Raw genomic sequence first — 144,179 nt, 5'->3', positions numbered from 1 at the left:
CACTGAGTAAATTCAGATATAGACAAGCCCTCAGAGAAAGGAAGTTAAAGAACTAAGGAACCAACAAGACCAGAAACTGATTCTACAGGTACTGACCTCTAGGTGGTCCACGCAAATTAAGAAACTATGGTTGTTTATTGAGATGTGATGTATGAGAGTTAATGGGTGGAGAATAGAGCTTATAAGGTCAGACCAGGAGCCTGTCTGGATCTTCTGGCTGGATCAGTCACAGGTTTATCATGGTGGCCAATAGATTAGAAAGCTAAGTATCTCTCTAACTTTCTCCTTTCCCTCTCTTTACTACTACTACTACTACTACTACTACTACTACTACTACTACTACTACTACTACTACTACTACTACAACTACTACTACTACTACTACTACTACTACTACTACTACTACTACTACTACTACTACTACTACTTTGATTTAATAAAGTTATTAAGCTACTATTAGCCTCATAATTTTAATTATTACAGTTTCTATGTATAGGCGGCAATGTATATCCCCCTTACTCATGGATTAGGGTCTTAAACAATAGATCAATAATTTAACTTCAATGATTGACAACTCCAAAAATGCATCAAGATCCAACTATTCTCTGCCCTTAAAACAAAAATTCTTACTAGCTCTAACTTTTGCTCCAACTTTTAGATTGCAATTATATTCAACTTTTAAAAATGACATCTTATTAATTGTGTAGAAATTTTTCCAATTTTCACATTATACAAAGTTATTAGAATTTTAATTTATTGCTTGAAATATCCTTTACATATCATTTCTTTTTGAGATTTAGGGTTGAAATATACCTTAAAAAGTGTCTAGTACAATCCTTTCATTTTACAAATGAGGAAACTGAGACATGGGAAGGTTAAGTAATTTGCCCATTGTCATATAGGTAGTAAATATTAGAGGTGAAATTAAACCCTTCTGATGACTCTGAAGCTGGGTTTCTTTCCACTGTATCACCCATTAGGTAGGTATTATATAGATAACTATCTCTAAAATTTGACAGATGAAGAAACTTTTCCTCAGAGAGGTTAGTAGGATCATAGATTTAGAGCTAGTAAGGATCTTGGAAGGCATCAAGTCTAGCTTCATACTTTATAGATGGAGAAATTATTGTGACTTGCCACCCAGAATCATACAGCCTTTGTGTCTGAGCAGGTCTTGAACACAGATATTCCCAAGTCCATGGCATGTGCTTTGACCACTATATTATGCTGTTAAGTGACATTCCCATAGTTACTATATCAAGGATGATATTTGTGCTTAAATCTTTCTTATTGCAGAAATTTTCTCCATTAGGCCATAGAAAAGTCACAATATCTTTGGAATGCAGCATTCAACTTTCAACTTCTTTACTTTTTCCTCAGTCATCAGCATTCCAACCATTCTAATATACTGACTTCTAGGTACTCCCTGGTTGCAGAACTGTGATTAGAGTGATTATTTTTCCTTAGGATTCTGTTGGGTGGCACAACAGATAGAGTACTGGGCCTGGAGTTAGGAAGACTTGAATTTAAATTCAGCTTCATAAACTTACTTTCTGTGTGACCTTTAGCAAATCACTTAACGTCTCATTGCCTCAGTTTCCTCAATTCCAGATGAGGTTAACAATAGCATCCATCTACCAAGATTGTTGGCAGGTTCAAATGAAATAGTATTTTCATGATGTTTAGCACAGAGTCTGGCTCATAGTAGGTATTATACAAGTGTTATGATGGTTATTATAAGCAACACCATTATTATTATTATTATCATCATCATCATCAGCCTATTTGTTTTGGATCATATCTCTAGATATTTATAACTTCTTGACTTGATGGCATTAATAGTGGTGACAGTTAAGTAGGCGTAAGGATCGTGAATGCTCAGGGTGAAGGTATGGAATGGATAAGGTCATTTCAGTGTACATTATATACTTCAAGGGAGCCTTTTACACAACATATTATTTTTAATCCAGGGCAGACTTGAATGCCCATCTCTACTCAGCAAATAACTTTGAGAAGGGCTGAGACCAAACCTATGTTATATTCTCCCCATCTCTTCGGGGAATGGAAATTATCATCTAATGAGCACCTGTTAATTGTTTAAAGCTGAATATTGTCCTTTAAAACTTCTCAGGGGATGGACACTGTGTAGATATAAGAAACTGACTGCAAATAACCAACCAATTTAACTAACTCTCTCAGCCTTTATTTTGTAGAGTCCTGCACTGATATGAAACTGTTGAGCCATCAACAAGGTCTTCCTTTGTCAACACATTTTAACTCATGAAAATGTTCCTATGCCAAAGGACTTATTAAATACTATGTGGGTCAATGATATTCGATTTGACTTTTGTAAATTTGGGGGAAGGCTTATTCCCACAGTTTTACTCGGATTCTCTTGGGGTCATAGGGATAACCATTTTGAGAAAAAATACAATTCTCCTATTCACTTACCACCACCACCACTACAAAGATACATTTCTAAGCCAGAGGCTTATAGTACTGAGATTTTTAGATCTTAATCATAACCATTTGCTTAGTAAAAAAGCAAAGGAAATAATAATTTTATGGGTACTAAATATGTATGTATATATGCAAGTGCATAAATAATATAGCACAGTTCATACATAAATCTGGGTCACAGTTTCCCATCAATGTATTTAATATCTGAGGAAGAATGAGCATCCACTTATAGGAATCTGACGAGTAAGCATGGGAGGAAGGAGCATTCTTATGTTTAGGCGACCTGAACTCTGGACTGCAAGCTGTGATGCCATTGGTCCTTTGAAGAACACCAGCATCCCATGAACCCACTTCTCTGCTGACTACTTGTTTATTGCTCCTCACCAATCTATCTGGATAAATCCACTTGTGTTCTGGAAGATAGCATTTACAAGCTCTTTCAATTTGTAATCACCCTTGAAAGGGCATTTAGAATAGTGTTAGATCTTAATCTGATTAGCTGTTCCTTCAAATCCAGAGGGCTACAGAGATCATCAGGCTTAATAACTTTGAACTAGCCATACAGACCAGCCCAACTAGCTCCAGGTCTTGAAATGTCAGAACAGAGCTCACTCACAGTGAGCAATTAAATTGACTGTGTCGTTAAGGCAAAAACACCCTAGACAGGTCTTACATAGCAAAGCAGCTGTATTATCTCTCTTTCCCCTCTTCTATTTTTCCCTCTTAAACCAGGGTGGTATATAGAGACAACATACACTTAGGAAAAGATTCATTTTTTTTTTAAAGCTTTAGATGGTGCTGAAGGGTAATATCTGGAACTCAAGTACCAGTGCAGTGTAGTTGCTCCTATCTTGAAACAATTTACGAATTACACAACTGAAGTCTTCTGTCAGTTGACTACTCTGTTTTCCGCTTCTTTCCAACCAATTCTGCCAAAGCAACTTTTTTTTTGAATTTTTGCCTTGTCTCAGAATCAATATTATGTATCGATTCTAAGGCAGAAAAGTGGAAAGGGCTAAACACTGGTGTTAAATGACTTTTCCAAGGTCACACAGGAAGTGTCTGAGGTCAAATCTGAACTCAGGCCCTTTTGACTCCAGGCACAGGACCTTGTTACCTAGCTGCCCTAAGAGCTATTTTTGACCATGGCTACTTAATTGTCACTTGCCAGGTTCTTCCCTCTTCAGTCTCAGCCTCTTATAATTCCTTTGTTTTTCAACACCTTTAAATCAGAGCCTCCTGATTTCACTTTCAGTGACACCTTTCTCTAACAAGATAACTCCCCAACTTTGTCCTATGAAATTTACATTCATTTAAAAATACTTGTGTCCAATATTTGATTTCTTGATTTGAATTCTTGATTGTTTTATGTGGAAGAGGCATGAAGAAAGAGAGGATTTGCAGGACAAGCCAGGCATGCAGACCAAGCTGGGGACCTGATCTGCAAAATCAAGGTGAAGATTCCAAATGGAATATTTCCAGGAGAGGCAGTTGGGAGGCTGGCCAGAGGAGAGGAACTGGGACTTTTGGCTCTCTCTCTGGGGGTTATTGACTAAGAGAGAAAACTCTTCTCTGGGTTCCTGATCAAAAGAGACTGGCTTTTTCTGATCTAGGCAAAGAGAGAGACCTTTGTGGCTTTTGACAGAGTCTGGACTTGAATCACTCAAGCAGAGATTATCTGACTGAAGAAGAAAGATTTAACAGTTGTCCTCCATCTAGCTGTCTCTGTCACAGCTGTGGCTAGATTGACATTTCCCACACCCTCATAATTCTCCTTGTAGACTAGGTACAAACCTCAGTCCACTCACTTTCAATTCCCATCCTGTCCTATCTTTTCAATAAACCTCCTTACCTGAGAAAGAGAACAAGAACATCTTCTCTAAATCTCATAGTTCCCCTGAATTACTTAGAAGGTGGCTGACTAAGATTGGGGGAGGGGAAAGGGAGCCATGGAAATTGGGAGGTGAAGAGAGGAGAATGGTAGGAAATATCTTGACTTATTAGCAAATAATGATCAATAGACAAACCCCAAAAAAGTAATCCCCTCTAGCAGCATCTCTCCATCTATCTCCCAAAAACACTTCTATCTCCATTAACAAATAGGCATCCCAAAGGTTCCCCTTAGCAGCTTTCTAGTCAGCCAGAATATATTCCAGTTATCACAACCATAAATAGTTTCCACACAGATTATCTATTGTAACTAGAAATATATTTAACACAGATTATCTATTTTATTACATTTACCCTCTTTATTCATGGAAGCAATGCAATTAAGTTGAGGGGACCATAATGTTTTGCAGTTTTAAGTCCCTAATATGGTCCTCCAACCCAATTTGTGTCCTCAAAATTACTTCTTTATATTGATTTTTCCCCAATTTTTAATATATAAAATTTAATAAATGAGGTTTCCTTCTCTGCCTTTTAAACTATTATACTATCCACAAACCAATTAGGCATCACCCTACATCCAGTCCAACAGTTAATTTTCTTTTCTAAACAACTCAAGTTCCATCTAACAGCTCTGTTTCTTCATATTCATTTTTTAACAGTTTTTGTTAAACAAAAGTTCTTTTTTTCTTTCCTTCTCCTTTCAGACATTAAAATGTACCTTTTTAACACTGGCAATATCTTATACACTTTAGCAGTGGATTTAAATGTTTTCTTGTCCTTTCAGTATAAAACTTCTTCATGTGAAAAGTACATTTTAAATGTATTTTAAAAGAATAACTTACATGAAGATAACCAATACAATTTAATATTTTCTTTTCTCCATTACTTCAAGGAACTATGATTTTAAAAAATTAAGCTTCCCTATCCCTTATTGGATATTCTTTGCGAATTTCTGTTAAAATGTTAAAAATATCTTCTGTGTCAAGACTTAGAGTGGACATTTTCAAATAGCTCAACTGGTCTTTGAACAATATATTCAAACCCTCTCTGATTCTGGAACTGAAGCTTTTCTAATTGGATAGGATCTGCCACAGTTTGTATTCTGCAGACATTTAAGATCTTAGGTCATATCAATATTAGGCCTAAAAGTCAGATTTTCGTGAAAGAATATATCTTTAGTTATTTTTATTGAGATGAGAGAGAAGTCCAGAATATTATCCAGTGCAGACCTATCCTACTAAAACACTAGATGAATTTTCAGACAAATATGTCTGTCAACTATTTTAAAATATTTAGTGATGGCTATTTCAAAATATTTTGTTTAAAATGGCCATAATCTGATTATCAAGGAGTGTTCTTTAAGGTTAACCACAATCTGTCATGTCTCAATTTAAATTACTGTTAACAAACATTTAATTTTTTTCCTGAGCACAGGGACAAGGGTAATGCCAGTTTAGAGTACAAACATGTTTTTAAAGTATGATGAAGACAACAATGTTGTCTAATGAAAAAAAGTTGAGAAGATTACAATCCTGAAGAGAGAATTATGCTAGTACGGTTAAACCAGATTATACTCAGAGCAATTGTGTATGAAAATAGAAGGAAGACAATACACAGATATGAAATGGACCAGGGCTGCCAGCATTTTTATTCTTGTCTACACATCAACAATTATAATGAAATCACAATATTTGTACTCTATCATCTCTGTAATAGCTATATTCTAATGGAGGGAGGTATAATTCTCAAGAAAATAATATTGAGAAGTATTTGAACTTTGCTTAAAGAATAAAATTGTCTTTGGGGTTTATATAACCCCAAAGGAATATAAGAATTGATATAGATATTTAAAAGAGGAAGGAGATTTCAAAAGAATACAAAAGACCATGGATGATGCTTTTACCAAAAGAAAAGAACATGAAGATACCAGCACCTAGTAATCGATATGCCCACTTTTTATGTTCTACAAAATGTTCATGCAGATGGCCTGCATATCTTCAGTGGAAAAAACAATTTTACACTAATAAACATTTCTTAAGTACCTACTATGCTCCAGACCCTATGCTAAACACTGTGGATTTTGTAGACTTTAAAGCACACACAAATACATACATATATACATACATACACCTACATATATACATATATGTACATGTATATAAATTATAGGACTTTTTATCCTGTTACACACTGCCTCTGGCTTTTAGTTCTATTTCATTTGTTTATTAACACAAATTTCCTTAGAAATATAGTCAGCTGTAGGCAGAACACTATGGTGAGCTGGGTAATCCTAGCCAAATTGTTTCATTTTCCTGATGGGAGAAATACATAACACCAAAAGTCCTTTTTCTAGCTCTACTATGCTACATAGAATTCTATAAACATACTCTTGTGAAACAAAACGAGGAAAATTACAAAGCAACATATACTCTTCTAGGTGTTGGGAACACAAAAAACAAAGAAATAGTGTTCTCTCTCAGGGAGCTTATAGTCCGTCAGGCAAAACAGGTAACACATAATTAAAGGCTAAATATAAGCTAACTAGATAAAAATTAATTTGAGGGAGAGGAATTAGTATTTAGGGGAATGAGAAAAGGGTCAGTAGAGGAGATGGCATTTAGAAAGAGCTTTGAAGGATGCAAGAAGGAGGAAACAGTTCATTCCAGGTAAGGGAGATGTTCTGTTTAAAGTCACAAAGACAGGATGTGTAATGCCCTCCAAAAGGAAGAGCTAGTACGCCATTTTAACTGAAACTTAGTGCTTAAAGAAGAGCAGTAAGCCTGGAATGGTGTGCTTGAGCCATGTAGCTCCATGAGCTTTAAGTGCCTAACACAATGCTTCATTTATTTATTTATTTATTTATTCATTCATTTATTTGTTTGTTTGTGTATCTATCTATTTATTTATTTGTTCATTTATTTATTTATTCATTCGTTTGTTTGTTTATGTATTTGTTTATTAGTGTTTTATTCTGGAGCAATAGGGAGGATTTGGAGCTTGCCCAGTGACATGGTAATATCTATGCTTAATGAATATCATTTTGACAGCTATGTTGACTATGGATTGGAGGGGAGAGACCTGAGACAGCAAGACCAAATAACAAACTTTTGCAATAATCTGAGTGAAGGTAGTTAAAAGCCTGATGTTGGAAGCTTGGGCTGGGGGTGGGAAAATGGCAGAGGTTAAAGAGAATGGTTGTAAAATTTGGGAGTGCAAGGGATGGGATGGATGTATTATGAGCTAAGTTTATGACATGTTAAATTTTAGATCCTAAAAGACATGTGTGGGTATATGGGCCATTGTATAAAAGAAGAGACATCAGAACTAGAGGGCTGAATTCAGAAACTGTTGAGGTCATCGTAGAAATAGATTAAATGTAAACACAGAAGATTGTTTATTTGTGGTAAGGATTGAAATTAAGGCATGGCTCTTCTAAAAGAGTAGGATGAAGAGCCATTAAAAGGGGCATAAGGAAAGGCCACCAAAAAAGGTCTGAGGAAAACCTACCCTTAAGAATTAGAAGAGAATCAGAAGATTGCAGTTGTTAATGATGTTAAAAATGATTTGGGGTAAGAAGGATAAGATAAATAAAGTCAATCAACAAACATTTGTTACTTTGTGCTACTTGCTGGAAATTCAAAACAACAACAACAACAAAAGGAAACTTTTCCTGTCTGGAGGCATTTACATTCTATCAGAGGAGATAACAAATACTATACATACAGAACCATATCTAAAGTATGCATAACATAATAGAGGGGTTTTTATTTTGAGTGAAATGATATTACCATTTTAAGTAAAGAGACTATGGGAAAGGTGAGGAAGGGAGTTCACCCAAGAGTGGAAACATCAGGCTGGCACAGGTATAACCAGAGAGATTAACTCCCTGCTGATGGGGCTGCTAGTCTAGTGGAAGGGGAATATAGCTAGTGATAGACCACTTTGGAACTACAGCAGTTATAACACAGTAGTTACTGAGCCAGATTTTCATAACGTAGAAGTTACAAGCATTTTCAGGAGCTGCATTAACTCTTTCTTGAACACTCAGTTACTACTGAACACCCTAAAGCCATGTTGTAATTTACTAAATTAGTCAGTTTCCGAGTATTCAGTGGCTCTCAGCGTTTGTGGAGGACAAATCTAGGCAGGCACTTCAGGGAATTACAAGCATTACTTAAATCAATCTTTCCCCTCCTCTGCTCAGATCCCAATTCCTTTCTCTAATGGTTTTAGTAATGCCGGGGGACCTCAGGGCTATAAAGTCTCTCTCTTGCACCCACCTAAAATGAGTGACATCAGGGTTTATGTGGAATGAGCACAGCATACTACTGGAAGGTAGGAGACTTGGATTCTACTCCTACCTCTGCTTCTTTGTAGCTGGGTTATTTTAGGAAAGTTATACATTCTCTCTGGCCCAAGTTTCTTCATTTTGAAAATGAAGGACGGAACAGGCATTTCAAAGGCAGGGTGGGCAGGGGTGGAAGGAAGCCAATAGAGGCAAGGAAGATGAAATTAGAAAAAAAAATTTAGGGCCAATAGTGATTCTGGATTCCTTCTCTAAACGGGGAGAGTGTACAAGGACAATCATCTAAAAGATAATCTGGCAACTGTTTCAGGAGACTTGATTGAATGTCCTGTATCCAACTTGCTTTAGAGAAGATATTTTATAACATACTTGCAGTTTAAATTCTTTTTTTGCAATCTTTAAACACACACAGTTTGGACAATTATAACACAAAAGCATAACCTGCTAAGTTAAACTACAGAAATCATTGTTTAAATTTTACCTGTCATACCCTAAGGCTCTCATGTGATTTTAGGACAGTTTTGGGCTTAAAGACAAACTAACAGAAGTCTTTGAATGAACACATTCCCATTTGTAAAATGAGGGGGTTGGATCATGATCTCTAATGTCACTTTCAGCTTTCATTTCGCAATCTACTTACCTAATCAACCTCCTGCTCACAAACCTGCCATGGGAAGTGTAAAGGATTGAAACTTTGAAATACTTTCTTTCCTGTTTGTATCTTTACTGCTATATTTAGCTGGACCTTCTTTTACCTCAATCTAGTGAAATCCTGAGGTTTTAATTAGTTTGTTTAGAGCCTTTTCTGCCTTTCTTTTAAATTATGGTTTCCACCTCACCTGAGGTCTCCCTGTACCTTATTAGTAGTATCCTAAGATAGACATGTATTCTGCCCAAATGCAATTGAAAATTGCATACTTGCAACATTATGCAAATTTTGCATATTAGAGTCATAAGATTTGCTGTTAAATGGAAGTCTTCTAATTAGAATTATGTAACTCTGCTTGTAATTATAGACCAAATAAAATGTTTCTAAGGATAACTGGCAAAACTGTTTGGCTATTTGGATGAGAACATACAATGAAGATGAGGAAATTCTGAGTGTTTGTGCCAGTCTCCTTCCTTCCCCTCCCCACTTCTTTTTAGTCTGGACATTTGACTGTCTTTGGGAATTCCAGGTGTGGAAACTGTGGTAAATAAAATGAACAAAGTAAACTGAGGCACAGTTCTCTCTAGGGCATGTTTACAGTTTATTAACAGTGACACATATAACTGTTAATAAATTGAGTTACTCTGGCCAACTCAGTAAAATCAGGGGCCTAAACATTATCAATTCATTAGTTAGGCTTAGCAGTGTTGAACTGGAAAAAAAAAAAAAAACATGGAACTACTGAGGAGAGGGATTCAGCATAATTCCTCAAGGTCTCCACATAGAGCTGCATACTACAAACCCAGAGTCCCCAGACTCTTGACTGCTCTGGCCATTGACCTCTGGAAGTGCCAACCACACTAGATTGACAGCTCCAAAGAATAAAAGAAATTGGGGGATTTATATAACATTTAGGGAACTGAGGGGGTAGTATCTCTGGTATGGAGGGCATGTTGTTCCCTTCTAGGGCAGCTCTCCAGCCTCTGACCCCTATCTGACACCCAGCTCTCACTTGTGGCTCCCAGTAACTGCTAGCATGTGGCAGCGGCCACACCCCGGGCAACAGCTTCAACAGGCCGGCCAAACCTTGTGAGGGTAGCCATCGGGTCATCATGGACCCCTGGTGAACCATGGCTTTGTTCACCCAGCATGTGAAGACTGCTTTGGCTGAACAGGGAAGAAACCAATAAGAAGGTTCAATGGCTGAGATGGCGATGCAGCAAAGCACTGTGCAGTGCTTAGGGCGTGTTGGAGCACAAGAGACAACACAGCCATCCAATGCAGCTGAGGAAGTCTCCAGGTGTAATGATTTTTCATGCCAATGGACCAAGGCTTCCAACGCCGAGAGAGTGGGACTGTCTCTGTGCATCAACTTTTCCACTTATATCTCCTTCAAGCACAAGTGTTTTTGTGCACACTCATCTACATCACAGATGAAAGCACACAAAGACAATTGTCATCCTTGGTTATGGAGAGACTACTACTAGGGAACTAAGGACAGAGAGTGTAGTTGATTGTCTTTACAATGGTAACAAAGAAAATGAAGAGTCCTAGACAGGATTATCAGGGAGAGATGGATGCTTCACAAAGGACACAAAAAGGGAAAGATCCAATCAAGGGCTGAGCTAACTTGGTGGACTTTGACACAAAGGGAGAAACTACAGGAACAAAACACCTGATTGAATTAGCTAGCGCCATCTAAACTACTTTAAAGTCTATTGTTAATCTGAGACTTGTGAAGTTGGGTTTTCCTCCTTGAAAGAATGCTCACGTGACAAGGTCAAGCCTGAGGTCTCAGACCTCACCCCACTACAAACTTGGGGTTCTCAAGATCCCAAGACTGGGGTCTCTAGATTCCAAGTTGACAGCTGTAACCAATAAATAAGGTCAATGGACTTTCTTCATGAACAAAGACCTTGATTGAAGGCTAACATGGTCTTTTGAACATAGATTTCTTTCATCCTTCTGATTGGTCTGACAGTATATTATTTGGAATCCTTCCTGGAAAAAGTAAGAAAATCCTAAAAAGTCACCTCAGCTCCTATTTATTACTTCCTTCCTGGGAGATGGGAGTAATCCTCAGGTGATACAATGAGTCTACAAAACATGGATATAGTACTTTATGGGCCTTTATGGGATATTATTCTTCCACTTGGAGACCAAATCATGCCTAACATCTACAAGGAGAGGGAAGGACAGGAGGTCTATCCCCTGGGGATGTACCTAGGCCAAACTGGTTCTTTAATTACTAATAATAAAGGAGGCAAGGATCCTACTTTAAACTGGTTGGCTAGCAAATGCCGAGGAGGCATATTTTATTAAAAATTGTATTTTCAATCATGTCTTTGGTAAGACTGGAAGAGACTGTATTTTGAACTAGATTAAGAAATGGAATTTGACAAAAAAGGGGACCAGAATGAATTACTTTATTATTATTAAATAATACAGCATAATGTTAATTTTCCTCAAAACTCTCTACACCCCTGAAGACTATAAAAAATAAATGATATCTCTAATAAAAATATTATATTTTTGAGGTTTATTAAGGATTATTAGAAATCAAGGAATAAAGAAGATACAAAATAATAACTATGTGCCCATGGCTGATTAGCCAATTCAGAATCCCAGAGCTTAGCTTAGTTTACCATTATACTTCCTACATCAATCCAGTGGCAGAGAAGAGAGCTTGGGAGGCTTTACTGCCAGTTAAATACCAATTGTGATCTCACCTACATGGAGACTCAGGTGAGATTATAGGGAATTCTGGGAAATACCAAGGACTTCTGGGGATTGAAGTCCAAGGTTCAAAAATCTCCATTTATACAAGACTGGCAATTCATCTTGAAGCTATAATTCTTAGATCTGCATGGTAATTCATCTGTAAGTTATAGGCATAGATTTGCTTGTCAACACTGAAAGGTAAAATGATTTGCCCTTCATCCTACAACTACTGTGTTGGAAGTAAGATTTGAACTCAGGTCTTCTAGAAGCCAAGGCCAGCCACACTGTTATCCTAAAGCAGTTGCCTTATAATTCAGAAATTACAAATCAATGAAGTAGAAACTCAAGATAGGAGCCCCCAAACAGATCATATTGACCAAAATGTAATGAGAATGGTCTTTTAAAGCATAAGAAAGTATGAGGTAGTTGTGAGTCTACTGGCTTTGAAGTCAGAAGGATATGAGTTTGGATATTACCTCATATACTTATTAGTTTTGTAACAAGAGGTTGATCACTTGTATTAGAGCATTTTACCTTACTTAGAGCATAGGAATAGTGATTGTGCTTCACTTGCATTGTTGTCACCAGAATTGTCAATGTGGAATTTAGAAGCCCTTAAACTTGTAGCCCAGTAAGATTCAAGACCACCCCCAACCCCCAGTTTAGTTAGCTGGAAGGTAAAAGCCTCAAGTTTGACCTTGTCACATGAGAGTTTCTCCCTGAGGGAAACTCCAACTTCAGGAGTCTCAGACTTACAGTAGAGCTTAAAGTAGTTTAAGTGTGGATGGCTAATCTCCTTAGGTGTTAAGTATCTCTTTTGTCCCAAAGGTTCCTCCCTTTAGGCCAAAGTCCTTTAACAAGGTGGCCCAGTCTTTGGCTGAATCTTCCCCTTTTGTGTCCATTGTAAAACATCAGTTTCTCCCTGTTATTTCTGTCTGGGACTCCTCATTTTCCTTTGTTATCATTGCAAAGGCCAGAAGAGGAGTGACAGCACCCCTCTTCTGATCCCACTATCTTGGAAGCACTGAGAACTTTCACACCTCCAAACCTAGCTTTGAAAACAGCACTGTTAAAAATCTGGAAGCTTATGTCAGTTATCTTCTACCCACATGCCATGAAGAGTCCAACTTTAACATAAAGTTCCAAAGAAAAATGTAGGAAAATGATTAAACAATAACAAAAAACAATCAGAACATAAAAATATACTCTAGCACAGGGAAGATCAAAGCACAAGTTCAGAAGAATCCAATGAAATTAAAATATCTTTAATCAAAGTCTTAAACAAACAAAAAGGTGAAATGGACACAAACTCAACAAGAATTCCTGGAAGAATTAAAAATTATTTTCAAAATCAAAATAGAGGGAAAAAATAGGTAAAGAAATTAGAGCAAAGGAAGAAAATTGGACAAATAGAAAAAATAAATTACAAATATTAATCAAAAAATAACTTTTTAAAATGCAAAGTAGGTGAAATGAAAAAAAAAAGTATAACTCTCTGAAGAAAAGAATTCCTTAAAAATGAGAATCAGGCAAATGGAAGCTAATGACTGCATGAGACATAAATAAACAATAAAATAAAGTCAAAAAAAAGAAAAAATGGAAGAAAATGCAAAGTATCTTTTTGAAAAAACAGTTGATTTAGAAAATAGATTGAGGAGAGATAATTTAAGAATTATTGGACAATACGAAAGGTATAATTTAAAAAAAAGAGCCAAGACAAGAAATTATCAAGGAAAACTGCCGTGATATCCTAGGACCAAATATTAAAATAGAAATTGAAAGAATCCATCAATCACTTCTGAAAGATATTCCCAAAAGAGAACTCCCAGGAATATTATAGCCAAATTCCAGAGCTCCCAGATCAAAGAGAAAATGCATCAAGAAGCAAAAAAAGAAACTGTTCAAATACCATGAAGCTACAGTCAGGATCATGTAAGATTTAGCAGTCACCACATTAAAGGAATAAAGAGATTTGAATATGATATTTTGGAACTCAAAAGAGCCGAGATTATAATAAAAAATCACTTCCCCCTAAAAAACCATTGTGGGGTGGGAAATGAACACTTAATGAAATATAGCTTTAAAGCATTCTTGATGTAAAAACCAGAGCTGAATAGAAAATTTGACTTTCAAGTATAAAACTCAAGAGAAATACTTCTGAAAGAAGAATCATAAGGGACTAAATAAGGTTGAGTTGATTAATTTTCTTTTGGGAAGAGGTTATATGTAACTTAAGAATTTTATTATTATTTAGGCAGTTAGACTGATTCTACATAAGGGGTAGTAGGAATGTAACAATTAGTTGGGATGATGTAAAAAAATGGATAGTCAAGAGAGGGGATTCCATGAGAGAAGAGTGAAAGGAGAGGAAAAAAGTGGAAATTATCTCATAAAAAGAGGTGCACAAGGAAGAGCTTTTACAGTAGAGGGGGGAATGATTGGGAGAGGCAAACAAGATTTAAATTTAATTTACATCTAAATTGGTTCAAAGAGGGACTATTTATAGGTATATATATGTGTGTAAATATTTTGTATTAGAATTGTCTTTTATTCAATAGAGAAGTAGGAGGTAAAAAAGGATAAGAGAAAGAAGGAGTGATAAAAGAGAAGGTAGATAAAAGAAGGTAGTGGTCAGAAGCAAACAAGCTTTTGAAGAGGAAACAATAGAAAAAAGAGAAACATAAACAGCAGAAAATAAGATGGAGGTAAATGTATAGTTAATAATCAAAACTGTGAATATGGATGAAATGAACTCACCCATAAAACAGAAACAGATAACAGAATGGATTAGAACCCAGAATCAGGCAATATGTTGTTAACTGGGTTAAGAAACATAGTTGAAACAGGGAGACAAATATAGAATTAAAATAAGGGTCTAGCAAAGAAGGAACTGTTGGGGTCTGAGGTAGATCAAAGTATGCCATATTCCACTCAATTTCCTTCATGAGATTTTTATTGTATGTATGATATGTGCCTTCTATCACAACATGAACAATATGGAAATATGTATTACATGAAAGTATGGATATAACCTACATCAGAGTATATCCCTCCTTGGGAAAGAGGGAAGATGGGAGGGAGAAAATCCAAATCCCGAAATGTAAGAAAGTAATTGCCAAAGTTGTTTTTACATGTAACTGAAAAGATAAGTATATAAATTAAAAATAAATAAATAACCTGAGTGGCTAGAGCAGAATCTATTATGTTTCAGTAATCATGATCTCAGACAAAGCAAAAGCAAAAATAGACTTAATTAAAAGGAATAAGTAGGGAACCACATCTTGATATTTGACTGACATCAGGATGCTGGAAAATGTATATTACGTTCTTATATGTAAATGATCTTCATAAATCATGTATATACTATAATTAGGTTAGTAACAGTGATAAGGTCTGTAAACATTTAGCATAGAATGTATATATGTTGTACTTAAGATTAGGTTATAGATTAGACTAGGGACTTAGAGAATAGTTATAATATGTAGGAAATAGATTAGGAGTAAGTTAAGTTAAACATAGCATAGACAGTTAGGAATAGGCTTAAGCTACATTTGCAGATAGTAAAGTTTTGTTTATTGTAAAGCTGATGCTGGAGTTGTGTTTAATGGAAATATATATATATATATGTCATATATATAATAGTTTGCAAATAATTACAGATAAATAAAATAGGAAAATGTATTAGTTTAACTTAGCAACAGTAAGTAGTATTAGCATTAAGATTCAAGTTTCTTTGTAATGGTTTTGTTCAAACATTTATTGCACTGAATGTATTGTAAAACCCTAAAACTACCTTTACCCAAACTTTCTAGCATAAAATTCCTTAGATTAGATAATATTAGCATAGAATAGAGATAGAATAATTGAGGGAAGTTCATTATTTTGGGGGGAGTCATTAGAAATTAGATTTAGTAGGTAAGTATAATAAATATAAGAGACCTTGAGAAGGTCACAACAAAAAAGGGGAAAATTGTGGAAAGGAAAACTGAATCAAATTTTGGACTTTCTGCTATTGAGGTGGAGTAAACAGCAGTTGGAAGGTTAGAGTGAATTTGATGGACAGTAATAACAGTTTGTAGGGGGAGGAGTGACTGGGAGAGTGACAGTTGGTTTTCTACTCTCTTTCCTGGCCCTTGAACTAGAAGGAATGCTCTCTCCCTGTCTTGGGATAGAAGTACCTCTATTCCTGGATCTTTCCCAACTGTGTGCTCTACCTGGATTCCTATGATCCTGTTAAAGAACAAAAGGATTTAAGGGGAGTAGTTTGAACTATAAGGCTAGTCTTTAGGGACATCAGTCTGAAGAGACAGGCCCAATCAGCCCTGAAAGTCAGAATTTTTCTTCCTCTTGCTGTCTACTGCTAAAGACTTTGAACTTAAGAAAATTAGCACAGATTATTTTAGACAGGAATAAAAGAAACCCTCCACCAGCCTATGAGTCCTGGCCTCAGCTGAAAAGCTGAGAGAGACTCAAACCCAGTCTAGGGAAATCCAGATTCCCTCTTCCCTGATATCTCCCCAATCCAAACTTGTTATTAAAATTCATTCTTATTTAAATAAACCGCCATCAGATAAGAGGACTGTCATTTCAGGGGAACATAGAGGAAGGTGAACCTAAGGACAGCCATTCAACCATAAACTGTTCTTGTCAGACCCCTACTGAGTGATCTTGGTGGTGGGGTGGGCGAGGAAGCTTGTCCCTGGGGGTGGGGGGCTATCTGTGTTTACTTGCTCTGGGGAATCACCTCCTCAGGCTATCATAGTTGATTCATTTCTCTTTTTCCTGTTACCTCACCAGCATCCATATTCCCTCTATCCCTTCAACTCCTCCATTCCCTGTTGTGAAATCTTCCTTATCCCCTGTACTTCTTCAATCCTAAACAATCTCTTTAACTATTACACAGGGAAACAACATCTTGATAAAAGCTACAATAGATAAAGAAGTGAAATCAATAAAAAATATATATGCACCCAGCGGGAAAGCACCTAAATTCTTAAAGGAAAAATTATATGATTTATAGGAGGAAATATACTATTAACACTATTAAACTGCATTGGGTAGAATATCAATTTTCCCCTCTCAGAGCTAGATGAATCTAACCATATAATAAACAAGAAAGGAGATGAACAGGATTTTAGAAACATTGGCTATGATAGATCTCTGGAGAATAATGAATGGAAACAGAAAGGAAGATACTTTTTTTTTTTTTGCAGCTGTGAATGATATTTTTACAAAAATTGTCCATGTGTTAGGGCATAACATTTTTCCAACCAAATGCAGAAAAACATAAATATTAAATGCACCCTTTTGGTACACTTGCATAATAAAACTTATATTCGATAAAGTGCCATAGAAAAATAGATTAAACATAAACTAATCCTAAAAATAAGTGGGTCAAATAACAAATCATAGAAACAATAAACAATTTCCTTAAAGAGAAAATGAAAATAGTGAGAGAACATTCCAGAATTTGTGAAATGAAACATAAGCAGTATATAGGGGAAAAATTATATCTCTAAATAGATACATAAATTAAAGAGAGAAAGAGGAGGTCAATGAATTAGACCTGCAACTAGAAAAAAGAAAAAAACTAGAAAAAAAGAATAAATTAAAAATTCCCTATTAAACTCCAAGATGGAAATCTTAAAAATCAAAGGATGATTAATAAAATTGAAAGTAAGAGTAAAACATTGAACTAATAAATAAGACTAGGAGCTAGTTTTATAAACAAACCCCAATAAGATAGATAAGCCATTTGTTAATTTTTTTGAAAAAGAAAGAAGAAAACCAAATTACTAGCATCAAAAACTACATCAATGAAGATAAAATTAAAACAATTATTAGGAGTTACTTTGGCCAATCACATGTCAGTAAAACTGACAATCTAAGTGAAATGGATCAATATTTTAAATAATAAAATAAAATGGCCATCAACTAACCTCATCTTAAAAAAGAAAAGAAACTGAACAAACTATTGAAGAGCTTCCAAAGAAAAAATCTATAGTACTAGATGGATTTAGAAGAGAAATCTACCAAATATTTATACAATAATTATTCCAATATTATATATTTGAAAAAATAGATAAGGAAGGAGTTCTACTAAATTACTTTTATAGGACAAATATTGCCTTGCTACCTAAGCCAAGGAGAGCAAAATCAAAGAAAGAAAACTATAGACCAATTTCCTCCATGAATATTGGTGCAAAATTTTTAAATAAAATACAAAGCAAGTAGGTTACAGGAATATTTCATAAAGATGATATGTCATGACCAGGTGAGATTCATAGCAGTAATTCAGGACTGGTTCAATATTAGGCTAATTCTCAGTATAATTGACCATACTCATAACAAAACCAACAAAAATCTTTTATATCAAAAGATGCAGACAAAGCCTTTGACAAAATATAATAACCATTCCTATTTAAACACACACACACACACACACACACACACAAAAGGGGCAGATAGTTGGCTCAGGAGATTTAGAACTAGACCCAGAAATAGGAGGTCCTGGGTTCAAATTTGGCTTCAGATACTTCCTACCTATGTGACCCAGGGCAAGTCACTTAACCCTTGTTGCTTTGCTCTCACTAGTCTTCCTCCTTATATATCTACACAAAATTGATTCTAAGATGGTAGGTGAAGGATTAGAAAACAAAACAAACCACTGGAAAGGACTGGACTAAATAGAACCTTTCTTAAACTAGTAATATGTACCTAAGATCAAAAGCTAGGATTATCTGTAAAGGGGATAAATTTGAAGATTGATCAATAAGATCAGGGGTGAAGAAAGGATGTCCATTATCACCACTATTATTCAATATTGTACTAGCTATAATAATTGGTGAAGAAAATAATTGAAGGAAAAAAATAGAAAATAAGGAAACAAAACTATCACTCTTTGCAGATAATAATAATGGTATATTTAGAGAACCCTAAAGAATCATTTAAATAACTAGTTGAAACAATTAATACCTTTGGCAAAGTTGTGGGATATTAAAAAATCCTATATAAATTGTATACTACCAAAAAAGTCCAGCAACAAAAAATAGATAAATTGCTTTTAAAATAATTTCACACAAAAATAAAATACATGAGAGTCAACTTGCCAAGATAAACCCAGGGATTATATTAATTGTTATATTACAAAATATTTTTAATACAAAGAAAGACAGATCTAAACAATTAGAAATAATTTCTCATGGGGAGGATGAGCTAATATAATAAAATGACAATGCTACATAGATTGTTTTACTTATTCAGGACCTTATTAATCAAACTACCAAAGAATTATTTTATATACCTTGGAAAAAATTGTGACAAAATTCATCTGGAAGAACAAAAAGTCAAGAATATCAAGAGAATCAATTTAAAAAAATGATGGATGATTATCCTGGAAGTTCCAGATTTTAAACTATGTTACAAAGAAGTAATTATCAAAACAATTTGATAGTGACTAAGAAATAGATCTAAGAAATAGTTGTGGATCAGGGGAGTGATTAGGTACACAATACAGAGTAATAAACTACCTGAGTAATCTAGTGTTTGATAAACCCAAAGACCCAGATTTTGGAGTAAGAACTCATTATTTGACAAAAATTGTTGGAAAAAACCAAGATAGTGTTTTGACAGAAACTAAGCCAAGACCAACATCTCATACCATATACCAGTGATGTTGAACCTTTTAGAGACTGAGTGCTCAAATTGCAACCCTCATGCCACATGTGAGTCCCCCACCCCTTGCCTTGCTCCCAGACAGAGGAGGGAGGAAACACTTTAACTGGGCAGCTGGGTAGAGTGGCAAGTGATGTAAGAAATGAACTCAGGTACGTGTGGAGAAGGAGAAGGGAACAGCCCACTCTGGGACATGTGCCATAGGCTCACCAACACAGCCATATACTAATATAAGGTCAAAATGGATTAATCATTTTGATATAAAGGGTAATATTACAACTAAATTGGGGGGATTTTGAAAAATGTTAGATTAATGAATAAGAGAAGAAATTATGACAAACAGAAAGGATCATGAGAAGTAAAATAGATAATTTGCACAACAGGATTAAAAAAGATATTACACAAACAAAATGAATGCAGTCAAAATTAAAAGGAAAACAGGAAACTGGGGGAATTTTTTTGGTAGCAAGTTTCTCTGATAAAAACCATAATTTCTCAAATATATAGGGAACTGAGCCAAATTTATAAAAAATAAGAGCCATTTTCTAATTAATATCTAGTCAAAGGTTATTAATAGGCACTTCTCAAAAGAAGAAATCAAACCTATTAATAGTCATTTGAAAAAATGCTCTCATTATTGAATAGAGAAATGCTAATCAAAACAACTCTGAGGTACAACCTCACACCTATAGGACTGGTCAACATGACAGAAAAGGAAAAAAAAAAGACAAATGCTGGAAAGGATGTGGAAAAGTTGGCACACTGATATACAGCTGAATTTGTGAAGTAGTCCAGAACAATCTGGAACTATGGCCAAAGAACTATAAAACTCTGTAATACTACTACTAGGTCTCTATCAAAGATATCAAAGAAAAGGGAAAAGGACATATTTGTACAATACCATTTATAGCAATTCTTTTTGTGGTTGAAAAGAATTGGAAGTTGAGGGAATGCCCATCAGTTTGGTAATGATGGAATAAGTTATATCATATGATTGTGATGGAATACTATTGCTCTATAAGAAATACATTTTTGTAAGGTTTCAAAAAAAAACAACAGAGAAGATATATGAATTCATGCATGGTGAAGTGAGCAGTATGTATAGTAAGAACAATATTGAAAACTGATCAGTTGTGAAAGACCTAGCCAATCTAATACAAAGAGCCAAAGAAAAATCCAAAGAAACCATGATGAAAAATGCTGTCCACCTCCAGAGAGAGAACTGATGAATTCAATGTAGATTGAAGCATTAGTTTTTTTTATAATTTTTTTATTTGTATTATTTTATTTTTTCTGTTCTTCCTTTTGCAATATGGCTAATATACAAATATGTTCTAAATTATTTCATATGTATAATTGATATCAAATTGCTTGCTTTCTCAAGAAGGGAAAAGGGAAGGGAGGTGGGGAAAATTTAGAACTCAGAAGTTTAAAACATTAAAAATTTTTTTTTAACATGTGGTTGCAAATATTTGATGAAGTAAATAAAATAAATTAAACCAAAATGCATAGGAAGAATGGTGTGAATTTTTGTGGTGAAGAAGTTGGGAAACCCATGCTAGATTAGTGGTATAGTTGGAGGCAAGGCACAGATGGTAGTATCACTCTGACAAATTTGGATTTTGCATGGTGAAAACATTAGATGTGCCCTGATGGGACCATGAGCCTTTGTTCTCAGGCAATGGTGCCACAATTAGTCATTCTGACTAAACCACTTGGTGTTTCATATTGAGTTTGCCTTATGGTAGTTGAATGTAGGAAGAAACCTACATTTTTAATGGCAGTTTATTTTATGTTTTCTTAACTTTGATCTCACATCAATTTCACGAATATCATCCCTTTGGTAGTCTTGTGTTCTACTTTAACTAATGTGAAGATTTAAAAAAAATAAATATATATATCACACATTTTTCTCTTGCTATGTATTGGCAATTTTGAATTCATTTCTACTTTAAACTGGTCGCTAAGGCTGGCAGATGAGAATTCATACCCTGAAGGAATGTGATAACTATTTTTTAACTTTTTTTTTCTCTGAATGAGTCAGACTCTGAATGTTGTTTCCAATTTATTAAAACATGACAAATATATGTTGGCAAGTAATAACATGTGGTGGATTTGTAATAGGTGCATTTTGAATTGAGTTATGGAAGCTGTTTTTATTTTTGCTTTTTTTAACTGTCCCATTCCCATGACTCTAGGGACTCATTAAAGTCTTTAGATACCTTGAGGGAGCCCCATTAGGTCTGGGAACTAGTTCTTTCAGACAATATGCTGATATAAAGGAGGAACAGCCGGTTTTTTTCTGGCAAACCAATCTCCTCACGTTTCCCAGATCACTGTGGTTCCATTACTTAGAATCCACTGAATGAGTAAACATTTACCCAAAACTGTGTGATTAAGTCACCAGGAAATTAAGCCTTCTCCAAGAGCAAGAATTGTAACCATAAGGAAAGGTTGGAAGGAGGCCACAACAATGTTCTTACATGATGCGTCATATTGGAGCATCTGATGGGGATTAAGCTTAGTCTTAGCAGTTAACTTTCAGTGTTTTTCCCCCCTCAAGAATCAGGCAGCCTTAAAGCAGGGAAAGAAGGAGAGATGAAAATTATTGAATTGAACAAACAAGACATAATCAGAAGCAACCAAGTACTCAGAAGATAGATTAATTTAGGGAAAAGGGAAAGGGTGGTGCAGACATTTATTTAGATGGGCTATAATGTATTGCCCTTTAGAATGTGATCAATTTTATTACTGAAAGGGGCAGAAAAAGAAGTTGTCTATAAAGAAAAAGGAAAAAATAAACCTTGTGAAGGAGATTATTATGGCCCCTTTCATATATGAAGAGGATGGTTGCTAAAAAAAAAACAACAGGAAATGATCCTCTATGCCCATCAAACTGATAAAAAAATTTGTATGAAGAATCATTTTTCTATTAAAATATGAAGAGGATATACATACAGACTATTAGGAGGACCAGGCAGACAAATATCATTCAGAAGAATGAATTTATTCAAAGGTGGGAAAAATGACTAAGGCTGAAGGGAATTGTGGTTCTGCCCTTCATTTACCTGTGTCTTTTTTTTTTTAAAGAGCTTCAGAGTTTATTAAGTGGTAAATAAAAAAAAAAGTTAGAAACTATTAGAAGAAGAATAAACACTATTACATCTTACTATGAGATAGGAAACTCATCTAGATGATTTGGCCTTCACTCATCCACCTGAACTTTTTCTTGTGATCCAATTTAGATTCAGGATTTAGAGCTGGAAGGAACATTTAGAAGCCATCTGGTTGAAGCTTTTCATTTTGCAAATGAGGAAACTGAGGCCTAGCATTATGAAGTTACTGACTCACAGTAAGTGAATTGTAAAATTGGAATTACAACCAGTTCTCCAGCTGCTGAAAGCTGTACCTCATTGTGCTTGCTTATATGAAGATTTTCAATTTTTTAAAATTCTTTAACAAGCTGAATAGAATGGTCATCAAAAAAATGTCCAAAATTCCCAATTAAAAACTCTTTTTATTTCTGCTTTGTCTTGAGAAAGTTTTATTTAAATTTTATGCATAGAACTGCTATCAATCAATTAATTAACCAAAAAGCATTTCCAAAGTATTTATGTTTGACTATTATGCTAAGCACTGGTGTTACAAATGCAAAAATGAAATAATTCTCTTTTGCCAAGGAGATAGCATTGAATCAAGAGAGAGATATATTTGCATATGTGTATATATATATATATATATATATATGTGTGTGTGTGTGTGTGTGTATAAATGCATTTGCATGTACTTGTGTATGCATATACATTTTCAGCAACAAATACATGTTTTGCTTATATACATTGCCTAGCACTGAAATACTGGCTCCTTCTCTACCAAATAAAAAGGGGAAAACACAATATTTGTAGCAAATAAGTACATTTAAGAAAAACAAATCCACATATTTATCATGTATAAAAATGCATGTATCATTCTAAACCTTTGATTAATTACCCCTTTGTCAGGGGGTGGATAGCATACACCATTAATGTTTTAGTCAGCATTTTTCTTTGTGTCATTATTGTTATGGCATAAACTAATCTGGTTCTGCTAACTTCAGTCTGCATCAGTTCATACAGTTTTACCTTGGTTTCTCTGAAACTTTCATTCTCATAGCAAAAAAAGCATTCCTTTCCATTCACTGCTATAATTTATTCATCCTTTCTCTCAAATGATGGAGGGTCCTTTTTTAATTCTATTATTCTATATATTTCTATATTCTATATATTCTAGTATACAACAAAAATTGCTACTATGAGTTATTTCATACATGTTGAGTCTTTGTTTTTCCTTTTTCTTTTAAATCTTTGGGGCATAGGTCTAGTAGCAGTATTCTTGGATTAATGGGTTCACACATAATTGACTAGATTGTTGGAGAAAGCAAGGCTTTTAAGGGTGATTTTTATAGGGAAGATGTTTTACTATCACTGATACAGGATAACAGGGTTAAAGTGCATTGAGATGTTGATTTATTAGCACTAATGAACTATGCTTAAAGATTTGATTTAAAAACTACCATGGCTACCAAGGCTTTAAAAGATTAGTGCTCATTGATAGGAACTGAAAACACATGAGAAAATCTCTCATTTCTGTGCTGGCCTAGCCATTTCCCCTAAATTTTAAGTATCAAGTTACTAATTAATTTATTCACTCAACAATACTTTGCTGAGCAGATACAAGAAAAATTCAAATGGAATTTTTAGGAGCCGAAGATATGATCTCAAATACTGACTTAATGACTTACTGTTTTGTAAGTATAAAATATTTTCTCTCTCTACATATAGAAACCTTAACCCATATGCATAATTTAAATTTTTATGAGGACAATCTATACAGACATTAAGGGCATCATTGAATAGTATATTATAAGGAAACACGCAGATATTCACAATTGACATTCCAAAGTCTATCACATCTTTATCTTTGCACGATTGACTGGAAGATGTAGACAGTACAATATCCCACTGTGCTTATTGTTCATTGACTATAAATAAAAGCATTTGATTCACTAGTCAAAAAAAATGATGTTTTAAAGAGTCTCTTCCCACAAGGTATTTCCTATTCATTGAAAACTACAACAATAGGGATAGCATTGTTTGACAAACATGAGATCATTAGAATGAAGTGAAGCATATAGCTGGAAGACTGGGTTTGGAGTCCAAGTCCAAGAAGATTTCTCCTTATAATATGAAGTCCATCAACTGTAACTTTCTCCTTTTGATGAATGACATTTTTCTGATTCCATCAGGCCTTAGAAAATTGTAAATGCTCTTAATAAGATCCATAAGTACTTAAAAGCAATTTGCTTAACAATCCACACAGGACCAAAAAAAAATCAATGAAGAAAATGCCTCTATGCATACATGCCCATATATACACAAATTTATGCATATCTACATAAATGTATATACAGAAATATATTATGTGTATGACTATAAAGATAATGCACATGTAGATGATTTATAGGTACATATACACATATGCATTTGTGAGTATAAAGTATAAAGGATTTCATCAAAGAAATATCCAAAAAGAACACAGGTTACACTGTGAAATCAAAGAATAATCTAATGGACAAATTCATTTTAAATCTCATATAATATCAAAACTATGAACATAAGGCAATTAGAATATGTGCAGGTCCCCTCCAGAGCTTTTGGATAAGAGTGGCGCAGGATAGGTGAACTGATTGTACCTGAGCTTCTTTTTTCCCTGCTGGGGGATGAATTATTGCAGATTTAACTCAACTTCTGGTACTGAAAATTCTAGGTCTTAAGAAATTTTTTAGGGGGAAGAATAACTGAACAAGTTTTCCTAACTGTTTTTGTTCATGACTTATCAGTAAATTATTTCTAAATAAATGATTTTGTTGGTAAACTAGCCACAAAGCCAGAGAAATAAAGAAATCCGTACACAAAACATGTTGATTAGTTTAATTGAAAGATAATCTTTATAATTACTGGAAGTCCTGATATGACTAAAGACAGGAAATGGTATGGTTCATGGAATCATAAATTTTGAGTGAGAAGGGATTCTAGAGGCCATCTATTCTATGCCTCTAATTTTATATATTGTAAAACTGACAGCTGTTAAAAGACTTCCTTAAAATCACAAAGCCCTGAGGTTTAATTTGAATCCAGATTGTTCAGACACAGCATTTTATCCATTATATAGTCTTAAAGAATATATATATATATATATATATATACACATACGTATATATTTACATAAACACAAACATTATATAGATGAAGATAATGTAATGTCTATAGTCTTCATCTCAAGGCTTTCTACCAACTCTCTGGGTACCATTAGAGACCAGGATTTTTAGATTAGTTCTTTGGAATGCCAATACTTAAAAGTATCTCAAAACAAAGATAGCTTTCTGCTCTTCTAGAGGAAAGGTTCCATATCTAGTATTTCTTTAACAATAATTGGTGGGGAAACAAAATTTTATATTTTCTCCTTTCTTAGATCTAGGCATGTGATCTTTGAACATTGTAACTGTTTGAAGAGTTTAATGAGGGATAAAAGAAAGAAGTAGGGGAGTGACATCTGACTTATTTTTATGATTGATTTTGCATATTTCTGGATTTTATTCTCATGATTTTAACTGGAGTCTAAGATATTGTCTCTAAGTTCACTCCCTCAGAGAGCTGTCTATAATTCATTAGATTGGGGTCTTCAAGGCTCAGGGAAGGTAACATTGACTAAACAAAGAATAAAGGAACTGTAAAGTTTGTTCAAGATCTGAATTTCTAGTTTAACTCTTGGCTTTCTTGGTCTCTTGACTCCAAAGAATGCGATATGTGCAGTAAATATTGACCAAAGATGAACCAGAAGGCAACTACTAGGGGCTAGAATAGATCCTACACAAAAGGCAGATATAGATGAGTTTGTGATGTACACTGATCATTAACAATCCCATTAATAAGATTACAGGTCCACTGGGACATTAATATTATTTGTTTATACTTTAGGATTCTCAAATATTTTAATTTTTATATAAACTCATGTACTTTTTTCCATCTGTATATCTGGGTGGTCTGGACAGTGTATGAAGAGAAGTAATGTCTAATAACGTTGAAAGCATGCACAAACAAGATTGTACAGGGCTTTAAATTCCAAATAAATGAACCCAAAAGCAATTTTTCACTTCTAAAATCTTATAACATGGATTTTTTTAGGTCTAGTTTAGACTTGATGGTCTTTAAGGTCCCTTAAAATGCTTTGATTTTATGACAAAATATCTAAAGTAAAGGGACAGATAGTGGTCTTTTCTTGATTTTTTTCAGAAAAGACAGAAAGAATGCACAAGTAAATGAAGTCTGGGGTAGGGGCAAAATGACATTGTTGCATCATAGATGACATGATGATTTAAGACATAGAGTTTCTCCTAGGAAGATAGGGATTCAATAAACATTTATTAAACATCAGCTGTGTGTCAGGCATTGTGCTAAGTGCTAAGGATAAAAAGAAGGAAAAAAGACAGTTTCTACTCCCAAGAAACTGGCAGTCTAATGGGGGAGACAACATGCAAACAACATATACAGAATAACTTGGAAATAATCATCAGAAGAAACACACTAGAATTAAGGGATAAGGGGGTGAAAGGTATATAAATCTGGAGACTGACATAGTAAAGAATTTAATTTACACCAAAACAAAGCCAAAGTTTCATGGAATTTTCACAATTCTGGAAATATCAATTGAATTTTGATATGGAAACAGGGCTTAAATAGAGATAATATATAGAAACTTAGACAGTAACTGATATTTGGCCTTTTAGCTATTGAGATGCATGTGTGTGTGTGTGTGTGTGTGTGTGTGTGTGTGTGTGTATTGTTTTCAGACCCAGTTCTCAGCCAAACAAAATTCTAAAAGGATCTCATAGAGACATTAACTTAGCCATTGGACCCTTGTGTTTGATATATTTTTATCCCCTACAGGCTAATGATGTAACAGTAGCAGAAATTTTCACAGTCTAGGAGTGCTTTAGACATTTTCAGGGATGGAATTAAATTCAACTCAATTCAATGAACATTTACTAAGTATTGGCCATACAGCGTAGGAGAACTGAAGAGAAGGAAAGAATTAATAAAGGGGTAGAAAGGGGAGAGGGAGGAATGAAGGAAAGACGTTATTGAAAAAATGGCATCTGAGTAGAAACTTGAAGAAAGGGGGAAAGTATCTATCAATGTTATATTTAGAAGTTGAGAAGACCCCCCAAAATTTCAGAAACATCCCCTTAAAAATTGAGTAGTGCAATATATAGGGTTATAAACATCGTTCAATGAAGGGTGATTTTATCTAATTATACACATAAAAAAGGAGGACTTTTGTACTGAGAGATTAGGTGAGTGCACTTGGTATATAATTAACAAAGTTTTAACTGCAATTCATACCCAGGTCTTTCTTAACCAACTTGCTTTCCATTACTTCCACTACTCAAATCAGCTAGTTCAGAAAATCACAGAATCTCATTGTTAGAAGGAATTTGGGAGAAAACTATGCCATCCCAATATTTGAACAAAAATCAGGTTTTTAAAATAACCAAGTGATTATCCAGGCTTTGCTAAGACATCTCCAGTGAAAGGGAGACTTCTCTCTTTGAAGACAACCTATTCCTCTATTGGATAGCTCTAAATGTTAGGAAACTTTTCATTCTATAAAGCCAGAATCTGCTTCTACACCCCCAACTTCCACTCATTGTTCTTAGTTTTGCCTAATTCTTTTTCCACAGGCAATCCTTCAAATACTTAAAAGACAATAATCAAATATTTGAAGGACAGTTGTATTATTCTCAAATAAGTCACTTAGAATTCAAGACAGAATTTGATATTTACAAATGGTATATTGGTAAATTTTTCATGCTTGTTCTTATTGATTGAAATTAATTTCAATTCAACATGTATTTATAAATGTCCTCTTCTTAGAATCATGGCAGGGATGCTTACAAAAGAAATACACAGTATATGTTAGGAAGCAAATGCCCTGCCCTTAAGGAATTTACAGTTTAGTTGAAGAGAAAAGAAACATATTAAACTTCCCATTAGAAAATAACCGAGTATGTAATTGAGTGAAAAAACCTCAACATAGCATATGTAACATCATTTTTTAGCTAATTTGAGAGCACACTGGAAAACAATGGAAGCATACTGTCAAATCTTCCAAAAAGCAGGTTTGCTTGGGAATTGTACATTTCAACTTGACAACTAAAGTGACCCAAAATGAAGAGGAATGTGTCTCAATGAGTTTAATGGTCTTTTCTTTACCTTGTTATACAGTGTCTCTCATGACCACTACCACTGTCACTGTCACCACCACAGCAACCTTCACTACCACCGCCTCGACCTCTTGCTGAAACCAATCCCTTTCAATTGTGAGCACCTCCAAGTCCATAGCTATCACTTAGAATGGGATGACAGGATGCAGTGTTATCAGTCAAACATGTGAACATTAGTTCAGCTTTCCCTTTCCCCTAGAAACATAATACTCTATTTGCTCCTATTTCTTTGTTCCTCAATTAATTTATAATCAATTATTAAAATACTTAGATGTTTATTTTCACCCCCCTAGGGTACTGACAATTGTGTTTGGCTACCTTGTGATTGGGAGGGTCAGGATGAATGTGGAAATACTAGGGAATATCAGGCAGATGGCGAGACAGCACAGACCAAGATAGATTGCAAAGACTTCATGGTAGATATAAATTTTAATTTGGACTTTAAGAGATGGCTAGATGGAAGGAAGAGAGAATAGAGGAAATGTGGGAAAGAGATAGGGGATAATAGCAGAGAGAATTTCAGATTGCATTAGCAAGGGCATGGAGAAAGAAAAGAGCATGATCTATATGTGAGGACCATGGGGAGACTAATCTGAATTAGTCTGTAATATTTGATATGGATGTAGTCTGTGACTTAAATATTTTGCCTCCCCTAAAATGTCAAAGAAATCCTGATTTATTTGTGTACTTCCACCTTTCCTATGCAATTTGAGTGTTTCAACATTCTGCATGTACTTTGTTAGAGCTCAGGATACACACAGAAGCACACATATTTATATATATTTATAGTGTGTCTCCTTATTCAGCTTGTCTGAGATTTTTCCCATTAAAATTAGCTCAAAGACTTTATTTAGCTTGCTTCCACAGTGGAGATTGTATTTGTTATATCCCTAGAGTCTTAATATTATGATTTCTTTATGAAAAGAACTGTCGCTTGCTTGAAGCTTTTCTTTCAAAGCTCTCTTTTTATGTGGAGCATGAAAACTTGCTTTCTACAATAGACGTCTCTCCTCTTTTTGAAATTCCATCATGGCCTGTCTCCATCCTTAGAGGTGGATAAAAACCAAAACTTCAGGTAAGGGAGACATACATCTCCCAAGGATCCCACTTGACCATTTCCTCCCCTGATGCCATTGCTGACTTCCTGGATGAAATGTCAGAAGAGGCTTATTGCCTTTTCTTTTTTCTTCCATTTGTCAGCTTGTGAATATCTTATTTCTATTTATGCAGCACTAGCTCATTTTGCTTTAAATGTGCATTTCCCCCCCTCTGTCCTTTTTTGACTCAGCTCCAAGGGAATCCTCTTAGCCTTTTCAGCATACGTGTTGCTGGATCCGATGGCCCTTTCTGTCCTTCATCTAGAAGCAGGCTTTAAATACTTCTATATTTCTGCTCAGTGATATTTCAAGTTTTCATACAAATCTCTCAGAAACTTAGGGTCTTAAGGATGTGGGTAGCTGTGTGAGGCTGTAGAGAAAGAATGTATTAAAATCTGAAATCCTATTAACTGCTTCTCTCAGCAAAGTTATTCTTTATTTCTCTGTGTGAACACAACACAGCAAAACAAAACAAAACACTCCAAATCAAGAAAAGAATATAAAGCTATTGCAGATTCTAAAAAATAACATATAGTCCATAACTTTATTTTCCTTGTCTATTTCATTAAGATAGAAGCAGTATGTCATAGTGAATTGAAATTTGGGCCAGAATCAAGAAAGCTAGGAATGAAGTCCTATCTCTGACCCACACACTGGTTATATGACTTTGGGTAGGTCATAATTTCTTAGTGCTCTAGACAATTCTCTAAGCCTATAATTTGAGGATAAGGTGCCAGCATGCATTGGCAAAAGACGTTTCTTCACTGGGAGTTCCCTTCACAGAAGAAATCAGGTCTAGAGTATTTCATCTAAAATTCTGATAAGAGCTAGTTAGTGTGATAGATAAATCTAAAGTGGGAAGTAATACAGGGTCCTAATGGCAGCTCGGTGATGCAGTAGAATACAGGTCTTGAAATCAGAAAGACTCATATTTAAATCAAGCCTCAAATGCTTAGTATCTGGACAAGTCACTTAAGCCTGTTGGCCTTAGTCTGTAAAATACACTGGAGAAGGAAATGGTAAACCACTCCAATATATTTGACAAGAAAACTCCAAATCAGTTAATGAAGAGTCAGATGCGACTGAAAAAAGACTGAACAAGTATAGTGTCCCAGTATCCCCCAAATACCAAATTTTAGGTTCATATTAGTAATAATTCACATTTACAAGATAATTTAGAATTTATGAAAAATTCTTTTAATAGCTCTTTGAGATAGTAAATTATTTCAAGTATTATATTACTATCAAGTTTTATGGATGAGAAAATAGATACCATGAGAAACCAAATAATTTGCCTCTAAATAGCTAGTAAATTGAAAGAGGAATTATTATTATAGATTTAAAAGTGGAGAAGATTTCATTGGTGATCTTTTCACCCCCAGCCTTGATTTTACAGATGAGCAAAATGAGACTCAGGAATAGAAATTATTAGACCAATGCCATTTTACATACCAGGTTTGTGGAGTAGGGGATGGCAGGGGAGAGACTTGAGCAGTTGAAGAAAGGAAGAAATGGAAAGAGTCTATAGTTGACACAGAGGTGGGTAAGGGAAGGATGAGAACAGAAAATCATGGGTAATTCAGTTTGGTGACATCATAAATCACCAAGGACCTACTCCATGAAAGTGGATAGACTTGAGTTCTCAGCAGGCTGAAGAATGCAGACTTTGGGCTCAGAAATATCACAGGCAAGGTGGGAGGCAAACCCTAGAAGCTGTGGAGACTCAAGAGGTGGCCTTAGGCAAAAACCTCGCTCCTTAGCTTCATACACAGAGAGACTGCCCTCCTCACTCAGATTTCCAACTGGAAAGGGAAGGAAAAACCATCATAATAATGGCAAACAATGCCCAGGAAAAACAACCTCCCAATACCAAGAGGAACAAGAGGAAGGGATTGACCCTGGATAATTTTTATGGAGGAAATATCCAGACTATAGAGGAAATAGAAGAAGTGGACAAACAAATAAATACATCTAAACCTTCCCAAAAATGGAAATTGGCCTCAAGCTCTTGAAGAATTTAAAGCAGAGCTTAAGAGAAAGATGGATGAATTTTGACAAGAAAAGTGGGAAATAGTTTAAAAAGAAAACAACAGTCTAAAAGACAGGAACTCCCAACTGGAGACCAAAATTAAATAGCTGGAAACTATGAAAAACAGAATAGACCAAACCAAAGAGGAAAATTGAAATATTATAGAGGAAAATCAAAAGATTAAAGCAGAAAACCAAAAGATTATAGTGGAAAAAGTCTTTAAAGACCAGAACTAGGCAATTGGAAGCCAATGATCTTGCAAAAGAAGCAAGAATTAATAAAGCAAAGTCAAAAGACTGAAAAATAGAAGGAAGCATTAAATATCTCACTGACAAGATGATAGATCATGAAAACCAGTTTCAAAGAGACAATTTGAGAATCATTGGTCTAACTGAAAACCCAGAAATAAACAAATCTTGGCATCATATTACAAGAAAGCACAAATTACAAGACATTATTATCCAAGAAAACTGCCCTGATGTTCTTGAACAAGAGGGCAAAATAGACATTGAAAGAGTTCATAGATCACCCTCTACCCTAAATCCTCAAAAGACAAACCCCAAGAATGCAATAGCCAAATTCAAGAGCTTCCAAGCTAAGGAGAAAATGTTACAAGAAGCCAAAAAAGAGACAATTCAGATATCAAGGAGCATCAATCATGATTACACAAGATGTGGCAGCTTCCACACTAAAGGACCACAAGGCTAGGAATATGATATTCAGAAAGGGAAGAGGATTGGGTTTTCAACCAAGGATTACTTGCCGATCAAAACTGACTACATATTTTTAGGGGAAAGTTTGGACATTCAACAAAATAGAAGATTTCCAAGAATTTGTAAATAAAAAACCAGAACTAAGCAGAAAGTTTGATATATATATATATATAAACATATAAATCAAGAGAAACATGAAAAGGTAAATAAGAAAGAAAAGAAAAAGGGGGAAATGTTTTTTTTAATTAAATGTTCTTCTTTAAGGGCTTCAATAAGATCAAATTGTTTATATTACTATATGGAAAAATGCTATTTGTATACTCAAAAATTATATTCATTATTATAGTAATAAGAAGAATTATTCATAGGTAGAGATTGGGGTAATAAGTAGTCTAGAATAATATGCAAAAAAAAAAAGAAAAAGAGAGGGGGGAATAGAAGATGGCACCAAGAGAAACTTGAAGGAATAAGATAAATAGGATAATCTATATCACACAAAGAGGTTCATGAGAAGAGGAGAGGAAGAATATTATTATAAGTAGTAGAGGAAGAAAGTGCTAATACATAATACTTAAACCTTACTCTCAGTGAAATCAGTTCTGAGAAGGAAGAGCATCTAGATCCATTGGGGTATCAAATTCTTTATTACCCTACAGTGAAAGTGAAAAGGGAAAAACTAAGAGTGGGGGGACTGGGGTGGAGATTTCAAAATTGGAGGGAAAGAGAGGGGGGAGGGAACTTAACAGACTCTAAAAATAATAATAATAAGGGACCAGAAAGGGAGGGACCAGAAAGGGAAATATAAAGAGGGTGGGGATTAGGGGGACTGAGTAAAAGCAAACCACTGGTTTAAAAGGATATAGCAAAAGAAGAAAGGACAAAACTAGGAGAGGATATCAAAATAATGGGGAATACACATGTCAATCATAATTCTGAATGTGAATGGAATGAACTCATACATAAAATGAAAGCAAATAGCAGAGTGGGTTAGAAACAAAAATCCTACCATATGTTATCTACAAGAAATACACATAAGACAGGTAGACACCTACAGGGGAAAAATAAAAGAATGGAGCAAAATATGTTGGTCCTCAACTTAGAAAAAGAAGGCAGGAGTTGTCATCATGATATTTGACAAAGCCAAAATAAAAATAGATCTGATTAAAAGAGATAGGCAAGCTAATTATATCCTGATAAAAGGCAATATAGACAATGAAGGAATATCAGTAATCAACATGTATGCACCAAATGGTATATCATCCAAATTTCTAAAGAAGAAAGTAGTGGAGTTGAAGGAGGAAATAGATAGTAAAACTATACAAGTGGGAGACTTGAACCTTCCTCTAGCAAATCTAGATAAATCAAACCAAAAATTAAATAAGAAATAGGTAATAGAAGTGAATGAAATATTAGAAAAATCAGAATTAATAGATATGTGGAGAACAATAAATAGGGACAAAAAGGAGTACACCTTCTTTTCAGCAACACATGGTATATTCACAAAGATTAACCATGTACTAGGGCATAAAAACATGGCAAACAAGTGCAAAAAAGAAGAAATAATAAATGCAACCTTTTCAGATCATAATGCAATAAAAATAATAATTACTAAGGGTACATGGAGAGTCAAAACAAAAAATTAATTGGAAATTAAATAATATAGTTCTCTAAAATCGGCTAGTTAAAGAACAAATCATAGAAACAATTCATAATTTCATTGAAGAAAATGACAATGATGAGACATCCTTTCGAAATCTATGGGATGCAGCCAAAGCAGTACTCAGTGGGAAATTTATATCCTTGAGTTCATATATTAACAATAATATTAGGGAGGGCAGAGGTCAATGAATTGGGCATGCAAATCAAAAAAACTTGAAAGTGAACAAATTAAAAATCTCCAGATGGAAACATAGAGATCCTAAAAATTAAAGGTGAAATTAATAAAATTGAAATTGAAAGAAACTAAATTAATAAATAAGACTAGAAGCTTATATTTAAAAAAAATAGACAAAGTACTGGTCACTATAATTAAAAAAGGAAAGAAGCAAACCAAATTAACAGTATCATAGATGAAAAGGGAGAACTCCCCTCCAATGAAGAGGAAATCAAAGCAATCATTAAAAACTATTTTGCCCAATCATTTGTCAATTAATATGGCAATCTAGGTGATATGAATAGATATTTACAAAAATATAAGTTGCCTAGATTAACAGAAGAAGAAATAGAATATGTAATAATCCCATATCAGAAAAAGAAATTGAACAAGTCATCAAAGAGCTCCCTAAGAAAAAATCCTCAGAACCAGATGGATTCACAAATGAATTCTATCAAACATTCAAAGAACAACTAATCCCAATACTATACAAACTATTTGACAGAATAAGCAAAGAAGGAGTTCTACCAAATTCCTTTTATGACACAAATATGGTACTGATCCCAAAGCCAGGCAGGTCAAAAATAGAGAAAGAAAGCTACACACCAATCTCCTTAATGAACACAGGTACAAAAATCTTAAGTAGAACACTAGCAAAAAGACTCCAGCAAGTGATCGCAAGAGTTAGTCATTATGATCAAGTGGGATTTATACCAGGAATGCAAGGATGGTTCAATATTAGGAAAACCATTCACATAATTGACCATATCCACAAGCAAACCAATAAAAATCACATGATTATCTCAATAAATGCAGAAAAACCCTTTGACAAAATACAACTCTCATTCCTATTGAAAACACTAGAAAGTATAGGAATAGAAGTTCCTTTCCTAAGAATAATAAACAGTATATATCTAAAACCATTAGCAAACATCATCTGTAATCGGTATAAATTAGAAGCACTTCCAACATGATCAGGAGTGAAACAAGGATGCCCATTATCACCTCTATTATTTAACATTGTACAAGAAACACTAGCAGTAGCAATCAGAGAAGAAAAAAGAAATTGAAGGTATTAAAATAGGTAATAAGGAGACCAAGTTATCACTCTTTGCAGATGATATGATGGTCTACATACAAAATCTCAGAGAATCAACTAAAAAGTTAGTGGAAATAATCAACAACTTTAGCAAAGTTGCAGGATACAAAATAAACCCACATAAGTCATCAGCATTTCTATATATCTCCAACAAATCTCAGCATCAATAGTTAGAAAGAGAAATTCCATTTAAAATCACCCTAGACAATATAAAATACTTAGGATTCTATCTGCCAAGACAAACACAGCAACTACATGAACACAACTACAAAACACTTTCCACACCATAAAAACTGGATCCAAATAATTGGAAAAACATTACTTCCTCATGGGTAGGATGAGTTAACATAATAAAAATGACAATACTACCCAAACTTATTTACTTATTTAGTGCTATACCCTTTGAACTACCAAGAAACTTTTTTACTGAATTAGAAAAAAACCCATAAGAAGTTCATTTGGAAGAACAAAAAATCAAGGCTATCCAGAGAAATAATGAAAAAAAAATGTGAATAAAATTGGCCTAGTAGTACCAGACCTCAAACTATACTATAAAGTTTTGGTCATCAAAATACTATTGTACTGGCTAAGAGACAGAAAGGAAGAGGATAGACTTGGGGATAAGTAACCTCAGTAAGACAGTCTATGATAAACCCAAAGATCCCAGCTTTTGGAACCAAAATCCACTATTTGATAAAAACCGCTGGGAAAATTGGAAGACAGTATGGGAGAAATTGGGTTTGGATCAGCACCTCACCCCTTACACCAATATAAACTCAGAATGGGTGAATTTCTTGAATATAAGGAAACTATAAGTAAATTAGGTGAACACAGAATAGTATACATGTCAGATCTTTTGGAAAGGAAAGATTTTAAGACCAAGCAAGAGTTAGAAAAAAATTACAAAATGTAAAATAAATAATTTTTATTACATTAAATTAAAAATTTTTTGTACAAACAAAACCAATGCAACCAAAATAAGAAGGGAAACAACAAATTGGAAAAAATCTTCATAACAAAAACCTAGGACAAAGGTCTAATTACTCAAATTTATAAAGAGCTAAATCATTTGTACAAAAGAATCAAGCCATTCCCCAATTGATAAATTGGCAAGGGACATGAATAGACAATTTTCAGATAGAGAAATCAAAATTATTAATAAGCACATGAAAAAGTGTTGTAAATATCTTATAATCAGAGAAATGCAAATCAAAACAACTTTGAGGTACCACTTCATACCTAGCAGATTTGCTAACATGACAGCAAAGGAATGTAATGAATGTTGGATGTGGCTAAAAGACTGTCTGCTCTTTGATCCAGCCATACCACTGCTGGGTTTATACCCCAAAGAGATGATAAGGAAAAAAGACAGGTAAAAGAATATTCATAGCCGTGATCTTTATAGTGGCAAAAAATTGGAAAATGAGGAGATATCCTTGGATTGAGGAATGACTGAACAAATTGTGGTATCTGTTGGTGATGGAATTAGTAACTATTGTGCTCAAAGGAATAATAAAGTGGAGGAATTCCATGTGAACTGGAATGACCTCCAGGAAGTGATGCAGAATGAGAGGAGCAGAACCAGGAGAACATTGTACACAGAGACTGAAACACTGTGGCACAATCGAATGTAATGGAATTCTCTATTAGTAGCAATGCAGTGATCCTGAACAATTTGGAGGGATTTATGTGAAAGAACGCTATCCACATTCAGAGGAAAAACTGTGGGAATAGAAACACAGAAGATAAAAAACTGCTTGACCACATGGATCAATGGGGATATGATTGGGGATGTAAATTCTAAATGATCACCCTAGTTCAAACATCAATAATATGGAAATAAGTTTTGATCAAGGACAGATTTAAAACCCAGTGGAATTGCGTGTTGGCCACAGGAGGGGTAGGGGGAAGTGAGGGAAAGAACATGATTCATGTAACCAGGGAAAAATATTCTAAATTCACTAATTAAATAAAATTTTCAAAAAAAATATGCCAACTGTCTCAATAGTCTTAAATGTGCTTTAGAGACCAAGTAAGGGCCTTATATTGAGAAAAGATAGAACATTTTTGAGGACTATAATTTTAAAATTTCAAGGAGCCTCAGGAGGACAAGTTCAGCTTGTACCTAAAAATTTCCCTCTAATTTACCAACAAGTAGTCATTGCACTTCTGATTGAAGATCCCTAAGTAAAGACATTCAATTATTACCTTAGGTAGCCCCCTGCTTTTTGGAAAGCTTTGCTTTAATTGTTACGACTTTTTTTTTTTGACATTAAGTCTGAGTTTTTTCTTTTGCAACTTCTACCTGTTGCTCTTGGTTATGCCATTTGGGGCCAAATAGAATAGGTCTAATCCTTTTTCCACTTGATAGCCCTTCAAATATACAAATACTGTTAACATATTCCCCTCAAAATCATATCCAAGTTAGTAACGCTAATTGCCATTATCTGGATATTTTCCAGTTCATCAGATTTTTCAACATCTAAATGGTCAATTTTCTAAAACAATATTGCCCACAATGGAACACAATATCCCTTATGTAGTTTGACCAGAGCAGAATAGTAAAGTTAGATTATCACCTTCCTATTCATAAGTGCCTTGTATTTCTTAACATAACCCCAGTTTTCATTAATAATTTTTGGTTGTCATATCAAACTGTCAATTCATGTAGAGTGTCATGTACAAAGGCCTCATATTTTCCTGATAAACTACTATTTAATTTTGCTTCTCTCCTCTTATGCTTGGGAAGTTTATTTTTGATGCAAAATTTAATACTTTACATACATACATTAAATTTTACCTTACTAGATTCAACTCAGTGTTTTAACCTGACAAGATCTTTTCAGAGTACATTAGTTATCTATTCAGCTTTGTGTCATTTCCAAATAGGATAAGCATCAAGAGTTCATGAAACCTACAAGATGGTAGGTAGTTGTTTTCCTCTTACTAATTCAACCCAATAAACTCTAAAGAAAGAAAAAAAAATACATTTTATCTAGAGTATTTAGTGCTGAATTCACATGATAAAACAAAAACACATTGTAAAAGTCTCATGAAATAATATCAGAGACTTGAAATACTTAGAGCTCCCATCAGCAACCATACTTTTTGACTGTACGATTAGACGTGAGCAAAATCATTAGGCCTCGGTTTCAGAATCTGGCTATTAGAGCCCCTTCAAAGTTTCTTAGGATCTATTTTATCTCCCAACCCAAAAGAGACAAGAGACATTCATCTAGACATTTAGGAAAAGGAAAACAACTTTAAGGCAGAGGAGTGAGTTGCATGGTGAAAGCATAAAGAAAAAGATAGAGGAAACCATAAGGGATTCTATACTTCAAGAAAAGAACACTAGAAACTCAGTTGGGCTCAGTTTTTTTCCCTTCACACTTTAATCTGTGCAAGAGCTAAAGTGGATGCTTCATACTCATCCTAATGCAAGAAGGCTGAGAATTCTTAACTTTGGGAGTCTGTGCAACATTGGAATAAAGAGAGACTATAGTAAAGCTATGGAAAATAAAAGGAAAGGTTGAAAAACTAAAACACCAAGAGATAAAGGCATAGAATAAGTCTTACATTCAAGCAGATAAACCAACAGTGTAATTCATAAAGACAGAAAGAAAAATGAATAAAGGTTATAGCACATTGAATAAATTTTATACTATGAAGGAAAATGAACCAAAAATCCCTAATGGAAAAGAAAATCTTCAGACTATTCATAAATCAGTCCTTCTTTATTACTAGCTCCTTTATGACTGCTTACCAATATGGTCAGATCTTACCATTTAAAAATTACAGCCAAAACAAATACAAAAATAGACACGAAACCTAACTTGCTAGATTCACTTTCCTCCTAAGGTATCCCATATCTCTTTTCCCTTTTATAGCCAGTCTCCTAGGAAAAGGCTGTCTATACCTATTACCTCCACTTTCTCACATTCTACTTGCCTCTTAATTAACTCTTTGAAATCCAGTTTCTAACCTTAATTTAAATTCTTTTTCTCTAGATCTTATAATGATATTAAAATTACTAAATCTTAAGGTCTTTTCTTATTTCTTCTCTTTTTTTTGATATCTCTGCAGCATTTAATATTGTTGATTTTACTTTCCCCTCCTTCAAGACATTCTCTCTTTAGTTTATACCAAGATCTGTGTTGCACTTTCCTATTTATTTGTTTATATTCCCACAGCCTTCTTTGGTAAATGATCAATTATGCCTCATTTTAGTGTGAAGATGTGTCCCAATACTCTTTCTTGGGCTCTCTTTCTACACTTCTTTAACTTGATGATCTAGTCAGATTCTGTGTAGACAGATATGGTCTCTATGAATATTACTTCTAGATCTATAGCTTCAGTCTCAATTTCTCCCTTACCCTCCACCCACCACATCAACAACTACCTATTGGATAATTCTAATTGACCTTCCTACTGTAATAGTTAAAATGGGTTTGACAAGTATAAGAATTAAAAAAAAAATTGTTGTGGTCGCCATTTATAATAATTAACTTAAGTCAAAATACTGTTAGTAGCTTTAGTAGCTTTATTACAGCAAAATAGTGATAGTAAGAGAGGGAAATGCGGGAAGGAGGTAGAAAATATTGCCTAGTAAAAATACCCTAAGTCCAGGTCCAAGTGCCTCCAGACCATGAATTCAAATCTCACCAGTCCAGAAGAGTATCTCCAAGACTGACACAAAAGAGACTGAGCCTCAAAGGTCAGTCTCTCAAGGCAAGGAGGAAAGAGTCTCACTTGAGTAAGCATCCCTCTTGATCCCTCCAACTCAGCAAGCCAAATCTTCATCAAAATCCAAAGTCTGAATCAGGAAGCTGAAATCTGAAGCCAGAGCTCATGTGCACAAGGCAAAAGACCCCACAAGAACCCACCAGAGTTCCAGGGTCCCAGAAGCTCCCCCTTATATGTGGTTTTCTCCATCACAGTTTTCCAATTTGGCTAACACTGCCCAGGTAGGGGCAATGCTTATGGTCTTTTAGGGAATGAACGTCCTTTTCCAGAAAAAGGTTCTTACTAACCGTTAATGACTAAGTGTGAAAGGCAGGGGATTTGAGGTTCTTGATTAACTTAAAATAGACAAAGAGGGTTTAAATTCTCTTGCACACTACCTTGATCTGAAAATGTTTCAAACAGAAATCAGCTGTTTTTCCCCAATTCTCCTCTCTTATGACCATCCCTATTTCTTTAAAGTATATCACTATCTGTCCAGTAATCCAGATTTTTAATCTTTTAGTCTTGTAAATCTTGTTCATTCTATGCAAGAGTATGATGATAAATGTCTAACAACTAGAAAAAAAATTCACCCACAATGTGATTTTAAGTTAAAATTATTTATTAACTTTTTTCATCATTTTAATTCTAGGTAAGCAGCAAAATAATAAATTAAACCCTGATTTGTAGCATTTGTCAATTTTTTCAAGGTATAAATATGCTCACACTGAAAATTGAACAATTAGCTCCCAGTAATGTACTGGAGCCAACTAGAACTTATGAGAGCTCATATTTTTTAATATGTATATACACATACATACACATACATATGTATACACATATACAAATGTATGTTCGATGTATGAACATATACATATATACGTATATATAGCAATACATATATCCATATTTCACACTTTCTTCTTAAAGAAAAATTCAATATTCAAGTCTTTGCTCTGATTAAAGAGTGAAAACTCTGAAATATAAAGTTTAAAAAGTTTATTAAAACACCAAGGCAGAAAAGTGCTGATGTGGCAGCCAATGGTGGTGATCTGGGATTCAAACCAGGAACTGCTTTTATAGACAACATTAAGTGCCTTCCAAATAAAGACAAAGGTATTTTGATTGTATTACCCAGTCCTGAAGGCAACTCATCTCCTCTTTTAGTATTTTGATTGGTCCATTAGTATAATGAAGAGACAGGGTAAATGAGTATACACATTAAAAGGAGATAGAATTAATATCAAGGAAATATGATTAGAGAGCCTATGGATTTCCATCTCCTGCAGGATGACCCTCCCCCCAAAACAAGTACAGTTAAAATATAATTCTGAATTAGTGACATTTTACAAACATCCTTTTCACTCTACAATTACAGACACATCCTTGGTTCAAAGACTTACAAGCTCCTCTTGGAATACAGGATTGTTGTTCAGTTGTCTCAGGCATGTCCTATTCTTTCTGACCCCATTTGGGGTTTTCTTGGCAAAGATACTGGATGATTTGCCATTTCTTTCTCTAGTTCATTTTACAAATAAGACAAACAGGTATAAGGGACTTGCCCAGGGTCCCACAGCTAGTAAGTGCCTTAGACCAGATTTGAATTTAGGAAAATGAGTCTTCCTGCCTCTTGCCCTGGGATTCTATCCATTGTGCCTCCTAACTGCCCACCTTGCCGGTAGTATGTGATTAATAAATAATTGTTAAATGCTGAAAGTTGAACAACTCTCATAAAATCTTTCACTTAGCAAGGGAGTAAATAATTTATTATCCATTTTCTGTTTACCTTTGGAACAGACAAGGGTACATTTCTAGGTCCTTCTATCTTTTGTCTTCTTTCCTTTCCTTAGTGGGTAGGGTGATTTCTCACTACCTTATCTTTCCTCCTCCAATAATAACATTTCCATGTAACCAGGAGAAAGAGTTTTACTTATGAAGAATCACCAATTTCAATGATCTGGAATTCCAAAACAATTAAAAATCAGACAGAATAGTGGAATACAATGTCCCCTAAATCAAAGGAATTTGAGATGAAACATAAATAACCTATCATGCAAAGCTGAGCAAAATCACTAATGAAAAAGGATAGACTTTAAAGAGTAATGTGAGACATTCTGAAAAAAAAAGAACAAAACAAATAAAACAAAACTGACCTACACAATACTAGAATTTAGCAAAACATTTGATTTGTTAACATCCCAAAGCGGGCGAATACAAGAAAAGTAAATAAGTACAATTAACAAGAAAAGTCTAAATAATGATATGAATTCTCTTATGTTTATAGGCTATTTGTTGCAAAAATTTGGATTGAAGTTTAAAAGAAAGAACAAAGGAAATAATCAAAGGAGTGAAAGAATATAAACACTAAAGATGTAAGGAGACTTTAAAGAAAGAGGAAAAAGAAAATATGAAGAGCTGAATTCATATTTCATAGATTAGATTCCATGCTCATTTATAAGTATCCCTTTTTTGGTGGAAGGTAGAAAACAGTGTAGGAATCATGAATGGGAAAATTAGAGGCAAGAGGTTGAAAGAAGTTGAATATGCATCCACATCCCATTGGGAGGTGAGCAGAGGGAGAGTAATTTCTTTATTCTATCAAGAGTTGGGGGGGACCAGTTTATAGAGTAGAATAAAATAATTATAGGCAGAGATAACAATGGGAAAGATTAGAAGACATCTTTAATCTCAGAATGGGAAATGAAAGAATGAAATTAAATAATATTTCAATTGTGGAGTTTATATGTTTAAGATAAGACTCAGGGTATTCATGATGAGTTTCTTTTAGGGGAAGAGCAAAACATATGAAACTATGCTCTCTGAGCAAGTATTCTGTCTGCTAGCATTTCAGTCTATTCCAGGAGAAGGGGACAACATAGGGCTAAACCTTGATCCTCAGAGGGTAGGTAGGTGGTGCAGTGGATAGACAGCTGGGACCTGGAATCAGAAAGACTAATCTTGTTGAGTTCAAATCTGGTGTTTTGACACATTCTAGTTGTCTGATCCTGGGCAAATCACTCAAACCTGTTTACCTCATTTTCCTCATTTGTAAAATTAGATAGAAAAAGAAATGGCAAACTGCTTCATTATCTTTGCTAAGAAAACCCCAAAGGAGGTCACAAAGAGTCAGAATCAACTGAAAAAGATTGAGCAAAATAGATCCTTGGAAAGCTGAATTGAGATCTTTTCCCAGCTTGACATTATAGCATTACTCATTATTCTAGTCCATTCAATTAGTTCCAATTCTAAATGTACTATTATAGACCAGAGCCCTATACACAGACCACACAAATATAAGAATGGCTTTATCAAAATGCTTCCATTAACATCTTGGTAAATTGTATATTATTCTCCTGGTCTATGAAACTGATAATTTCAAGCCATAATTCATTCTTTTTTTTCCCAATTAAATGTAGAAACAATGTTTTACAATATTTTGAGATTCAGATTTTCTCCCTCTCTTCAAAATGGTTTGTTATTGGTTTTACCAATGCTTTTATGCAATACATATGTCATATTCCCCAGGCTGGAATAGAAGACACACGATTTGTTCTTGATGAAGTCCCACTGACTGTGATCATGGGGTCTTTATTTAGATGGTCACTAGATATCTTTTGATGGTCCCTTCTAGAATTTATTTATTTATTTTTTGGTAATAGTTTGGTGTCTTATAATTCTTAGACTCTATTTAGAGACATTTTGATCTTCTCTAGTCCTGTGATCTCCCTAACATTCTCCAGGATCTTTCACATAGCACTAACAGTAGGTCAGCTATTGTGACTACCAGTTAGATATGAGTCTACCATTTCTTTCATTGTTTAAGGAAGTAGTTCATCTGGACCAGGTTACTTGAATTCATTAAGGACATCTAGTTTTTCTCTTACAATCTCCTTATTAATAGTGGATAATTAATAGTGGATTAATAGGATATCTATCCCTCTTAGCTGTTTTTTTTTGTTCTGATTTTTTTAGTTCAAAGATCATTTTCCTCAGTAGAGAAAACAGAAGCAAAATAAAATTGAAAAGCTTAATCTTTCCTCCATTGCTAGTTATCATTGTTCTATTCGTTCCAAGGCTGTTCTAGCCTTCTTTGATCACCTTCTCCCACCAGGTGGCTGGTTTGAGGGGAGAAGTAGATGAACTTTCTTAGATTCTATGCTTTCAATTTTCCCATTTATGTTACTTGTAGGAATCTCCTTCCTCAGAATTTTAAAGAGTAAACAAATGAGTTACATGAATCAAGTGGCACATGTTGGGATAGAAGCATGATCTCCACTGCACATTTTGGGTCCATAAAGATCAGGAAGGCGGATGTTGAGAATGGATATTCAGAGGCTGGAGGAAGCATCTGTTTCTATCTAATGGGGGTGAAGGACTGGGCTAGGTTTGGGTCAGAAATGCAGGAAGGCAAGAGTTAAGGCTGAGGAACTTAAGCAGAGAGTGGGCTTTAGGCTAGTCAGGTGGGTCTCTGCAGGAGTTCTGGCAAGGACTCAGAAAGGATTCTGTGTTGAAGCAGCACAGGCCAGATGGGGGAGGTTGTATAGGGAGAGCAGAGGCAGAGGTGATTGCCAGACAGGCAGATTTGAGGTTGGAAGTCCATAATTGGGTCCAAAAAAGCCAAGAGATAGGAATGCCATTAGCCATGCAAATTCAGCAGGAATAACCTGGATTGCATTCAGAGGCCTGAATTATGCACATGGGCCTGGCTGACTAGTGTAGCCTTTCCTCTCTGGAGGGGTCTTAGTCTATGCAGTGTTAATTAGGGCTTGTCTGAATTCCCATTGGCATTAACTTTATTTCCTTCGGCCAAGAGAAAATCCATCTCAGTGGAGAGGCAGAGAGAGGGTGAGAGAGAGAGAGAGAGAGAGAGAGAGAGAGAGAGAGAGAGAGAGAGAGAGAGAGAGAGAGAGAGACAGAGAGAGAGAGACAGAGAGAGAGAGAGAGAGAATGAGAGAGAATGAGAGAGAGAATGAGATGATGAGAGAGAGAGAGAGGGAGAGAGAGAGAGAGGGAGAATGAGAGAGAAAGAGAGAGAGAATGAGAGAGTGAATGAGAGAGTGAATGAGAGAATGAGAGAATGAGAGAGTGAATGAGATTGAGAGAGAGAGAGACAGACAGAGAGACAGAGAGACATAGAGACATAGAATCTTCTTAGTCTCCAGATTTACTATTGTCCAATTACTCCTCTATGACTGAAGCCAAGGTCTCAACAGTAGGCTATCTGCTCCAGTCCCCAACCCTGACAAAGAGCCCCAGACTTTCCTTATTCCTTTTGTTCTCATGGTTTAGCTGCATATCTAGAAAGGCTGAGGCTGACACTCACAAATTGATGATGCTTTAAGGTTTACAGTCCCCCCTCCCCCATTACCTCCTTGTGAGGTTGACAGTGTGAAAGAGGATTGACAGTCAGGTCACCACTCATGCACTGCTTCTTGTCTTGCTGCTTGCTTTCCCTCTGGCTTTTGCATGCTTTCCCAATTCCTCTTTCAAATTAGTGTTTTTATGCCCATTTTGCAGATGAGAAAATTCTGATTCTGGGAGGTCAAAGGGTTTTCACAGCAACCAGGACGGGACAGATGTAGAATTGGAATATAGATCTCTTTTGACTCTGGGTTCCTTTTCCTTAGGTCAGACTGCTGAAGAATTGTATTCCCCAGAGGCTGGAGTAAGCCCAGGCTATATTGTAGGGCTAGAAAGGGAGGACCCTTTGCTTTCCATGCAGAGCTGATGAAGGGGAAATTGCAAAGCACACAGTGTTTCTCTGGTCCCTTTCCTTCTCTCTCCTTTGAACTCTGCTTTCCTGGCCTTCTCTGCCCAGCTCAGGAGATCCTTCTCTCTCCTTCCCCTCCCATCTGCCTATCTGTATCCTCAGAATCCAGTGACTGACAGCTCTAAGATCTGGCTTTCAGTCCGCTGTTAGGGAAAGTATTAGCTGGAGAGGCTTAACACCTCCCAGGGGGTATTTGCATTTTAAAAGAGGACTCTGGGAAAAGTGAAAGAGCCTTCTAGACACAAAGGAATGAAGCTCGGCCTTTGGGCTGGCGAGAGGCTATTAGTCTACGGAAATGAGCCGCCTGGCGCTCAGCCTTTGTCCAGGTGAGTAGGAGGTAGCAGCCCCTCCACACCTCTGGATTCTGCATTTGGGGGGGTGGGGGGAGGGAGGCCAGCTTCCCCTTCAGCACTTGGCTTGCTTTAATTTGGCGCCCATCAGGGAAATGTGCCCAAAGCTGCCTGGCCTCAATTAGGACCTCCCTTCCTCTACCCATGAAATGGGTTTGTGCTTTCCCAAGAGAGCAGACCTTCTAGCTGGTGGATGCCCATAGAAAGGCCACAGCCTTTGGGTCTTTATACTTGAGAGCAGGGATTCTTAACTTAAGATACACGAACTTTAAAAAAATATATTCCGATAACTCAACATAATTGTATTTAAAAAAATGTTTTTTAGACCCCTTCCTTCTGTCTTAGTATCAGTTCTAAGACAGAAGAGGGACAAGGGCTAGGCATTTGGGGTTAAGTGACTTGCCCAGGGTCACACAGTTAGAAAGTGTCTGAATTAAGATTTGAACCCAGGTCCCCCAGAGTCCAGTTCATTGTATACTTAGCTGCTTCTAGAGTTTATCTTTTGCATTAACTATCATATTATCTTTGAGACATAAGTAGGATACAGTAGTACCATCTACAATTAAAGCGTGACATCCAAGATATCTGTTGCTCAGAATGGCTTGGAAATGAATGATTTGTCCAAGATATATGATAGAATTAGTCAGTCAATAAGCATTTATAAAGCACATACTATGTGCTAGGCAGGCTCTGTGCTAATTGCTGGTGGAATATACATTTTGCCAAAGCCTAAGGAGAGAGAAAGGCTTTGAATTCAAGTCCACCCTCTAATCTGTTGTCTTGCCATTATGGATTACATTTATATAGCACCTACTATGCACCAGGGACTGTGCTAAACACTATAAGTATCATCTCATTTGACCTCCACAACAACCTTGGGACTGTTATTATCCCCATTTTATAGTTGAGAAAATGAAAACAAAGAAAAAATTATGTGACTTACCTAGAGTCACACAGCTTAAACTCTATTCTCCCAAAACTCAGCTCCAGCACTCTATTCATTGCACCACTAGCAAGCCAACAATAGATGGAAGCCTGTTTAGACAGGGGGGATATAAAGACAAAAATGAAGCACTCAGGGGGCAGCTAGGTGGCTCAGTGGATTGAGAGCCAGACCTACAGATGGAAGGTCCTGGGTTCAAATTTGACCTCAGATACTTCTAGCTGTGTGACTTTTGGAAAGTTACTTAACCATTATTACCTAGTCCTTACCACTCTTCTTCCTTGGAACCAATATGGAAGACAGATTCTAAGAAGGAAGGTAAGGGATATTAAAAAATAAGAAGGAAACAATCCCTGTTCTCAAAGAGCTCACATTCTATTGGGAGAGACAGCATGCATATAAATATGTATAAGATATACAAAAGTAAATAAAAGGTATTTTTTTGAGAGGATGGTAACTCTTGAAGAATCAAGAAAAGCTTGTAGGCAATGGCAGTTGAGTCAGAGATACAGACATAGAAATTGTGTTCAATATCAGAAATAGAGACAAACTTGACACTATCCTTGTTTTTGAGAAGCTTCTACTTTATTGGGAAGAAACATATCCATTTGAAAATGTGCAAAATAAATTCTGGGTAATCTTTTGAGGAGGCCCTTGTACTTGGAAGGGTGATGGATGAACGCAAGTATGAGGTGGTAGTCGAGCCAACGTTTGACAGAAGCTATTGTTCCTTCTTTGTTTTTTTGAAGAGGGTCAGTGATATCATGAGGTGATATTTTTTTAACTGAAAATTTTTATTTAATTAATTAATTGAGAATATTTTTCCATGGTTACATGATTCATGTTCTTTCCCTCCCCTCCCAACATGCAATTTCACTGGGTTTTACATGTGTCATTGATGAAGACCTATTTCCATAGTATTGATAATTGATATTGATAATCATATCCCCATCAACCCATGTGATTAAGCAGTTGTTTTCCTTCTGTATTTTTACTTATGGAGTGATATCTTAACTTGCACAAAAATTAGATTTAAGTGAGGCGGAGTTGCACAAAGTTGTCAGCCTCACTCTCTCTTCCAGAGTCCAGAGCTCCTGAAGTCCAGTGACGAGAGAAAACTGGGCAAATGATCCATGCAGTGGATCTCTTTGGTATCTGATGTCTGACCAAGCTCAAAGAACCCCACAGTGCTTCCTTTAGCTGCTTTCATGACCATTGGAGCAAATTTTTCTCATTTGCCCATTATATATTCCTGGGTGTAGACATCTCTCTAATTTTCCAGGGTTTCAGGACTATCAGTTTCCCTCAACCTGAAAGAGCCAGTCTGCTGAAATAGTTTTATTGGCTTGTTAACAGTTTCTTGCAGCCCTAAATGAGGAAAGGTAGGTGGACCCCAAAGGTGGATGAGCAGCCCTGAAATGGACTTTTCAAGCCCCCACAAGACCAGAGGTGATGGTCCTTCCTGAGCAGCCCATAAACCTTAGACAGAACTTAGGGACCAAGAGGGGGAAGTAAGGAGAAAAGGCAATCTAGAGAGGGAGAACAGTGTATGAAAGGAAGGAAGGAGAGAAATGGAATAAATGCTGTGTGCGACTCTAGATTGTTTGGAATGAATAGTGCCTGAAGGAGAGTGATGTGTGATAAACCTGGGAAAGGGGGTTGGAACCAGATTAAGAAAGGATTTAATTGCCAAGCAGAGAAGTTTCTCTTTGATCCTAGTGGCATAGCTAGACGTGGTCTTAGAAGTTCCTATCACTTTAGCAACCCTTACCTTCTTTCTAGAGGGTATTGGTTCCTAGGCAGAAGAGCAATAAAGGTTAGGAAATTGTGGTTAAGTGACTTACCCAGGGTCACTCAGGAAGTGTCTGAAGATAGATTTGAACTCAGGATCTCCCATTTAAGTAGACTTGGTTCTCTTCCCACTGAATCGCCTAGCTGCCCCTACTTTGGCAACGTTGTCAAGATGAATTAGAGAAGGGAGAGACTTAAAGAAGGAAGACTATTTAGGAGAAATGCTTAATTTTCAAGCAGCTCTGATAAGACATTGAGTTCAAAATCTTCTATTCTGTGACTTTTGTCCATTGGTCTTAGGTCTTCTTTCTTAAGGTACTCCAAAGGAGCTTATTTAATTTTTCTTCTTGAGAGTTCCCATTTTTGAAGATAACTATTATCCCTCTTCTAAGTCTTCTCTTTTCTATATAAACTATAAGATATTCCTTCAATCTTTCCTTCTATGCCCCAACTGCTTGACACCTTACCCATCTGTTCACTTTCTTATGGTCATATTATATATTTTTTGCTAATGTCTTTCTTAAAAACAGTACTCTCAGAACTCCACTTCGTAATCCAAGTGACTAGTTCATAGTACAGTCAGACCACTACCCCTCCAAATGGTGTTGTTGTTGAGTAACTTCATTTACGTCCAAATCTTTGGGAGCCAATTTGTGTTTTTCTTTGAAAAGATATCAGACTGGTTTGTCATTTCCTTCTCCAGCTTATTTTACAGATAAAGAAACTGAAACAAATGGGGTTAAGTGACTTTCCCCAGAATCATCCAATTAGGAAATGTCTGAGACAGGATTTGAATTCAGGTCTGCTTGATACCAGGTCTGGTGTTTTATCCACTGTGCCACTTAGCTGGCCTTTTTTTTTTGATGGTATTATTATTATTGTTACTATTACTATTTTATAGCCAAGGAAAAAAGAGCACAAGAAGTAGCAAAATAAACTGAGGTAACAATAGGGCTGAGCTATTCTGCTATTTAACAGCACATACCATAATCAAAGTCAATATTTTCCAAAGTATGCTCTGATCTAATACCAAGATTATCCCATGACTTAGTACCTTCATGTGTCATCATTGGAGCCAGGAAGAAATAAACTCAAGTTTGGTTTCAGCATTTGATAAATAGTTTTATGAGAAGTGGGCAAGACACTTAACCTCTCTCAACCTTAGTTTCCTCATCTGTAAAAAGGTAACAGGTTTTTGTGATGATCAATTTTATTCAATTTAATAAACATTTATTAAGTGTCAATTATGTGTCAGGCATTGTGTTATGTGCTAGAGATACCAAAAGAGGCAAAAGACAGTTCCTGCTCTCATGAAACTTATCATCTAATAGGAGAGCCAACATGCGAACAAATATATACAAAGCAAGTTATCTAAGGATACTTAGGAAATAAATAATAGAGGGAAGGAAGGCAGTGGGATTAAGAAGGTTTGGGGATGTCTTCCCGAAAGAGGTAGAATTTTAATTGGGACTTAGTGGAAGCCAGAGAGATAAGTAGTTGGAGTAGAGGAGGGAGGTCAAATGACATCAAATGGGATAATACATATAAAATGCTTTGCAAACTTTAGCGCACTATAAATGCTAGTTATTATTAATTATTATTATTAATGTGTAACTGAAATGGTCAATAGGATTTGTGGTTAACATACATTTAGAAACACACTCAGATTTTTACTATATTTGTTAATGGACCATCCCATAGTAAACAACAAAAAAGAATGGACTTCTAAAGTGGACAAATTCCAGCTGAGTAATTACATTTTGCCTAATTAAAAATTCCTTCTCTAATTTCAACTACTGTATGTAGATGATGTTCTTTACCTTCTGTCCTAAATTGTTGCTTACTGTGGTTTCATGCTGCTAAATTCTTTATTGGATTTCACCCTGGAGGTGGTTGTGTTTTGGTAATGTTTGAAATGATTCTGTGTGTAAAATATGTAAATATTTGTACTTAATGTCTTTGGTTCTATTCTAAATTAAAATGAATAAATACACTATTGTCACTACCATTTCCATGACAGTTCCCACATCCTCAGGACTCTAACTGAATGAAGACTGGAGATTGGACATGCAGTTGTAATTATTTATTAATCATACATTTCATATTCCCTATGCTGCCATAAAATGTCTGAGGAGACATGCCGCTAAGAATAAACTTGCTCAGCATTGCAGTACAATGCAGACAATTTTCCATAGAGAGAAAGAAAAGGGAAAAAAAAAAACATTTCCTCCCTTGTGCAAAGCAAAAAGCTAACTATTTTGCCACTTTTGAGCTAAGAAGTAATTAGCAGTGTGGGAAGGGGGGGGGCAAAGATATCAAGAATTTGAAAAATATGCTCCCACAAGTGTACTGATATTTCCATTTTGTATTTATCTGTAATCCTGCACATTTCATGAATTTTCTTGGCTTGTGTCACAACCTTTACAATATGAAAATGTATTTCTTGTCCACACTGAATACAATCACTTAAAAAAAAAGGTAACATTTCTCATATTTTCTAGAGACAGATCATAATTGTCATAGTTTTATATAAAAAAGAAAAAACACCCAGAACCAATTAGATATGCATGTTAATTTCTTCTTGAAAGATAGTTTAATTTGAATTTCCTTCCTTCTACTGTAACTAAGCTCCATGAGTAATTCTTTTGAATTCCAAAGCACAAGGCTAAATTCTAGTAATGCTAATGGCCAATGAGTATGTCTTAATGGATAATTCCTTGGAATTAAGATCCTAGAATTAAAGCAATTAAGGTTAGAATGAACTTCAGGGTCACACAGTCATTAAAATGAACCCCTTTAAGTGATAATCTAATTTAATCTTTAAAATGTTTAGGGAAAGAACATATGTAACCTTCCTAGAGAAATGGTTTCAGAGTTTAACTCACCTAAAAGTGGAATATACAACCCATTATTTAACATAATTACTTTTTTTTCTTGCAGATGAGATGACTATTTTGTTACCTAGTTCAGTGTACCGTTTTTATCTTGTGTGACTAGAAATTTATCATCATCTGTACATGAACCATATCCCCTCTAAAGTCTGAGAATTGGAAGAGATTACAGAGATCAGCCGTTCTGGCCTTTTGCCTCATGTAGAAATCCCTTTTAGAAGTCTTTGACTATTTAAAGCCTGCCTGCCTGCTTAGTCATTTTTGTGAGATCGTAGTAATCAAGTTACCTTCTAAATGTTTAGAATGGAGGGCAGAATAACCCAACTATTCTATATTTGGCTGCAGCCTGGACAACAGGTCACAAGAAACTGAGCTTTAAAATGAGATATGTGATGGTTCAAGGAGGTGGTCTATTTAATAGCATTTGACCATCACTGATTCCAAAGTGACTTATCCCTTGAAAAGCGACCCATCTTCCCCAAACAGGAGAACTCGTTTAGAACTGCAGAAGATTCAATAATTCCTCTAATTTTCAAAGGACTTTAATATGTGATTTGATTTTATTGGAAGTAATCAATGGGGCTTAAAAGATAGAAATATCTTTATTTTCTACTTTCTTCTTTCTGTTTTTGGTTGACAGAAAAAGTCTTTTTTAGTTCTGCTCTTGATCTCTCCTTCCTGTTGGGAAGGAAGGACTTTGATAGGGAATGGAGGTGGAAAAGGGCAGCATTGAAAGGAAGACAAATAGAATAATAAAAGACTTCAGCATTATGTCTTATGCAGAACAGTTGAAGGAATTGAGAATGTCTAGCCTAAAGGAGAAAAAAGATTTAGTAGTACTGTATTAGGGCATAATAGCTGTTTCAAATATTTGGAATTCTGACACATAGGAAGAGGAATTAGTCTTGTTTTTCTTGGTTGCTCAGTGCATTACTAGGAGAAATGGATAAAACTTGCAAAGAAGCAAATTTACATTTAATGAATATTGTCCCAATATCTTACCTCAGTTTTTTAGTCATTTAAGTCTAAAGATTATGGGATACTCCTTTTAATAGCAATCTTCCTAATAATTAGAGCTATGTAAAATGGAATGTTCAAGCAAAGGTTAAATGTCAGTTTGTTGAAATAGTCTTTTTAAAATTTCAATTAAATTGTATTATAATAAAATAGATCTGATCATATTGTCTCCATGTATTTTTAAAGGATATTTTATTTTAGAAATTATGTTTAATAACAATTTTCCACATACATTTTCTGAAGTTATGAGATTTAAATTGTCTCCCATTCTTATTTTTTCTCCTCCCTCTTGGAGATGATAAGAAATTTGATAAGGATTATGTATGTATTATCATGCAAAATATATTTCCCATATTGTTCACTGTTGTAAGAGAATACTCATATAAAACCAAACCCCAAAATGAAAACACAAATAAACTGAAGTGAAAAATGGGATGTCTTAATCTGCATTTTGACTCCAACAATTTTTTCTCTGGAGGTGGAGAACATTCTTTGTCATAAGTCCCACAGAATTGTCCTGGATCATTGTATTGTTGATAATAGCAAAATCTATCACATTGACATTCCACAATGTTGCTGTTCTTGTGTACAATGCTCTCCTGGTTCTGCTTATTCCACTGTGTGTTAGTTCATGAAGTTCCTTCCAGCTGTTTCTGAAATCATTCTGTTCATCACTGACTATAGCACAATAGTATTCCATCACCATCAGGTACTATAATTTGTTCAGTCATTTCCCAATTGATAGACATCCCTTCAATTTCCAATTCTTTGCCACACAATAAAGGCTACTATAAATATTTTTGTACAAGTAGGTCTTTTTTCCTTTTCTTTTTTAATCTCTTGGGAAATAGACCCAATAGTGGTATTACTGGATCAAAGGTTATGCCGTTTTATAGTCGTTTGGGCAGAGTTTGTTGAAATATTCTATAGGTAATTTTTGTTCATTCATATAATGTTAACTAATTGGATTTTGGCCTCTGAGGTACTTTCTCAAAGATTAACGATAATAATAGCTAACATTTATATGGTGTTTACTATGTGTTAGGTGCTGTGCTAAGCACTGTATAATTATCTCTTTTGATCTTTACAAGAACCCTGGGATGTTATTATTCCCATTTTACAGATAGAGGAAATTGAGGCAAGTGGCAATCAATTGACTTGCCTAGGGTCACCCAGCTAGTCAGTGTCTGAGACTGTATTTGAGCTTAGGTGTTTCTGATTCTATGCCCAGAACTCTGGGAATTATGGCACCATCTGGCTTCCAGATTTCTAAAGGAACCATATTCTCTTTCTGGACTTTCTTTTCTGGTAGGAATGATGGCAAACTTCAGCTTGATTCTTCTATTCATTTTTGGTCTTGTTCATGATTGCATTGGAAGCTCCTCTGATCCAATGCAAGATAACTATTGGGAGCCCATTTACATCTTTCTTTAAGGAAGACATGTGTGTCATATATTTTAGGATTATTGTAAATGCTTCTACTTATACCATATAGGAATGATTTTTGATGCTTCTGTATGTTTCCATAGAGTCAAGAATTTTCCACATAATTCATGGACTTGATATTCACCAATAAATATCTTTTCCTGACGTAAAACTATGTATTTCTTTGGTTTGGTTCAGCTTGTCAGGCAACTTATTGGCTATTCATGAAATAAAGATCTCAAGGGCACTTAATAGACTCCGGATGTTGTCTTACTATTCAGTGAATATGACAAAAACAATGGGAATAGTAAATGTCAGAGACTGGGGTATGCTAGGCACACGTATTCAGTTGGAGCTATGAATTGGTCTAACCATTTTAGATTTAATTTTGTGATTATGTATAAAAGTGACAAAGCTCTTCACATCCTTTATCTCAGTTCTAGAATTAAAATGAAAGGCTAACCCCGCCCCCTCAAATATCCATTATATATCACAATTATCAACTTTTTTGTTTTTGTTTTTGATGAAAGCACAATTAGAAACAAAATGGGTTTCTTTAGGTTTGTTATAATAATAGATTATTATTATGTAGTAAGACATATCAAATTTGAGATATCCAGAGAGTAGTAGTAGTAGTAGTCTCTCGGTGACCGAGAATGACAATTGTCTTTGTGCAGTTTCATCTACGGTGTACCCTCATGTGGCTTTGAAGTCCAAAGACTGAGGCACACAGTTCGTGGCACATGGGGCCTGGAACGCCAGTTGTTACGGGAGGTGCGGCTGTGGCGTGGTGTCGGTGTTCACGCTCAGCGGCAAGACCTCATGTCGCTCATCTTCAAAGGTGGCGGCGGCATGGTTAATGTGGGTTCGCCAGCTGCTTCTGTCAGAGGCAGTGAGTTCTAGTTGCTTTGGTGTAATGCCATCCCACTTCAAGTTGGGCTTTAGCTGGTCCTTGAATCTTTTCTTTGGTCGGCCTTGTTTCCTGAGTCCAGCTGACAGTTCACCATAGAATACCTGTCTTGGTATTCGCTGTAGGTCCATGCGGATGACGTGTCCAGACCATCGTAGCTGGGTTTGGAGGACTTCGATGCTGGTGGAGTTGGCTCTGTCGAGGACTTCCTGATTGGTGATTCGGTCCTGCCATCGGATCCTCATGATTGACCGGAGGGAGCGTTGGTGGAATTGCTCCAGCTGCTTCATGTGCTTCCTGTACAGTGTCCATGTCTCACAACCATACAGGAGCGAGCTGAGGACCACTGCGTTGTACACTTTGAGCTTCGTCGCAGTGCTTACACCGCTGTGTTGGAGGACTTTGGAGCGCAGCCGCCCGAGTGCCTGGCTGGCCTTTTAGATCCTGGCATTGATCTCGTGGTCTAGGGACCCATCATTGGCGATGGTGCTGCCCAGGGACTTGAAAGTGTTGACATTAGAAAGCTGTGAGCCGTCAATTGTAATGCACGGCTGGTTCGTTGGCCTCCCTGGTGCAGGTTGGAACAGCACCTCTGTTTTGCTGAGGCTGATAATCAGGCCAAACAGTTTTGTTGCGGTGGAGAACCTGCCCACGATGGTTTGGAGATGATTTTCTTGATGGGCCATGACAGCATAGTCATCTGCGAAGAGAGCTTCCAGGATGAGTCTCTCTGTTGTCTTTGTTATTGCAGTCAGGCGGCGAAGGTCAAATAGTGAGCCATACAGTCGGTATTTGATGTAGACGCCCAGGTCTAGATCCATCACCGCATGTTGTAACACTTGGGTGAAAAATAGGTTGAATAGTACCGGAGCGAGGACACAGCCTTGTTTCACGCCATTGGAGATGTTGAAGCGATCAGAAGTCTCTCCACCAGATAGGGCTTCCCCTGTCATGTCGACATGAAAGAGCGGGATCAGTTTGATGAATTTTGTTGGGCAACCGAGCTTGCTGAGGATCACCCACAATGCATCCCTGTTCACTGTGTCAAACACCTTTGTCAGGTCTATGAAGACAATGTAGAGACTCAGGTTCTGCTCAAGGCATTTTTCCTGCATTTGCCTCACCGTGAAGACCATGTTGATGGTGCTGCAATCTGGTCGGAAGCCACATTGTGATTCAGGCAGGTTCTGCTCTGAAACAGATGACAGGAGTCTGTTGAGTATAACACAGGCGAGGATCTTTTTGGCAGTGGAGAGTAGTGAGATGCCTCTGTAGTTGTCACAGGTTGATCATGAGCCTTTTTTCTTGTATAGGGCTACGATGGAGGCATCTCTGAGTTCTGGAGGCATGTCTTCCTCTTCCCATATTCTGGTCAGCACTATGTGGAATGCCTGGAGCGCCTTTCCATTTAAGGCCTCGTACACCTCGGTTGGGATCCTGTCTTTACCATGTGCCTTGCCTGCACTCATTTGTTTGATGGCTTTTTGGACTTCCTCTATTGAAGGAGGGACGTTAAGTTGTTCAATGGTGCGGTTTTGGGGGATCTGGTCAAGGGAGCTTTGGTCAACTGAAGAGGGTCGGTTGAGAAGCTGACTGAAGTGTTCTTTCCACCTGTTGCTGATGTCTTTTTTATCTTTTATGAGTGTCACTGTCCGAGGATAGCAAGGGAGTGGTGGTGGGTTTTAATGGCCCATAGACAGTCTTGAGAAATATGGGAAGATCTGTATGATCTGAATAAGAATAAAATAAAGGACCAGGCATGGTGGTGCAGGAGTGTAGCTCCTTCTGTTGAAAAGCCTAAGGCTGGTAAATAGAACAACCTAGGGTTTTCTGTGCTGCTCTCAAGATAGCTTAAGCCAATTAGATGTCCTCAATGAGTTTGGTATCAATATGATAATTTCCTAGGAGTGGAGGGCTACCAAACTTGCCTTAGTATGGACAAACCAGCCCAGACTTGAAAAATGAAGCAAGTCAGATTCTGTATTGATCTTTATTAGGATTGGGTCCATGAGTGGCTGCTGCACTTCTGGCCTGGATGAAATAGGGAGACTTGAGCTTAAACAGACAAATAAAAACAAAAATAATTTAAAAAATAAAATCATATAAACAATTACAATGTAAAGGAAATACCACAAAAAAGCACCCAACTTTAGCAACTGATGAAGCCATGAAAACACTCTCACTTGGGTAGGAGGTACACTGATGAAAAATGTTGAATTTTAAACCACCCATTTTATTGATGGTTTGCTTGTGATTGACCATTAATAAATCCCTTAAAAGATAACATTTTTATATTTGAGCTTTAATTTTAATTTTTACAGTTCAACGTGACAGCCCCCTCACTCTGTCTTGATATTGGATTTTGACTCCTGGTGTTTTGAAGTGCTTTTTAAAGATTGGTTTTCGAAGGAGAGTCAGAGTAGTTTCAGCTTTCACTGCTACTAAGCCACTACTATGCCCCCCTAAAAGACCCATTTTAATATGAAATTTTTATAAGCCAGATTTCTACTATCCTAAAATCATGTAGTTGATTTTTGAGTCCAAGAAAAGTAATTTACATTTATGCCAATTAAATTTGATTTTTGGTTTTATTAGTGGAGAGCTTTTTGACCCTTGATTTTATTAAGATATTGACCCTTTCACTTGTATGGTTGTGTCATGTTTAGACTTGTTAAATAACTTAATTTTATTATAAGGACGATCAGTGACCATATAGTCCAATTTACTCCTTTGTCCTTTTCATGAATTGTCTTCCTTTTCTATCTATTCTAAAAATTCACTCTGATTCATGGTAAGTATACTTTATTTCTTCTTAAGTCACTTTGGGTTCTTCATGGAATTAAGGTTCTTAAAATGCCACATTTGAGTTTTCTCTTTTAATCAATTGCTCTGCTATTACTTTTTTAGATCTTGCCCCCTTAGTCCTTTTTCATATTTCATCTCTCTCTTAGAAGGATCATTCCATAATGGAAATAATGAGTAAAGAAAAATTAATTAAGAGAAGTTTTTCCATTTTTCATAATGTGTTCCAATTCTACCCCATTGCCCTTTCCATGGTCATTCTCTTTCCCATTTGCCATGAAATCTACTTTCTATTCCATGACTACCAATGGTTCTTGTTGTTGGTTTGTCCTAATAATAGTTTTTATTTCTTTTCCCCTGAGAAAGTATGTTGTCCATGGAGGTACAACACTCTTGCAGAGGAACCCTGAAGGTCCCACCATCTATGATAGAATATGTCTCTTCCCCCATGAGATTATTTATAATAGTTTTAGTCTTAAATGTTTTTTTTTTTTTGGTTCTCTTATTGCTCACTTTCTGACCTCTCTTTCTCTCTCTTTGATGACAAATTTACCTTCAGGGGCTTGACTTCAAAACTGTCTCAACTACCTCCAACACTTGCAAATTCAGTTTTCAGCAGCTTGGTCCCTACTCCAAAAGGTTTCCAGGCAAGAGAATTAATCCCAGCTTGATGCCAGTATTTTTGTTCTAGTTTGGTACATCCCCATGCACATACACACTGACACCCTGTCCCAGACCCCTCTGTTCTTTAGTTCTCTGGCTGAGCTCTGCCTCTTGAAGCAAAGAATACTTCTATTTTTGAATACCTTTCTCTCCTCTTTAAGTGTGTAGGCAGAGTTAAACTCTGCTATTTATTGCCACAGAATAGTGAGGTCAGGGCAAGGATAGGATATGATAAGAGACTGAAGCAGTAGCAGGGAAATTTCTTAGTGCAAGGTGTTTGTGGGGTACTGACTGAGGGCAAAAGAAATTCCCATTTTGTTAAGTTCACAAGATTTTCATTATTAGGCTCCTTAGTGCATTGGTCTACAAAGATATAATAGGTATTAAACTTAAAAGTATTTCGTATATACTTGCCCTGCCCCTGGCACCCCCCCTCCCCAGATCTGGTTGTTAAAGTTTTATAAACACCTCCCTGGGAAAATGGTATATTTCTGACAAATCAGAACTTGGACTAAAACTACCAGGACTTCTGATTCTATTTCAAGGGTTCTTTTTTATATTGAAAAAGAAATAAATAATGGTAAGAAAAGGAGTAAATTCTCTGATTGTCATGAGATTCTCTGGAGGGGTCCTGTGCATCCTCCTGACTTTTTAACAATTGTTCAGTGACTAGATATATAGACCAGTAATGGAACTCCAGTACTAGAAATTGCTAGTGTCTTGAATTCCTGGAATTATCTTGGTAGCTATGTAAAAGTAGTCCAAGTTTGGTACAGGCAACTTAAAAATTCAAATATGAATTTATATACTGATAAAATGTTGACTGTCATCACTTCAAGGAATTTCTTTGTGAATTTACTTTTTTATTTTTTAAATGGTTGCCTTGAGTAAATAGTTTGTTAGTTTCTCTTTTAGATGATAAAAATTTCACATGTGTTCTGCTGTTAGAGAATAAATCTTATTCTAGTGTGATCATTTAAAATTCTCCATTAAGTCCACTAATAATGTCTAACAAATATATTCCCTGTATTTCTTCTCACTGGATATTCAGATAGATTTCTATCCATATTCTTAAAATTTGTTTTTTAGAAAAATCATTATTCACTTAAACATACTCTCAAAAGCATTTCTCCAAAAGCAAAAAGCACAACAGAAGAAAAAGATAATTGTGAAACTATAAATCTTTATTTTGTACCACTTGCTTAAAAATACAAGTTCCACATATTACTTTAAAACTTTCCTTAATGCTTCCTTATCCTTAATTTAGCACTTCCTTCTGTTCTCTTTAGTGCATTTAACAGATTTTTCAATGACTTTCTTTTTTTGGCTTCACTATTGCTAACCCTCTTTCACTCCCCACACTGCCATAGTCAACTAAAATGAATTCACATAATGGCCATGTTGACAAATATATCTCTTATTGCATTTGTGTCTGTTATCTGTCAAGAAGTGAATAAGATGCTTTATCTTATGTCCTTTGAAAAGGTGGTTGGTCATTATATTGATCAGAGATTTAAGTCTTCAAAGTTGTTTTTATTTAAAATGTTGAGGTTCTCCCTTCATTCTCAATTAGTCCTAAGGAATCAATATTCTTTGAAACCACTCAATTCTCCATCCCTTAAGCTACAATAATATACCACTACATTCATATAGTACAACTTATTCAACTATTTTCCAAGAGGCAATATAAGGCATCTCCTTAGATTTTAGTCATCTCTCTCCTTCTGTTCTTTCCCCCCCTCTTCTCATCTTCTCTCCCATTCTCTCCTTTCTTTCTCTCTTTTTTTGGGGGGGGGTGGAATTTGATGTATTTATACATCAAAGTATGTATATATGTGTTCAATCTTCCTTTGTATATTTTAGAAAGAGGTTTATTTAGTGCTTGCTCACCCTTCTCCTTCCACATCTTTATATTTTTCTTCTCACAGACCCCAAATATGAGAAATAGTAAGTTCCCTTCCTTATTTTCTAGATAAATATATTCATTTACCCTATATTCTCTTTCTCCTATTCAAACTCTCAGAACAAAACCAAATCTGTCCAAAAGGACTTCTTTTTGCTTATTTAATTCATTCAATAACTTTTGAAGATATTGAAGTTTTGCAGGAACACTTGTTGTTCCTCCTTTTATTAAAATGTTAGCACTATGCCATCATGCAGTTCCTTCCAAATGTGCAATTAAGTTTACTTCATAGGATTTAGATGAATCTTACCATATTTTAAAGATTTTAAAGATGTTTTGTTTTGGAGAATATTATCTATCAAAATTTTCTTTCATGTATGATAGAAGCTGCAAGGTTTTATATGATCTCACCTGTGATTCTTATGGCTAGGAAAATCAATTCTTCATATTTTTTCCTTTAGGGTTGCTTTTAGGAGCTTATTAGTGAATTCTTTCTATTGTCACTTTGCTCTCTACTTTTAATAAATTTGGGAAGTTTTAATTTGTGATTTCTTGAAATATACTATCTAGAATATTTATTACTTTCTAATGAAATCATTGCTTTCTATTTGGGCTATTTTATTTTTTGAAAGTAATGGTTTTCAGAGAGACTTATTATTCCTAAATTATTTTTTACTTCTCTCCTCTGACTGTGAGAATTTATTTTTCATGTCCTTATTCATTCTTATATCAGAACCTTGGAGTAGAAAGGCTCCAATTCCCATCTATTACAGAGAATTCCCCGAGTTGGGGTGGAGGGGTGGTCCCCAAGCACCATTCAGTCTGAAGATTTTTGCATTTCTGTTGTGAGGAATCCCCAAGAATGTTTTCCTTTTTAATAGAATTTGATTAATAAATGAAGGGGAGAAGCATTCTTTTCCTGTGTATGTGTTTTCCATGACATCTGGATGGGGAGGGGTTAGATAGTTTGATGGGAAAAACCTCTTAATTAGCTACCAATGAGATATATTTTGAGATGTTCAAGAGAGGGACTGAATAATGAACCCCTAAAACTCTATTGAGATGCCCATCCAAGCTTTGGGTCATTCAGAGAAGGCCATTCTTTATGATACTTTATTGTGCTGAACCAACCAATAAACTGATGTAATTGATAAATTGATATTTCTTACCTCTAATCAGCCTCTTGTAAATCTTGAAATCTCTCAGACTTGTGAATGTTAAAAATTTCCCCATCGGGGAATTCTTAATTGGAATAAATTCCCTACTGAGAAACATTCCCCATTTTGATGTGAGAACTTGCCAGGATCAGAAATGGGAGGACCTCTACTCCAACTGTACTTAAGACTGCTTTAGGAGAGAAAACTCCTTGCTAAACAATGAAAGTACTTGGACCCATGCTTATAATAAGGCAAGGAGTTCTTTGAGCCAGGCCTGTTTTTAGAATTGATACAATGGGATGCTAGGTACCTAAAAGGGTTGGGCAAGTTTTCTCTTGATGAGATTAGTTGACTCAGCTGTGTTTTCTCTCATTCAGACTTACTGAGGAGATTGGTCGACTTAGCAGGAATTTAGATGGGCAGTCCTTTGGAAAGCGTCTACAGAGATTGGTAGATGTAGGGACTTAGGGGAGGTGACATGAGAGAAAAACCCCTATATAAGAAAAAGCAGAATCTCTTGAAGATATATCCTTTTGGAGGAATTCCTTTTGGAGGATCTCTGAGGACCTCTTGGGAAGAATCTCTTGAGAGAGGCTCTGGAGAAGAGAAGCTCTTGGAGGACAATCTCTAAGGAGGTCTTGCTGGAGCTCCTCTAAGGGGACTCTGTCCCTCTGGAGGCTCTGGAGAGAGGCCTTTTGGAACAGTCTCTGGCTGGAACTCTCTTTGGTGAAGTCAGCTGAGATGGAGATGGCCTGGTGTCACTAGAATCCTTGTTTAGGCAGACCTTGTGGTAAGTGTTAAAAGACTGACTGACTGATTCTCTCTCTTAAGACTCAGGTCTAGGCCATATTGGCTTGAGGCCCTTCATAATTATTCCTTTCCTACTCTTTCTCTCTTTCTCTAATTCCTCATTATATTATTAATTAAAAATCTCTATAAAACCTAGTTGACTTGGGTATTTGAATAATTGGGAATATTTCACTGGCGACGACCTTATATTTGATTTAAAAATCAAGAAACTGTAGTGAAACATTTTCTGCGGTCAAATTTACTCACCCTCTCTTATATCTATCACAATTTATATCTTCCACCATTTTAACTCACTACAGCTTAAGACATCAACCATTTTAAATCTCACACTCTTGGGATAATTTTAATTATAACACAACTTTGACTCTATATTGGTGTAGGTCCTCAGAATCTTACTCCAAGATTTTTGCAATAGTCTGTTGGTTGGTTTCCCTGCCAAAAATCTTTCCCCACTTTAGTCCATCCTACACTCATTGGTCAAAGTGGTCCATCTTCCTAAAGCTCTAGATCTGACTATATCATCTCCTTTCTCAAAAAATAATAGTGGTTCCCTATTACCTCAGAATTAAATATAAAATCCTGTTCTTGGTATTCAAAGCATTTTTTTAGCCTGGCCTCTCCCTAACTTTCCAGTCATCTTTCACTTTGTGTTCCACATCCCTCTGTCCTCCTCATTTCCCTCAACACACACATATTTTGAAACACAGTGAAAACAGCCTCTTTAATGTTTTTTGAAGGAGATACTCCATCTCCAAGCTTTGGACATTTTCATGGTTTGTCTCCCATGTCTAGAATTCTCATCTCTACTACCTGGTTTCCTTCTATTTCCTGGATTCTTTCAGTCTCAGTTAAAATTTGACTTTCTAAAGGAAACCTTTCTAGAACTTTCTAAATTGTAGTGTCTTCCTTCTATTGATTTTTCTAACATATAACATGTTTTTGTCCATAATTGTTTACATGTTCTCACTTCATTAGACTCTCAGGTCTTTGAGGAAGGAGACTGTCTTTTCCCTTTTTTGGTAAATTGAACACTTAAAACAGCCCCTGGCAGATTGTAAGTACTTAATAAATGTTTATTGATTAATTGATTTGCCTTAACTTAGATTCCAGGTCACTTTATTTGAATTTCATATATCTTATGTTTTTGTCTCTTATTTCCAGTCATTTACTTTGTTTGACTATTTCATACTTTTTAAAAACTAACTAATTAATTATTTTATTTGGTCAATTTCAAACATTATTCCTTGGTTACAAAAATCATATTCTATTCCTCCCTCCCTCCCCCCTTCCTGTTGCCAATGTGCAATTCCACTGGGTATTACATGGGTCCTTGATCAGAACCTATTTCCATTATTATGTACTTTCTAATGGAGTCATTGCTTTCTAGTTGCTCTATTCTGATTTTATTGTCTAATTTTTACCTTTTTCTTCTCTAAACCACTTATTCTAATGATTTTTTTTCATAGCTCTAATTTTATTTTTAATCTCTTATTTCTAGATAATTAAATAGTCTTTAATGGGGGAAAAAGCATATATATATACATACACTCATATCCTATCATACTATGGCTATTATATGTATGTTACATACAACACATATGTAATTTTGAATATTTGTGTCATATATTACACAACACATTGTGTAATATATTTGTGTAATATATAATAACATACGTGTGTGCATATGTATACCCCCACATATATTTATTTGTTCTTGTGTGTGTAAAATCTTTTTTGACTTGTTGCAGTTGTTTCTGGGGTTACTTACTCCTTCCTGATCATAATATTTCAATAGCTAAAGAGACTTTTTTCCCCTTTTACTTATCTTTTTTTCACTTTAGTTCCTGAATCAGGATTTTGTTCTAGAGTCAGACTCTGTCCCCTCTTGCAGTTTTAACTGGAGGAGTCAGTTCTGCTTGGTATTGCTTTGGTTTCCTTAATTTCTTGTGCTAACCTCTACCTCCCAGCAATTGGTCCTTGAGATTTTTGAGCTTCAGAGCAGTGAATCTGCTGGGGTCTTTATAATGCTTCAGGACAGAGTGCATGGGGCCTTGGAGACTCTGGTCCTAGACTATCCGGCTCTGAGTTCTGCCTTGCAGATTTGATCATTGTCATTTAGAAATTTTCTAAGACCTAAGAAATCCTGGAGATTTCTGACTCCTCTAGGGATTTCAGACTCTCTGGGACCTTTTCTGGGAGGCTAGCTTCTGTTCTTACAACCTCTGGCTTTGCAAGGCTTTAGAAATTTCTGGCCCTTAGGGTTGGCTAGAAGGCTAGGTTAGTTTCCCCAGACTGGTGTTAATTTTTCTGATGGCCTCCTTTCTTATATAAAACCTCTGGGTTTTAACTGTCTTTATGTACTATTCTATGGTGGAATAATTTCCTTATTGTAGCTTTTCACTGGATTTCTTGATTATTATTTGGTCTGATTTAGATTTTTTTTCAGGTTTTATTTGAATAGGTTTGTGGGAGGGAATCTGGTTGTTCTGCCTCTTTTCTAAGTAGCATTCTTTTTTTTTTTAATCAAACTCTTACCTTCTGTCTTAGTTTAAAGAAGAGTGGCAAGGGCTGGGCAATTAGTGTTAAGTGACTTGCCCAGGATCGCACAACTAGATAGTGTCTGAAATCACATTTGAATCCAGGACCTTCTGACTCCAAGCCCAGCTCCCCATCCACTAAGCCACCTAGCTCTCCTCAGATAGCATATGTAGCTAGAAGCCATGGTATTTTTATAGTCTTCTACCCTGTACAATCCAGCTAAACTGATTTACATACTATTTCCCCCACATAGTATTTTATCTTCTGAACCTATGCGTTGGAAGTGGCCATTCATTGCTCATGCTTGAACACTCTGCCTCTCCATTTCTGCCTATTTTGGCTTCCTTTAAGGCTTAAGACTTCAAAGCCCCTTTATTAATTTATTTTTGGGGGACAAATTTTATTTAATTAATTAATTTAGAATATTTTCCATGGTTACAAGATTCATGTTCTTTCCCTCCCTTACCCCCCACCTCCCTCCCATTGCTGACACACAATTCCACTGGGTTTTACAAGTGTCATTGATCAAGACCTATTTCCATATTATTGATATTTGCACTCAGGTGATCATTTAGGGTCTATGTCCCCAATCATATCCCCATCAAACCATGTGATCAAGGAGTTGTTTTTCTTATGAGTTTCTGATCCCACAGTTCTTCCTCTGGGTGTGGATAGCATTCTTTCTCATAAGTCCTTCAGAATTGTCCTGGGTCATTGCATTGCTGCTAGTAGAGGAGTCCGTTACATTCGATTGTACCACAGTATATCAGTCTCTGTGTACAATGTTCTCCTGGTTCTGCTCCTTTCGCTCTGCATCACTTCCTGGAGGTTGTTCCAGTCTCCATGGAACTCCTCCACTTTATTATTCCTTTTAGCACAATAGTATTCCATCACCAACATATACCACAATTTGTTCAGCCATTCCCCAATTGAAGGGTATCCCCTCGTTTTCCAATTTTTTTGCCACCACAAAGAGCTCAGCAAAAGTCCCTTTAGTAGTCTTTTCTTGTCCCAAGCCTCCAGTGGCTTTCCTCTATGATAACCTTTCACCTACTCTGTATCCTCTCCACCCCCCACTCCCATTATAATGTGAGTTCTTCCCAGGCAGGGGCAATACATTTTCCCCTTTTTGCCTCTCTTTAGTACAGTACCTGGCACTTCATTCATTCATTCATTCATTTTAAACCCTTACTTTCTCTCTTGGAACTGATATTAAGTGTTGGTTCCCAGGAAGAAGACCAGTAATGGCTAGGCAATTGGGATTAAATGACTTGCCCAGGCTCTCACCACTAGGAAGTGTTTGAGATCATATTGGATCTTAGGACCTCCAATGTCCAGGTTTGGGTCTCTATCTACTGAGCAACCATAGCTGCTCCAATAAATCCTTGTTGATTGAATGAATGATCCTACCGTAGGTAGATTGATCTACCCCAGGTTCTCTCCCTCTGAAGAGCAAAACAAAACAGATGATGCCCTTCCAGAGCTAAGTTCTTATATATATAAGATCTTGACCTAAGGGACATTATTATCTATACCATTTTCAGGGTACACTCACACAGTTTGAAAGCAAAACTTCCCAGTGTATACGCTCAGAATTCCAGGGTACCAAGCCTAGTGTTCTGACTTTATACATTACCATCCATTGTCAAAGTCATATTTTGTATCATGCTATCATGCTTTGGAATCTGAAAACCTCATAGAGGCCATTAAGTCTTCTCTTCTTATTTTTCAAATGAGAAAACTGTGGCACAAAGGGGTTAAAGAACTATTTCTCAATATTTCCCTGAACTCAACCTACCACCATATTATGGGGATGTGGAAAGCTTTGATATTACAATTTTGATAAGACATTTAGAGACCCTCAAAACAATGATGCTATATAAAAATATTAATTACAATAGACAAGTTCTACCCTAAAATAATGTCTGAAGGGTAAAAGACACATTAATTACTAGGCTTTTTTTTTTTCTCCACAGGAGGTACAGTGTGTATATTTGTGTCTTTGAAACAGTTGTGTTATACATAGTTAGTAAAACTGATAGTATTAATAAAATCTTAATAGGCTTCATGATTAGAATAAAATGATATTTTGATGCAATCCCTTAATTAGAACAGTGCATTTACCAACTGTTCTCTTGGGGGAAAGGAGCCAATATTCATCACTTAAAGTAATACCTAATTAATCCCACTTTGAAACAGATGTCAGCCTTATTTTTAAGTCTTTCGTATCCAATATATCTAAATCTCATTTTACTTGTCTATGATGGTTTATTCATGCTTAACACCTATAATACGTGATTAAGTGAAAAAGAGGCATGTTCTACCAGTTTAATTTTGACCTGATCCTGTTTAAAAATAGTTGATGAGTGGAATGTTGAAAACAATAACAAATGTTTATGCAAATCCACTTCCTACACAGGATTATTGCAAGGTAATGTGCAGTAATAGTAGTGAAATTAGTAATGGTGATTATTTTTAATCATAGTGTTTTTTTGGAAATCAGGAGGCTTGGGTTCAAATCTTGGTCAGTAAAAACTACATGATTTCAGGTAAATTATTTGTCCCCAGTGAAATTCAGTTTTTTATTAATCTCTTAAATGAACAGTTGGGACTAAGTGATGTCCAAAGATCCCTCTTTAAAAATCATCATGAACAATGACAAACAAAAAACTCTGTATATGTATATTATATAAGAGCTGCATGGCACAATGTATAGAGATGTGAGGGGACCTGAGGGTCAGGAAAACCTGATTCACATTCTGCATTTGATAAACATCAGCTCTGTGATCTTATTGTTGTTCATTTTTTCAGTCTTATCCTACTCTTCATAAACCCATTTGGAATTTCTTGGCAAAAATATTGGAATGGAATGAGTTGTTAATTTATTTCCAACCCCAGTTCATTTTTCAGATGAGGAAATTGAAACAAAGTTAAGTGACTTGCCCAGGGTCACATAGCTAGTAAATGTCTGAGGTCAAATTTAAACTCATGTCCTCCTAATTCAAGGGCTGGCACTCTATCCACTGTGTCAACTAATTGACGTAGCTGCATGAACTAGAGCAAGTCACTTAAACTCTTATTATGGCCAGTGCTGTCAAACTCAAGTAGAAACAGAGACCACTAAAGTCCATGTAAGAATCCCTGTGGATCATATATCAACATAGAAAACCAATTATTAATATTATCCATGTTTTATTTATTTTGTTAAATATTTCCCAATTATTATCTTAATCTGGTTTAGAACACAGAGAGTACTGTGGACTTCAGTGTTTGACATTTTTGTTTTAAGTAACTAAACTCTAGGTTGCAGAGGAAATGTTGACTTGGACTGGCAAAAGATCTTTCCTTTTTCGGGATTTCCTAACATAACTAGTCCCCATTCTTGTTCCTTGATCTCTTTCTCTTCTCTATTTCCTTTTATTTATTTGTATGATTTCCTTCCTTCCTTCCTTCCTTCCTTCCTTCCTTCCTTCCTTCCTTCCTTCCTTCCTTCCTTCCTTCCTAGATAAGAACTGAATAGGATGAATGGGCATGGATGGGTTGTGAACTTCATCCTTGAAAAGGAATAACAACATTAATGGGACAAAAGATGCACTTGAGAGAAATTGGAGTATAAGGAATAAGCCCCTAGTGGTTAAAGCTATTTAGAGAGAGGGTACTTCCAATTAAAATAATAACTTTATTTTCATTTGAGGCATTTAAGCTATTTAGAAGGCTATCTTTCAGGTTTTTCTGAGTGAGAGAGTTCAGGGAGATTAATTATCTTGCCCAAGTTTGTATAGCTAGTAAATATTAGCATCAGAACTACAATCCAAACCTTTTGACTATAAGAGGATGGGGAGAGGGAATAGTTTTCAGGTATTGGAAACTCTTGAATAAGGAAACTCCCATCAAAGTAGGTTAAAACCTTCTTTTCAATTTAGTGTTAAAATCCTGTTAGATCCCTGGATCATTGAGAGGTGAAATTTCTTGCTCAAGTTCATGAAGCCAATTTTATTTCCAAGGTACAAATTGAACCCAGGTCTTCTTGGCTCTAAGGCCAGTTCTCCAAACACCAACCTCTGACTAGGAAACTCTTTATGTCTCTCTAGAGTGTAACATTCATGGCTAATTGGGAAGGAGAATAGCTCAGCAATAGACACAGTCAGTGAGTAGAAAATGACTGTTGCAGGGCAAAGAAAAACCTTGTTTTTGATGTACAGCAGTCATTGGTAACATCTAAAAGCAAAAGCAAAGGACAAAGGACAACAATCTATGGGAACCTTGCTATTAAAATATTTTTAACCAAGAAATAGCTTCATTAAAAAGAGCTTTTTGTAGTAAAAAACCAAAAAATCCCCCCCCCCCAAACCCAAACAAAACTTTAAATGATCTCACCAATCGGTGTTACCTCCTTTTCACATGACTGCCCATGGAATTTAAAGATGACATATCTGATCGCACTCCCTCACCTATGTGCTGATGAGGCTGAAAATGCCAGTGGCCAATCAGCACTTTTGCACATCCTGGTTAGTCCTAGGGCCTTTCCTTTGGGAGATGTTTGTGATTATTGCTTGCCAAGCCCCAGTTTTGTCTGGGGCATTCGCCTTGAAGTCAGCACAATGTCAAACTGAATCGTGCCATCTCTGATCACTGAACTCGTGGGGGGGCCATTTGGCTGCTGCTGTTTCTTCAGTGTTCCCTGCAAGGTTACATTATTTCACATTCAGTCTTTGGAAATGGTGCTCTTGGTGGCTGCCCACTAGTCTGCTCTCCTTCAGCTCCACTACCAGTCCTTCTCTTTTATTCTCCAGATAAGACCAGTGCTAGAAAACAGGCTGTAACTGGGGTTACACTCAGTCTAAGAGGTTTTTTGGTGTTTATTTTTTTCTGGGGGGCTCACTGACTTTATATTTACCAGAAGATTTTAAATCATTTTGAACCAGACCAATTTTATGTCCATTGACTTCAAAATAGGTCTATCAGGAGCTATACACCAACTCCACAAATTTTCACATGCCTACTATGAATAACCCACAGTTGTTTTTTAGAGAACAATGGTGTTGTCGTCATTTTTTAGTTGTCTCCTATTCTTCTTGACCCTATTTGGGGTTTTCTTGGCAAAGACACTGGAGAGATTTGCCATTTCTTTCTCTAGCTTATTTTATGGATGAAGATCTGAGACAAACAGACAACTAGGTAAATGTCTGGATTTGAACTCATGAAGATGGGTCTTCCTGATTCCAAGCCCAATGCTCTATCCACTGTGCCACCTTACTCAATATGTTTGTATATACACTGAATCATTTGTGTATATACTATGATATGCCAAAAGAGGAAGGTAGCCCACCAAATTTGGACTTCTTTGAATAAAGCCAGTGCTTTTGTTAGGACACAGGCCTTTCCATTCCACTTTGAGTCATAATGTCATCAGAACCTTGCTTTTTTTTCTGAAATAAACATTTCTTTGCCTTGAAATTACTTCAAGATATATGTTTGCCTTCCTTCCAAATCATTTATCTGGCTCTCTTTAAAACTATTAGATATGAAATGTGTTATCTCTTTCCCTCTCTCTCCTTCATTAAATACACATGCTTTTGTCTCTGATTTTCCCTCCCATCAATGATCTTGGAATGATATTAAAAACAAATCTAGAATTTCTAAGAACAGATTTAGAACTTAGTTTGTCTGTTCATGGAGGTCCTCCTGGATAAACCCCGCCCCCACCAAAAAAAAACAGTTTCTCCTTGAGAATAGAAAGATGTGCTTTAGCTGGACTGAATTTATCAATGATGGCAATTCCATACTGCACACAAAGTGTTTCCTTTTTTAAAATCAGGGAATTTTAGAATTTGCAAATGGAACTTTAACCTGAACCTTATCATTTGGGTGGTGGAATGTATTTAAAATAAAAAAAAGAAAACAGTCACATTTGCTTTCTTAGAGGTGATGAAGGAAGCATTTCGTAAATATAAATGTGTATTATTTGTTATTATCTCTGAAAACTTTGATGTTGGCAGTCACTCTTTAGATGATGAAGCTTACTTCATCATTTGGTGACCAACTGCATGGTGATGATTGCCTCTGAACTTATCTAGGTCTGACCTTTGTCTTCTTCCCTGTAAAGCTTGGTACTCTCTCCTCATTATCATGCTATCTCATTTGTAGCTTCTATTAACCAGGTTAAAAAGATTACTAGAATTCCTCTTTACTTTTTCCTATGAAAGTTTTTATATCTCTTCCTGATGTTTCCGAGTCAGAAAAAGTATCTTGCCATGAGTTAAAGAAAGGAAGCTGTGTCTCATCCCTTGGGATGTGGAATGGGACAGAAGGTCATTGCAAATTTGCCTACTGTAATACATGGAGCTAGAATAGGTGGTCCGCTATGTTTCTTTTCAATTCTCTGATTCTCTAGAAGAGAGATCCAGCCCTTCTTGTATTGATCAAAATGGCTAATCAGGACTAGGAAATACTTTGAGTGAATATTTTATGCTAAAAAAATCACATATTCTTGATGTGCTTGAAATTCATAGAAAATCTGTTTACATAAGACAGATTTGTTTATGTTATATGATCAGGAAAAGTTAAAAAAACGGGTTTTTTTGGACCCCCAAAACAGCTGAAATGTTTTTCTTTTCCAAAAATTATGTTCTTGAGTTTCATCAACCTATGCCAGTTTTCAAGCTAGAGTGAATTTTTATGGTTGAGTCATAAACCTCTGAAAATCATCCCAGCAGTTTATAGTGGAAAGGCTGACACAACTTTAATTACAGTGTTGCAAAGGCTGGCATTGCAAAAAAAAAAAAGTCTCATTAACTCTTTTGATTCCACTATAATTCCAACACATTTTCTCCAGGATTCTGTTCTGAAGCTTTAGATTCCTAAGTTGTTGATTCTGAACAGTTGGATTCTTTTGAATAATTCTATTTTCAGCATCGCTGTGAACACTTAAATCCTTGCAATGGTTTGGATCAATACTTTCTAGCGTTTTAGAATCCTGCCAATGGTACCATGTTGCTACGGCGTAATGCACTTTAGTCCTGGGCTATAAAAGCTGTTTTATATGTATTATTATCTCTGAAACTCTTCCTTTGCTGACACATTAAAAATAATGTGTTAGATATTTTAACTGACAAATGAGACGGAAGTTTTTGTAGCATATTCCTTCTACAATGGCCTAAAAAAATGACCCAGAAAAAAGAATGTTTCAAAACCTTTGGTGGCTGCTGGGTTTTGGATGATGTTCACATTATGATGAGTAAGGAACTGATCACTCAACTGTTTAAAAGGATCATTGAATTCACAATAAGTTGCCTAAAATAACAGGATCATTAAAGCAGGAAAGCATTTCATGGCACCTGACCGTCTCAGATACGGAGGCCAATTTTTTTTCCTTTTACTTTACCATTAGGACATGTTGAGAACATACTCTACTCAAGGATTGAGACCAGAAGTTTTGAATATGGTCTCGTCAGCCAAAATGCTTAGTGTTCTGTGTAAATCAACACTAATGGCATGCTGAAAGAAAAGGGAGAAAAGGAAAGCAAAGAAAAGTCATTTTGATCTTTGGAAGAAAGTTATCTTCTTTATGGCAAAATAGTTAGGAAATTTAATCCAAAAAAAAATGCCTGGGAAAAGAGCTCTAATGAGATCAGCCTAGCTTGGACAGATCCATCAAGTCAATAACTACATTAGCAATTATATCAATTATATCCTTTTAGTGAAAAAGCAATCTTGGGCCATGTCTCCATAGCTGTCGGAGGGATGTCTCCATAATTTGACCTGGGATAGGTCAATGACTTTGACTGCCTCAGCTCACTGGGGGCTTCCAGTTAAAGCAGTTGATGGATTAAGTTGGCAGCGATACTTTACTAGGAGCCAGCCACCATGAGGTCATGCCCCTGTCGAACCTAGAATGGCACTTGAAATCTCATAGAAAATTTTGAGCAATTCCATGTCCAATCTAGGCTTGCCCACATAGCGGTCTGCCTTAGTTCACTGCATGTATCCAACCTAAGCACAGAAGGAAAATCTCACTAAGAAGTTGCCATGATTAGAAGAGATCATTGCTTTGTTTGGGAGCTAGTGGGAGGGAGGAAGAGAACCCTCGATGAGCCATTAGCAAGCATAGCTTCTAGTCCTGGCTTTGGCACTAATTCCCTGTGTGACCTTAGAAAAATAATATTTCTTTTCTGTTCCTTAGTTCTGTCATTTGTAAAATAAGGGTTCTGGACTAGATAATTTCTAAGAGATCTTTCAGATCTGCATATATGATCCTAAAATTCGAAAATGCTTTTGCAAACTGTAGGTTAAGTACACAAATTGTTAGATTATTGGACATGGTTAAGTAGTCAGCCAAGAGTAAGGGAGAGATGATGTGTGTTTAAAAAAAAAAAACTGTAATGCTGGGATCTCCCAGCATTCCCTGCTCTCCCCAGGGTTCCATTCTCTTTTCGTCCTGGCTTGGGATTGGCCTATATATTTGGCAGGAGCAGGAGGTTGCTGGATCTGATACGATTTTTCCTCTGTTTTCACTTTTTTTTAATACAATGTTGAGCCTGATTTTTGTAGTAAGAGATAAAATAATAGATGGTTATCTCAAATGGGACTTGAACACCAAAAAATAAGAGAAGAGCTCTCTGGTGAATATATCCTCTATGGAACATTTATGGGAAGATGTAAATAAAATTTGAATGAGGGAGGAAATACAGAAAAATCAAAATCTGCATCAGTGAAATGAATATCCACACTACTCCTCCAAAGATATCAAAGCAAAGCCTGTATGGGATGACAGAATATTTGGAGTAGAAAGGATCTCAAAGTCCACTTAGTCCAAACTATTTATTTTGTCAGCAGCTTAAGGCTCAGAGATGTTGTGACTTAATCAAAGTTAAACAGCTAATTAGCAGCAGAGCTAAGACTAGAGCAAAGGCATCAGTGTCCGATTCAGCGTCCACTTCTCTTTCCAGAATGCCATATTACATCGCTTCATTTGGGTTGCAGCTACTAAGTGAGCTGATTCTGGTCTTTCCCTGACTTTAGTCTTGTTAGAAGGTTATTCTTCTTTCTTGTCTCTTTTTGTCCCCATTTCTGGGACCTCTACACTTTTTACCAGGTGTCCTATTTGCTGTTGCATCCTGAGGGATTTGAGGTTATAGCAAGGATAAGGAGTATATTAATAATATTTGTACTCTCCTTACATAAATTTAACTAGTATTTCATATTTATTGTTTTTGAAACTGTGGTGGATTACAGAATAGTAGGGAAGATTGCTAGAGAGCCCACAAAGTAAGCCAGATTGCAATGTCTCTGTCTTTATATCAAAATCATCTAATAATAATAATAGTTAACATTTCCATTTAGTATTTATTCATTTATTAAATTTATTTTATTTTTTACTTATACATATATTCATTTTATTATTTAATATAAACACTCTTCAGAGTACTTTAAAAATATCATCTCATTTGATCCTCACAACATTCTTGGGAGGGAGGTGCTATTTCATCTCCATTTCACCAGTGATGTAACAAAAGCAAACAGGGATTAAGTAATTTGTCCAAGGTCACATAGCTAGTAAGTGTCTGAAGCTGGATTTGAATTTGGGTCTTCTTGATGCCAGGCCTTGTGTGCTATTTTGTTAACTAGCTGTTACTTTTAAGGTATTTATTTATTTATTTTTATCAAGGGCCTCATCAATTCTTTCGCAAAGTCTAGTTTGAGTCATTTCGAGATTCCAAAATATGAACAAAACATAAATCTGCTGCTTATAATTATAGATCATAATTCCATATTTCCATTCACCATTACTTTAATTAGTGGAGGCAGAATGGACAATGGAAAGAACAATGGCTCTGAAGTTAGAGACCTGGGTTCAAATCCCACCTCTTATGTTTCGCCAGCTATGTGACTTTGCGTAAGTCATAACTTCCTTGGACCTTGCTTACTCATCTCTAAAATTAAGGAATCCAACCTTTTATGATTTTACTACCAATACAACTTTGGGCAAGAGTCACAGCTTCCCTAGATCTCAGTTTTACTCATCTTTCATATTAGGGAATTGGATATGATCCTCATGATCCCTTCCACATGTATATCTGTGATTTTAGTCCATTAAATTGGTATTATCCACCTAGATTGATCTTTTATTTTCCCCTCCAGATGCTTTCAAGTGTAGCATGATATAGTGGGATAAAGCACTGGTTCTAGAGCCATAAGATCTGGGTTCAACTGTTGGCTCTACCACTTCCTAGTTGTGTATCATTAGGCAAATCATAAAATCTCTGGAGCCGTAAACTTTTTTTTTAAACCCTTAACTTCCACCTTAGAATCGATACTAGGTATTGGTTTCAAGGCAGAAGATTGGTGAGGGCTAGGGAATAAGGGTTAAGTGACTTGCCCAGAATCACACAGCTAAGAAATGTCTGAGTCCAGATTTGAACCCAGGACCTCTTTCCTCTAGGCCTGGCTCTCAAAACACAGAGCTATTCAGCTACCCCCTCCTCAAACTTTTAATCTGGAAAATGAGCAAGTTGTGGTTTTTGAGGTCCATTCCAACTCAAAATCTATGATCTTATGATTAATAAAAGAGGAGGAATTCCTTTCCAACCTCACAAGTTTATTGTAAGATTCAAATAATATCAAATGTTGTGTAAACCACAAAGTATTATAGGAATGTAAACTGTCATTTTTTTAAAGCTCATTTCAGACCAAGACTTTTTCCGAATGATAACAAATGAGTTGTCAGAGATGAGAAAAAATTTAAGTTGGATTATTCATTTCCACTCTACTATTTCATTGTCTACTCAAAATTGTGACATTTCACTTGGACTTGAATTCTTAAAAACAAAACAAAACAAAACAATTGGTCCAAATAAATCAAGTAATCAGCAAATGTTTATTAATTGACGGAATATACTAATGCTAAGGACCATATGGGTGCTAGGGATGCATACAGTGAAGTAAGATAGTCTCTGGTACCACACGTGATCAGTGATTGTAAGACAGTCTCTTGACATCCTAAGAAATGTAAGTCAGGGAGGTTTCATTCTTGTCTCTGATTCTCTTCATGCTTCTTGATTGGCTCTTCATTGTGTGGGCAGGGACTACCTTTTGTCTCTTTTTGTATCCCCAGCATTTAGCATAGGTCCTGATGATAATTGGCACTTAATAAACGAATGAATAATGGCCAGAAATTTAAAAATGGAAACAGTGTATAGGAGGCCTTTCCTTAATGCCTTCTGCCCTCTGAGATTACTTTTCATCTATTCTTTTTTGAAAAAATCCTTACCTTCTGTATTAAAATTGATCCTAAGAATCAGTGCTAAGGCAAAATAAGAGGTAAGGGCTTAGGCAATTGGGGTTAAGTGACTTGTCCAGGGTCACAAAGCTAAGAAGTATCTGAGGTCATATTTGAACCCAGGACCTCTCATCTCTAAGCCTGACTCTCTATTCACTGAGCCACCTAGCTGTATCCCTACCCCCAATCTTATTCTTGCATTTAATGATTTTCAGGGTTTTCTTTCCTATTAGCCCCTGTGAGCTCTCTCTGAGGTCTTTGTAGCCACAGCTCTTAGCAGAGTGCTAAGCATAGAGTAAGTGCTACTGACTAATTGGCTTACAGTGCACTCAGGGATGTCTTAGGTCTTATTTGCAAAATCGTCCAGAATATTGGGGAAATGGTTTACCTAGCTATGTGCGGAAGCACCACAGAACACTAGACAATGAGTAGAGAGGTTGGCCAAAGTAATCTGAATATCACGTATATCTGGGGACTCTGTTCACAGGGAACTCCCCAGGTGGAATCTACCATATACAAGGCAACTGGAACTGAAGAACTTTTTGTAATCTATCTGAGCAGCATTAAGGCCTCTGATTCCCCTAAATTTTTCTATGGTCATGATTTTATTGGCAAGGCAAAAAGAAAAGGATCTAACAGAAAATTAAAAACAAAACAAAATAAAAAACAAAGAAGCAAACAAAAAAGGCAGCATTTCCAACCTATAGCTACCCACTCCAGCAATAAAGGGCGGTATTAAACTTAATTTTCATTTTAATTTCAGAAAAAGTGTCCTGTGGTAGATAAAAGAAAATACTAGAATGTGAGTCAGAAGTCTTGGGTTCCTTTTCCAGTTCTCCTAATAACTAGTCTACGATCTCTCTGAGTTCGTTTGTTCATCTATAAACCTAGTATAGGTGAGAGTTAGATAAAAGTCACACCATCTCAGTACAAGGGCTAAAAACAGATTGAGAGTAAATGGAAGACCTCAAATCCATTGGTAAATTAGGGAGATTTCTATCCCCATACATGTGAAGACTTCCTCAGCAGAATGGGTAGATGAGACCAATTTGTTCCACTGGCCATAATGGCGGCACATATAGAAGATGCCAAGGTCATCCACCGCATCCTGGGCCATTACCAGTCATCTTGACTTTTGTCTTTCCATTTGACTTAGATGACTCTGGAAGAGAGACAGTAAGGCTAACAACTCCATTCAACACTGCCTCTTTTCATTGCAATTCACATCAACATCATCCTTTGATGCCATTGGTCTTCTTCAAAAACGAAGGATGAACAACAATTCTAGTACACCATTGCTTTCTGTGCCTAACTCAAATGGTGATGAGGCACAAATGAGGATATGTGCGGGGGAAATGCTTTGAAAACTATAAATTCTGTGAGTTTAGGAAGTATTTTTACTTTTTCTCTTAGCTTTGTTGGGCACGGATTCTCATCTAGAATTCTCTCATATCGTGTTTCTCAGTGAAAGCTCACTCAGTAAGTTTTCTATAAAACAAGTCTAAAGTGCTTGAAGGACTACTGGTAAATGTTGGTAATTGGTAGGAACTGTTAGTGTATATATATATATATTCCCCCTTCTCTCCCCTCCCTTCTTTCTCCTTCTCACCAAAGAGGAAGCAAACTTGGAAAACTCAGTTAACAAAGTTAATACTGGTTTGCCTGCGATACCAGCAGCTTCCATCCTCTTTAATTAGTCCAGAATTGACAATGTATTTAATCAGTGAACTAACAAGTGCAAGCACTGATTGCTCTCACTGCACACATGGTGTGCAGTTTGTTGACTGGAAAGAAAGTAAATAAAATTAACTTTCATTGCCATAAATGAAATGGAATCTCTAATTTTATTATGGTAGCAACCTTTTTAGAGTCACCATCCAGCAATGAAAATTGATTTCTTCCTTTGAGACAATTTTCTGTTGAAAATGTCACTGTGGTTTAATCCCTTTGTGGACTGGGCACTAAACTGAAGTTTGTCTACTCTGGAGGCAGCCCTCATCCCCGTGGTCCCCTGGGTAAGTGGTCTTTCCAGCCACCACATGGAGGATTCTGAAAATATCGCAGGCCTGCACGTTAACAGTCATGTCAACATATCCAGATGTTGTAATTTGACCCTTGACAAAGAAGAGAAGGGATTATTTCAAAATCCATTGTCCCAAATAGCCAGGCACACCTGAGAGGACAACTGTGTGACTCTGTGTGTACTTAAAAAAAAAAAGTGGCTTTGCCTTAGAAGGAGAATAAATGGAATTTTTCCTCACCCTTTCCTTAACCTATGTGAAGATGTTAATATCTTCTTATGTTTTAGGAATGTAGTTTCTTCTATTATTTATGTATGTTGACAAAGAGAATGATAATAAAATTATTAATAATGATGAATAATACAAATAACTGACATTTATTTAACATTTTACAGTTTTCAAAGCTCTTTGCATTTATTAATTCATTTGGGACTTACAAAAGGCATGTAAGATAAGTTCCTAAAGTTATTTTCCTCCTCATTTTATGAATGATAAAATCAAAATGTCAGAGTTTTAGTGACTAGTAAGAAATGGAATTTGAACCTGAGACTTCTTGATTCCAAATCCATCATCCTTTGCCATTTTCTAAGAGTCTTCTAAAAATGAATATCATTCAATGAAGGGCTGACTTTTCCTTACAGAATCTTTCCTTCATTCAGAATTATGGGTTTGGAATTTGTTTGTAGATTGAACAATTTGTGATGAATTAGAATTAACCATTATTAATATTAACTATCATCAACATTAGCCAATATCACTCTTATTAACTAATAACTATTTATTTTCCCTTGGTTACAGCATTTATCAATCACCTAGCATTTTATTGCCGAGTCACTAGATAGTCCAAGAAAAAAGGCCTGTTTGGCAGTTTGGTGATATAAGGAGCCTGACGTTGTACCATCAGGAAGACTAGGGACATGCTTAAGGAAGGCTGATCGAACCATTAAAAAAAGATGGAATAAATGTATATTGTATCCCCACACCTTTCCTTTAGAAACCATGGGTGATAAAACGTGCCCTAGTTTGGAAAAGTTCATATTGTTCATAGTATAGCAAAGCTGACAGGACCTCAGAGGTCATCTGGTCCATAAATCTCATTTTGTAGATGAGGAAATTGAATCCTGGAAAGGCAGCGACTTGCCCAAGGGAATATAAGGGAGTAAAAAGAAGAATCAGGATTCTAATCTAGGTCCTCTAAATGAAAATAAAATATCTGTTTGTAAGTCAAATATTGCCTTTTGAAAATGAGTGAATATTGAGCAGAAAACATTTTTAAAAGACCTACTTTTAACTATTGTGTGTTTTTCTTTTTTAAGACAAGGGCACAAATGTTGTATTGACATTACTAATGAATACGGTAATAAGGTAGAAAGGATTTTAATCATGTTATAGACAGAGGGGTTTAGGTCCTGAGAGCAAAGAGTGATGGGACTATGCAAATGAGAAGCTGAATCAGGTTCAGAAGTCAGGTTGGTGAGTAGATTGCGTTAGAATAGGTCCAAAATGAGAGCTGGCACTTCTTCCTTCTCCTTGTCTTTGAGGTTGACTGTTTTGTTACTTCCATCTATCTCTTCTTTTTATAATATCATAGAGTATTAGTGATCCAACTGGCCATATGCATCATCTAATTTAAATCTCAATTTTTTAAATTTGAAAATTTTTATTTAATTAATTTAGAATATTTTTCCATGGTTAGATGATTCATGCTCTTTCCCTCCCTTCCTCCTATCCCCCTTCCATAGCTAATGAGCAATTCTGCTGGGTTTCACATATATCATGGATCAAGACCTATTTCCATATTATTAATATTTGCACTAGGGTGATCATTTAGAGTTTACATTATCAATCATATTCCCATTGAGTCATGTGATCAAGCAGTTGTTTTTCTTCTGTGTTTCTACTCCTACAGTTCTTCCTCTGTATGTGAATAGTGCTTTTTCTTATAAGTCCCTCAGAATGATTCAGGATTGTTGCATTGCTGCTAGTAGAGAAGTCCATTACATTTGATTGTACCACAATGTATCAGTCTGTGTACATCTTTTCCCCTGGTTTTGCTCCTTTCACACTGCATCACTTCCTGGAGGTCATTCCAGTTCACATGGAATTCCTCCAGTTCATTATTCTTTTGAGCACAATAATATTCCATTCCCAACAGATACCACAATTTGTTCAGCCATTCCCCAGAGGGCATCCCTTCATTTTCCAATTTTTGGCCACCACAAAAGAGTGTGACTATAAATATTTTGTAAGTCATTTTCCTTATTATCTCTTTGGGCTACAAACCCAGCAGTGCTATGGCTGGATCAAAGGACAGACAGTCTTTTAGTGCCCTTTGGGCATAGTTCTAAATTGCCTTCTAGAATGGTTGGATCAATTCACAACTCTACCAGCAGTGCATTAATGTCCTAACTTTGCCACATCCCCTGCAGCATTCATTATTTCCCTTTGCTGTCATGTTAGCCAATCTGCTAGGTGTGAGGTGATACCTAAGAGTTGTTTTGATTTTCATTTCTCTAATTATAAGAGTAAATCTCAGTTTTTCAAAGAACCAGAAGAAGCCCACAGAGGTGAATAGACTGAACATGGACCACACAGCTAGCCAGTTTCTGAGTTGGGACCAAAGCATAGGTATCTTGGCAGCTACTTTAGTGCTCTTTATAGGTTCACATGTGCTACCTATTCTTTAGATCTCAGGTGCCCATGGGCAGTATAGTCTTACTCAGGACCCTAAGTGCCAGTTGTTGCACAATTAAAATATTGTACCAAACAGATTGGCAAACCTAGGAAAATTTCACTTAGGACTAAAAGGACGAAGAATGGAGAACACAGAACCCTGATGTAAGCTTTGGCTAATCTGTTCCTAAAGTTTGCTGAGTGCTTATAGCTATAAAGTTGTCAGAAAAAATCAGAAATTCTAATTCTTACCCAGGAATCCTCAGGACCCCAGTTTCCTTGGCAGAAAATAATTAAGAGAATATTCTGTTGAGTAAGGAGGAATGGACAAGTGAAGTCGTGAATATGAGGATGATAGAATCTATTCAGGGAGGCAGGCCAGTGTAACTCAAAATACTTTGAACTTATTAGACTCTGAAGACCTGGTTTGAATTTTACCTCTTTGACATATTTGCTGTGTGACCTCAAGAAAATGACTGGAAAGTGTTTATCTGGAAAATGGGCGTTAGAGCACTTGGATAAAGTACATCTCAATAACAATATGAAGAAATATTTCTGAAACACTAATAGGTTATATTACGAGTCATTATTATTTAGATTAGCATTTATACTTGCTCAAATTCTTCCTTCTGCAGGAAACCTTTCCCAGATTTCCTCTACTCCCAATTGCTAGCCCCTTCCCTCTGAGATTTCCTTTCATCTAGTCCGTGTATATCTCGTTTCCACATTGTTTGCATATGTTCCATTGGAATGCTTATTAAAGCCATGGACGGCATTTTTGCTTTTCTTTTAGCACATAGTAGGCACTTAGCATATGGTTGTCAACTGGCTGGATAACTAGCAGCTTCCCTACCTCCAATGTCCTACAGAGTGAGAAGTGATCTTAGTGAATGAAGGCAGTACAGAATGGTTGTTTTGAATCTTAGTGTTTTATTTACTCCTTAACAATTCTGGTAAAGAACATTACACGGTTTTAGGTAGATGTCAATTTTGGTTTCCAGCCCCTGTGGACTAGGTTACTTGATATTATCTCTTAGAAGCAAGAAAAAAAAATAATTGTATTGTAAAAATGATTTTGGCTTGCTTCAATGTTTTTAATTGCTTAATTTTTTTCCCCCAGTGAAACACCTGATATCCAACAAGGAGAATAAAGGACATGGAAAATAAAACAATTTTATAAATAAACAGTAAACACCAAAGGGTGTTATTGACTGCAATTAAAGCACACCACAAAAATAGAGGAATAGGAAATATGAGCCTCCATTCCATAAATAGGATAAATGGGATGTTTAGTCTCCAGGTTCTCTCCAGGATTGTGATATACCGTGACTACAGGAAAGCTTGGCACATGGTGTGAGCTAATTAAAGGTCGGTGCAATGCAGGCATTTGCATGATTCTTTTTCAGAGCTCAGCTCTCAGGCCCTGGGCAGGATACCAGGACAAATTAACAAGGGGATGGTAGTATTTTTAATAAGTATCTTCAGGGTGATTAATGGAAGTTAGGGCACAGAATAGGGTATTTCTTCTCTGTCCCCACCAAGGGTCCATTTTCTACCTGAAGATGCCCATGGTCATGCCCCATGGCTAAGGCATTTGACAAGACAGTATAATATTCTTAGTATCAAGGGATTCTCTGAGTGACATCAAGAAAGAAATCTATTAGGCATCACCTAGGGAACAGATTTATCACCTAGGGAACAGTTTTAGAGGAGCAATGGCCTGAAGTCACATTAATAGGAAAAGGGGAATGGCTGATTTGAGGATTTGTAATGTAGAAGGGAACCTCTCTGCCTGCGGTTGCAGCTTGAAACAAGAAGACAGCACAATAACTAGGTCCCCCATAGATATATTGATAGATGCAATTTCCTCATCTGTGAAATGAGGGAACTGGGCAGGATGAGGGCTCAAGTTCCTTCCTGTTAAATCATGCCACTAGTTTTGTCTTTAAGATAAACTCCCACAGCCACACTCCAAAAACCTTCATTCACAGTTCTATTTGGGCTAAATAAAGGTCCATCTATAGCCTGCCTTTTTCCAAAAAAAGACTGGCTTTATATACTCAACCATATCCTATGCACATTGAGAGTAAGGACCCTGTCTTAAAACCACCTGGTAAACTATAAAAACTTTATAAAATGAGAATCCTAATAGCTGTACTAATTATCCAGGATGGCTGTCTACGGGTTGAATGATAAAATGGGCATAAAGTACATGGCCAACTTTAGAGTAGTATAAAATGCCAACTATGATTAATTACATGCCCCAGGTCTTTAATAATAGGACTAGATGACATTTATACTGGGCTTTTAAGACTTGCAAAGTATTTTATACTCATTCCTATTTCTAAACAGTACGACCCCATGAAATACTACAGGTTTTATTCCCATTTTACAGAGGAGAAAATTGTGAGTGAAACAGGTTAAGTGATTTGATCCTACTTACACAGCCATTAGGTGTTAGTAGAAAAATTTGAACATAAATTTCTCCTCAGTTCAGGTTCTGTCCCCTTTCATCAAACCACATGACCTAAAATAGTAATTGGTACAAAGTAAGTATTCAATTAAAATTAATTATGGATTATTGATGGACTCCCTTTAGTTTGGGGTCAAAGTCTTATTCCTCCACTGGCATATATATATTTGTGGGAGGTAGACTTCTGTCTCTGATGGGTATTCAGCCCATTCAGACAGCCACGAGGAAGGCAGTGGCATATAGTCTTCTGTTTTTCTGCAGCTTATCATTGGCTAGTAATTTTTTCATGCCACATACAACTCAAATAGCTGGCCAAAACTTGGAGAAACTCCACTGCTTTTGTGGTCATTATCTTTATTGGTGACATTGTAGGTCAAAAGAGAACAAACACAAAGGAGAAAGGAAAATGCAGAGAGGGATCCTGTCCTTGGGTCAATATAACCTAGAAGTGACATATGGTGACAAAGCTGGAAATTTCTAAGCACATATGCTTTCCCTTCAATTTAATGGAGCTCCACTATCAGGAAAATAGATGTTCATGGTGTGAGGTCAATTCATTTCAGTTCAATAACCTCCCCCAAATGTTCCTTTTTACTTTTCTATATAAAGAGAAGACAGTGGTCCACCTCTAACATTCAATACCTTGCTTTTATCTTCTATTTTGACATCTCCCTCTGCCTTCTCAGATCAGTGACCAAGTCTTTCTTGTCTATTCTTCCTCTAAGGACCCTGAGTTATTCTAGTCTATGGATTAAATATGAATCCAATCCATTGGACTTGTTTCCTGTCCTGCTTTGGTTAGCCACAAACCCAAAATTGGAGAGAGGATCAGAGTGGGTTCCCAGTTATGGATGTTTTAGCTATCATTCTAACCAAATGAGTCTACTTACTGTTCCGCTAATGTAAAATTCCATCTTCCCCATCTTTATATACCTTTTTACAAGCTAACAGCAGCCTGGAATCCTTTTCTTTTCCTGTCTGCTTCTTGGAATCTCTAGTTCCCCTTCAGACATCTCATTTCATTTGCTCTCTCCCAGCCTAGTCCATTTCTGATCCATCACTGATCTGAACCCTTACTCCATCCTTAAAATACTTTGGTTTGGCTCTGTATATACTTACATTTTATATTTATGTCATATCTTTTCACCTTGTTCTCCCTTAAATGGCAGCAGAATTTAAACTACTTGATGGAAGGAGCGATTTATTTTTGGTTTTTGTATACTCAGTAGAGTATGGTGTCTTGTACATAATAGGAGCTTAATAAATGCCCATTTGAATGAACAAATGTCATTTCCATTTCTTGGAATACATTTTATCCTTCTATTGTTTTGACAGTTTTCCCATTCATTAGAATTCAACTCAATTGTCACACCCTGAATAATGGCTTCTCTCATTTCTTTATTTGGCAAAAACTTCATCTTTTAGGCTTCACCAAGAATAAGACTTTGCTTGTGTTTCTCTCATACACTTATTATGCTTTATAGGCATTAGTGCATATATGTCCTAAAGAGCTGGACACGATTGAAATGACTGAACAACAAATGTTTGTGTATAATTATTTAAACAAATATATAGCCATATCCACATATAAAGTAGGGATACCACAAATAGGAGAATGAGACATATAGAGACACGTGTGTGCCTGTACTCCTTGTCTGAGGATTTCCAAGGGAAAGGATAGGTATGGGTACCACATCAGAAGGAGAAGTTTTGACGATTGTAATTAGGAATTTGCCATTCATCCAGTTCCAATGATATTTTAACCAAATCCCAGTATTTTTTGTCTGAAAAACAAAAGCAAAAACCTGAGCATCCATCTAATTTGTTTTGTGACTCTGAGAATGAGTCTCTGGATTTCCTATCTCACAGAAGTGTTGTAGAAATAACTGCTATACTAACATTAGAATAAAATAGATTGAAAGAAAAAAATTGCTTTTACACTCATGAAGTACTTTCCTCATAACAATCCAATGGTATTGGTAGGGATTGTATTTTTTTAAATAATTCTTGCTGTCTTAGAATTGGTAATAAGTAACAAGTAAACTAAATATAAATTCTACAGCAGAAGGGAAGTAAGGGCAAAGTATCTGGTATTGTGACTTGCCCAGGGTCACACAGCTAGGAAGTGTCTGAGTCCAGATTTGAAGTGCATGTATTATCATTACCTATTTGAAGATGAAGAAATTGGAACCCAGAGAGGTCTAGTGAATAGCCTATGATCACATAATGAGTAAGCATTAAAATTGTAAATTGAACCCATGCTCAATGGCTCTACTCCAGGATCCCTTATATCACAGTTCAATTTCTTTCTTTTTTATTTTAAAAATCCTTACTTTCTGTTTTAGTAGTAACTCTAAGACAGAAGGGCAAGGGCTAGGCAAGTAGGGTTATGTGACTTACCCAGGATCACATGGCTAGGAAGTATCAGAGGCCAGGTTTGAATCCACATTCTACTAAGTTAAGGCTTGGCACTCCATCCATTATGCCACCTAGGTGCCCCACCAAATCCTCATTTAAAAATAGATTAGTAAAATTGTAATACTGGCAAACATCATGAAGTACCATGTCAGAGTTGCATTATTTTTCTTCTTTGATTAGTAACATATATGACATGGTTCCAGTGAATTCCCTGTTATTTTTCAGATGGTCCAAATTTGGAGGAAATTAGGCCAAGACTCTTCCTTAAGGTGGCTAGATGTCTTTACAAATGTTCTTACTAAGAAACCAGCATTTATTAGGTACTTACTATGAGCCATGCACTGTGCTAAGTTCTAGGGATACACTGAAAGGTAAAAATAACCCCTTCCCTCAAGGAGCTCATTTTCTAACCAGTGAATCACCAGGAAAACATCTGTGTACATACAAGATATTATATATACCATTTTCTTTATATCTTATAATTAAGATTATTTTTTCTTAGGAACTTGGGCTAGTTTTTAGATTTTCCCTCTGCCCCATGTCCAAAGTGTAGCCACACAAAAAATTTTAAGCTTTGCCTTCTGTTTTAATCTCATTTCTAAGACAGGAGAGTGGCAAGGGCTAGGCAATGGGGGTTAAGTGACTTGCCAAGGATCACACACCTAGGAAATGTCTCAGGCCTGATTTGAACCCAGGACCCCCTGTCTTTAAGCATGCTCTCAATCCACTGAGCTACCCAGCTGTCCCCCTAAACTTCCATTCTGTGCTTGGCCACATAACAAACCCACATAAAGTGAATCTATGAAAATCTTAGAAAGCCACAAGCCTTGAAAGCTAGCAGAGGAGATAAGGTCATAAAATTGTAGCATCAGAGAGTTAGAGCTGCTAGAAAATTTAGAGAGAATCTGTACTAATGCTCTCAGTTTAGAGATGAGGAAAGAGTGTAACAGGAGAGATACCATAAGAAGAAGGAGTCTCAGGACCTCAGGTCCTAGGTCTTTAAGCCTAGAGTCTTTTTGGCATTGGTACAGATACACCCCTTCATGTCTACTCATATTCAATATTTCCTTCACTGTCTTCTCTTAGCAGGAGTACCTTTGCTTGTGAAGATTGGATTTAGTTCTCCCCTGATTGTAACAATGAAGATACTTAGCTCTTCTTTTATTGTGAAGATTAAATTGTAATCCCCTGTGTATTTTTAGATTTTAATCCCCAAAGTGTAAACCCAGTATTTAAAGTAGATCTACCCATTCTAAGCACAAAAAGGTATGAACTAACCACAAAAAGGTATGAACTAACCACAAAAAGGTATGAACTAACCACAAAAATGTATGAACTAACAACAAAAGGTGAACACCCATTTCATACATTGAGTGGAAGGTCTGTGACCCATGAGTGAAAGAGTGGGCAGTCCTGGAGTGGATCGTCTGCTGTGATGGTAGACATAAAATTTAGGGGAGGTGACACAAGAGTAAAAGGTCTTTAAGTAGTGGAAACAGACCCACTGGGATTCTATTCAGTCACTAGGGTTTGGACTGTGAAGAAAGTTACTTAGAGTTGGACTGGAAGACAGACACTTGAGGAGAGACCGGGAGACAGACACTCAAACATGGAGTGAAGACACTTGGTTGTGGAACTGGAACCCTGGAGAAGCTTGTGCAGGAGACCTCAGACTGCTTTCTTTTTAGATGGTCACCATGGTGAGGGTGAAGGCTGACTTAGTTCCTTGCCCTTTCTGGAGGTGTGAACCTCCAAGAAAGGCCCATTGTCTTGAGACTCCTTTCTCTTGACTGTTGCCTGAGAATTTCTAACTGGTTCAGAGGAAGCTGGAGCTTTCACTCTCTCTCTCCCCTTTTCTCTCTTCCTTAATATCTTCCCTCTATGGTAAAAATAAACTACCATAATTCCATTTACTTGAGTAGTTCATTTTGGGATTTAGAAATTAAATCCCTGGTGACCACCAATTAAATATTCAGCACAACCATAAATCTAACATATTCCAGTCTGTTTGAAGGTAGCTGAGTGGATAGAGAAGTGGACTTGGAGTCAAGAAGACTTGAGTTCAAATACAACCTCAGACACTTACTGGGTGTGTGACTCTGAGCAGATCCCTTAACATCTATATGCCTAGTTTCCTTTTCTATAAAATGAGGATAATAATAGCATCTGCTTCCTAGAATGGTTGTGAGGATAACATGAGATACCTGGAAAGCACTCTGCAAACCTTAAGATATCATATGATAATAATGATTATCAAAACAACAATAACAACCATTATTATTATTACTTCCTCTCTCCCTGTAGCGGACAGGTGGAATTGAAACATATCTGGATAAATTTCCTTGGGGTGTATGGGGTGCTCAGGGAGGAGTAATATCTTTGGTATGGAGGGCTTGTTGTGCCCTCCTAGGGCAGCTCTCCAGCCCCTAATCCTCACCTGACACCCAGCTCTCACTTGTGGCTCCCAGTAGCTGCTAGCACGCGGCAGTAGCCACACCCTGGGCAACGGCTTCGACAGGCCGGCTAAACCTTGTGAGGGTAGCCATCGGGTCATCGTGGACCCCTGGTGAACTAGGGCTTTGCTCACCCAGCCTGTGAAGACTGTTTTGGCGGAACTGGCGGAAGAAACCAACAAGAAGGTTCAACGGCTGAGATGGCGATGCAGCAAGGCACTGTGGAGTGCTTAGGGCATGTTGGAGCACAAAAGACAACATGGCCATCCAATGCAGCTGAGGAAGTCTCCAGGTGTAATGACTTTTCGTGCCACTGGGCCCAGGCTTCCAATGCTGAGAGAGTGGGACTGTCTCTGTGCATTGACTTTTCTACTTAAATCTTCACACACAAGTGTCTTTGTGCACAAAAACGCACAAAGACAATCGTCATCCTCGGTTACTGAGAGACTACTACTACTATTAGGATAAATTTCCTTCCATTGTTTTCTTCCCTTTCCTTTCTCAGAAATTCAACAAAAAATATGGAAATGGTACTTCCGACTATGTTCCATATTTGTCTTATTTTGTCACTAAACCATTGAATTCTACTTTCCCCCCACCAAACATCACTGGATTGCTACTCTGCTTATCACTTTATTCCTACTCTAGAAACTTCAGAGTTCCCAGTTAGCTACCTGATAATATAAATTCTTAATTATGACTGTAAAAATTATCCAAAATCTGACTCCAGCCTACTTTTCCTACATTATTTTATACTTCCCTATTTTAAGTAAAGCTGTTCTGCTATAATGCATATTTTGAAAACACAAGTTTGCTTCAATAAAATTGATGAAACATTTTTACAACACAAATTTCTAGTTTGTCTCTGTGTAATTTCTTCCATGAGAGATAATAATAATCAGTCAATTTATCTATAAACCTTTCGAGGGCAGTTAGGTGTCTAGAGTGCCAGATCTAGAGTCAGGAGGAATTGGGCTCAAATGTGGCCTCACACACTTTCTATCGATGTGACCCTGGGAGAGTCATTTAACCCCAATTTCCTAGCCTAAACCACTTTTCTGCCTTAGAATCCATTCTTACATAGATCCAGAAGGAGAAGGTAAAGGTTTTTTTTTAAGTTTTAAAAAATTTAGTAAGTGCCTGTACTATATGCAAGAAGAGGCAAAAAGACTTTCTGTCCTGGAGCCAACATTCTAAATAGGGAGATGACACACAAATGTGATTTATTCTTTGTCTATTTTGAGTTAACACTTTGTTAGCCATCAAGTAGGAGATTTCATGAGTCACTTACTTGAAGAAGAGAATTTGTAAGTGACTTGCTAAAATGAGTGATAACTCCAGAACTCAAAGAACCCTTACTTAACAATGAGAGTGTTGCAAGTCATTAGCTAAAGTGGGTGATAACTCAGTCAGAAACTTGTGAATCCTACGGTAAAAAGTTAATACCTTCAGAAGCCTATGATAAAAGTTTGACACCTTTAGAGGTGAGAAGTGGATCCCACAGACACTATTTCCCTGGGCACTGCTAGTCAATTTGGAAGCTGTGATTGACCCCTGTGAAGAGGAGAAGGGACAAGAAGTCACTATGAAAACCCTGAACTTCTTCAGCTGGAGGGTCTCTTCTGAAAGCAGTCTTCTGGAGATAGTCTTCTGGAGATTGTCTTCAGAAGTAGTCTTTATGGAGTAGTCTTCTGGGGAGCTTTGCTGGATCTTGGGCTTGGAGCTTTGGCTCATGACATGCCTCTAGAAGGTGACTTTGGACTTGGACCTTGGCTTCAACTTGGACCTTAGCTCTTGGACTGTTTCTTGGGTGAGTGAGTATCTGGACTTTCTATCCTGGTGTTTGGAGAGAGATTAGTTTTGGAGAGGCCTTCCCTTTTTGAGGGAGGCTGTGTGGGTAGAACTCCAGGTTCTTTGGTGGAGGGTTAACAAGCCCTGCTGGGCTGAGCCAAGCACTGGAGCAATATTTAGTGTGAGAGGGTAGACATTTTCTCTCCCCTCTTTTTTGTATTTCTCTACTTTCACTCTCCATCCTTTTGTAAATAAAGCTACTAAAAGTCATTTTGGCTTGAGCTATAATATTTTTATATTGATGACCACAATATTCATTTAGAATTCTCATATATTTAGTTAAATCCTTAATTTAATTCATTACATAAATCTCCCTGAACTATGCACAGAATAAATTGGAAACAAGAAAGGGAAGGCACTAGGGTTAAGAGGAATTGGACAAAACATCAAAAGATGGGATTATAGTTGAGACCTAAAGGAACCCAGGAATTTGGTAAGCAGAGGTGAGAAGGGGAAAACATTATAGGCATGAAGGACAGTCAGAGAAAATGCCTGAAACTGAGATGGAATTTCTTGTTGAAGATGGCTGGTGGTAGGGAGTAAGGGCTAAGAAGAATGGAAAGGTTGAATGCCAAATGGAAGATTTTGTATTTCATCTTGAGGCAAGAGGGAGCTATTGGAGTTTATTAAGAATGAGGATAACATAGTTAGACTTTCTTTGTTTCTTTGTTTGTTTGTTTCTCCTCCTCCTCCTTCTTCTTCCTCTTCCTCCTCCTCCTCCTCCCCCTCTTCTTCTTCTTCTTCTTCTTCTTCTTCTTCTTCTTCTTCTTCTTCTTCTTCTTCTTCTTCTTCTTCTTCTTCTTCTTCTTCTTCTTCTTCTTCTTCTTCTTCTTCTTCTTCTTCTTCTTCTTCTTCTTCTTCTTCTTCTTCTTCTTCTTCTTCTTCTTCTTCTTCTTCTTCTTCTTCTTCTTCTTCTTCTTCTTCTTCTTCTTCTTCTTCTTCTTCTTCTTCTTCTTCTTCTTCTTCTTCTTCTTCTTCTTCTTCTTCTTCTTCTTCTTCTTCTTCTTCTTCTTCTTCTTCTTCTTCTTCTTCTTCTTCTTCTTCTTCTTCTTCTTCTTCTTCTTCTTCTTCTTCTTCTTCTTCTTCTTCTTCTTTCTTTTTCTTTCTTTTTCTTCTTCTTCTTCTTTTTCTTCTTGTTTTCCTTCTCCTTCTCCTCTTCCTCCTCCTCCTCCTCCTTTTCTATATTCTATGAATACAGGAGCTATTTTTGATATCTGATACGTGGTAAATGTTTAATAAATATTTGTGGATTGATTTTTGTTTGACATAAAATCTGCTCTTCTGGGAAAGGGAAAGGGATAAAAAATACGTCAATAGCTTTGAAAAAGATATGGGTCAAATCAAAGAAAAAACTCAGTATAGAGCCAGGTGATATTTAAAGAAAGGGAGGTTTTGTGGACAGTGTGACACCTAAGATGAGCCTTAAAGGAAGAAAGAAATTTTCATATATGAAGACTGGGAAAAGGGGGTAGGAGAAAGCAGAGAAGAATCCATTCCAGACATGACCAAACAATATAAATAAATGCATGGAGATGGGAGAGGACTTGATGAGAACCAAGACCGTAAGAAGTTCATTTTGGCTGAAACACGAAGTAGTCAGTTCTGCTCTAACAGGCTATATGTATTTCCCCATAGCGCTACACCATGCAAAATCACATAATAAAAACCACAGACCTTAAGGGGAAAATGAAGTTAGGAACACATTTCTAAAAATTTTTGTTAGTGACACATAATAATAGACAGAAGCCTAATAAAAAGAGTAGCACAGTTTTACACAAGTTAAATGGTAAAGAAATACATAAATGCTACAATAAATAACAGCCCCATCTAATATCTGCTAGACTTGACCCTTTACTTTGAAAAAAGATTTTAAGTTTGTTGTAAGTTGAAAAAAAATTTTAAGTTGGAAGAGTTGTTGCTTGGAAATTATTGTGACAAAGTGAATTTTTTTGCCCTTCTTTCTTCTGATACTGATACATGTTGGTGCAGCTCTTATCACCTATTGGAATATTATGACATCCAATTTGTGGGTTGGAGTGGCCTGAGAGCCCGAATAGGGAAAAAGTGGCAGGAAGAAGAGTGAAAAAAGGGAATTGAACCATTGAGATGATTTTAGAAAGAAGTTGGAAACATCAGATAATGAAGATTTAGATGAACTCAGTCTCCCAAATCCAAAAAAAAAAATAAGAAAGAGAAGCTAAATGGTGGCATAAAAGAAGGCCTAGATCAATTTTCAAGTGAATTTTCAGGTTCACCCAGGCCTGAGAAGGGAAACAGGAAAGACCTCTCAATTGCTGAAGGAAGAAAATGGGAAAACTTCAAAGAGCAGATCATCTCTTAGCAACTCTAGCAACTCCCAAACAACAAAATACAGTAAGCTGGAGGAGGACCTAACACCTGAGCAGAAAGAAGGTGCCTTCTCCTGATTCCCAATCTCTGAAGAAACTATAAAACTTCTCAAAACTCGAGGAGTAACTTACTTGTTTCCCATCCAAGTGAAGACATTTAGTCCTCTTTATGAAGGGAAAGATTTAATTGCTCAGGCAGAGATGGGAATGGAGAAGACATTTTCCTTTGCTATCCCTTTGATTGAGAAACTCCAAAGAGATCAAGAAGAAGTGAAAAAAAAAAACCAAAACAAAACAAACCCCAGCCTCCAAAGGTGCTTGTTCTGGCTCCAACAAGGGAACTGGCAAACCAAGTAGCCAAAGACTCCCAAGGTATAACTTGGAAACTTAGCTTGATGTGTTTTTATGGAGGGACACCATATAAAGGCCAAATTAATCACATTAGGGATATGGACATCTTAGTTGGGACACCTGGTTGTTTCAAAGACCATCTACAGAGTGGCCATTTGGATCTCTCTAAGTTGCATCAATGTGTGCTTGATGAAGTGGACCAAATGTTAGATATGAGTTTTGCTGACCAAGTGGAGGACATTATCCATGGATCTCACAAAACAGGTTCTGAAGACAATCTTCAGACCTTCCTGTTTGCTGCAACTTGCCCACAGTGGGTATATAAAGTTGCAAAAAAAAATACATGAAAACCAAGTATGAAGAAATTGATGAAAATGACCCAAAAGACTACAACCACTGTGGAACATTTGACTCTCCAGTGCCAATGATCTCAGAGGGGAGCAGTGATTGGTGATGCCATTCAGGTATACAGTGGCAATGATGGGAGAGCCATCATCTTTTGTGAGACAAAGAAAAATGTAGTGGAAATGGCTTTGAATCCTCACATAAAACAGAATGCTCAGTGTTTGCACGGTGATATTGCACAGTCCCAAAGAGAAATCACATTGAAAGGCTTCAGAGAAAGCAGTTTCAATGTTTTGGTGGCAACTAATGTGGCTGCTCGTGGATTGGATATTCTCGTGATTCAGAGTTCACCTCCACAGGATGTTGAATCCTATATCCATCGTTCCCCAAAGCACAGGGAGAACTGGACGAACAGGGATTTGCATATGTTTTTAGCAGCCAAATGAAAGAGGCCAGCTGAAATACATGGAGGGAAAAGTGGGAATTACTTTTGAACACGTAGGTGTTCCATTGACAACAGGTTTAGTTAAGTCCTGGAGCATGGATGCTATCAGGTCCCTGGTTTCAGTTTCTTCTGTTGCTGTTGAATTTTTCCGGCCATCAGCTGAAAGACTGATAGAGGAGAAGGGGGCAGTGGATGCCTTGGCAGCAGCATTAGTGCACATTTCAGGTGCTTCCTCTTTCGAACTTCTATTCTTGATCAACTCTGATAAGGGGCCATGACTCTACAAAGCCCAGAGACATCAGCACCGCACGGAAGGAACTCAGCAGGAAACCGAGTAGCGACACCATGTCCCAAATTGTCCGGATATGCCTCCTAAAGGGGAAAATTAGGTATATGCTTTGATATTCCAACGAGTGAATAAGAGCTAATGCAGGCAGAGTGGAATGATTCAGATTGGATATCATCTGTGCCAGATGCATTACCAGAATTAGAAGAAAAATATGGTGGAAGGAGATCCTCTAGCACCAGAAAGAGAGGTGGCCGGTCAGGTGGTCGTCTTGGAGGAGGATGATCAGGTGGCTGGTAGGTGGCCAGCAGGGGTGGTGGTGGGTCACAGAATCGACAAGATAACAGGAGGTATGGAGGAGGAAACAGATCAAGAAGTCGGGGCAAGAAATGAAGTTCTGACAGTTAATTCTTCTGTTATAAACTAGTTAATTGATCAAATCATGTGTATCATTCACCACAAATTGGGTCTCCATAGTTGAAAGGTGTGTCTATTTGCAAAAGTACTTTGCACATATTTTTCAAAAATAACATTACAACCATTCATGTGAAAACAAATCTACACATTCAGTTATATCTTTGAATTAAAAAAAAAACACTTTTGTCTCTTTTCACTAAAACAAAACAAAAAACCAAATTGATATTAAGACAGAAGGTAAGGGTTTAAAAAAGAGAAAGAAAAAAGACAGAACAAATGGAGATCAATTCAAAAGATTCAGTACCTATGGGATGGAACTGAACAGACTGAATGTTATAGGAATTTAGAGAAGGAAAAATCCTGAGCATCGTTGATTTAGAGCTGTAAGGGATTTACAAAATCACAGAATTTGGTCTGGTGGAATGTATCTTAGTGGTCTTCTAGTTTATCTGGTTAATTCTCCTCATTTTATAGATGAAGAAATCAAAGGTAGAAAAGTGAAGCAAATTGCCCAAACTCAGAGAGGTAGTAGTTGGATTCCAAATCAGTTCCTTTGCTATTCAAATTCAGATGTTTTCCTACTCAAAGAATGAATAAAACACTTATTAAGTGCTTACTATATACAGAAACCTGTGCTAAGCATAGAGTATGGACAGAAAAATGAGATAAATTCTGCTATAAAGAAGCTTTGAGTCTAACGGGTGAGATAAGATATGTGGAAGGTTTCAGCATCAAGACACAGTAAGTTTCTGAGGCAGAAGTTGAACTCAGGTCTCCCTGACTCCAGGCCTAATACTCTATTTACTGTATCAAGGCCCAGTGTACTAACCACTGTACCACCTAGCTGCCCCAAGGAGTATACAAGCCAGAGTCCAGAACCTAAGTATTTCTTTTCCTAGTCTCAAAACCTAATACTCATTAGGTATTTATAAGAGAATTTAAGAAAAATTGAGTGAATAACTGCTTTGTAACTGCCTTGTAAGGATGTTCAGCCTCCCAATCATTATTGCATTTCTAAGTTAGAATTATAGGGAATATAAATTCTGTTTTCTGCAAAGCTGAAGATAAATCAGGCATGTTTTATGTCACGTAAATTGACAAGATTAAGCGTCTCGTGGTCATCACATTTCTGACTATGGAGGGATCATTAACAAGCAAACATCTGGTCCTTATTCCTGATGAATTTCTTCTTTTATATCCCTTGACAAGGAGAGTGGAAGGGGTCATTGAATCTGAGCACAGATGAGTCACATTAGAGTGACCCAAGCCCTCTGACTCCAGTAGTCGCTGCTAATGAAGCATCCAGCATAATTGATTATTTCATATTGAAAGCAAGATCAGTAATGTTAGTTCTTAGCTATTTCTTAAGCTCAGAAGCAAGGAAAAAAACCAAAACAAACAAATCCAAAACAACAATAAAGCTATGCTTATGTGTGTGATCCTTCAGATGTTGACACCAAAACTGGATAAAACTCTTTCGGGCTTGAGTGGGTATGGATTTAAAAAAAAGAGAAAATGATTTATTATTGAATCCTGACACGAAGCTGTTGATAAGCAAGAAGGAAAGAAAAGTGAGTAGGGAGGAGATCTTTAACACCCACAAAGCTTTGGACTCAATGAGGCATACTCATGGAAGCCCTATATCGAAATGTTGGAGACATTATCCTGATGGAGTGCAGTGCGCCTGGTCACAGGGAACACTTCAGTGACTTGTTGAATGACCTGTCAGGAAGGACAAGTCAAGCATTCGGGTAAACTCCTGCCTGTTCTGCTACTTCCACCCTCGGGTGCACAAAAGCAAGCCTGCTAAGGGTTCACACACTCCTTGGATCATTTGGGAGCATCTCCTCTCTTGTCAGGCATTGTGTTTCACTTGGAGTTCAGAAAGCATGACAAAGGGGCTCATTCTTTCCTGTGAGCTTATGGTCCTCAAGGTCTCAAGGCAGAGGATGCTTCTCTGCACACCCTTTCAGTTTCACCCTAGGACAAGTCTATAATTAGATCCAAGATGAAATTGCCGCCCTGAAGCTGGAAGTTCTATTATTTCTTTCTTCTTCTGAGATGTGCAGATAAATTTAAATTTATTTATTTAAATAGTATATTGGACCAGACCTCTGAGGTCTATTCTGCTTCTAGGATTTTGTCATCTTCGGTAGGTGCATAGTCAGCAATTAGTGAGCACCTCCTATGTACAAGGTTCTAAGAATCACTCCATTGTCTGTCCTTCAATATTCTTGTAAATATATATAAATCTATAGAGAACCCATAAGGCAATGACATTTGAGAAACCATATGGAGAGAGATCAGTACTCTGTTCAGATGGAAAAAGTATTTTCTTCCTGATTCCCTTCCTATATATACTGTGAGAATTAAAATTAATATACAATAACTCAAATATTATATTTATAAGATTTATTAAAATAACTAAAATAAAAACTAGAGTTAAAAAGGAGCTATCTAACTCAAACCATGGTTGCAAGAGAGGAGAAAGAGGAAGGAGTTACAGAAACTTATAAACAATAATATAAATATGCATGTAAAGAAAGGGGAAAGGATTTTGAAAATACAAAAGGAATTCTGGGGAACGTAGTCCTGGGGTCCAAGATTTTCCCACTATACAATACCCATAGGAGGATGCCTCTATAATATTTAGGCATAAGAGGGGTCAGGATTTAGATTTGGAAAGAACATTGGTTCCAGGGAACCTGGGTTCAAATCCTGCCTCTTACATTTATTTCCTAGGTAACTTATATGGACAAATCATTTAACCTCTCTGTGTTTCAATTTTGAAATCTTTAAAATTATGAGTTGGACTAGATAGGCTCTGAGGTTTTGTTCCTTCTCTGTATCTGTGATCTTGGGACTTCAGTAGGATCTGATTTCAAGAGATGAGGGATTACAATGTATTTGGATTTCCTTTTTAATAAAAAGCAAGACTACCAAACTGAGAACCAGCCACCATACTGTAGCATAAAGAGAATACACATCAGAGAATCATAGCACTAGCAGAGAACATCTAGTTAAAGCTACTGATTTTGCAGTTAAGGACATTGACACTGAGCAAAGTGAAATGATTTGTCCAAGATCATATACTAATATGCAGAAGAGCCAGGGCATAAACTAAGAGCTGCTAATTTCATTTCCGTTATTCTTTTTACAATACCATATCACCTGAGTATATTTCTTTTCTAGTTATTGCTGATATCTACAAGCTCTTTGGCCATTTAAAATAATTTATTAATTTTTTTGGTTTTATACTTTTCCTTCACCTCTAAATATAAACTATCTCTTCATCCCCTGACAGTTATTCTTGGTAGGAAAGAATAAAAAAGAGTGTAGAAAGTATAACAAACCAAACTAAAAAACACATCAACTTTGCCTAAAAGCACATGCAGTATTCCACATCTGTTATTCCCTCACCTCTGCAACAAAGAGGGAGAAATACACATTCTCTTCACTTCTTCAGTGCCAAATTTGGTTGTTATCATTGAATACTATTTAATTTCATTTTTGTTGTTCTTTTCATTGACATTATCTTAGTCATATATTAATATATATGTATTTTCATATATATTTTCTGGTTCTGCTTTCTTCACTTTGTATCAATTCATCTAAATTTTCCCATTTTTTTGCCTTCAAGTGAAGTCACTAAGTATGCATTATCTCTCACATTCCTTATTTTTTGTAGTGCAATAATATTCCATCACACACTTGTATTTCTAATTTTTTGTTTTTTGGACATGTAAAGAATTGTTTGCATGATGTCACTCCCATTAGAACATGAGCTCTGTGAGGACAGAGATTGTGCTTTTGGCTTTATTTATATCTATCCCTAATGCTTGGCAAAAGTACTTCAATCATCTTACACACTTAATAAGTGCTTGTGGACTGACTAACTGGTGTAAAAATTAAAATTAAATCTAAAATAATGTAGAATGTTATATTTTTGGAGATTTATTAATGATCATTAGGAATAAAAGAATAAAAAAGTAAAAAAAAAAGACCATGTGTCCATGTCTAATCAGCCACTTCAAAACCCCAATGCTTACTATCCTTGCCTTCAAGCTCAAGAAAGCCTGAGCAGGACCACCCACTGAATATTTATTCTCTGTCTACAGGAAGTACAAAATGATAGGAAGTCAGTGGGTTCCAGGGAAATGTAGTTCTTCTTCAACGTATATTGTAATTGATTGATGAATTAGTTCTTTGGGTCATAAATTTAAAGCTGGTGTGGAACTTAAAGATAATCCAGTTTAACTGTCTCATTTTACAGATGAGGAAAGTGAAGCCAAAAGAGGTTAAATAACTTGTTTGTGGTCACAAAGGTTCTGCTAGTGGCACAGTCAAAATTTGAACATAGGTCCTCTGACTGGATCAAGGACTCTTTCTACTATTATCTTACTTGATAAGTCTTAGGGAGTTACCTGAGCCATCTAGGGGTTAAATAACCTGCTTAGGGACATGTAGTAGTAAGGGTCAGAGATATGACTGTGTGTGTGTGGCATTTGAGGAGGAGCCAATGTAAGTTGAGATAGGCTCATTACAAGATTTATGAAAAAAAGGTGACATTCTTTGGTCATAGTAACTCTTGACAATCATTGACTAAGTCACAAAGAAAGGTAATGTTCAGTATTAATAAAAGGAATTTTCAAACTATTAAAGTTACAGATCCTTGAAATATATTCAATAGATACCCAATTACCTTAATTTATAACAGACTCAATTCAGTTCCCTAGACATTTATTAAATGCAGAGACTTGACCTTAGTTGAGAATTTCAAAATTCAAACTCACTCCAGACTACATATCTGTTTGTAATTTTATTTTTGTTCTTTTGTTCTTTCTATAAGTTTGTGTGTGTGGTTTAGGGTAAAGACTTAAGCACCAGGATTACTGGTCCCTGGGTTCTATAATAGATATAAAACAGATATGGGAGCATTATATGGCCAGAATGATAAGTGAAGATCACTGAGTTTTCTTCAGATTTGCTGGAGGAAGTCAAGAGAGATATAAAACGTACACAGAAAATAGAATGTGACTCATCTCTCAGTAACTCAACCTCTACCTACCCAAAACAAAAATCTTTCTTTAATGGCTGAGAATGTCACATATCCACAATTTAAACTAGTTTCAAATGTCTCTGGGACTTTTGAAGCCTTCCAAAAAGTATCAGCTATACAAACAAAACAAGATTTCAAATAAAGGAAATAATTTTTGGTAATTTTTTTTTTAAAGCAACATCAAGAAAGACAGAAACACAGGTTTTAGTCAAATTCTATAATTATTCATGACTTCTTCACTCTAAATTTAGTGACCATAAGGAACAGGGTAAAAATGGACATTTGCAAACCTTGGTGACTGGTAGCATGTTTTTTATTAGCAGGAACCAAGAAATGAGGGGAAAAGATGAGGAGCCAGAAAAAGAAACAGGCTACATGAGTTCCAAAGAAAGGGATTTAGCCTCTTTTCTATCATTTCTACATTAAGTTCAGAGAAGATGTGTGGAAAGAGAGGCAATGCTTTAATACTAATTTGCTTGACTCTCTCTGCCCCTGTATATCTTTAAAAAAATTAACCTTTAAATATTTTTTCAATTACAGGTAGAAACAATTTTTAACAAATGTTTTCTGACATCTTGTGATTCATTTTCTCCCCCCTCCCACCTCATTCCCTCTACCTCTTTGAGGTAGTAAATAGTCTTATATAGGCTATATAAATGCTTTCAACAAATACACATTTCCATATTCCTCATGCCCTGACAGAAAATACATATCACATATATAAGAAACAAAAATTATGAAGAAAATAAAGGGGGAAAGTGTGCTTTGATTTGAGACTCCAATATTTCCTTCTTTGGTTGTGGATAGTATTTTTTTATCATGTTTATTTTGGAACCATGTTTTGTTGATAATAACTTAGTCATTCACATTTGATCATCATATGATTTTTTTGCTACTATGTACACTGTTCTTTTGGTTCTACTCATTTCACTTTGCATCAGTTCATGTAAATCTCTCCAGATTTGTCTGAACTCATCCAGTTCATCATTTCTTATTTTCTTACAGTACAATAGTACTACATTACAACCACACACCACAGCTTATGCAGACATTCTACAATTGATGGATACTCCCTCAGTTTCTAATTCTTTCCCATTACAAAAAGAACTTTTAAAATATTGTATAAATAGGCCTTTCTTCTATCTGATATCTTTGTTATACAGACACCAAACTGGTAATGTTGGGTCAAAAGTTATGCATAGCTTCATGGTCATTTGGGCATGGTTCCAGGTTGTTCTCCAGATCAATTTACAGTTTCACTAACAATGTATCAGTGCCCCAATTTTTCCACATCCCCATAAATATTTAGCATTTTCCTTTTTGGTGATGTTAGCTAATATGAGAGGGGTGAGGTAGTATCTTAGAGTTGTTTTACTTATATTTCTCTAAACCATAGCGATTTGGAGGATTTTCATAGATAGTTTTAATTTCTTCTTCATAGAACTTTCTGTTCATATCTTTAGACCATTCACCAATTAGGGAATGTTTTGTATTCTTATAAATTTGCCTCAGTTCTCTATATTTTTGAGAAATCAAGCCTTTGTCAGAGAGACATTTGATAATAATAATTTGTTGTTTCCTTTCTAAAACCAATTGCATTGATTTTGTTTGTAGAAAACCTTTTTAGTTTAATGTAATCAATTTTTCATTATGTTTTCTAGGTCTTTAGTCATAAATTCTTACCTTACCTATGTCTTTAAAAATTTTTTTAAGAAATATTTTTCCATGTTTATATATTTAATTTTTCCCCTCCCCTCTTCCCTCCACCTCCTGAATCCAATCAGCACTTCCACTGGGTTTATCCATAAGTCTTACTGGTAAACTTTTCTGTGTTTCTCTAATTTGTTTATGGGATCATCCTTTATTTCTAGATCCAACATTCATTTTGACTTTATCTTGTGCAGTGTGTGATGTTGATCTGTGCCTAGTTTCTGTCATATTGTTTTCTAGTTTTCCTACTAGTTTTCGTCAAATAGTGAATTCTTCTCCAAATAGCTTGGATTTTTGGGTTTATCAAACACTAATCTACTATGGTCTTTATCTATTGGATGTTGATTACTTAACCTATTCTATGGATCCTTTACTTTATATCTTAGTCAGTACCAGATTATTTTGATGATTAATATTTTATAGTATAGTTTGAAATCTGGTATGGCTAGGTCTCATTCCTTCACATTTTAAAAATTAATTCACTTTGTATTGTAGGTCTTTAGTTTTTCCTGATGTCATTATTGTTATTATGTGTTATATTGTTGCAAATTTTTCTAATTCTAGGAAATAACTTTTAGGTAGTTTGGTATGCCACTGAATAGGTAATTATTTTAGGTATGATTGTCATTTTTATTATATTGGTCTAGGCATATACAGGAGTATTTAATATTTTTCAAATTTCTTATGTCTGACTTTATTTTTAATTTTATTCATGTAGTTGCTGAATTTGTTTTTGTAATTATACCCCCAAGTATTTTGCTCCTATGCTAAAGTTCTTAAAATTGTTTCTGTTAATTTTTTTTTTTGCTTAGTTCTCTGGGATTCCCAATGTATTCTATCATATATCTGCAAAGAGCTAAAATTTTGTTTCCTCATTCCTCATTCTAATTCCTTCAATTTCTTTTGCTGCTCTTATTGCTATAATTAGCATTTGTAGTACAATATTAAATAATAGTGGTGATAATTGGCTTCCTTGCTTCATCCCTGATCCTATTGGGAGAGTTTTTAGCTTTTTCCCATTGTTAGATTTAAAATGGTTGAAGGCCTTATACTGTAACAGTTAAAAGAGTGATGTTGTAAACTGTAGTGAGTTAAAATGGTGGAAGATATAAATTGTGATATATATAAGAGAGGGTGAGTAAATTTGACCACAGAAAATATGTTTCACTACAGTGTCTTGGTTTTTAAATCAAATATAAGGTGGTCGCCAGGGAAATATTCCCAATTATTCAAATACCCAAGTCAACTGGGTTTTATAGAGATTTTAATTAATACAAATATGGAATTAAAGAAAAGAGAGAAAGAGAGAAAAAGGAAATAAGTATGAAGGGCCTTAAGCCAACATGGCCTAGACCTGAGTCTTAAGAGAGAGAGATCAGTCAGTCAGTCTTTTAACACTCACCACAAGGTCTGTCTAAGCAAGGATTCTAGTGACACCAGGCCAGCTCCATCTCAGCTGACTTCACCAGAGAGAGCTCTAGCCAGAGTCCTCCTTAAAGAGCCTTCCAGCCAGAGACTGTTCCAAAGGGCCTCTCTCCAGAGCCTCCAGAGGGACAGAGTCCCCTCAGAGGAGCTCCAGTGAGACCTCTTTAGAGATTGTCCTCCAAGAGCTTCCCTTTTCCAGAGTCTCCCTCAAGAGATTCTTCCCAAGCGATCCCCATCAGAGATCCTCCAAAAGGATTCCCTCTCAAGAGATTCTGCTTTTTCTTATATAGGGTTTTTTCTTCTATGTCACCTCCCCTAAGTCCTTACATCTACCAATCACTGTAGATGTTTTCCAAAGTACTGCCCATCTGAATTCCTGCTAAGTCGACTAATCTCCTCAGTAAGTCTGAACCAGTGAAAACACAGCTGAGTCAACTAATCTCATTAAGAGAAAACTTGCCCGACCCTTTTAGGTACCTAGCATCTCATTGAATCAATTCTAAAAAACAGGCATGGTTCAAAGAACTCCTTGCCTTATTATAAGCATGGGTCCAAGTACTTTCATTGTTTAGCAAGGAGTTTTCTCCCCAAAAGCAGTCTTAAGTACAAGTGGAGTAGAGGTCCTCCCATTTCTGATCCTGGCAAGTTCTCACATCAAAATGGGGAATGTTTCCCAGTAGGGAATTTGTTCCAATGGAGGATTCCTCAATGTGGAAATTTTTAACATTCACAAGTCTGAGAAATTTCAAGATTTACACCATTATAGATAATGCTTTCTGATGGTTTTAAATAGATGCTTTTTATTTAAATGTTTTCTATTTTTTATAAGGAATATTTTGTCAAAGGTATTTTCTTTATCTATGAAGATAATAACATGGTTTCTATTGATTTTGATATTGATACAGCCAATTATAATGATAATTTTTAAAATAATAAACCATCCCTGCATTTCTGGAATAAAAGCCATTTGGTTATAATATAGGATTCTTGTGATATAATGCTGTAATCTCCTTGTTAGTATTTCATTTAAAAATTTTGCTTTGATATTCCTTAGGAGAGAGTGGTCTATAGTTTTCTATCTCTGTTTTAGCTCTTCCTAGTTTAGATATGAGTACAATATTTCTGTCATAAAAGTGATTTGGAAGAATTCTTTCTCCTATTTTTCCAAATAGTTTACATAGTACTGGGGTTAATTGTTCTCTGAATGTTTGGTAGCATTCAAATATTTTGTAATCCATGTGGCTCTAGGGCCTTTTTCTTAAGGAATTCTTTGATAGTTGATTCTATTTCATTTTCTGTGATGAGGTAATTTAAGTATTCAATTTCTTCCTTTAATAATATGGGCAGTTCATATTTTTGTAAATTTTCATCTCTTTCATTGAGATTGACAGTTTTATTGGCACACAGTTGGGCAAAAGAACACCCAATAATTGCTTTAATTTCTTCTTCATTGATTGTGATTTTACTTTTTTCATTTTGATACTGATAATCTGGTTTTCTTCTTTTATAAAATAAAATTAAGCAATGGTTTGTCTGTTTAATTTTAATAAAACTAGTTACTTATATTATTTATTAGCTGAATAGTCTTACTTTCAATTTTATTAATTTCTCCTCTGCTGTTCATGATTTTCAATTTTGTGATTAATTTATATTTCTTAATTTGTTTTTTTCTAGTTTTAAAAAACTGTATGCCTAATTCATTCATTTGCTTTTTTATTATTTTATTGATATAAACAATTAGAATTATAAAATTTCCCCCAAGTACAGCTTTGGATGCATCCTATACATATTGATATGTTGTCTCCTTTGTTGTCATTTTTCTTTAATGAAATTCTTGATTGTTTCTCTGATTTGTTCTTTGACCCATTCATTCTTTTGGATAAGATTATTTAGTTTCCAATTAATTTTTAGTCTTTATGATGCCCTTTATTTACTATAATCATTATAGAATTATGGTCTAAAGAGAATACATTTTATATTTTCTGCTTTTCTACATTTGGTTGTGAGGTTTGTATGCCCTGCTATATTTTTTGTTTGTTTGTATAGGTGTCATATATTGCTGTGAAACAGTTATTTTCCTTCCTATTCCCATTCAGTTTTTTCCAGCTATCTATTGTCTAATTTTTCTAAATTTCTATTTACTGTTAAAACTTTACTATTCTTTATTTTTTTGGTTTGGTGCATCTACTTCTTAGGGGGAAAGGTTGAGGTTTCCTCACAAGTACAGTTTTATGTCTATTTCAGTTATGGCTAACCTTTTGTAACTTTTTAGGGACCCTTTGCCATGCCACCCCCCCGCCCCCAGACTGTGTACCTGTGCCCTGCTACCACCCCCTGACTGCATGTAGTGCTCTACCCACCCCTGGGCTGGGGTGGGGTCAGGATGCATTATAAATTCCATCTGTGAATTAGCAACTACCGGGTCAATACTACAGTGAAAATTTCTTGCATCAGATGAGATTGAGGATTAATGGAAAAAGAGAGTGAAAGCATCAAACATTACTTGTCAGACATGAATAAATAGATAATATATTAATAAATTCATAGTCAGTTGGCCATTTAGTATTTAATTGCACCTACTGTGCACTAGAGACTGAAGTCAATCCTGGAGATACAAAGAAAGTCAAGTCATTCACAGTCTATTGGAGGAAACAACATGCAAACAGCTATATATAAATGAAATATGTAGAGAATAAATTGCATATAATTAATATTTATCAAGCATCTCTTACATACCTTCTTCATAGTTCTATTCTGACATCTCACTAGAGTGCGCGATTGACCCTGGCTTCTTGGAAACTATGTCAAACTTTGGCAGGTTCAGTTAGAGTGCAAAGGTTTCAGGGACAAGGCCAGACAATGGACTGTACATCTGTTGTCTTCTAAATGACCTAGCTAAATTTGGAGAGTTGGCTCATCATCAGGCTGACCAGAAGCTGTTGAATTCTCTGGTAACAAAACTTTTGAAGTTTATCTATTGAGTCTTGGAGTGATCACAAACTGCATTGTTGGACAGAAAACACACAAACTGATAAAAGCCAAAAATTTTGAAGTATTGAAGAATTATGTATCTAGCTGTTACATTGTTAGACCCTTTAGAGTTTACATAAGGAGAAAATATGATCATTTCCAAAAAGATTTCCTAAACTAGTTGTTATAAAAAGACAGATTTCTGGAGAAATTCCTGAACCAGTCGGGTTTTTTTTTTAAACATAACTTATCAATAAGAAAGCATTTATTAAGTGCCTACCAGGTGCCAGACACTGTTTCAGAATAATTGAGACACAAATAAAAAAGAAGAAAAAAATCCCTGCCTTCTGGGAGGAAGGGGGGAGAGATGCGTCGGATTTAATTAGAATCCTCAAGGATTCTATGGTGAAGGCAAAACATACATTAACAGAATTATGAAGAATTTGTATTTATATGAGATCTGGTCTCAGCCCCGTCCCAGCTGTTTTTATCCTGGGAAATAGCTAAGAGTTAAGTTTTCTGACTCCATGCACCTCATTTCTTGTTCTTTCCCTAGGCAATTCAGAGAATATTTTCATTTTAGTGATCCAGGCTATTGTACCTTCTTGCCTCTGAGGGACGGATAAATTTCTTTTTCGAGTCATACCAAATCTTTGTCTCAATTCTCTATAAATCTGAGCTTGGAGTACCTTGGGGTGTTGGCTCAGAGTGTATATCTTATTGCACATTTGCACCCCCAGCCTACTCATTAAGTAAAGCAGAACAAAGACTGAACCCCTTTTCTCTGTTGGCATTTGTTTTTTTCCCATAAGTGCCATCTCAATATGGTGGTGTTACTCTTTGAGAAAACCTCCTTCCCCTTTTGTACTTAAAGGAGACACCAGGTGATTTTGGTTAGAAGGGCAGTAGTAGTTGGGAGATGAGGAAATTATTTCTATTATAAAATATGGTGTTTGAAATGAGTTTGAAATTCACTAGAGATTCTGAGAAGCAGAGATACCTGATATGGAGGATGACCAGAGCAAACTCAGCGATGGGATGTGAAGTATAACATATGAAGAATAGTCACACATTGCCAGAGATAGCTTAGTGTTTGGGAAGTGCCAAAAGAAAGTGTGAGAGAAGTTCTAATTTCTCAAATACATATATAAATGAGTTGAATATATAAGAACATAAGTCATTCCCCAATTGATAAATGGTCAAAGTATATGAACATTTAGTTTTAAAAAAAGTAATTAAAGCTCTCTATGGTCATGCAAAAATGCTCTCTAAGTCACTACTAATTATAGAAATGTAAATTAAAACAACTCTGAGGTGCCACCCCACCCCTATCAAATTGACTATTATGACAGAAAAGGAAAATAAAAAATTTGGAGGAGATATGGGAAAGCTGGATTTGTTGGGGGGAGTTGTGACCTGACTCAGTCATTCAGGGGAGCAATTTGTACCTATGACTAAAGGGCTTTAAAACAGTACATATCCTTTTACTCAGCAATATCATTATTAGGTTTGTATTTCAAAGAGATTTTTTTTAAATGGAATGACCTATCTGTACAAAAATATTTAAAGTAGCTCTTTTTAGGGGGGCAAAATGAGGGAATACCCATCAATTGGGAAATGGCTGAGTTAATTATAGTATGTGATTGTGATGCAATACAATTGTGTTGTAAGAAATGACAAGCTAGGGGATCTTAGAAAAAACCTAGAAAGACTTACACTAACTAAAGCAGAGTGAAATAATAAGAACTAGGAGAACATCGTACAGTGATAGGAATATTTTACAATGAACAACTGTGAATAATAGCTATTCTCAGTAACACAATTGATCCAAAACTATGCTAAAGGACTCGTGATACAAAATACCTTCAACTTCCAGAGAAAAACAACTGAGTCTGAATGCAGACAAAAGCAAATTTTTTTTAATTAAAATTTTTTTTTCTATTTGAAATAATTCCCTTCACAAAAGGATTAATATGGTAACATGTTTTATATGTTTGCACATATAAAACCTATATGTAATTTCTTATTATCTCAAGAGGGGTGGGGAGTTAGGGGAGTGGAGAGAATTTGAGACTCAATATTCTTTGAAAAATGTTGCAAACTCTTTTTACATATAATTGGGGGGAAGATATAAGTAAATTAAAAAAAGTAAAAATAGGTGGGGAGAAGTATTAAGCTGCAGGTCTATAGAGCCAGTTCGTTGACTACACTGTTGTCTGCCTGCGAAATCTGGATGGTCATTGCCATACTAGAAAAACAAACCACTTCCATTTGAAATGTCTTGGGAAGATTGTAAAGATTACCTGGCAGGATAAGGTACCAGAAACCGAGGTCCACTCTTGAGATGATCTGCCAAGCATTTAAGCTGCCAACCATCTAACTCTAATGGACTGGCCACCTGAATGTCAAGTGCATGTTTACCTAAAATACTATTTTATGGATAACTTGCACAAGGTAAGGTCTAACATAATGGCCAGAAAAAGTAGTACAAGGACACTCTCAGTTTCTCTCTGAATAACTTTAGAATTGATTGTGAGATGGGAGCTGCTGGCACAGGACCACCTAACTAGAATTTTACCATCAAAGGAGGCACTGTACGCCATGAGCAAAGCAGAATTGCAGTAGTAGAAAGGAAACATGAGTTGCACAGATCCAGTCACATCTCTTTCCCAAATGTTCTAACAGACAACTTATGCCCAATCTGTGTTAGAACCCTTCAAACTCAGACGAATCAGTCATAGCTGAACACACTGTACCGTATCCCCAACATTGGGATGTCATTGATCATCTTCAAAAACAAAGTTGAACAACATAAAAAAGTCAGAAATTCAGGATAATTAACTCTAGTAGAACATGTGACTCAATCAATTAATCAACAACCCTTTGTTAATCCCTCACTTTGTGACAGATATGCTATGTGATATGATGCAAAAAAAAAAAAAAGGAACAATTTCTGGTCCTAAAGAAAATGCATTCAATTGGGGGGCATGTGCCTATGGAAGTATATATACAAAAAATAGAAAGGTGATATGTATAACTTGGCATGGGCAAGCAGATGAGGAGAAGCCTCTTAAATAGTAAAATATTCTTGGTCTAAATCTTTTTTTTTTTTTAACCTTTATGTTCTGTCTTAGATTTGATGCTAAATATTGATTATAGAGTAGAAGAGCAGTAAGGGCTAGGCAATTGGGATTAAGTGACTTGTCCAAGGTTATGCTGGTAAGGTGTCTGAGACCAGTTGGAAACCCAGGACTTCCTGACTCCAGACCTGGCATTCTATCCATTGTGCTACCTCCCTGTCCTTATTGAAAGAAATCTAGGGACCCTAAGTCATTATTGTGGAGAAGGGATTGGGGATGCAGTCACTATACAGACATGAAATGGGAGATAGAATGTCATGTGTGAGGAACAGTAAATTGGTCATCATAATGGGAATAGAAAGTGTGTGGAAAGGAGTGAAATGTAATACGGTAGAGAAAGTGGGTTGCAGCCTGGTTGTAAAGGGCTTTAAAGTCCCAAAAGAAGGATTACCTTTAATCCTAGAGGTAATAGAGAACTTTTTTAGTTTATTGATAGAGGTACTAATATGATTAGTCTTAAGTATTAAGATATTTATTTATTTATGTAGAGGATAGAATCATGGAAAGAAGGAATCAAGGAAAGAAGAGATGGATTGAAGAAGGAAGAGAGTAACAAAGGGAGAGAGGGAGGAAGAAAATGGGCATTTGTTAACCATCTAATCTGTGTCAGGCATCAAGCTAATCACTTTACAATTTTAAATTCTTTTGATTCTCACAACAACCTTGGGAGGTGGGTGTGATTATTATCTCCATTTTAAAATTGAGGATACTGAGGCAGACAGAGGTTAAGTGGCTTGCATGGTGTCACACAGTTACTAAGCATTTGAGGTGGATAAGTTTCCTGATTTCCATTTTAGTGTTCTATCTCCTGTACCACCTAATTGGCACAGAGAGAGACTTGAAGCAGGGATATAATGTAGGAAACCATTTTAATAGTTTACATAAAAGTTGATGAGGGCTTAAACTAGGATGATGGTCATTTGAATGGCAAGAAGACAGCATATTCAATAGGTATGAAGGTAGAAATGGAAATATTTGCTAATTGATGGATAAATGAATCAAGTGAGAGTGAAGCACAGAGGATGGCATTGAGGTGGAGAGACTAGATAATTTGACAATAGAAACTGGGAAAGCTAGAAGTGGAGTGAGTTTTGGGGAAAGGATATTGAGTAATATTTTGGACACATTGAATTGAGTAAGATGTCATGAGGTTTGAAATATTCCATAGAAAAAGATTGATTTGAGGCTAACATTCCTGGCTAGATATGTAGATTTTGATAGGTGATAATTAAAGCTACGTAAGATAATGAGGTTGTCAAGTGAAAGGATATAGAGAGAAGAATGTAAAGATAATCTTGAGGGCATCCATTTAGTGGTTAGTAGTGGTAGTCTCTCGGTGATCGAGAATGACTATTGTCTTTGTGCAGTTTCATCTACAGTGTACCCTCATGTGGCTTTGGAGTCCAAAGGCTGAGGCGCAGAGTTTGTGGCACATGGGGCATGGGATGCCAGTTGTTACGGGAAGTGCGGTTGTGGCCTGGTGTCGGCGTTCACTCGCAGCGGCAAGATGTCAACGTCGCTCATCTTCAAAGGTGGCGGCGGCATGGTGAATGTGGGTTCACCAGCTGCTTCTGACAGAGGCAAGCAGGTTCTAGTTGCTTTGGTGTAATGCCAGCCCACTTCAAGTTGGACTTTAGCTGATCCTTGAATCTTTTCTTTGGTCGACCTTGTTTCCTGAGTCCAGCTGACAGGTCACCATAGAATACCTGTCTTGGTATTCGCTGTGGGTCCATGCGGATGACGTGTCCAGACCATCGTAGCTGGGTGTTGAGGACCAGGACTTCGATGCTGGTGGAGTTGGCTCTGTCGAGGACTTCCTGATTGGTGATTTGGTCCTGCCATCGGATCCTCATGATTGACTGGAGGGAGCATTGGTGGAATTGCTCCAGCTGCTTCATGTGCTTCTGGTACAGTGTCCATGTCTCACAACCGTACAGGAGCGAGCTGAGCACCACTGCGTTATACACTTTGAGCTTCGTCGCAGTGCTTACACCTCTGTGTTGGAGGACTTTGAAGCACAGCCGCCCAAGTGCCTGGCTGGCCTTTTGGATCCTGGCATTAATCTCGTGGTCTAGGGACCTGTTGTTGGCGATGGTGCTGCCCAGGTACTTGAAAGTGTTGACGTTAGAAAGTTGCGTGCTGTCAATTGTAATGCACGGCTGGTTCGTTGGCCTCCCTGGTGTAGGTTGGAACAACACCTCTGTTTTGCTGAGGCTGATAGTCAGGCCAAACAGTTTTGTTGCGGTGGAGAACCTGTCCACAATGGTTTGGAGATGATTTTCTTGGTGGGCCATGAGAGCACAGTCATCTGCGAAGAGAGCTTCCAGGACGAGTCTCTCTGTTGTCTTTGTTTTTGCAGTCAGGTGGCAAAGGTTGAATAGTGAGCCATCCAGTCGGTATTTGATGTAGACGCCCAGGTCTAGATCCATCACAGCATGTCGTAATACTTGGGTGGAAAATAGGTTGAATAGTACCGGAGCGAGGACACAGCCTTGTTTCACGCCATTGGAGATGTTGAAGTGATTGGAAGTCTCTCCATCAGATAGGACTTCCCCTGTCATGTCGACATGAAAGAGTTGGATCAGTTTAACGAATTTTGCTGGGCAACCGAGATTGCTGAGGATCACCCACAAGGAGTCCCTGTTCACTGTGTCGAATGCCTTTGTCAGGTCTATGAAGACAATGTAGAGACTCAGGTTCTGCTCAAGGCATTTTTCCTGCATTTGCCTCACCGTGAAGACCATGTCGATGGTGCTGCGATCTGGTCGGAAGCCACATTGTGATTCAGGCAGGTTCTGGTCTGAAACAGATGACAGGAGTCTGTTGAGTATAACACGGGCAAGGATCTTTCCGGCAGTGGAGAGTAGTGAGATGCCTCTGTAGTTGTCACAGGCTGCTCGTGAGCCTTTGTTCTTGTATAGGGCTATAATGGAGGCATCTCTGAGTTCTGGGGGCATGTCTTCCTCTTCCCATATGCTGGTCAGTACTATGTGGAATGCCTGGAGTGCCTTTCCATTTAAGGCCTTGTACACCTCGGTTGGGATCCCGTCTTTACCGGGTTCCTTGCCTACACTCATTTGTTTAATGGCTTTTTGGATTTCCTCTATTGAAGGAGGGACGTTAAGTTGTTCATTGGTACGGTTTTGGGGGATCTGGTCAAGGGCACTTTGGTCGACTGAAGAGGGTTGGTTGAGAAGCTGACTGAAGTGTTCTTCCCACCTGTTGCTGATGCCTTTTTTATCTTTTATGAGAGTGTCACCTTCAGAGGATAGCAAGGGAGTGGTGGTGGGTTTTAATGGCCCATAGACAGTCTTGAGGGCACTGAAAAATTGTTTGTAGTTTTTCATATCAGCAAACTGCTGGATTTCTTCTGCCTTTTTTTCCCACCATCAGTCTTGCATCTTCCTGATCTCATGCTGCGCCGTGGCTTGGAGAGACTTGAATCTGTCCTTTTTAGGAGCAGAGTTTGGGTTATTTTGCCACTCCATAAAGGCTTTGTTCTTCTTGATCAATAGGTCTTCAATAGCAGTGTTGTTCTCGTCGAACCAGTCCTGGTGGTTGTGTTGTTTTGGGCCTAGGACTGCCTTTGATGTTTCCTTCACTGCATCTCTGAACTGGTTCCATTTCTTGGTTGAGCTTCCAGTGAGTGGTCCCTTGGCAGACAGCTTGTTGTCCAGGCAGGACTGGAATGTTTGCAAATAAGATGGATCTCTAAGACAACTCGTGTTTTAAAATGTGCGGACTGTCTGGGCGCATTTTGGATGGTGAGGCGCAATGCTCATTTGAAGAGTTGTTCTAACCAATCGGTGGTCTGTCCAGCATTCAGCTCCTCTCATGGCTCTGGTGATATTTACATCATGGATGTCTCGCCGGCATACAATGATGTAGTCAATGAGATGCCACTGTTTTGATCGTGGGTGCATCCACGTTGTTTTATATTTGTTCGTCATTCTGAACACAGTGTTCGTGATGGTAAGTTCGAACTCTGAGCATTTGCTGAGTAGCAGTAGGCCGTTGTTGTTCATTTTGCCCACGCCGTGTTTGCTGAGCACTCCTTTCCATCTTTCATGGTCCTGGCCAACGCGGGCATTGAAGTCTCCCAGTAGTATCAGCTTGTCATTGGTGGGCACTGAGTGCAGGACGACACTCAGGTCAGAGTAGAACTGCTCGATGGTCTCCTCTGTGCTGGTCAGTGTTGGGGCATATGCGCTGATGATTGTGGCATACTGGTCTTTGCTGAGAGGCAAACAGATCTTCATGAGCCTCTCGCTGATGCCCATAGGCAAGTCTGGCAGCTGTTTGAGCAAACTGGTCTTGATGGCCAGGCCAACACTGTGGATTCTGTCTTCATTTGAGGCTCTACCTTTCCAGAAGAAGGTATATCCAGTGGTGGGTTCGCTGAGTGATCCCTCTTCTGGAAAGCATGTTTTGCTTAAGGCTGCGATGTCGATGTTATATCACGCCAGTTGTTTACCGATTAGACCTGTTCTTCTTTCAGGTCTTGGGGTATTCTCTCTATCAAGTAGTGTCCTGATGTTCCATGCTCCTAGTTGGAGTTTCTTTGTATTTTTTCTTTGAGTTCGACTGCTTAAAGGGGATGGCCCGCCAGCCGTGGTGTGCTGACTGGGTGTTTGTAGGGCAGGCAATGTTTGGGACACCTTTTCTAGTCCCCTCCCTTGATTAGGGTGAGCAGTGCTGTCCTAGAGAGGGCTGCTCATTCGCCCAGGATGCTGCCGAACGTCCCTGCTGCCCACAGGGCCGAGCGACCACTGGTCCGTGGGCCGCCTATGTGCAGGGTCGTGACTACAACTGCCAGTGGTCACCTCCACCTGTTGTGTCGTCACTCCCCCATTGCCGCAGGTCTTGAAGAGGGTGGACGGGGTTAGGATAGATGAGTGTGCACAAAGATACTTGTGCGTGAAAGAGATTTAAGTGGAAAAGCCGATGCACAGAGACAGTCCCACTCTCTTGGCGTTGGAAGCCTGGGTCCAGTGGCACGAAAAAAGTTGTTACGTCTGGAGACTTCCTCAGCTGCATTGGATGGCCGTGTTGTCCTTTGTGCTCCAACACGCCCTAAGCACTCCACAGTGCTTTGCTGCATCGCCATCTCAGTCGTTGAACCTTCTTGTTGGTTTCTTCCACCTGTTCAGCAGAAGCAGTCTTCACATGCTGGGTGAGCAAAGCCCTGGTTCACCAGGGGTCGATGACCCGATGGCTACCCTCACATGGTTTAGCCAGCCTGTCGAAGCCGTTGCCCGGGGTTATGACATAGGTAATGGTCTAGCAAAGGAGACTAAGAAGGAATGGCCATGTAGATAGGAGAAGGGCTAAGAGTGAGAAGTGTGAGAATCTAAATGAGGCATATCATCTTGGAGAAGTTGATCAACAGCATTAAAATTTGAGGATAGGTCAAAAAGGGAGGTAATTGAGAAAAGGCCATTTAAAAGGCAATGAGGCCTTTGGGTACTTTGGAAAGAATTAAGATGAATGACAATGTTGTAAGCTGTGTTGCAAAGAGTTGAGGAGTGAGAGAAGAGGAAGTAGTTCCCCATCCCTGGGAATTTTTCCTGAGAGATAGAGGAAAACTAAAGGATGATTGTCCATGGGAATGATAGACTTTAGTGAATATATTTAAAGTGGGAGAAATTTGGGCATATTTCTATGTAGCAAGAAAGGAACTATTACATAGGGAGAAACTGAAGATTAGGTGGGGATTGAGGTGACAATGTTCTGGAGAAGTTGATAAAGATGGTATCAAGGACACATATAGAGGTTGGCCTTGGCAAAGAGAAGAAGCAATGTTCATTGCTTCCTGTGGAGTAAAGGAGGAGAAAAATTGGGTTGATGGTGAGAATCATTCAATTGTTATTGTATCTCAATATACTGATAAATTCTAAATTTCTTCTATGCATGATCATGTCATGGTTGTTGTTCCTTGCTACTCTGACCCTATGCCAGCAGATGGAAAGCCCTGGTGTTTTTTCCAAGCTAGAAAATCCTTGTGCATGACATGATGATGGATTATATGTCTGTTGTCTGAGAACCAGCCTAGCTAATTTTTGAGAGGCTTGTCACTAGGTTTGCTGCTGGATAATGAATTTTTTCAGACACAGAAGCTCATGATGACCAGATTGGGGGAAAAGAAATGGGTGACCCATAGCAATGAAATTACAGTTACTACAAATATTCAAGTAAGAGACAAAGTTAAATTGTGAGCTATACAAAATTATGTGGAATGAATCCCCCATGCACCCCCCAAAAGGAGAAATCTGTATGGTGGATTTGTGACTTCATTAAAATGCAATGCATAAAAAATCATTTATCAAGCTCTTGCTATGCACAAAATATAGCACTTAGCACCAAGGATGCAAACAAAAAAGCAAGACAATTTCTTTTTTTGGTAGCTCATCTTCTAAGAAGGGGACACAATACATATATAGCAAGGGGTTTTGGCTACAAGTTAGATGAAAAGCCTCCATAGTCTTCAGGATTCCACAGGAAACCAAGTGATAATGCATCTTCTTTAATGTTATTTACATGAATAAAAACACATTAGTTTCTGATGTTGGTAGTGCCAAGGACTTTGGTAATGAGAACTTTGCTTTCAGGGTCTTATATTATCTATAGACACTACAGCACCTTCAGAAGAAATGGCTTGATTACAACTTCACATGGGTTGCTTTCCTGGATTATAGTCAAAGGGATCTGACTGGGATAGAGTTGTGATGATATAGGAGTTTTGTTATTATTTTCATATGTACTGCATGTGTATGTGTATTTCTAAATATAAAGGAGGAGAGAAGTATGCAACAAGATATATTAGGAAGGGCAGAACTATACATCTACAGGTAATAAATAGATTCACAAATATAAATATAAATTTGTAAATACCTATAATGAACCATACATATACTTTGCAAATATTTGTATATATGCATATATTCCCAAACATAATATATATGCATATTTATAAAATATAGATCACAAACCAACCAACTCTATTTATACATTTTCTCTAAATTTTCCACAGGCAGTGCCACCCAATGAACAGTCTTCCTCTCATTCCTTTGACATCACAAAAATGAATGAACAATGAAAAATAAGAGCTATTCATCAGTTACTTGATAGGAAAAATTAATAGTAGCTATCCTTTGCTTTGAAATGTGTAAAAGTATCTTACAGAGATTATATCATTTGAGCCTCACAAAACCTCTAAGAGGTCTGAGAAAGCTTCAAAGGGGAAACTCCCATCTTCCCACCTCCTGCATTTGCCAAAGACAAAAAACAGGTTCCTCGTAGAGATTGGTTTGATGTTAATGAATGCCAGACTTCCAGTTGTTTCATATTCTTGATTGAGCTGGACAGCTGAATAGCGACTTCACAAGTGGTTTTTCTTCACAATAAAATCACTTCTAGGCTACAATAATTTATTCTGATGAAGGAAGGGAAATGTTTATAGCCTATAGCAATTTAATACTGTATTGGAGCCATACAATGCCTTGACCAAAAGGGTGGGCAAGCACAGATAAATATAAACCTGAGCCTTCCTTAGAAAACTAAGAGTGAACAAAATCTGGTGAGAATCTTCCTTGGCTCTCCCTTCCCCCTCTTCATATATTAGGCTTATTTTTGCTTCTTTTTATGTTTCACCCATCCTCTTCATGTCTCCTTGCAAAGACCCTTGACTGTCTCTGATCTTGGCTCTGATTTATTAGCTCATTGCCTTCTCATTAATTATCCAGGATCATCTTGTGGTGTTTGGCTTCCCATTTTCCTTGACTATAGGTACCCTGACAATGACTTTCCTTCCTCTACCACCTTTAATTCTTTCTCACTGCTGAGGTCCAGATGCTAAAGGACAACTACTTACCTGGCTACTAGTTGATATAACTATTCATTATGAAACTTTCATTTCAAGGCTATATTATGAGGAAAAGGATTAAAAGTAGTTTAGAGAGAGTTGATTTGCTATAGATTTCTGCAGTTCCTACTAAACACTTTGGGTTATAGTAGTTTGATAGCCATTTGGAGAGCCTTTCATTATAGGATCATAGAGTTTAACCTGGAAAAGACCATAGAGTTCATTCAGTTGAACCTTGTAATAATTGAGTCACAGAGATGTGAAATGGCATATAGCTACATAGACACATAGCTAGTAATTATAAAGGTGGGTAATAAACTTATACTTTTCTGAATTCAAGGTCAGAATTCTATCCACTATGCTACATTACCTCTTTTTCTCTATGCTCACACAAGAAAGTGGCACATGTTTTCCTGTAAACCCTTGGGATTTGGGCTACATCATTCATCTGTAGGATATAGGTCACTGACTTGAGTTCTGTCTTTCATAAAGGTGTATGAGGCAATTAAAAATCTCTCTTTTAATAATGTATTTCTATACAATACACTATTTTCATTATTCCCAAGACTAGAGGATCAAATCACAGCTTCCACTTGAAGATCTGTTTGAGGTTGTTCACTGATGAATCCATAAACTTAAATACCTCACTGTATTACACATCGGGGAGCCATTTCAGGGACAATTGGTTACAATGAATGTTTGGCTCTGAGTTACTTGGAGAAAGGTGCCGTATAAAAAGGAGAGATTATTTTTATGAGTATTATATTTAATAACAAAAAAACAGAATACTCCTCCAATTCCACATGTTCTGAGAAGCACTGGCAAATCCTAACTGAAGCTCTAAACTTTAGTTTTTTCTTCTTGGGAGCCACAATTAAAAGTGCTTTCAAAATGAAATTGAATTTGGAAAAGTAGCTTTCTTGTTCAAAACTTTAGCTCTTAAACATGCACTATGGCATAGAAAAAATGAAATAACATGTAATTTCTACTTTATCAATGGAATGTTTAATAGGATAATTGAATCAGATCAAACTTGATTATCTGATTAAGAGCTACTTAAAATTTAGGTCAAATGAATTCAACAAACATCTACTTACTGAGCACTGGAGACACAAAAGAAGATAATAATAAACAAACAAAAATCAATCCCTGCTCTTCAGGAGCTTACTGTATAATAGGAGAGACAATGTGCAAACAACTATGTACGAAGGTGATATTTATGGGATGAACTGGGCATAATCTTAGAAGGAAGGCACTAAGATTAAGGAGGGTTAAAAAGCCTTCTTGACAAAAGGTTGAATTCTAACTGAAACTTTAAAGAAGCCAAGAAACTGAGATGAGGTGGGAGAGAGTATCAGACATGGGAGACAGCCAGTGAAAAATGCCCTGAGTTGGAATAGAGTGTCATGTGTAAGGAGATCAATGTCACTGGGTGGGCTGTTGCCTTTTGTACTTGAAGAGAACTAAAATGTCATCATTGGATGATGTATTTTGACTCTTGCATAAATTAGATTTTAGTGAGGGAGAGTTATATGAACTCTTACTTCTTCCAGTAATCAAAGTCATGTGGGAAGACAAAAGTCAAGAGGACTGGTGATGGCTTACATTGCAGTGGATGACCCAGGCTTTAATGAGAGGTCTTCCATAGCTCCTGCTTTGGCCACCTTGATGACCATTGGAACAAAATGTTTCCATCTACCCCTTCCTTTTGGGAAAGTCTTCATGTGCTTACAGTAGATACCAACCTAACTCACTGATGGATTTGAATTGGTCAAGCTATGAAAGGCCTTAAGAATCAGAGGAGTTTATATTTGATTCTGGAAATAATAGAAAACCATTGGAGTTTTTAAATTGGGAGTTGGTGATTTTCTAGTCAGACCTGTGCTTTAGAAAGATTGATCTCTCTGAAGAGTGAAGGACAGACTGGAGTGGGGAGAGACTGAAGAAAAGGAGACCAACCAAAAGGTTATTACAATAGTTCATGTATGAGATCATGAGTATGTATACTGTGTGAGCATGGAAAAGGGAATATATCCTCAGAAATAGAAATAAAAGATTGAAAATGTGGCGTAAATGTGAATGAGGACTTGAGGATGACACCTAGGTTGTGAGCCTGGGGAACTAGGAGGATGACGATGCCCTCAACAGTAATAAGAAAGTTAGGAAGGGGAAGAGAATGAGTTCATTTTAAAAAAATGTTGAAGATGTTCATGAGACATCTAGTTCAAGGGGTCCAAAAGGCGGTTGAAGATATGAGAATGAGGGATAGGAGAGAGATTAGTGTGGACAAATATGGTGATTATTTGCATAAAGAATCCATGGCAGCTGATATGAACACCAAGTGAAAGAACAAGAAAGTCCAGTTCAGAGCTTTGGGGATCCCCACAGGATTTAGTTAGATCCTATGATTTGGAGAAGGTCATTGTTTATAAAGAACTTGGCACTCTCTGCTTAAATACATTATTTACTATTTTTTATTCTCTAGCTTCCTTCCCTTGCAATTTGATTGTTGAAATGTTACCCAAAGTATTCATCTATTACATCCTACACTTTGTACTTTTCCCATATACTTGCAAGTATGAAATGCATCTTGTTTTCTTCTAGAGTCCCAGCCTGAAATGTGAATGAGTCAGAATAGTGTCTTCTGAAACATTACCATAAGTGAAGCCAAAGCAAGAAATTCATTTCCATTTGATCTAGCTTCAATTGCAAAAACTCCATTGCAAAGATTACACTGTTGAAGAGCTTTTATTGAACACTATTTAGACAAATGCTCTCTGTGATGGGGAAGGAAAAGATGCCGGTTTCATGTCACTCCCATTCAATGCCAGAATTATTTCAAATGGTGCTTTCTACATACTGCTTTTTAGTGAAGTGGAGTAGAAAGAGCATTGCAATTGCAGCCAGATTAATAATAATAATATCTAACATTTATATAGGACTTACTGCACATCAGGCAATATGCTAAGTGCTTTACAAACATCATCTCATTTAAAGACCAGTATTCATCTCTCAGCACAATCATTTATGATGATAATAACCATGGGCAAACTGCTTGCCCTCCCTGAGCCTCAGTTTCCTCATTTGTAAAATATATTTTATTTATCTATCAAATGTAATCTGCAAAATATGCTACCTGATTCACTGTGCTACTAAGGAAAACACTTGATAAGCTGCAAAGGGTTTTTGTAAATGTGGCTATTATTGCCATTATGAATAGCCTGTTTCTCAAGGATGTGATTCCCAAATATAATGGAATTTTAAAGCTAGGAGGGATCTTAGGGATTATTTGTTCTCAACTCTTTGTTTTACATGTGAAGGAACTGAACCTAAAAGAAGAGTGATTTGTCAAGTTCAGGAGGACAATAAGTGGAATGCCTGGGAATTACAATGGTCTAGTAGAACATTTGGGGTTTAGAGTTATAAGACTTGAATGCGGGGCAGCAAGGTGACTTAGGGGATAGAAAAGCAGGCTTGCAATTAGGAACCTAGTATCATATCTAGCATTAGACACTTCCTAGCTGTGTGATCCTGGGCAAGTCACTTAACCCCATTAGTTTAGCCCTTACTGATCTGTCTAAGAATCAATTTTTAGTATTGATTCTAAGACAAATGGTAAGGGTTTAAAATAAAAATAAGACTTGAATATTAATCCTCTGTCTGCTACTAACTGTATAATGATAAGTTATTTCATTTTATTGGGCCTCAGTTCCTTCCTCTATAAAATAGGTAGGTTGGACTAGCTGATTCTAAGCATCCTCCCAAACCAAAATCTATGATCCTGTTCACTTAGTTCTTTTCACAATTATGTACTTCAATTTTTAAGGATTTCAATAGTATTTAGTAAGAATGGAATCTCATGCTAGTTAGTAAGATACCACAGAGAAATAAAAATATTGGCTATTAGGATATGAAAAGAAAGAAAAAGAAAAGCATTCATGGTAATGGAAGTAATACAGACACATACGCACATTTTCTTGACACAGAGCATAGCTCCTTTTCCACCTCCTGAAAGCATCTGTTAGTTTAGAAAGGGTTTATAGCAGCTGACTTATTAGGAACTCAAGTTTGCCCTTCCCTTCTGTTTAAACTCTGATGTAAAAGTAAAATTGGATCAACTGAGAACAATCCACCCAGCTGTTGATAAATAAGGAAATTAGAATAATTGCCAGCAAAAGAAACACAAGTTAGCATGCTCAGGCAGGCGGGTGAGCACACAAATGAGCCCAATGATGTCTTCCTATCATTGAAATAATGATCCTCCTGGTCATCTGCACCTCTAACTTTGGGGATTTTTTGGATTCCTGTTTCTTCATTGACATGTTCCTGACCCCATTTAGGATTTTGCCAGTAGGATGATCTCTGTCAATGCAGTCTTTCTCCTTATCCATCCTCAATAAACTGACCATTACTATTCTAGGTCCTCTCTATTATCTCAATCTGAACTGGAGTAAAATTGCACCTCTAACATTTTCCCTCTTCCCAGGCTTGTTGACATCCAGTCCACTTTATACATCACTAAAATATTAATCTTCCTAATACATAAGTATGATCATTCTTTTCTGATGGTCTCAAATGTTCAGTGGCTCCCTGTTGCCTTCTGAATGGGATCCAAATTCTTTAACTTGGCATTTAAAACCCTCTATAGGCTGCCTCTCATTTATCTCTCTCTCTCTTTTTTTTTGCATGACTTATCCTTGCATTCTATGTTCTCCAGATAAACTTTAACTACTCACCATCCCATGAATATGTTTCATGCTTTCCTGACTCCATTCCTTTTCTCACACTTGAAAGAGTGTGTGGCTAGTATTTACTCCTCCCTCACTGAATTTAAAATTCACCTCTCAAACTCATCACTCAATTGAAAATGATCTCTCCAGTTACCAGAGATCTTTTAATTGCCAAATCTGATGGCTGTTTCTCAGTTGTTAACTTTGTTATTCTAGCTGCAGCTTTCTACACTTCTTCAAAGATCTCTTAAATAAACAGAGGCCATACTGCCCTTCATAAGCTCAGAAAACTCACTATGCTACTGATTACACATTCTTTCTGAATTCTTTTCCTTCTCTAGTTTTACTTATCTGTATAGGAATTGTTCTTTTCCAGTTGAATGTAAATTCCTTCATGGGAAAGTCTGTTTTATTTTTATATTTTTTGTAAAGATTTGTGAAGTGAAGAATTTGTTAGATTTTATGCAGCACTGCTCAAGGGCGATTTATATTGTGTTTAGAAAAAAATAATGTTCTTACCATTAAGGAAAAAAGAAACTTCTTTAGTACGGAATGGATAATTATCTAGGCACTAAGTAAAATGGTCCATGAATACTGAATTCCTTTTGTTATGATTTCATGCTAATAACACAATGTTTTGCTTATTGAAAAGTGGTACAGAAGACAGCATAGAGAGCTTAGAGTCAGCAAGATATTAGCTCAAATCATGCCCCTGACACTCCCTAGCTGGGGTGAATATGAGCAAATGACATCTTCTAGGAGCTTAATTTTTTTCATCTGTAAAATGAGGTCAATTCCTTTAATTTTTGCCCTCTAGGGTTGCTGTAAGGTTAAATGAGATAATCTAGGCAAAGTTCTTTTTGAGTCTTAAAACTGTATGCCAGTTATAATAATAATAACAATAATTATTATTGCTACTTGTTGAATTTCCAGTTACCTCGTTACAAGTTTGGGGGTACCATGGAGAGCAACAGTCACTAGATGATCATTTCTCTCTACTCCCATATTATATATGAATTTCTTCATCGACATTTTAGTTTTTAAAGATATCAAATTACATTTATGTATTTGTGCATGTGCTCTATTTACATATTTGTGTACCTGTTTTCTTCCCAGTGAATATAAGCTCTGTTAGGGCAGGGTTTTTTTTTTTTTTGTTTTTGTCTCTAGCCCCAGTGCCTACCAGAATGCCTGGCACACATTAAAAATGTTTAACAAATCTTGCTGAGTGAATTCTCTGAGTTAATTATTCAGAGCTTGGTCTAACTTGAGCATACTAATAAAACAATGAGGAGATGAGAGAGATTAAAGAATAGCAAGGAAAGAAAAGGAAGGGTTTGGGTGAGGAAATCAGAATTCTCTAGCCCAGAGAATTCCATCAGTAAACATTTCCCTATGAGCCTTGTATTTTCTTCCTTCAGTGTCTGTGGTCTGTGGAACAGTGAGCCACTTCTCCTTCTCCCTCCATTCTTCCCCTCCCTGCCTCACATTGTTATAGGGAATTCCAGAGGGGTCATAAAGAGAGAACAGTGAACACCTTGACATTTCCAGGTAAGTAACATTTCCCTGGATTCCCAGTCTATTTAGTTTACTGAGACAGAGCTCTTGCTGATTTTATTTTCTTAAATGTTGGGGTCTATCATGGAGACTCTCTGGGACAGATGGCACCACAGACTAGAAACAGGTTGAGCATAATCCAGAACAGACTGTGCACCAAGGGATGGTGAATAGCTTAGTGAGGTGAGGGTAATTACAGCACTGCTTAGTAAATTGATTCTTCCTACTTATGTAAGTAAAAAGTGGTTCCGTTTTCTTCTGACTGGTTTGGTCAGGCTTCAGTTTTGAATGCTCTGAGAGGGCTTTGGGGAACACTGCTCTAAGAATCAAATACATCAAAGTGGCTTTATCTCTTTTGCTCAGTTAGCTTCAATAGACACAACAACAAGCATTTACTTTGTGCCAGGGACTGGTCTAAGAATCAGAGAAAAAATAAGGTCTCAGGGATGTTAATATGGCATTCCTCTTGCTTCGGCCAGGTCCATCTACCTCAATTATCTCATCTGTAAAAAGGGGAGAATAACACTTAAAACGATCTTGTGGCTCTTGACTCCACCCCATATAGGAAGGTATGAGATCTAGGGCAAAATTCGTATGAGTAGAGAAAGCAAAAGCCTTTTAAAATGGAAGGGAAGATTGAACAGATGATGATAGAAACCAAAATGTATTTGAAATGGGTGAAATATTGGAATACTTTCCTTCTGGATGGTGTCATTCTTTTTGGTTGCATTATATAGTAGAAGCAGCACTGAAATTGGAATTAGGGAGACCTGGGTCTGAAATCAAAATATGATTCTGAGATCAAGAGCAATTATTTAGACAGTGATAGACATGGATTCAAGAAAAACCAAATTCAAATCTTGCTTCAGACATTTATTTCTTATGTAACTGAGCAAGTCACAACCTCTGGATGCTTCAATTTCTGCCATTGCAAAATGAGGATCATAATAGCACCTACCTCTGTGTTATCATAAGGATCAAATGATATTAATATTTGTGAAGTGCTTAGCACAATTCCTGATACAGAGGGGCTTATTTCCTTCCTTCTTTGAACTTGAAATTTACAAAATAAAGTTCATTGAGATTCTGTGAATTTATATACATCAAATATATAATCAGAATTCACAAAAATAAAATTCATTGGGATCCTGTGAATATATATATATATACGTCAAATATATAATAAGAATTCCTCAGTTAATACTTTTTGAAATTAATATTTTTATTAACAGAAATCTATTTCCTTTCCCTTTCACTGCCACCCTATTAAAAATCTTGGTGAAATATACATGGTGAAGCAAAACACATTCCTTCATTGGTCATGTCTAAAATATATATACATGTTTCATTCTGTGTTTTGAATCTATACCTTCCCTTTTTATTAGGACATGGATAACATGAATCAGCATTAATCCTCTGGAACCATGAGTGGTTAATGCATTGATCAGAGTTCTTATGACTTTCAAATTTGTTGTTGTTTTACAATATTGTAGTTATTGTAGAAATTATCCTCCTGGTTCTGCAGATTTCATTATGCTTCAGTTTAGGTTTTCAAAATTTGTTCATTTTAATAATAATGATGTTATGGCTTACTTCACTCTACATCATTTCATACAAATCTTTATATATTTCTTTGAAATATGTTGTTCCTCATTTCTTATTCCATTATACTCATCATACTATTTTATCAGTGATTCCCTAATTAATTAGCATTTTTGACGTCCAGTTGTTTTGCCTCACTAAAAGAGCTATTTTTTTTTAAGTTTATAGGACCATGTTCTCTTTCTTTGATGTTTTGGGGGGAGGAGAATCAGCAATAGGGTAAGCCTTCCTGGCATCTATGATGGGACCTTTCCTTCTCTTCCCCACTTTAGAGTACGTACAGATTTCTCTGTCTGCTTCCTCTTGGCCATGGTGATTCATAAATTCATATTGTGTGGTAACCAAAAGTTTTTAAATTTATTCCTGAGTCAGAACTCTATAAATATACTAAAGGGGTGATTCTTGCCCCTTATGCCTTCTTTCCTTGCTGACCTCATAGTATCATGATGAATCTCTGACTTTTAGAGAGGATTGGGCTAGAATCTGATTATCAGACTATCTTCCCTCTTTCCACTTCCAACATTTTGTTTTATATACTTTGATAGAGGGCTTTATAAAATCTCCAAAGTCAACTGGTATCTTGCTCTTCCTAATGTCTGAATAAACAGTAATGAAAGAACCCACTTGACATTGACCAAGTAGTGCTCAGGGGATGAAAAACACATACAATTGCTAATTATCACCTATATCAAAGAAATTATTAGCAAATTTCATGAGATTTGAATATTAACCTTTCATAAGATTGTACTTGTAGTGATATATTGATAGATTCAGTTCTAATCATTGTAGGATACTTTAATGTTTAACATTCTGTTTTCTGTGTGGGAATAAAAGTTCCATTCCATATCTGAACCATTTTATGTTCTAGGTACTTCCATCCCCAAATTGCTGAGAAAAACTTTTAGATATGAGACAAAACTAGAATTGAAATCCGAGTTCCTGGGAGGTGGGGGTTAAGCCAATAATTGTGAATATCAGAAACCTACTCGCCTGGACAAATTAAGAAGACAGTTAAAGGATAGCGATGTAAGTGGGTAGGTCACTGGCCCCTGCAAACCTCATATAAGCACTGCTTAGGTAACCACAACCCAAGATAAATTTTCCTTTTTGCTCATCCTTCTGTTAGACTAGTCCAAAATTTTGTAATTTCTGAGGAGGTGTAGGCTATTTTCCAGCTGGTTTTTAGTCCCCTTTTACTTAGGCCTGGAAGAGTCCATCATATTGGTTATTTGACCCAGTACTTTACCTGAGTCTGGTCCTTTACTTCTTTGGACCAACTTAATTAAATTTTGCAACCCCCTTTTTATAGACTTAGAGGGTGATGAGGTGTCTGGAAAGAATCTCAGTAGCCTTGGGGTTTCCTAATGTAGGATCCAGTCAGAAACAATCCAATACTCCCATCTCCTCCATATCCTTTCACATAAATAGGCAGAAGATATTTTTTTCTTTTTGTTTCAGACTAGGGGGTGGATGTTAGAAAGGAGATAATCTGTGGGGTGGGCTGGCAAATCTTTGGAGCTAAAGAAGAATTGTGTATGTCCTGCCACAAGTCCTTGAATTGGCTTTTTTATTCTAGTCAGACCAGAGAGTCTGTGATAGAGGGATGCTGCCTGAGCATGTCAAAGATGAGCATTCCATAGTATTAAGTCATGAGGCTTCTAATTTGTGGGTTTTTTTGGTTTATTTTGCTTTCCTGTCCCGTGGATTCATCATGGTTGTTCATGTAGTTCATGGTTGCAATCATAGCCATAGTCTTAGTTAAAACCAGTGCTTGAAGGGACCCTAGATGTTATTATATCAAACTCCTCAATTTCACAGAGGAGATGACTTGTCCAAGGGTCACACAGGTATTGCATATCTGAAATAGGGCTTTTAAAACTGCAAATTAAGCTCCCTATCTGCTATACCACTGTTGGCTCTATAACTGGTTCATAATCCAGAATTTTTGAAAGTCAATGAAGGTAGAGGAAACAAGGTTTAATCCCCATCTTGTTGGTCATGTGACTGAAAAGTCTGTTTTTTAAAAATAGTGGATACCAGTAAAGCACTTGAACTATCTATCTATTACTCCTCCCTTTCATTTCATGATTGACCAACAATTCCCTATTCTTGTTATACATATTCTTCATCACTTTCCCATACTATTTCTTTTGTGCAATTCATTACTAGTAATGTGGTATGTAGCATTTTATAGGATCTATATAGCCATAAATTCACAATATATTGCCTAGCCTTCCAAGAAATGCTAGTTCACTAAGCCATTTTTTAAATGATGAGACTATCACACATATGCATTTAGTTATTTTCTAGAGGAATATAATGAATCAAAGCATGGACACATACATTTCATATCAGATTCTCAAATCTAATTTCACAATGATCCCATAATGATTATCATATAAGGAATATAATAATAATAAGGGAATTATTAGATCTAGGTTAGAATACTGAAATCTTGATCCAAAACCTTCTATTAGTTAGATGGTTAGTTGGTTGTTATTCATTCTTGAAAAGAACCAAAATGATATCCCTGTTGGGGTCAATGTACAATATGTCCATTTGTGGTTGATTAGAATACTATGAGCTTGGAAGGTTTTGTGAAAGAACATTTGGGTTGGGAATGTTTATACATTTGCACATCTCACTTTTCTTTTGAGTTCCTGAAATTTTGTTTTGCTCATAGAACACAGAACTTTCTTTGATGTGGGTACATCATGAGGATAGATCTGGTGCCAGTGTCTCCCATGTCTTATAGTTGATGCTAAACTTCTTCAGAGAGACCTTGAGAGTGTACTTGTACTACTTCTTCCGAGCATTTGCCCAGTGTGAGTTCTTTTTAAAATAGTCTTTTAGGTAAACTTGTGTTTGGAATTCAAACACTTATGGGCTACAGGCCCAGTCATTTAAACTCTGTGAACCACAGCTCCCTATCTATAAAATAAAACTAATAATGTTGAAGTTAATGATGATGATGCTAATTAATAATAATAACAATAATAACAATAACAATAAGAGTGACACCACTTATCTTGTAAAAGTGCTTGGAAAAATATGTCTGAAAACAAAAAAAAAAACATATATACTTATAATTTCTTTTTTTTAAAAAGCCATTTCCTTCTGTCTTAGAATTAATATTAAGTATCAAAGTATCTTTTCTAGGACAGAAGAGCTGAAAGGGCTACATGCTTGTGGTTAAGTCATTTGCCCAGGGTCACACAAGCTAGGAAGTTTCAGAGGCTAGATTTGAACCCAGCAATTCCTGTATCTAGGCTCGACTTCCTATTCACTGAGCCATCTAGCTGCTCTGTATGATTTCATTAGTTTAAAGAAAACCCAGTGTCCTTCCCTTGTTGTATATTAGCAACTGGGCATCATGGAGAGCTGCCTAAAGGAACTAAGTTAAGTGATTTGTACATTTTCACACAGATAATATATCAGAGATAGGAACTGCATCTCGCTATTCTGTGTTCTGAAGCTGGCCCTGTGTCCACTGTTTCACTATGCCTGTCCTATTATTATTGTAGCTAAAATTGACCAGAACTTATCCTGTTCAGCAATCCCAAAACAACAAAGTTCCAAACACTAAATAGCTCTTATGATGTTTTAAATGGTTTGCCTTAAAAGCAGAATCCAAAAGAATTATGCTTAGATCTTAAGTGATCTATGAGTAAGCAGAAATTTCCCCTTTTTTCTAGTGTACTAGGGTACTTGCCTCATCAGCTATATCTTTCTAAATATGGGTATTCTTATACAGTAAATACATCCTCTTCCCAGCATAAGCATTGTGTCCTAGAAAATGATCAATTATATAAGCTCCTGTAAGGTGGGGGGTTGTATTACAAATAATGGCAAAATATGACTGCCTTCTAGAATAGAGAACTATGTATGTGTAAGAAATTAAGAAACACAAAAGGGAAGATTAAAAAAAATCTTTCAATTTGTTTACTGGTAACTGAAACATATCTTTGGGCTCTGATATACAGATTCTCAAAAAACAGATGTGCTTGTAATTCTATCAAGAACATCTGTCTAGGTTTGCATGTGTGTACACAGGCATCCAGAAATTGGTCTTTCCAGTCAGTGTTGAGTGAGAATCAGTCCACCATAATTACCCAGTGGTGAATCGAACAGGGCTGCTCTCCTAAGGGAGAGGATGTAATGGAGAATTGTGCTGTCAGAGAGGGTAGCTATAAATCTTAGAGGAGCTTCCCCACACTTTACCTGCTATATTATCTGCATTCGAGAAACAAACTGTCTCGTTCATTCAGACTCTGATTTTTCAGGGTGAGGTTATCCAGTTTTAATTCAATTCTATATCCATGAATTAAGGACTTGCCATTCTAGGTTTTGTGACTACAAGTCAAAAAGAAAAAAGATCCCTGCCCTCAAGAAAATCACACTTTACTAAGAAAGTAGTTAGTTCTTCTCAGAGAGGAACTGACTAAGCCCAAGGATTCCTTCCCTTTCCCCTGCCCAGATCTCACAAAAGATGTGCCATATCAAAGGATGAAGTGGATGAGGATGCATGATTCCTTCCTCACTTCTCACCTCCAATGGTCCATGCTTTGCTCAGTTCCCACCTCTTCCCTTCCCTCAATCTTCCCATTGCCACTTCTTTGACTATAATCATTCCAGTAAGATGGTAGACTCCCAAGACTCACCATTTGGTCTACTGTTGAATATTCTTCTATGTGATAACTCTCTCGTACTGTAATGTGAGTTCCTTAAAATAAGGAAGTTCTTGCTTTTGTTTTTGTTATCTCCAGAACTCAGCACAATGTGTGAAATAGCAAGCATGGAAGAAATCCTCTTTCATCAAGACCTTCTCACCCTATATGATTCTTCTCTATGTTTCCTTATGCTTATCCTCTACAAAAGAGACCTTTATCCAGTCTTCTCCCCCCCAAAATATTGGGGTACCAATAAATCACTTGAGCTTTTTTCATTTTTTCATTCATTTTTCTTACCACACAATGTCTAGCCCATCTCCTTTCCTCACAATACTTTTCCTTGATAATATTTCTTAGGTCATTTATGAAATAAATAATTATTGGAAACATCCTGTCCCCTGCTTGAACTCACCAAGAAACTCTCCTTTTCTCTTTAAGTCACCTGTAACTTTGATTCTGTGGAGAATGATGGCTCATGACTGAAAATATGAAAGATTATTACCTACAGAAAACCGTGAGTTATTCATACTCTGTTTCTTTGATGGATCAATGACCTGATTAATTGGATACTCTAATGATACAGGTTATAATTCATCTATGCCCCTTATCAATACAACTCTTGCACATGTTCTCCTATGATTCCTCTGAAGGCAGTCAATCCAATGTTTGAGGATCTTTCTTCTAGTTTTCTTGCTATTAAGTAGAAACTAATGAAGTTCACAGGCTTTCCATCAGATTTTCTACTTGTCATCTTAAGTTAACTTTTTTGGTTTGAAAAAGAAAAATAGTATTTATAATATGAGCCTAATAATGGATTATGTAACCTCTTGTGCAAAGGCTAGAAAAGTTTAGAAAGGCTCATCAGCAGGTTGACCAATGAATGATAAATATTTTGACTCCATGAAGTCTACTAGATCATCTATATAAGAGTAGAGGGGTTACATTCTGCATTGGTATGGGATTCACACCAAGAAAGATGATACATACTTTAAATATTAACAAAAGAGAAATAATAATTCACAATTATAGAATACTTCAAGGTTTCTAGTACTTTTTTAAAACAAAAATCCTGTGAGGAAAGCAATATTAGTTTATAATCCCTATTTTTCTGATAAGGCATTTGAGGCTCAGTCAGATTAAATAACTTGCCTAGGGTCAAGTGTCTAGTAAATGTTAGGTCTGGGATCCACATCCCTGCCTAGCTAATGCTTTTTCTTTACTTCTACCTCCCACAATTCTGTTTTATTTTTTTCTGTTGGTAGCTTAGAATGCTCTAATGTTTGTGACAGTGAAAATTCATTGAAGACTGATATAATGAAATACTGAAGAATTCTATGGACTTGAGAATAATATTTGCAAGGGTCTGTCAAAGAAAGCATGTCAAATCATAGATCTTAGAAATCATCATCCTGCTCAGTGCAGGAATTCCTTCTGTAGCATTCATAAAAATGACCTCCCAGCCTTCTGCTTGAATACTCCAGCAGTTAGCAGCTCACTGCTTCATTAAGCACAACATTCCATATTTGGAAAGCTCTAATTGTTAGGAAGCTTATTTACATATTGAGCTTATATGTTCTTCCCTATAACTCATCCATTGATTCTAATTCTTAATAACAACTCAGAATTTTATTAATTCCTCTACTCAATTTATTCATTCAATATCCCAATTTTCTGTGGCCAAAGTAGATAAAACCTACCCACCAAATGTACCCATGTATTCAAAATTTGAAATCTCAATAAAGAATTTTATGATTCTGATTAAGATATTATTACTAAGTGTAAGCTAACCTTTCAAATAATCTATTTTTTTTCCTGACCTGGCATGACAGTTGAACATATTCTCCTCTGTGGAATATGCTGTGTTCAAATGTTCTTATGGAAATTGCTCATAAATTGAAGCAAGTTCTAGTTCATATTAAGTATATATTCATGGAATTTTTTCCTATCATCTTCAACTTTTCAGCATTTTGGATTCATGAGAGCTTTCCAAATATTACACTTCTTTGTCTATATTTTTTTGGCCTGGTAGTCCATGTTTTCTGGATTGCATCTATCAAAACTCCAAGGGGAAAGGAGGAAAGCTATATTGGATATTTGTGTCTGGAAAGGAATGTATGAATATTTAAAATGTATATTATAGGAAGTTGTTATAGTGTATGCAACAGGTGTATGTTTTTTATTCAATACCTTCATAGAAAAAAAAAAGATTCTTCAACTCCCAAGGTTATACTGGTGAACATAATTTTAAATAAAACCTTAGAAAAAGTAAGAGCGATTAAATAAATATTCATGAAAGTGCCCTCTTCAGAAAATAGGGTCATTTGAGCAGTCTATTCCATTACAAATCGCTTTATTTCACTTATGCTTGCTGCCTCTCAGGGAGAGAAGATACAAGAATACTAAGGAACTGATTTTGAAATCCAAACTAAGGCATTATCCATATAGTATTTATAATTAAGAAATCAAGAACTGATCACTTGTCTATGTGTATTTCTTATAATGTTATGAAATGTACACTGACAGGTAAAATGTCAATAGAATGCAAAGTGATGATATTTAAACTTTATAACTTGATATTTGATGGATCTATAGTTTCTTCAGAAGGTGGAAGGGTACTCTACCACAATTAGAGAATGTCAGAGTTTATTAGGACCTTTAAAGACTATCTATTCCAATCTAAATCTGAATTAAATTCCCTCTAGAAAATACCCAAACTAATCATCTAACTAATTTCAGGATTTGCACCTGTATAGCAATACCAGGAGAATATAGTCAAGTCATATTTATTAAACATTCACTGTGTCAGGTACTATTTTAAGAATTGTTGATACAAAAAAAAGGAAAGAAAAAACGTAACTGCTCTTAATCTAATGGAAGAGTTGACAGGCAAACAATTATGAAAAAGAAGATAAAGGATGAATTGGAAATAACCCACAGAGGGAAGATGCTAGCATGAAGTGGAATTTGGAAAATCTTCTTACAGAAGGAAAGATTTTAGCTGGAATTTGAAGGAAATTGGGAAGCCAATTGGTAGAGATGGAGAGAGATAATTCCAGGCATTTCGCAACTACTAAACATTATTGGATCACATAGAAGAATCTTCTGTGAGAAAGTGCAAGGTCTGTCATTGTGACTATAATGCAGAATAATTGTTGGGGCACAGGGAGTAAAGTATAAAAAATATTGTAAGGCTAGGAGGGAGGCATGCTGTGAAGAGTTTTGAAAGCCAAACAGCAGATATTTATGTTTCTCCCATAGACTATAAGGAGCTACTGGAGTTAATTGAATAGGGGTCAGGGAAACATAGTCAGACCTCTCCTTTAGGGCAATTAATTTAATATTTTCATGGAGTATTTTCAGAGACTGGAGAAGGGAGAAATGAGTCAGGGTGACCTACTGGAGACTATTGCAATAGTGTAGGGGTGAGATGATTAGGATTTGCACTAGAGTGATGGTTGTGCCAGAGGAATTAAGGAAGTATATAAGAGATGTTACAAAGGTAGAGTGAACAGGACTTGGCAACAGATTGGATATGGGGGTGGTGGTGAGAGAAAGGGAGGAGTTGATTTGGAAACCTAGATGAGCAGGAGGATGCTGGGGCCATTGACAATAATAAAATTATAAAAAAGAGTTGGATTTGAAGGATAAAAAATGATTAATTCAGCATGGGGATGTTGAATTTGAGTCTATAGGGCACCCAGTTTATGATGTCTAATAGGCAGTTGGTGATGGAGAACTGTATTCAGAGAGAAGTTTGGGCTTGATTATAGATCTGGGAATCATTTGTGATAATGGATAGTTGTGCTAATTGAATTCATAGGAGAGAATGAGATTGCCAAGCAAAACTGGTGAGATAGAGAGAGAGAGAGAGAGAGAGAGAGAGAGAGAGAGAGAGAGAGAGAGAGAGAGAGAGAGAGAGAGAGAGAGAGAAAGAGAGAGAGATGAGAAGTCCAGGAGAGAACCTTCAGGGACACTGATTGGTGGATGTGATCTAGATGATGATCTAGCAAAGAAGGAACAGTTAGGCAAGTTGGTAGAGAACAAAGAGTAGTGTCATGAAAATCTAGAGAGAGGAGAGTATCAAGGAGAATAGGTAATTCACAATGTGTTTGACTGTAGAAATGTCAGGGAGGATGTATGCTGAGAAGAAATTATTAAATTTTGTAGTTAAAAGATCATGAATAACTTTGGAGATAGCAGGTTCAATTTAATGATGTGGTTTAAAGTTAGACTTCAGAGAAAAGGAAGAGAATGAGCATTTATATAATGACCACAATATGCCAGGTACTGGGCAAAGCACATTGCAAATATTCTCTCATATGATTTTTGCAACAACCCTATGAAATAGGTGTTGTTAAAATGCCCATTTTATCCTTGAGGTAACTGTCACATAGCTGGGAGTAGCTGAGGTTGGATTTGAACTCAGTTCTTCCTTACTCCAGGTTTAGTACTCTATCTTACTGTACCACCAAGCTACTTAGTTAAGATGATTAAGAAGAGAGAGGAAAGAAAAGGGAGGCATGTATTATAAATTATCTTCCCAAGAAATTTAGAGAGATTAGGAGAAGAGATATTTATGAAGATAGATAGTGGGATAAACAGATCAAATGAGAACTTTTTGAGAGTGGAGAAGACATGAAAGGAGTAGAGAAGCAGCAAATATATAGAGACTGAAAATTAATGAGAGAATGAGGATGGAATGAGATCATTTTTGCATTTAGTGAATGAGGAGATAGTGGGAGGAAGTGTTTAAGTAATGTGAGATGAGGAAGAGAGGATAAGGGGGTAAGTTATCAGCAACTGGTCTCCTATTTTATGTGAAACAAGAAATGAAGATTTCAGCCAAATTATTGTTGGAGGAGGACTTTGGGCAAACTGCTATAATACATGGTTTAGTGAATTGTTTAAGGATGTATAAAAGGATTGCATTGCCACAGTGAGAGCCCAGTTGAGATTATGAAACATAAATATATAGTAGACCCAATCAGTTCAGTTTTGCAATTTTTTTTACAGTTTCTTTCAGTAGCACATATATAAGAGTGAAGGCATCAGATGGTGGGATTATTCTGGAGGCTTAGCATGTCAATGTTAAAGGGATGAGCATTTGTGGTAGTGAGCATCTGGAATCATTGAAAACACAATGCAATTTCCTGAATGCAATTTGCCTGGATAGTCAACTCCCCTTTATTAAAATCTAGTTCCAGCTCATTGTCCATCTGGAGTTCCTTTTTACCATGACATTTACATGTATTTTGGGAATCTTTGCTTGTGATTTCTTTGATGAAGGAAATTCCCAGTGTGGAAACTTTCAATCTGTAACATAAAATTAGAGAACTGTCTGGGGGCAGGGAAGTAAGATGCTCAATGATCATTCAGTATATTACAGAGACAAGACTAGAACTCAAGTTTTGCCCACTATTTCTGTTGCTATGCAGTTTATTGCATAAAATATATACTATTTGTGTTTGAACTGTGGAAGAGTCCACTGTGCTCATATTGGTTTGATTAGCTACAGTTAGATACACTATACATTGATCTTGGCCTTGTGATGTCATTTTTGGTCTTCTTTGAGTACTAAGACCAACAACAATATTCTGTTACATTATAATGTGAAAGAGTATTCCGTTTGTAGCATTAAAGTGTATTATAATTGTAATATGGAAGAATATTCTGTTTATAGTATCAAAGTGTATTATATTTGGAGGTAGAAGGAAGCTTAACCAAAATCCCTCATTTTTTAGATGAGGAGACAGTTCAGAAAGGTGAAGTCATTTGCCCAAACTTATGTGGGTAATAAGCAACTGAAGTAAAATTAGAATTTTACTTTAGAAAGTAGAATTAGAAAGGAAATTAGAAAAGAAAGTAAAATTAGAAAAAAATTAGAAAGGTCCTTAAGGTATTTGGATATAACAAAATGGATAATTTGCTCTAAATGATTCAATAATATAATAATCAAAATATGTTTACTTAAAATTGAGGAGAAAACATGATAACACTGGTCTTATAGGAGAGAATAAAATTCCTGATTTGGATTTATAATAGATCTGAAGTCAGATCCTGCTAGAGACTTAACTAGGTGTGTGATCATGTGTAAATCACTTAATGTCTTCAGGTTTCCTTTTACTTATCTGGAAAATAGGCATAATAATAACATAAGTTTCTTAGGGTTATTTGGAAGATAAAATAAGGTCACGTGCAAACTTTAAAGTACTACAGAAATTATGGCTATTAATTTTTATTAATTAATTTAATTAATAAATTTAATAAACAAATAAATAAATTACAGATAATAAATAAAATAATTTTAATTAAGATTTTTGTTTGTTTCTAAAAGAGATGTTGTGATTCCTTTTTCTCATTGAACATGGGCTGTCTGTACCCAAGCAGGACTAGGATATTCCTACTTGAACAGTTTTGTACGCATGTAGACTAACTAGTGAAGATTCGAGTCCCCATACTCATGTGGTGAATGGCATAATATTTGGTGGTTCATCCATTGTGTTTGGGGACTGACGTGAAGAGTGAAAACAAAAATCTGCTCTCAATGCCTGAGTGGGAACCTATACACACACAATGCCAGGAGTATCACTTGGGGTTAATGAAGGATTGGAAGAAAAGACTTATGCCTATCCTTATGCTTTGTTTGTAAACCAACCTTGAATTGATATATCAAAACTGAACATTCTCAAATAATTTTGGATACTCGAGTTTTTTTTTCCCCCAGTTTTTCTCCTTCCTTCTTTCTTTGAAAATTGGCAGCTTTACTTGTGGTTCTAGTCCATCCATCCATCTGCTTTCCGACAGGAGTACAAAATAACTAACTCTGATGGATGGATATCCTAGACTGAACGTCCAACAGAAGGAAAGCTTCCATGACACATTCCAATGTTTAACAAGCCTCAGTGCCAGGAAGTGATTCCTTGTACTTGTCCTAAATCTGTCAGGCTGTAGTTCAAATACATTTCCACCTGTCCTGTCCTTATAGAGAAAAACAATGACCAGCTACCATTTTCTGTAAGGTAACTTCACAGCACTGAAGGCCTGTGGTACCCCTCTGAGAATCTATTTATCTCCCTGGGAAACCGTGCCAAAGCATTCTTATAATATCCTTTGCATAAAATAATTTTCTCAGGATTTTGCTGAGAGGATTTGACAGGGCCTTGTTTAAGATACAAAGAGAAGGCCATGTCTTTTCTCAGTGGGGTGTCTTTAAAAACTAAAGCAATTCCTGGTAGATTTGAAGGCTTCTGATAGCCTTGAATTTGCTTAATTAGCCCTATCACTGAATGCTTAGTCAAAACATGTTGCCATATACTGAACCGTTTAAAAGAATGTTCCTAATAATGGCAATATCTTTGACTGATGAACAAGCTAAAAGATAAAAAAAAAATGATTTTCTTTTTTTTATATGCATTTTAGCAGTAAAATGTTATAAAATCTAGAGAGTACAAAGGAAGTACATACCCACATTTACATGTTTCTGATACTTTAGCACTAAGTATTTTCTAAGAATTTTTATGTTTTATTTCCTCTTTTTTTCCCCCTTTCTGGAATGGTCTTGAAATAAAGGCAGAAAGACCAGTTTCCAGGGCTCCTGTAGAGAGGATTCCTGTCAAGGTTCAGGTTACATTATGTGCTCCTTATTCTGACCTTCTCTGACTTTGGGATTTTATGATGATTCCACAGAGGGGCAACATGGGCAACAAAGACAGGGCTGCCTATGAATTCAGAATAGATCCAAGATCTGCTTCTAATGAGTTTTATTTTATTTTAAGTTTTTAAAACATTATTTTATTTGGTCATTTTCATACATTATTCATTGGAAACAGATCATTTTCTTTTGAATTTTAGCAATGTGAGCCTGGTTGAGCCTCTGAACCCTTCTGTGCTCTGGGCAACACTCTAAAAATATATATAGGAAATACTCTAACAATGAAATTTCCAAAAATTATAAAGTTCATTTAAAAATATAAGGACTCAGTCTTTCTATTCATTCGTTTGTTATCATTTGTTTGTTATTCATATCATTTGTTCATTTGTTTATTTTTTCCTCCCTCCCTTCATCTTTCTGTCTCTGTCTCTCTGTCTCTCTGTCTCTCTGTCTCTCTGTCTCTCTCTGTCTCTGTCTCTCTGTCTCTCTGTCTCTCTGTCTCTCTCTGTCTCTGTCTCTGTCTCTCTCTCTCTGTCTCTCTCTGTCTCTGTCTCTCTATCTCTCTCTCTGTCTCTCTCTCTCTGTCTCTCTCTCTGTCTCTCTCTCTGTCTGTCTCTGTCTGTCTGTCTGTCTGTCTGTCTGTCTGTCTCTCTCTCTCTCTCTCTCTCTCTCTCTCTCTCTCTCTCTCTCTCTCTCTCTCTCTCTCTTGTAATAGAAGGGCAAGAGCTAGGCAATGGGGTTAAGAGACTTGCCCAGAATCGCACAGCTAGGAAGCATCTGAGGGCAGATTTGAAGACAGGTCTTCCAACTACAGACCTGGTGCCCTATCCACTATGCCAATTAGCTATCCCTGAACTTGTTATTTCTTACTATAATATCTGTGCCTCATTACCCACCTGTGAATAGGAGTAAACATTAGGAATAAAATGAGTTTCAAGGCATATGGTAATGAATACCTGTAAGTGCTCAAGGGAGTTCTGAACTAGGTCTTAGTTAAGTGAGATGGAGGCTCTTACTTGATATCCTTAAAATTAAGCTTTGATCCTTCTTTCTGTCCTCTTCTGTCTGTCTGTCTATCTGTCTGTCTCCCTTCTTCTCTCTCTCTCTCTCTCTGTCTCTCTATCTCTTTTCCTCTCTTTCCTCCTCTCCCTCCCTCCCTCTCTCCCCTCCTCACCCTCTCTCTCTGACTCCCTTCCTCTCTGTCTCTCTCCCTCCCTCCCTCTCTCCCCTCCTCACCCTCTCTCTCTCTGTCTCCCTTCCTCTCTGTCTCTCGGTCTCTCTCTCTCTCTTTCCCTCTCTCCCCTCCTCTCCCTCTCTGTCTGTCTGTCTCTTTGTCTGTCACTGTCTCTCTGTCTGTCCCTCTGTTTCTCTGGGTCTCTCCTCTCTCTCCCCTTTCCCGCTCTTCTCTTTTTGTCTTTTCCACTTTTCTCTCCCTTCTCTGTCTCTTTCCTTCTCTCCTCTCTCTGTGACTCTCTCTTTTCTGTCCCTCTGTCTCTGTCTCACACACATATATGCATGCACACACATACACACATGCACATATACATGCTCTCATGTTCCCTTTTTAAATGAAAAAGAGCAGATGATTCTGGTTGACTGAAGGTTAGTCAGTAAGCCAGGAAGAGAACAGGAAGAAAAAACTGCACATTTAAGCCTGTATAGTTCCTGGAATCCCAGATGCTGTTTAGAAAGGCAGCAGGTGGCAGTAGTGGGGTCATGCCTGAAGCTGTATCTTGAAGGCTAATTGGCAGGAAACACCTTTTTTGGCAAGGGAGGCAGTTCCCATGATTTTCTATAACTCCAGCAATTATGGAAGTCGGATCATGACCAAGGTGTGTATTTTTTTTTTTGGTGGTGGGAGAGTGAGGGTTGGGGTGAAGGAATCAGCATTCAAGGATCCCACATTTTATATTCTTGTCTCTTAAAAAAGAGCACATTCAAACCCACATACACATTTATATTAAGAACTATGCTAATTGCAAAGCAAATAATATTTCAAATTTAGAAGGCCTCCTCATCTCTAAATATAGCCACCAGAGTTGCAGGTCTAGCTAACAAACGTGGAAAAGTCTTTTTTAGCGAATCAATAAATGGAGCATTTTTAGAGATATATGATTAATTATTTAACACATAAAGAAACCCTTTTCTGCTTGTTGTGTGATGCTACCCAATTGTGCTATTTCTCTTTTTCCTCACCACAAGCTAATTGTTCTTTATAAATACAGGGTCTACAAATCATTTTATTTCCTCTTCATTTTCTGAGCTGTGTGCTGGGCCAACCTGGTTGGGTTGTAGTTCTTAGTGAATAGAATACCAACATGGCTGAAAGAATTAATGTATTGAGCCTCTTTATAAAAAATTTTATTACACCTCAAAAAGATCCATTAATCAGACAAGTATATGAGTTAAACAGCATACTCTCACTTGCTTAATAATATAATCACTTGTTAAAATGTCTGTAAAAATATGTTACTAATGCAGCTGTGATTTAGAGCTATTTATGGCAGGGTACAGGGTGCACATGATAATCATTTATTGCATGTTATTAACGTATTAATAAACTATTAAAGTATCACCTTAATACTTCTGACTGGATAGAGAAAATTGTAGGGTAGTAACAATGTATTGCCTTCATTTTGCTTACTGATTCAAAGATGGACCACTATTCTATTCTCCCTCTCATATACCCCATACCTTCCTTCTTCCAACAATGAGTTAGAAACCAGTCATCCATCCTAAATATAGGTTTCAAAAATCCAAGGGAATTACTGCTTAAAGGCAAAATATTCTCTTTGTAGTGTAATGAATACCTTATTCCTAAAACATAAGATCTTATACTTTTTCTTTGGGAGTTTCTCAACATGGTCATTCTTTATACTTCTTACTGTTGACTTTGTAAATCTGGACCTTGGTTGAATGCTTTCCAGGACATTAACAGATTTATTCCAATTTACTGAATTTCAGATACCCAGGGAGCTTCTCTCTCCAAAGCACAGCCAATGGAGGACCAAGAAAAAACAAGAAAGTCTAGCACATAACTAAAATAGGAAACCCCAAATTTATCCACTAATGAGCATGTACTTTATTCACAGGTCAAGTCCTTATGCATGTATTTACATATAGTAATTTGATTTCTATGCCCACAAAAGAAAGTAAAAACAGTAAATTAAAAGATAGAGGAGCTACCATGAGCAGCCAGACTTATGGGAATTTGATAAGTAAGAGCTGATACCTTGATAACAAGGGCGCACAACAATAGATTACTAGAAACGAGAACTCAAAATATATAGTATCTTATGCCATGTAATATCATGGAAAATAACCTTGCATATTTTAGTAAGTCTTGAGAATCTTACTATATAGAATATAGTTATAACTTGATTTTAGAATGATAATCTTGAGTCATGGATAGAGGATTAAATTTTATTTAGTATTCTTCAAGAAGTCAAGGATGGATAGAATTGATTTCGGAAAGATTTCCATTTAAATAATTAAAAAAGGTATAAATATCTGGTTTTCTGTAAAATTTAGCAATTCAGAATAACATATTCCTCCAATAAATGAGATTTCCAGTATATATTCATTTTCAACATCTTCTATAGGTTTATGACATTTCAGAATTAATTAGTTTTAAGTGCTTCAGAATTGACCCACTGGATGGACATCAGTCTTTAGTCTCCTTCAGCCTCAATTTTTTTCTTTTGTAAAATGAAGGAATTATTTAGGATGGCCTTTGGGGTCCCTTCCAACTTTGAATCCATGATCCTATGGCCCTTAAAAGCTCATGGGGGCTGCCAGCTCATTGAGATGATGTTTAAGAGCTCAAGTTGTGCATTAACCCAGTGATAAATCACTAAAGATCACAATAGCAAACATTTAGAGTTCACAATAACTTCAAATGAAAGGAAGTAGACTAAGAGTCAATCTGTTGAACCAAGGACAGTAACTCTTTTTTTTTTTCTCTGTTGCTCTTTTGGCAGAAGGAAAGCATGAAATAAGATAGTGTCTATGTGAAGAGAAGAGTACCACATTCCAAATAAGTAGGCTGCCCATCCCAGGTCATATTTAAGCCAACACTTGAACACCACTTAATAAAGAGTTATTCCATTTAAGAATAACAATAATAGCTAGCATTTAGTAAGCACCTACTATATGCCAGGCACTGTGCTAAGCACTTTACAATATCTTATTTGATCCTCACAATAACCCTGGGAGGTATGTACTATTATTATTCCCATTTTACAGATGAGGAACTATTCTTGAGAGACACTACGTGATTTTCCCAGGAACATAGAATTGGTAAATGTCTGAGGAAGTAATTGAGTAAGGTCTTGCTGACTCCAGGTAGAACATTTTATCTACTTCACCACTTGGGATGTTATGAAAAAAGGATTCTCATTTCATAAAGGAATAAGACTACATGGCCTATGAAAGTCCCTTCCATCTCTCAGATTTCTGCAAGAATTTCAGAGTTGGAAGAGATGTTACAAATTATCTAACCCACAACTTTATTTTGAAAGACTAAACACCTTTCCTCCTTAGGTTTTTTCCTAAGGATAATAGAGATGGATAATGTTAAAACCCGGACTGGAATATTCTCATTTTCTTGGTCCTAGTAGAGTGTTCTTCCCATTTTATCAGTTATTATTTTTATACAGTCTATCTATCTACATCTTTATATCAAAGTTAGATGATCAAACTTTTGAGAACTGAAAACTGATAATCTAATTTTTTTAAATCTTCAAAAATTTTTGTATAGAATCGCAGAATTTTAGATTTACCAGCTACCTCTGAAGCTATCTAGTTTAATTGACATTCAAACAGAAGTCCCTCTATACTTAATATCAAACGCAAATAGAAATCCTTCTAGAATCATATTGACTTAGAAAACCAGAAATTAATATTATATATGTTGTTTTGTGTTTTTATTTATTTTGTTAAACATCTCTCAATTATAGTTTGGCACACAAGCGTTTTGTTTATCTCTAGAATTTTAGACCTCTATTCTATAGTATCTCTCTATAGTCAAAGATGGCAGGTTCATAATGGGTTATTGAAGAAAGTTGAATGTTGAGATATTTACAAAACACTTGATATGGTGCCTGGCACATAGTAGATGCTTAATAAATGTTGGTCACCCTTTGTTGTTACATAGCAAGCCTCTGAGATTGTCATCAAGGTGTATAGTTTTTACTAGAGGAATCATTAATACCTCTGTAAATGAATGCATCCTGAGCTGGATGGAGGAATAATCTGAACCAAAATCAAGATTCTTCCATCAATTTCTCATAGATTTGTGACTTTATCAGTCTGAGTGGTACCTCAGTTGGCATGGAACAAATTCCTCCTAAGACATAATAGATGTCTAAGAATTACTGCAGCTAAAAAAAAAGTTAATGTCCTTGTGTCTAGTCTAGTGGTGAACTTATCAGAAATTGGCTAGGCTGGTCTTTTGTCAGTATGCAATTAATTCATTCTGCAGCCAGTATTCAAAACCCACCTGTTCAAGCTCACAAGAGTCCTCTATCACTTTCTTATTGTCATCAGTTATCAGAGTAGGGCTTTGGTAAAGGAAAGGCATTTTCAAGTTAAAAAATAAAAGAATTCTCAACCAAAACAAACCCACATTTTAGAGAATTTTATGACATAAACTAATTTATAAATAAGACATGGAAACTGTGCTGCCATGTTTTTCAAGTTTTAAGAGCAACATCTCTAAGAAACGATCCCTTTATCTTTAATAGTCATTCATTAGCATTCAATAACCTGCTGCAGAATGATGAACTTCATCAAAACAGGGAGCTCTTCAAGGTCAACTGTTATACTTGATAACAAGCATTAAAAGTAGTTTATGAGCAACACATGTCATTAATTAGTAATGCACACACAGTTAAGTGTCAAGATTAAGCCACATTTATGTGTGCAAGCATGAATCATTACTTTTCTAATTCTTTATGAGGCAGGATTTTTTTAGAGTCTGAGCTCTTCATGTTATCTAATCAACCAGAAGGCATTGCATTTTCTTCAGGTGGTAGAAGTGTTTCAGATTTAATTATGTCTCTTTGACCTATGGTAATGCTTTCAGGTTTACATCTGCAGAGTCAACACCACCAAGTTGAAGCTGACCACTAATTAGAAGAACTGCAAGTCACACAATTTAAAAATAGAATAGGCTTATGATGACCAAGTCTATTATTTAAAAAAATACACTAAAATACACTAGATAAAAAAGTGATCTGGAGTGTCATTGATTTATGTTGGCTCACATTTCCTACAGCTTTGACTTTTACTCTATTTCCAAATAGTTAGCCTGCACTTGAATTATAGCAATAACCTTTGACCTAGTCTGGATGGTTCCAGGTATCCCTTGTTCTAACCTCTTCTGCAAAAACTAGATTGCTTTTCTTTAAGCTCTGTCTTCTGTCCTTAATTAAAATGATCTTTTGTTTTTTATATCATCTTTATCTCCTAATATTTTTTCTCTCTATCCAGCAAGCTAACCTTTGTGAAAAAGAATAAAAATTAAAGCCCCCAAAATGTCCCCAACAGTTCAAAACTAATGAACACTTTAAACAAATGTGACAGTGTGTAGTGTTCAGCACCCAGAGTCACTCACTTATGACTTCTCCAGGATTTTAATTATAGATCATCCAGTTTCATCTTTTGTTCTTTCCATTTACCTTGCTGCAGTAGTGCATATTTTTTTCATATTTCTGCTTATTACACTCTCCAAAATTAACATGTATATATATTTATTATGTTATGCTCCATTTCCATAATATATATTAATGATTCAGAAGCTATAATGGCTAATTTCTCTGAGCCTCAGTTTTCTCATCTGAAAAATGGGGATGATAATAGCAGCTCCTTCACAGGGTTGTTGCAGGGTTTAAATACAGTAAAATAAGATGCAATATAAA

The 144,179-nt window shown here is 36.4% G+C and overlaps 1 pseudogene; it reads left to right on the top strand.

Moving 5' to 3' along the window:
• Window positions 1-46,574: 46,574 nt before the first annotated feature.
• Window positions 46,575-94,752, top strand: LOC100033017 (ATP-dependent RNA helicase DDX50-like; annotated as a pseudogene).
• Window positions 94,753-144,179: the final 49,427 nt, after the last annotated feature.

This window comes from Monodelphis domestica, chromosome 2, assembly GCF_027887165.1.
Source record: "Monodelphis domestica isolate mMonDom1 chromosome 2, mMonDom1.pri, whole genome shotgun sequence".
Taxonomy (NCBI): domain Eukaryota; kingdom Metazoa; phylum Chordata; class Mammalia; order Didelphimorphia; family Didelphidae; genus Monodelphis; species Monodelphis domestica.
Note: the sequence above shows the minus strand (reverse complement) of the source record. Positions and strands in the feature narration are given on the sequence as shown.